Source organism: Falco cherrug, chromosome 10 (assembly GCF_023634085.1).
Source record: "Falco cherrug isolate bFalChe1 chromosome 10, bFalChe1.pri, whole genome shotgun sequence".
NCBI classification, from domain to species: Eukaryota; Metazoa; Chordata; class Aves; order Falconiformes; family Falconidae; genus Falco; species Falco cherrug.
In genome coordinates this window covers 38,766,986-38,887,067 of record NC_073706.1, presented here as the reverse complement: position 1 = coordinate 38,887,067, position 120,082 = coordinate 38,766,986, and the positions used below count along the sequence as shown (strand labels likewise).

Here is a 120,082-nt window from a genome sequence, read left to right as displayed (position 1 = left end):
AACCTCCTGCAATGCTGTGCTCACTTGTCCCGAGTGTCGCCATGCAGGTTGGGCAGCCCACGGAAGGATGTCACCTGGACGGACAAGGACAACTGCTGGGCAGTGCCTGCTGGATATGCTTCTGCGGGGACACGGAGCCTCTGCTGCTGCCCGCAGCTTGCAGGAGGGCAGGGCGAAGGCTGGCACAGGCTGACCCCGTGGCACGATGGCTCTCAAGAGCCTCTAAGTCAACACCTCCGAGCCACAGCCGCGGTTCCAGCTGCTGCCTCCCTGCCCATCCTGCCGCACCACACAGCACCGTGCTGCCGGCAGGGCAGCGCAGGGCAGGGCAGGCGCTGGGACCGCTGGCCTGGGGTCTCCATTGGTGGTGTCTTACTCTGTTTTCCTCTGCAGCAGGAGGGAGCAGCAGCAGGAGCAGCACCAGCAGGAGGAGGATGGGGCTGCCCTGGCCCTTCGCCCTGCGGCACACCCCGGCCGCTGCCCAGGCGCCAGGGCAGGCGGGCTCCAGCTGCAGCAGGGTGCTCTTTGGGCAGCCCCTGGCAGCCCTCTGTGGGGAGGACAACACGCTGCCCTGGCCCATCCAGGTAAGCCAGCCTGGACAGACGGGGTCCCCAGCCGTCCCTCCGGCTGCTCTGGAGAGGGCCTGCGTGTCCCCAGCAGCTGCGGGGACAGGGCACTGGGCTCTGCACCCCCAGAACCTGCTTCTGGTCCCAGACCCTTTGTGGTGCTTAGGCAACCACGTCTGGGGCAGAGCTCTGGTCCTTGCCACCGCTTGGTTCTTCAGCCAAGCAAGTGGCCTCCTGCCTCTCCTGCAGGAGCTGCTGGCTGTCCTGCACCAGCAAGGACCAGCAACGGAGGGGATATTCCGAAGAGCTGCCGGTGGGACAGAACTTCGGCAGCTGCGCGAGGCCCTGGACCGCGGCAAGGACATCGACGTAGGAAGCCAGCCTGCGCTGCTGCTGGCCGTCATCTTGAAGGTGAGCACTTCTGACGTGCAGCTGGAGGAGCTCCTGGCTGGCCTGCAGCGTTCAAAGGCTCACCTGCAGCCCTTGGCATTGCAGGACTTCCTGCGAAGCATCCCCACCAAGCTCCTCGTCGTCGACCTCTACGAGGACTGGATGGCAGCCATGGAGAGGGCCAGCAAGCAGGCCAAGGTGGAGGAGCTGAAAGCGTAAGTGTGGGCAGCAGCCTGCCTGGTGAGCAGGGACCGGGAGAGTTCTGGGACCTGCCTGGAAAGGCACGGGCTCCTCAGAAAGCTGTCTTTTCGGGCAGCTGCAAAGCTGTGCAACACGGCCGCTGGCTCCCACCCACCTGGGGCCAGCTGCAGGGACGGCTGTGGGCACCCTCTGCTTCATCAGCCTTGTCTTCCTCTTCCCTCAGGGTGGCCGACAAGTTGCCTGCGGCCAACCTCCTCCTCCTGAAGCGGCTGATGGCCCTGCTGCAGCACATCGGCCACAACGCAGCCACCAGCAGAATGAGCTGCAGCAACCTGGCCATCTGCATCGGGCCCAACCTGCTGAGCCCACCCAACGAGGACCTGCTCCCGCTGCAGGCCATGCTGGCGGTGACCGAGAAGGTACGCCCTACCCAGCAGCCAGTGCTGCCTTCCCGGCCCATCGGAGCTTGGCTGTTGCGAGGTCCCTGGCTGCCTCCTCCCTTGGGCCAGTGCTGGTGGGCTGGGTGCCTGGAAGAGCAACCCCCAGCCGCAGCCGCCTGCGCAGACGAAGGGTCAGCAGTGGGAAAGGCTGCTTGACACGTCTGCAGGCACCTGGCTTGAGACCAAGGCTTTGATGTCTGCAGGTGAACGTGCTGGTGGAGTTCCTCATTGAAAACTGCGGGGACATCTTTGGGGAGGAGGTGGCCGGCCTCTCCCCTCCATCAGCCGAGGAGGTGCCAGCACCCATGGACAGGGACACAGGTAGGAGGCGGGACTGAGGCTTGTCACAGACACTGGGGCTTGGGATGCCAGAAACCTCAACGCTGACGAGACAAGTGGTGTAGGGCTCGGCTGGGCTTTGCTTAGGTGTTCTTGACTTCCAAGAAGTCGCGCTGCTGCACGTGCTTTTGCTTTCCAGAGCTGCGGTGCGAAGACCAAAGTGGCCCTGCAGGCACAGCAGAGACCCAGCGTCCGGCAAAAGCCTTTCTGGATGCAGACGCCTCTCTGCTGGGCATCGACAGCGGAGATGGGGGAGACACAGGGGCAGGGCCCAAAGCGGCAGAGGTACGGCAGCTCCACAGACGCTGGGGCAACATGTCTCAGGTGGGACAGTAATTTCCCAGGAGGCCAAGCAGCCGCTGGGCCTCCTCCTGGCAGCCGCTCTCTTGTGCCTTTGGGGTCCCTCCTCTCCCCCCAGAGTGGTGCGTGTTAAGGAAAACTGGAAAGGCTGTTTCTGGAATGCACTTCATTAAGTGTGATCTGCTTCATCAAACAAAACATAGCTACAAAATACCCACAAAAGGACAGAAAGGAGTAGCTGCCACCTTGAGAGGGCTTTTGCTCAAATCCTACTCCGTCGCAGCTTCATCAAGTCTAGGCTGCGTTGGCTGGACTGTGCAAAATGTGCACGATGCAAACCAGCATCTCCTCTGTAGAGCTCATACAGCAATTTGGCAGTCAGGCCCTCACTACCCCAGGCTGTCACTTGCCACCCGTTACCTCCCAAGTTTCTGGTTTAGGCACCTCCAGATTTGCCTCCAGGCATCCCCGAGGGCACGGCAGAGTCCCTGGCACGCCTGCCACAACTGACCAGCCTGCCCCAGGAAACCAGGTAGGAAGAGCTCCCCTTGCCTGACCTGAGAGCTCGCTGCAGGGGCTTGGGGCTTTCCCCATCTCATCACGCTGTGGGATGGAAAGGTTTGCAGGCTCCCACCAGGAGAAGGAAAAGTCAAGGAAAAGGAAGAGAAAAGAAGCCTGGGCAGAGGAGAGGGACAGCCAAGCACAAATAAAAAGGAGAAGAGAGGAAGTGATTTTGTGGACCCAAACCTGAGAAAATGCAGGAAGCTGCAGCACGTCAGGAAGGCCAGGTGCGTACCACGCGCTGCTGCCCATCTTTCCCAGCCCTGAACACGGCCCTAAGTCAGCCCAGCTGGCTGGCAAGGGCCGGCGAGGGCTGGTGCTGAGCAGGGTTTGGGATGAGCCCCACGGCAGCTCCCCGGGGGCTCCCCGTCGAGCCCTGCTGCGCGGCACAGGGGCACTGTCAGCATCCCTGCGCACGCACAGCTCCCTAAGGACATCACCCCTGGGGAGAAGGCACCGGAGCTGGCCTCGAGTGGAGGCCAGCAAGAGCTGTCCCTTCTGGGCCATGAGGAATTCCTCGGAAACAGCGTCCCCCAAAGAGGGGGGAACCAAATCCTGCCTCTTCCTGCCTCTGGGGGCTTATCAGAGCTTTCTGACTCTGTCGTTGCAGGTGCCGACTGATTTTCACCGGCTGAACAGCTGTGACTCCTGGGCCCCTGCAGCTGCTGTTGACAATAAAAGAATCTTTTCCCTCTCCTGACTGTGTCTGCCATAGGGTCTTGTGGAGTGGGGAGCGCTTGTGCTGGGGTGGACCCTCGGGGAGGAGATTGGGATGGTCCCTTGCCCCAGCACCCTTTCCAGCGGGCATCGGGGCTGAGCTGAGGGGCTTTAGGAGGAAAAGCAAAGCACAGAGCCACACAGGAGGGGGGGGTTGGAAGGGACCCGTGGAGGTCCTCTGGGCCAAGCCCTCTGCTCCAGCACGCTCGCCTCGAGCAGGTTGCTGAGAACTGTGTGCCCTTGGCCTTTGAAGATCCCCAAGGACAGAGACTGCACAACCTCCTTGGGCAACCTCTGCCAGCATTTGACCGCCCTGGGGGGAAAAATTTGCCATTTCTATCTCTCCTTTCACTGTACCACATTCCAGAACAGCCACGACATGACAAGCTCCCTACAGCTCTGGCAAAACCAAACTGGGTGGAAATCAGAAACTGGTACTGCTGTATAAGCAGCACAGCCTTTAAACCCAAACCAAGGGTTTAATTCTAAAGGTCAGCTGTTGGAGCACCATGAGGCTCTGGTGGGACAGCTCTGGAAAGAGTTAAGCCTACGCATCTTCAAAAGTTCTGCTCACCTTGGAAGAGGCCACATATGCAGGGCTAGCGCTGCCCGTACCCTGGAAGGTTAATTTAACCCTAATTTCTAAATAGCACTGCAGATACCATTTGAAGGGCACAGCACTGTCTGCCTCTGTCTCACTAGGAGCAAACACTGACCCGCTGGCTAATTATTCAGCTGCTTTGGGGGGGCGGGGGTGGTGGTGGTGGTGGTGTTAATTTGCAGTAGATTTAAAAACCACCCTCTTGCCAATTCAAGTCTGCTCCGACTTCAGTGAGAGCAGCTGGGGAGAACTGCAGTCAATGCTGACATGCTCTTCAAAGCCTTCACTGCCCCCAGCCTGCACGGTTTGCTCAGAGAGCAACAGAATTGCCCGTCAGCCAGAACAAGGAACAGAATCACTAAAGCAGCATCCCCTCATCGGCACTGTTTTTAAGTTTATCTCCTCCGTGTTTTGCTGTCTCTCCATATGGCCGTTTTGTTAATAAAGGCAGTGTCGCCAAAGGCTTGAGGTAATAAACAATTAAATTAGTAAATGAAAAAAATTGTGTGCTAGAGGGGAGAAGCCAGTATGGGAATGGGAACTGCGTGTTCTGCCCTTGCTTACACCACACCTGACCAAGAGCCTTTATACATTGCCTGAAAAATCAGTTATCTGCAGTGAATCCCAGTGACAAGACAAATAGTTACAGCTTTTTTTCTTTTTTTAAAAAACAAACAAAACTTGGTCTCTTCTGCAAGGTCAGCTCCAGTTGAATGTGACAGCAGCGCATCCCTGGGAACGCCGAAGGGGATCTGCACTGAGCCACCAGGCACCCTCCTGAAGACGAAGCAGCTGGCTGTACGACCGCTGCTGGAAACCAGGCAGCAGCGAGCTTCACCTGGAGCACAGGGCTCTGGATCAGGGAGGTCAGGGACCAGGCTGAAGGAGACAGGACCCCGCATTACGACTGTCATGAGAAGAGGAAATCCCAAGGAAGGTCTTCTGCCTCCTCCCTCGTTACAAGGCGCTGGGAAACCATTTGCGCCCTGTGGCAGCACATAACAGACCCAGCACGGGGGTTATGCAGGCAGAAAAAAGCTGCCACTGATTAAGAAACCTTACACCCTAGGCCTGTCTCTTCTTTCCTGATCACAGAGACGTGACATGCAGCTGCCTTCTGTGGTGCCAAGAGATGTCAGCCTTAGCAGCCACATAAAACATCTCCGAGAAGACAGCATGACAAAGAACAAGTAGGAAATGACCTAAGAATGATGCTTTTTCCTTTCTGCAGGGAGAGCAAACACTTCCATCAGTCCATAACAAGCCTTTGGCACTTGTCAATACGGCAAAAATCAGGCACTTAGGGAGGCAGGAAAAGAAGATGACAATGGAGCAAGGAGGAGAAACAGCCACTTTTGTCAGCAGGTTACATCAGCCCCCAGCTAAGCTGCAACAGCTCCTTCATGTTGACTCATTCCTCCAGTCTTTTTTTACCCAAGACAGACACAAATCCTCCCCTTGCTGGATCCAGAGGATTCCCTAACACGCTGGGCTGCCTGGCAGCTGGGAAAGCAATCTGACAGGGAAAAGCACACCCGACAGACACAGGATTTGACAGTGTGAGCACAGGACGACACACTGGTCCCAAGGGTCGCAGATCTGCAGACAGCCTGGCAAGCAGGGATAAGCCAACCGAGGACGCAGGTATGCAGTCCCTACACCCCTCTTCCAACCCAAAAAGCCCCGTCTCAACACACAGATTTGGCGGGTTTTTACTTATTTTCTTCTGGTGGCAGAGATACTCCCTCCCTGCTGCTCCCTGCAACTGAGAATAGAACAGACACAACTCACCCAGCAGAGAGGAGAGGGGTACAGGGAAGCTGGTGCCTGAGGGGGACTGCAAGGAATTCCTGAAGTCACTATCCCAAAGTGAAGTTCACCACAAATCATGCTGGCTTGCTCAGGTAATGATCTTGTCTCCCACAACGCCAGCAGCAAGCTTGCCTTAACAGGAAGAGCAATTATCACTCGAGGGTTAAGAGTACCACCGGGGTGGCAGCACGGCCACCTGCATTACAGCATTTTCCTTTTCTGTTTCAAACAAGACACCAGCCTTTCGTTTGCCCTGTTGCCGCCCCTTAAATTAACCTCATTCAGTTTGTCAGGCTGTCCGTCAGTCTGCATAACATTCCCGATGCAACGCTCCTGTGAAAATTTCAGTCGATAACTCGCTCTTTCAATTGGAGACCATGATCTCTGAGCCTCACAGCCACCGTTTGCAGATTGGCCAACAAATGGGAGACAGGGAAATGACGGCTCACCACCCTGCAGCAACCTCCAAGCAGGAATCAGAGCAGCGGCTTTGGCGCTTTAGAGGACACAAGGCTTGGGTTCAGGGACACGGGGGAATGAAGGATGCCCGTGTCACCCATCAGCTGGGCTAAGGCACAGCGCAGCCTGCTCCGCTCTCAGGTGGACACGTGCACGTCACCCTGACACCCGACTGCATCTCAGGCTTTATCTCCACAATTATTCAGTCCCCTCTGCTTCCCGTCAAGGAGCTGCCAGGCAGCGTAAGGCAGCCAAGGGCAAAACTTCAACTGGGGCAGCAAAAGAGCGGCAGAGCAGGCAGCTGCTGAGGGCCAGGGCGCAGCTCGGGCACATCTCGCCCACGCCCGCGCTGCTCCCATCAGGCAGCCTCAGCAGCACCGTGCCCGGAGTCTGTCTGAAGAGCCCTTGGTGAAGCGGCTGATGGAGCAGGTTCCCAGGACCTGCCTCCTGGCACGTCTCCATGAGAGCAGCAGCTGCCCTGAAAAGCAGAGATGCGCACCATGGGGGAACTCAGCCCCGTGGAGTCAGCAGGGGGGATCATCACACACACAGAGTCACAGAGCGGCTGGGGCTGGCGAGACCTCTGGAGATCATCTGGTCCAAGCCACTGCTCAAGCAGAGCCCGTCTTTATTGCAGGGAAAGAAACCGTCCCTGAGCCGCCTCGTATTACTGCTCTAGTGACTGATCAGCCCCAGGACTGGCAGAGATGGCGGTGAAGCACGACAGGCTTTATTGCCCAGTCCCATGGGTTAGGGCCCTGAGGCAACGGAGGGGCAGATGTACCCTGCAAGCCCCCCGGCTACACCGCGAGCTGCCCGGGGAGGAGGGAGGCATTGCACCGGGGCAGCAGGACCCGAACAGCTCTGCGGGTCACTGCCTGCGACAGGCATGCAAACCCATCATTTCAACACCAGTACCAGCCATCCCTGGTGGCTTGCTCTCGCCACAGGTGGAAAGCGGGTTTTCATGGTGGATTCAAAGAAAGCTGCCCTGGGAATCCCTCCCCCACTTGGAGGTTACTGTTGTCCCCCAAACAGCTGGAAAAGCAGCAAGGAGGAAATTTGCCCCCCTCCCCCTTGGCCCAGGAGGCTGAGCCTGGCCTCTCGCACGCTGCCTGATGCTTTACCCGCAGACCCAACCAAGCCCACAGAGCCAGGCCTGGGTGAACCAGCTCCACAAATCCAGCCCACCTAGCGTGGAGCAGAACAAACCTCCTCCCAACCCTGTTTTTAAGCCCCTCACAGATCCCACCTCCAGTGAGCGGCACATCCCACCCAGCGTCCGCACAGGAGCCCTCCCTGGCTGCACCAGCCCTGCCCCCCCCTGCCAGGGCAGCGACCCAACCGCCTCCTGCCACCTGCCACGCAGCTTGTCAGCTGCAGCCTCCATCAGTTCAACGGCCTTTCCCTGCGGCTGGCCTCCGGAGATGCCCTGCAACGCGACGGAGCCCACACGCTCTGTAGCTACACAACCCTTACCGTTATATTTTTGTGCAACACCACAGCTGGTTGGGCCCCCAGCAGGTGTGAAACTCACCTCACCACAGGCAGGCTGAGGACAAACTTCACGCCCCAGACTCTGTCACAAACAGCAGTCTGACACAAAGCAAACGCAGACCTAATGGGGAAAGCGTCGGGAAATCCATGCCCTTCCAGGAGCAAAGGGCCACAGGGGCCTCTTGATCTCAGAGCTCCAAAGACACGACTCTCCGTTAAATACCGTCCAGAAAACAGAGGGAAAACTTGTAAAGATGATCCAGACTCATTTCTGCACAAACATCTATGCAAGCTGTCTATTTTACTGAGGGGTGCCCCAGCTAAAACTGCCCCCAGAGCCAGGCTCCTCTCGCTGCGTTGGGACGGAATATCTTGCTTTCTCTCCGAGACAGCAATATGGGAACGTTGCATGTAAAAATCAGGCCACAGGCTGCTACAGACCAGTCAATTTTCATTGGGAAATAGTCCCACAGATACTTACCATCTCTACACAGAAGGAAGCAGGGATGACAGCCTGATTGGAGAGGTGGAGAGTTTTGGACGCATCTTGTAGAACTTCAATACTGCTGGAATTTATCTCACTCAGATGCACGTAGACAACCCGTTCTTCTCCAATGCTCACTAAACAGATATTCTGCTCCAGGAAGCAGGTAGGAAAGAAAAAAGAAAAGCAGGGGAAGTTAAAAAATATGAGACAGCTCTAAGTGTCCTCCTCGACTGGGCGATAAGTACGGCTGTTGGAAGTTTTCAGTGTTGCAAGGCTGAAACAGAAGGCCTGGGGCAAGTGCAGGCTCGGGAGTGACCCCATCTGAAAGCCACAAGCTCCCGTTCTCAGGGGACAGAGAAACCCTGGGTCCCACGCTCTCCTTTCCAGACCTCCTCCACAGTTAGCTCTCCTTTCTCTGCCTTGTGCCTGCTCCCGCTCCTTCTGCCGCTCAGCCTTGCCCCAAACCTCCCTGACCGCTGCTGCTGCACAGCGACACTTGGACAGTTACTTCTCTGACATTCCCAAAAATGCACCTCTGAAAACCAGCACAAGCCAGAAGCGAAGCAGGCTCTTCAGAGCAGAGATCGTGCAAGTTATGGCCTCTGATGTGTGCTTATGTGTATTCCTGGTATGGCATGAATAACAGGCATTAATTATTCATTACATCATTCAAGTGGTGTTTTTTCTCTTGACAGTCAGAACCAAAAGCTTTCTCCTTGCAGAACTGGCACAGACTACTGGAGGAGGAACACAGATCCCTTTGCTAAACCACCTTCCCACATCATTAAAAACAACGAGAATTTGTGCACTCTTGCGGTGGATTTCACTGGTTCCAAACACCTCAACACTTCAACAGGATCTGAATGCATAGAACTCCCAACACTGACCAGACGCCGTAGGATTCACTGGAGGGCACAGAGTACGATTTAACCGAAAAAGAAACCAGCTTCCACGATGTAAAACCTTTAATGATGTCTGGCTCAAGGAAGTGGTATTGACCGCTGTCAGAATCACCAGCCCAACTCAGCCAGAAGCAGCAGCATCCAGAAATGCTCATCCCTTGGCAGGGCACTGCTGCGTGCAACTAAGAGCCAAAAACCTCACCTACCAAGGCTGGGGCCTCCAAAATAAGGAACTGAAGCCATGCACGATGATGCATGTCTGGGCGATGCTGCCCAAAGCTCCCGGGAAGGAGGAGCTGCAGGGAAGAGCTGCGCCTCGCCAGCCAGCTCAGCTTCCCGGTGACAGCGGGACAGCAGCAGCAAAGGCAGGGCAGAGCCCTTTGGGGATGAGCGGAACAACATCTGGAGGATGCCCAGGAGAGCTGCCTTCTGTCAGCCTGTGTACTAACACCACGCATCCTCACCACCAAGGAGAGGGCTTCAGAAACGCTACCCCTTCATCTACAGGGTTCTAAAAGGGACAAGGAAAATGCCATGCAACAGCGTTACAGGCAACATGGCACAGGGAAAGGCAGCAACAAGCGATGGCAGCTCTGCCACCAGTAACGCCAGCGCTGGGATTTACCAGCTCCTTCATGCAGATGACACACGCCAGACTGGAGCTGGCACGCGTTCACCTGCAAACAAAATACCCGACAACGGAGCTGTGGAGGGACTCTGCACAGCCTGGATGAAAGATCTGTACCACGTTCTGCCTGAAACGGTGGTAAAGACCAGGCATCGACACTGGGCACCCCAGCCTAAGGCAAGAACGAGCTTTGAAGTTCTACTGGAACACACTGCAGCGATTCCCAAGGTCAGACTTGCAGCCGTACGGGTAGGATCTGCCACCAGCGCAGGACACGTAACAAGACAGCCAGCTCTTCTGCCAGCCCAGAAAGCTTTGGGTGCGTCAGCTACCAGGGAACTACTGGAACTGCACTGCAACCAGAAGACAGACCTATAGAAAATGCAACGCATCTAGTCCTTTCTTTAGGCACAGCTACGCTTCTCCAGCTGAAATGCTCGCCCTTTGGGCAAAACATTGACACGTTCACGTCCAAACAGAAAAGATTAAGGTAAGGTCAACTTTCAATTTATAAATTGTTAGCCCAAGCGTAAAAGCTTTTCAAGGTACCTGTAGTTCAAAATCCAGCTGACATTTAAACAACTGGTTATTCCAGTGGGGAGAAACCCTCCTCTTTCGGGGAAGCATGCCTTCTGTTTGCAAGCAACTGTTTTGTCAAACGTGAGACTTCCCTGCAAAGCCTGCATTGCCTGGCCTTGCTGTTGACTGGTTTACATGCACATCCCCAGCAGCCAGGGTTGAGATGACCAGTGGCATCCAAGGGATTTGGCATCATCGTTTCAATTCGGTTTATAAAAAGTTTATATCCCTGCAATTGTTTTCAAAATGTCAGCCTTCCTTTCTGTTACAGAAAGCTTCACGTTCTCAGGAATCCTCTGATATCCCCTTCCGTGCTCAGAGAGAGGACAAGACATTTTAAAACAGCTGCTTCAAAAGTTAGTATCCTTTTAAATTAAAGTTTAATTAACTAAATTTGTTCTCGATTTCAGCCAGTGGAAGCCAGGACACCAGATACAACGTTCTCTTGCCTACACTTTGTTGTTGCTGCTGTATATGCCTGAATGCAAATGTCCTGTAGGAGCCTTTAGTCCAGGAATGCTTTGCCTCACCCCTTTTCAAGCTTGGTAGGGAAAAAAAAAGAAAAGAAAAAAAAAGCTTGTGCTCCAGATGCAAGCAGTGTGGAGTCTCATGCGTCTTTGGCTGGGGCTTTTGGCAAAGAGATATGATGGATATTTCTCAGGCGGGATGGACCTGACTTTCAGGAAAGCTTAAATCCAGCTTTACAGAAATCATCATTTCAGCACGGTCTCTTACACCGCTCTTGCTTTAGTGGTATTCAGCGATGTCCCCGTGCGCTCCCGAACAAGAGTTCTAATGAAGCAGCGGTTGCTGCTCATCTCGTAACACAGGAGAGCGAGAGACCCAGGAATTGCTCTGGGTTTCAGACTGGGCTTGTTATCCCGCCTCACACGTCCGTAATTAAACACCATCTCAGACACTTAGATTTCCACCTAAGAGGACACCACCCTTCTCTAGGCATTAGCTGCTACTTATGCCATGAATCCCTTCTTTCCGTGTCCGCACCAGCCACGTATTGTCACGTTCTCCTTTTCCCTGGCAGAACCCCTGTACACTTTATGCCCAACAAGATGAGTCACACAAAGGCACGCATCTCGCCTAGCACTCACCAGCGGGGATCTTTCATTCCCAAACACTGAGACACTAGCCACAGTGTCCTGCCTTCCTATCGCCTGGGCTTCCAGCGTCAACGGGATCTCCACCGAGCTGTGAGGCTGGATAATCCCACACGGCACAGGGCTGGAGTACCACACAGCAGCATCCTCCTTGTGCTCCTATAAGGGACAGAATCAAAGACAACTTCAGAGTGACCTCTGAGGAAACTCCAAGCTTCTTAACATCCACCACAACGGCAATTCACCCACATTTTTAAAAATCCCTAGGAGAAAGCAGAAAGGCACAACACAAGGAGCAAGATTTGTATGGGCCTAATTAGCATCCTCACAGGGTCCAAAAGCTGCTGCACTCACAAACGCCCACTCCGGTGCTGGCGGCCTCCTTGCAGCAGCTTTTCACAACCCTCCAAGTTCTCCTGCATGAAAGCACCCCAAAGACTAGAACCGAAACTGCTTTCTGAAGAGTTCAAACCGCTCCTGAAGTTCATATTCAGGTAGCTTCCCGTTCTCTCCAAAACTTTAGGTTTGAATATAAAACAGCAAGGTCTTATCCAAACCCCGTTTTTTTCCTAACAAACCCCTCGATAACGACGTTTGAGGGCAGGAGGCGAACACGACGCCAAGCCTGAGGAAGGACTCCATAGCAGCCTGGAAGATCGCTGTCGTTCACAAGGGTCAGCATCCACTCGCAAGGGAACTTCAGAAAGCACCGTCCAAATGTCAGAACAGGGCTGAGCACGGGCAGTGGAGGAACGACACATCCGGGTGAAGAGATGACCAAAGGGAATTAGAGACACTGAGAGAATGTAGAAGTTGTTTACTCCCCAAACAGCATGAAACAGACACAAGGCATTTGTCTCTGCCAGATAGACATTTCCTACCTCTACGGCAATCGATCACCTCTAACTTCTTCTTACTCAACAGCCTCTTGTAAAGGAGGGGCAGCCCCAGACTCCCGTGGCAGAGGCTGCCCAGTGCCCTGCCCCAGTGCTCTCTCATCAAGCTTTGCCCCTCCCTTGCCCCAGGAGGCCGGCAAGGACCCTCCCACAGTCCCAGCAAGGCACGAGCTCTGCGGGAGCCTTCCCGCTGAGGACCAGCGCTCCCCAAAGCTCAAGGAAAACAAGACTCCCGCATCTCAGTAAAAGCAACTCCCTCCTCTCCCGTACCGCTCTCGCCCTGCCTGAAACCTCAGCCGCTTGCCCCCGCGATGGAGGGCACCAGCACCGCCTGCCTCTCGCAGTGGGTGACCAGCCTCTCCCAGCTCCTGCAGCTGCCTGGGTCCTCCACACACCAGCCCACACACTGACTCTTCCCATTCCCACTCGTTTTACAAAATTGCAGCCCAGGCACCCAGTGGGTGACTCTGCCGGGGAGAGGGAACAGCACCAGCAACTGCGTCCCTCTCGTCATTAAACTGGCACCCGCTGCGGCGCAACGGCATTGAACGACGCTGCAGCTTTTGGCTTAAGTCTGGGAACGTTCATGCTCAAGAGAACCAGAGAAACCTGAGCTCACCTGCCACACCAAGGACTAGTTTCCCCTCACCACTCCTGCCGTAAGCCCCTTTCCCATTTGCACACGCCTTCACTAACTGAGCCAGACCCCAGCTTTCAGCAGGCTGCTCGCCGCCTTCCAAACAAATGCTGCATTTTGGGCCAACCCAGCACAAGCCCACCGCTTGCAGGGAGAAGCAGGGGCAGTCCTTTGGAGATTCATTACTCCTCAAGTCCCAGACAACAGGCCAATAGTGAATATAATCACTGCTCCCTTAAAAATAAAATAAACCAAAAAAAAAAAGACAGAGGCATGGCCCTGAGCACTGAGCACAGGTGCCTCTCAACATGGGCTGCTTTCAAAGCACGGCTGTGCTCACAGCGAGCTGGGCAGAACTAGCTCGTTAAGCAACATTTCTCATTTGGAGCTGAAGCCAGGACACCCCACGCCAGGCAGCGTGCTGGGCATGGGTACGCGGGGAAAGGTGGCCAGCTGCAAGGAAAGCGCCGGTACCTGGCTGTGAGAGGCACGCCAACACCTCCTGGCCAACACCATCCACGCCCACCACCAGCGCCAGCTCGTATCGCCCCACCGTGTTGGAACACAGGGTGACCTGGTAGAGGAGAAGAGCGTCAGATACTTAATCACTGCCAGAAGCCACCAGCCACGCGTGGTGTCCTCTGGCTCTCACCCACGGTCAGGAAAGGGAGCGATATTTTGCCTTAGTTCTCCTGCTGGTCCACGTGTAGACCACTGTCTTTCCGAGTAACAAAACTCTTCTGGCGATATCCGATTTATTAAGTACGCCTTGCATACCAGGGCATATGTAAGCTAAATTAAAGCACAATTCATGTTCTACTTGCCACTGGGACCAATTTTTACTCTCGACTACAACAGCATAAATCCAGAGGAAATCTGTTGACTTTCACAGAATGAGTCCAGCTTTACAGTGGGAAGCCGAGGGCAAAACGTGGCCCAGCAGCAGCTGTGCAGCTCATGGCTGCTGGAGCTTTTCCAGTCCTCGCTGCAGTGGATGCAACCATTCTGCTCCACACGAGAGGAAAGATAAGGCCGGGAAGAATAGCAAACTGCTTTATGCAATGACATCTTTCTTTTAACAGTCACCTTCTGTCCCCATCCTTCCTCGGCCCACTTTAAATCAAATTGCTCTAAGCAGCTCAGACACACACGCATGGCTTCTGTGCTTCACCGTAGGGTACATGACCCTTGGCTTACAACTTTGGAAACAAAACGGTGCTCCGCCCCAGAGTACCCCAGCTCACAAAAACCTAACACGAACACCGATCTCTTACTTGCGTTATGCCCAAAGCCAGCAGCACTACAGCCCTCCTGCGCACCAGTGAAGCTTCAGCTCCACCTGCTGAAGCACGTATGGCCGGGCTCGTGCCATACCTGGATACCCAGGGCTCCTTGGGAGCGGATGGTCCCCTTGCAGGGCATTATGGTGAATTCAGTTGGCTTGATGTGATGTTGGGCTCCCTTTCTCCAGGACGGGCAAGTGTTGTCTGATATCTGAGCAAAACTGGTGACGCTGCGCTGTCCTGAGCCTTCGCCAGGGATGCGAAGGTTGAAAGTCATGGGAACCAAGGAGGTGTTAGTGAGGCGACACGGCAGGGTGCGAGGAAAGCCTGGGAAGGTGAGACAAATATCAGTCAAGTCCCCGGTTATCCCGTGATTCCTGGTGTGACTCTCCTGTTAGGATAGACCGGTGCTTGTTGTTTATCTCTTTTCAGTGTGAATGAGAGGTAATGGAGAAGCTCAGGGAGGAGTGAGTTGTGACTGAAGTTGCTTTTTCCATGGATGGCACAGCTTGCTTCCTTGGCAATGGGCAGTGCCGTTGGTGCTGAAGAGCTGTCTCTACCTGTGAGGAGCTCTCTCACCTGCCCCCAAACCAGCCCCAACTCTTTCTCACTGATCAGTGTGCACCCAGACAGAGCATTTATTCTGAAAATTCAGTCTGTAAAATCCCCCATTAACTCCATGAACATTCCCCCAGTTTTCAATATATGAAAGTAGGGCATTGTCATGTAAGGAAAAGAAAGGATGAGACCGGGCACTACAACATGATGCATTGCACTCTAATGCAGTTTCTCTAGGCAGGACCCTTAAGGCATCTCCTGTTTCTGGGCAACCAGACTGAGCACATGACAACTCGGCCCACCTCACTGCAGGCAAACCTGATGCTTCCTTAGAAATGAGCAGGAACTGTGTCTCACCTTACCTAACAAACGGGGACATCACATCCACACTGCCTTTGATTACTGCCCACAAAGCCTGACATCACTCCAGCTCTGACACTTGCTTTCCACAACGGAAAACCAGTGGTACAACCACACTGGGTGAGGGGGTGGCTGTTCTGCAGAGGCAGGACACCAGCCCGCAGCTTGGTCTGGAGCGGACACCAGCTCTGCCAGAAGACACCTCCCATGCCCTGCTTACCAAGTGCTATTTGAATAAAGACAGGGAGGAAAACCACCTGCAGACACAGCAGATAGTTCCTCTGTGCCCAGCAGCAGTGACCATTGCCCACCGCCAGCAATTACTCCGGCAGGGAGGCGGGGGTGGGGCACAGAAAGGACATGCACCGACTGACCCACTGCACAGCCCCAAATGGGACCGAAGTCACCAGATGCAGACAACAGCCAGCAGCACAGTGACAAGAAGCAAAAATACAATAGCTGCCTTCAGCTGGAAAGGCCTTGTTAATGAAATCAGATTAAAGTAGGATGAACCTCCTATTACACAACCGCATTTCTGCCGGTGCGTTTCTTGTGGGTCTATTTATTCAAAAGGAAGCAGAGAAGTGGCCGAGTGGTGATGCAGGGAGAGGGGGAAGTGGCTCAGGGAAAGTATTGAGATTTCCTAGAAAGTCCACGAACCGCATGAAACCACAGAGGCATCCTGGGCACAGAATGATCATGGCCCTTCAATCAATCCCCAATTGATTTCACATGTAAACTTTAGATCATCTCAGTACAAAGCCTTTTCTCTGAGACTCGAGATGGAGAATCAGAATCTGCATTTCAGTGGAGATGCTCTGGGTGCTCAGCCACCGGCTCCGTCAGTGGAGCAGTGCTTCGGCTGGGGAAGGAGAAGGAGCCCACATCTCTGGAGACATCACTGCCCAAACCAATGCCGAGCTACTGCCTGGGCTTATTACCGGGCAGGTGATAACGAGGAGCCCTCACAGCACAAATTAACAGCTCACACTAAAGGTCAAGTGGGTAAGTGGTGTCCTCGCCTTGCAACAGGAACGTTCACCCTGAGCAGCCACAGGCTAGCGTGTGGCTCCAACTCCCTTCTCCTGCAGCCCCATCCCCTGGGCCCTTCTGGGACAAGGGCTTTCACCATCATTCTGCCGCCAAGGATTGGGAGGTTGGGGCTGAGCAGGCTCTGAGGGCACCAGGAAAATCCTGACTTTCTATTCCTTTGGTCCTGTTTGATCTCACGGCAGCAAAATACCACCTGAGCAAGCGGCAGCCCTGGTTCTAACACCCTGAAGGCTGCTGTGGAGGAACACAAGTGACAGACGCTCCCAAAGCGCTTCATTTCAGTAAGGCACAGACCTCCCCACCAGCGGTCCAAGCCCAGGGCACACTCACCAAAGGAGACGTCGCCGAATGGAGGGAAGGTACATGGAAAGGGAAAGTCGGTCCGATGACACAGCCCCTGTAAGGACAAAGGCAGAGGAGGAACTGGCTTGGTTAAAAAGAACTGCAAAGTGTTCGGCTTTCGTTACCACCGGGACGGATAGAAGCTGGTCTCAGCAGCACGGTGGGTTTCAAACCAACCCGTCACCCCTGCGCTCGGCACAGCATCCCTGTGCACAGGGGCAGCCAAAGCAACGTGGTCAGCAGGTGGCAGCTGCTGAGGTGGCTCAGGGCACCAGGGCAGGCAGGGTACACCCCCAGGTTGCTGCTGGCCCAGTGAAGGACCCTGAACAAGTGATGGCTCTGTGCCTCAGTTTCCCCATCTGTCGTGTGACGGGCAGAGCTGTCCATGCAGAAGCAGGTTCATTGTAACTAGCCCTCTCAGCCACAGGTTCCCTGCTTTGGTATCTCTTTGCTGGAACTGGCCTTTCCACGGGCTAGATGGACATCTTCCTCAGACCCTATTCCACACTACCATTATGCGTGCAGGATTTTGAGGCACGAATCCACAGGAGCCCCAGACATCTACTGAGAAACGCAGCACAAGTTCTACACAGTGGATGGCGGAATCTTGGAGGAAAGTATCAGCTTGTCACCAGTGCACCGGCTGACACATCCAAGAGCAAGACTATTTGCACCACCAAACATGAGTGTCCTGAAGCCACCACACCAGCCCGCCCATCCCTAAATTCAGAGAGGTTCCAAACTCCCAAACTCACCAACATCCACTGAAATCAGCACTTGAAGCTGCACAACATTCATTAATTTCATGGTTGATGCCAATCAATGCCAGCTCTGCCTCTTGGTGAAAAAAACAAATACAGATCAAGGAGCACAGTGACCCGTGCCTCCTAGTTTTATTCACAGGACTGCCACCGGGTCTCTCGTACACATGAACAGACCCCAGCCTCCCGCAGGAGGGACCTGCACTCACCCGTGGTGTCCCAGTTCCAGCATCCCTTTCTAAAGAGCAAAAGAACAAGCGTTCAGGACCTCGTCAGGTCTGTTTCCAAGCAAAGAGTGATCACCTATGGTTTGGGCATCTTCTGACTGCACGATCAAAAAGCACTCAAAATCTGACTTTCAGGAGTTTCAGTCCCATGCTAATTCTCGATTCCTGGAGCTGAATCCGTTCCTGAGAACAAGTTAGGTAGCAAATCCCTTCTGGCAATGAGGTTCCCTCTCCAAGGACCTCACGTAATCAGACTTAACCTGCCAAGCCCCAGCATCCTACTCTGGATGGAGCAAAGGGAGCAGACATGCTTTCCGTAATAGCACTTGCCAAAAGACAACAGAAAACTGCCTCCAAACCAGCCACAACTGGGTCTCACACTGGGAAACTGCCAAGGGTGAGCCTTGCAGCGAGGGGGGAAATAACTGCCGTTTCTGCTGAGCACACAGGAGCTGTGCTCAAGGAAGTCAGACCTGAAGGACTGCCCAGAGGGCTCGGCCAAGCAGCCAGCCCAGAGCCCTGTGCGCTACAGCCGGTAACAGCGCAGCTTGCAAGAGAACGGGGGAAGAGGGCAGTCTTTATGGCAACAGCCACATCTTCCAATAGTGCTTCTGAAGGGAGATCTGGGTCCTCGCAGAGCAGGAAGGAGCACAAGGTAGGAGAGGAACCACCTGCACTCCCACCGCTGTTCCTTCCTCTGCAGCCCCATGTCCCACCAGCCAGCTCATCTCCACTCAAAAGAACTGGGAGTTTTTCCCTCCCTGGAGAACTAAATCCAGTGCACAACCCCCCCTGAAGAGGGAGGCTCGGCTTGCCCCGGTGGGTGGGCATCTCAAAAGCATTTGAAACAAACAGCTTGAGTTGTGGGGCTGGAGAATGAGAGATAAGGGCTGGACAGGGGTCCTTGGAACAAAGGCAAGACAGAAAGCAAGGAGGCAGATGCCATCTCGAGGAGAGGAGTCTGCAGTGGGAATTACTGTGGAGGCACCCCCCAGGCTCCTGTAACCCTCCTCACCTGACGGTCAAGGTCACGGGCTCAGGGGACCCATCCACACTGAACCGGAATCCTTCTGTGAACTGCCCCAGGGCGGTGGAACTGAAGGAGATCTGGATGACTTGGAGGACATCTGGTAAAACGATGCCCTCCTGGGGGAGAAAGGAGAAGCAGGAGCCCAGAGCGGTCGCCGGAAGGACCAACTTGGAGGGGGCATCAATGACTCCTTTGTTAAACAGGATCACCTGCAGCAGCAAGAAAGCAAAATGGAAATACATGAGGAATCTTCTTTCCTTACAGAAGGCTGATTTGTTTTCTAATTAAACTTCTACAAAAGGCAGAAGATGCTGTGTGCTGCTGCTTGGCTGAAGCCAAAGAAAACACAACAGGACAGTTTCTGCCTTTGGGTTTTTGCATGCAAAAAACCCCAGTGATAACTTCACATAAACAGAGTCACTCTGGGTTTATTCCACTGACACAGAGCAGTCCGCTTGGACTTGCAGGGCTGAGGATGTGCTCAGCATCACCAAGGCGATGCAGACCTGCCCCAAAGAGCAGCAAAGGGCGGTCGCAGCATTACAGCGAATCGTCACCTAACTGCTCCCGCTCCAGATGAGCCCAGTCCTGCCAAGGGCAAAACACATTCAGCTCCCGTTACAGCCAGCAAGTTTACTGGATGTAGAAAATACCTTGGGACAGCCCCATAACCAGCTTCAGCAGCACTCCCCGACTCTGCTAGGGTACGTCAGTGAGGCGCATTTTGTTCTTTTCTTTGATCTGAGAGTCTCTTTGTCTTTGCTCAACCAGACATGTCAAGAAAGGATGAGAGTGAGGGGCATAGCAGCTCCACCTGCTCTAAAGAATCTCTTTCATAAATATTCACAGCCATCATCTACTAATTTACCATTATTTACTGTTCCAACAAGCTACACAATCCTGCAGCATTTGCTGAGATTCAGCAAGAAATGCCCACACCTGCCTGTGAGTATCAGCACACTGGTGGTCACCAAACCTACCCAAAGCAAAGCTCTACAGTTTCCGAAGGCTGCAGGTGAAATCCGGCCATTTCTGTGGACTTATCTACCTGCTTGGCAGTTATTTTCCCTAAGTTTTGTCCTCGCAAAACCTGTCAGAAAAACTGAGACAGAAGCAGAGGTACAGCCCTTATTTTTTTAATTTTGCAGCTGCTGTTGAAAACATTCCTGTATTCAAATTCTGCACTGGTAACTTGGAAACTACTCATATGTTTTACACCTTAATTACAAATTGCACTTAGGGATCCTACACTGAAGTTTACCTCCAGTCTGGCTACTTAATACAGCACTTGGAGTATCATCTACTTATTCACATTTTCTCCAGTAATGAAACCAACACATTGATATATATAGAATCAATAAAGAATCAGCATTAAAAAATGCATACATACAGAGCACAATATTTTGGCAAGAAAACACCTTAACGTGTCCTTCCCTGCAACAGTCAAGCTTTTGAAAGTGTCTGGCACGATGTACTGCCTCATTTTCTACCGCCTCCAGTTGCTGTATCATGGGGGTTTTTTTGGTTGGTTTTTTTTTGAGAAAACTTGCCACCATCGGCGGGGGGAGGCAAATACCCAGAAAGCTCCTTTGCTTCATTTCCAGAACTGCCCTGCTCTGTTCATAGAGCCAGAGGGGCACCAGGTCTGAAGGGTGGCAGGAGGCTGCTCAGCAGGGACAGTGCTCCCGGTGCCTGCGCGGGCAGCTCTGCGCGGGGAGGCTGCCCGGCTTCCCTCCGGCGCCAGGAGCCAGCAAGTTGCGCTTCACTGAAAGGTGTTTGCAACGGACTCGAGTCGGAACACAACACCTTTGTTCCAGCTGCTTTTTAACCGCCAGGGTACCAGGGCGCAGTGCATCTAGGGCTGAAACAAAAGCCTCTGGATCCTGACCTTTTTGACCCGGTGTTGCTATCATGTGTCAAGGGCTGGATTTTCTGCATGAAGCCTCCCAGCTGGTCTCAAAGGGAGGTTGCCAAAACGCAGGGATCGGGGCTTTGTGGACAACATACACACCTTTCAGACCCCATCAAAACTATCCAGATTCTGCAAAAACTCCCACATTTAACTTACATCAAATAATGCGTGCACATAACTGCCTGTGTTGCCAGAAATCCAGCAGGTGCACAAAGCTCACTGCTGCCCCAGGGGCCATCAGGATCCACCCCAACCCCAGCAAGCCCCACTGCTCACCTCGTAGCTGGGGGCTGATGCAACAAAAACCTTCCCGATGTCCAGCTGGTCAAAGCTGAAGCGCAGCTGGGGCCCTATGCCGCTCCCTTTGATGCGCAGGGGCAGCCTGGTCTCACGGCCTGGGGAGAGGTTGCCATGTCAGTACAGAATTCCTTCGGTTCGCCTGGATTTTCCAGGCAGCCTCGGAGTCAGTCTCCGACTCCGGGCTGGGTGGCACCAGCACTAGATGCTCCGCGAGAAGATACGGGACCCTTCTCTTCCCTCAGCAGATCAACTTTGCGGCTGGTTTCTAACTTCTGACGGAGCCCTTGGGCTGGTTTGTAACTTAGCAATCAGTTTGCACCCTCAGAAAGTGATGCTGCATATAAAACATGATTTCTGAATTCCTTCCCATGCACTTAAACGAGCTTTGAAATCCATTCAGAGAAGGCACAAAGCTCACAAAACAGAGCCGGAGAGAAAAATCTGCTGTCTGTATCGCTGCAATCGGAGACGACCGCACGGGAGCTGAGAAGTATGAGCCCAAGCAAGGCAGAGCAGCCTGCTGACAGCGATACCCCAGCAGCCTGCTGACAGCGACACGCGCACCCGAGCGCTGCCTCAAGCAGGCAGAGCATCTCAGCCACCACCTGCGCCTAACGTAGGGCTCCGTACCGGGGTGCTCCAGGGCTCACCGCCTGCAGCAGCGCCTTGTTAAGACGGGGCTTTACGGTCTCCAGAGAGCAGCACTCACCTGTTCCCACCATCAAACCAAGAGCTCAGCTTTGTAAAGACGCCCCACCTGAAGCATACTGAGCAGTTACGGAAAACCAGCCTCCTCGCTACTGAAACCAGATAAGCTCTAAGTGTACTGCTAACACACATATCCCTTGCTGCAAAGGCAACTGAGACCACAAGGCTTACAGCTGAACTCCAGGATGCTGAGTTTCTTCCTTAAGTCTGCTAAGATGGCATAGTGCGGGATCTTTCAGTCTGAAGCCTTTCTTGAACCACTGGAGCAGCCTAAAGTGCCTGAATTCTAGCTCAGATTTTGGCTTAGGTCCCCCTGCTGTTATAGATTTGCTAATAAGTTAAGATTGATTGACTTTATTTGATTGATTATTTGATTTTATAAAATCAATCATGTAATAGAAATATAAGAGGATAAGAAAATATATTTTAATGAAACTTATAGTTATAGTAAAAAGCGGCTATAGAAAATCCTCTGTACAGCCCCGTACCAAGGCCGGAGGAATTGGTCAGAATCACCTAGTAGGAATGTTTAGAACTTAGATAACAGACTTAAGATTTGAGATGATTGTTTATATGTAACCTAGGAGGATGTACTAAAATGTCAAAATGAGAATTTATGTGAACTGGGGAGAGTCGAGCGAAGCAACCCATAGTTGCTGGCCAAGAAACAGTTACCTCAAGTGGCAGGTAATTCCGGCAGGGGGAGATCAAGACCACCGACTCACATACCACCTACCCAAATCGTACCCCAGACCCATTTCCGGACCTTTCTAACCTTTACTGCGCAGAATCGGATATGGGAGGAGAGTATGTTAATGATTTATGGGAAATCTTACGATTATGCATGGATATTTAATGAATATGTATGAATGAGTTCTATATAAGGTGTATGATTTTGAACCATGGTGTGCGTCAATCGTGAGGGGACTCGCTCACGCACCCGGCCGTCCATAAAGAAATGTCTGCTTATCTACATCACATTGGTGTCGATAAGTTCTTCATTCCGAGATTTCGGTAACAGTTTTGGCGACCCAGATGGGACCTCGCTGAAGGAGACCGGAGGAGTCGGGGACCTGATCGGTTCCAGCCGGCACCGAGGACTTCTCGGGGATACCCATCGATCCCCGATCCGTAAGGCTCTTCGCGACGTTCCCTGGATTTTGGTAAGACACTTCTTCTTGTAATTGTAGTAAGTGGGTAGGAGTCCCACTATAATAAGTGTATGGTAAGGAGTGGGTTGGAGACCCACCAGTGGGTTTGAGTCTCACTGAGTAAGTCTGCCTGTCAGACGCGGTGAGAGCTGCGCAGGGTTGGACTATAAGGATCCTTGTGGAAGAGGAAGCCTAGGCGCCTGCCCGTAAGACATAAGCGAAAGCTATTGCAGGGTTGGACGAAAGTGGAAACAAGAGAACCTACATGCTCTAGTGTTCTCTAAGGTAGTGCCTCTAACAAGAAGTTAGGAGGGGTTTTTCTTCTGATACAGAATTGTTTATTGTGTCTGTGTATCGAGAAGAAAATTAAGAAGTGTGTAATATTGTGTTTTATGTCTTTGTTTAAAGTAACAATTGTGGAAAAGTGTGAGTGTGGCTGTAAGGGTGAGACGTGCAATTAAGCACGAAAGCGAGTGTGGAGCGTGGATCCGCGGATCGGGGAGACAGAGTTGAATAACTGTGTATTGTACTGTGAGTGATTATACCATGGCATCTAAGTTAACTCGGTTGTTTAAAAGTAAAAGCATGCGTAATCTTGCTGTAAATGATAAAATCCCGAAAAACTCTCCATTGGGATGTTTATTGGCACATTGGGGAGATTTATATGAGGATTTGCCAAAAAGCCAGATGATTGAGTATTGTAATAATTGGTGGCCTCTGTATACATTGGAAAATCAGGAAAAGTGGCCCATAAATGGAACACTGAATTATAATACTATTCTGCAGTTAATGTTATACTGTAAAAGGGAAGGGAAATGGAGTGAAATGCCATATGTGGATTTGTTCTTTTACCTGAGACAGAGAAAAGACTGGCAGGATGAATGCAAGTTAACTGATGGAGATAATTTTGTGATGGCTGTAACTGCTGATAACAAGAAAGTAAAAAGGTGTTGCTCAACTTGTGAGATCGGGAAAGGTTGTTTAAAGAAAAAGATTGTCACTGAGAGTGATGATGGACCAGAATTAGATATATCCCCTCTTAGGAGAGAAAGGAATCAGGGTCGAGAATCTAGGGCACGAGAACAGGCGATTGAACCGGATAGCAGTGGAACAGGAGATGTGGAAGAGAGATTATCGGAGATTGTAATTCATACTCCTGTTTCACGGAGAACTCGGCAACAGACACAGACTATAGCTCCCCTGCGACAGGGAGTTGGTAGTGATGGACCGGTCTATGTGAAAGTACCTTTTACAGCTATGGATTTGATGACTTGGAAGCAGGCAGCAGGAAATTATAGAGAAGATCCTGAAAAAGTGGGCAAGGTGGCAGATACTATAACTAGAACACAGAATCCAGACTGGAATGATTTACAGGTGATCCTGGATAATGTGTTAGATGATACAGAGAAGCAAACGGTATTAAAAGCTGGTAAAGCTCAGGCAGAGTTGGATGTGATGAGTGGAATTACAGGTGGAACAATAGAACAGAATTTTCCATCTGGGGATCCGCAGTGGGATCCAAATAATGTAACACATAGAGAAAGACTGAGACGGTATCAGAAATGGGTTTTATATGGGATTAGACATGCCATGCCTAAATCTCTGAATTGGTCTAAATTATATGAAGTAAGACAAGATAAAAATGAATCTCCCTCAGCATTTTGGGAACGATTAAAGGAAGCTGCCAGAAAACATACTGATTTGAGAGTGGAAACAGAGGCAGCACAAATGCAACTGGCTTTGATTTTTATGGGGCAATCGGCACCAGATATAAGGAAAAAACTCCAGAAACTGGAGGGAGAGAATTCAAGGAGTTTGAATACAATGCTGGAAGTCGCATGGAGGGTATATAACAACAGAGAAAGAGAAGAAAGAAAATCAAGGAGAACAGATTTATTGGCAGTAATGACAGGAACGGTAGACAGAGGAAGGGGCAGAGGAAGAGGACGAGGATTTAATGGGAGGGGAGGTTGTATGCACTGTGGCCATCGGAAATTTAATACCCCCTTAGGAGTAAATCAGTGTGCTTTGTGTAGAGAGGAAGGACATTGGAAAAAGGATTGCCCTAGAAACAAGAGTGTTTCTCACGACCTTGCCAAGATAATGATTTTAGACGACTGAAGGGGACCGGAGGGGAACCCAGCTGAACCTCTGGTTAAAATTTAGCTGGGAGATAAAGAAGTTAAATTTTTAGTAGATACAGGAGCGACATTTTCGGTATTAAATACATGTAAAGGAAAAATAGGAAAAAAACCAGCCAATATAATAGGAGCAACAGGGAAAGAAGAAAACCAGGCCATTCCTACAACACCTAGATTTGAAATTTGGAAATAAGATAATTACACATGAATTTTTGTATGTACCAGAATGTCCGATACCCTTGTTAGGAAGAGATTTGTTGTCTAAATTAAATGCACAAATTGTTTTTGATGAAGGAGAACTTTTCTTGAAAATACCCGAGTCAAAAACGGGAGAAATCTTGATGATACACGAAAGAGTAAAGGAACAAGAAATTCCACCGGAGGTGGATTTGGCAGTGATCCCTACTGTATGGGAAACAGATATTCCTGGTAAATCGAAACTAGCAGAGCCTGTTAAAATAGATTTGAAGGAAGGCGCAGGAACAGTGAGAATTAAACAATATCCAATCAAATCAGAAGTGAGACAGGAATTGAAGAAATTGAGTGATAAATTTTTGGAGTATAACATTTTGGAAGAATGTGAATCTGAGTATAATACTCCTATTTTACCAGTCAGAAAACCCTCGGGTGAATATAGGCTGGTACAAGACTTGAGAGCAGTAAATCAACTAGTTAAGGACATTTATCCTGTAGTAGCAAATCCTTATACACTGTTAACAGCATTAAGGGACACTTATCAACGGTTTACAGTGCTTGATTTAAAAGATGCTTTCTTTTGTATACCTTTGGAAAAAGAAAGCAGAAAACTGTTTGCTTTTGAATGGGAAAATCCTCAAACCGGGCGAAAGATGCAGTTGACATGGACTAGATTACCCCAAGGATTTAAAAACAGTCCAACTATCTTTGGAAATCAATTAGCAAAGGAACTTGAAATGTGGAAACAGGATAAATCAAGAGCTGGGCATTTACTTTTACAATATGTGGATGACATATTGATTGCTACAGAAGAAAGACTTACCTGTATACAGGTGACTATCGACCTCTTGAATTTCCTGGGACTAAATGGATACAAAGTGTCCAGGAAGAAAGCCCAGACAGCCTGCCAGACTGTGATATATCTGGGCTTTGAGATTTCAAAAGGACAACGACAATTAGGAAAAGATCGCAAAGAAGCTATTTGTGGTATACCTGAGCCGAGAAATATTCATGAACTCGGAGCGTTTTTGGGAATGACTGGGTGGTGTCGCCTTTGGATCATGAACTATGGGCTAATAGCTAAACCGCTGTACGAGGCCCAAAAGAATTCCCCCTTTGCATGGGGCCCACAACAACAAAAGGCTTTTGTAGAGTTGAAACGTGCCTTAATGTCTGCACCTGCCTTGGGACTGCCGGATCCAACCAAAGATTTCCAGTTGCTTGTTCATGAAAGGCAACACCTTGCACTGGGAGTGTTAACTCAGAGGACAGGAAGCTGGAAACGACCAGTCGGATATTTCTCTAAACAACTGGACACAGTGAGTAGAGGGTGGCCAAACTGCCTTCGAGCAGTGGCAGCAACAGTGATGCTCATACAAGAAGCTCGGAAATGGACTTTGGGAAGAACAATAACAGTCTATGTCCCACACATGGTGATAACTGTCCTAGAACAGAAGGGGGGACACTGGCTGTCTCCCAGCCGAATGATGAAGTACCAGGTGGTATTGACTGAACAGGATGATGTGATTCTAAAGACAACTAACCTGGTAAATCCTGCAGTGTTTTTAAGTTCCATACAGGAAGAAGGACAACTGGAGCATGATTGCTTGGCTGCCATCGAGTATGTTTATTCCAGTCGTGAAGATCTGAAGGATGTGCCATTGGAGAGACCAGACTGGGAACTGTATAGTGATGGAAGCAGCTTCATGGAACAAGGAGTCCGATACGCCAGATATGCGGTAACAACGGAGACTACAGTTATAGAAGCAGGAGCATTGGCGAGTACCACATCAGCCCAAAAGGCGGAACTCATCGCTTTAATTCGAGCCTTAGAGATAAGCAAAGACAAGAAAGTAAATATCTGGACTGATTCAAAATATGCCTTTGGGGTAGTGCATGTCCATGGAGCTTTGTGGAAAGAGAGGGGGTTATTGTCCTCTCAAGGATCAAACATTAAGCATCAAACAGAAATTTTATGATTATTGCAAGCAGTTCAAAAGCCAGATCAAGTAGCAATCATGCACTGTAAGGCACACCAGATTGGGAATACAAAAATAATAGCTGGGAATAATTTAGCTGATAGAACAGCAAAAAAGGTAGCAAAGAAACAAGCATTGCAAATGGCAATAATTCCTTCTAAAACAGTAACCCTTCCTAGGGAAAACCCGAGATATTCAGAGGAAGATGACTAATTGAGTCCGTTATTAAATGCTAAGAAAAACTTAGCGGGATGGTGGGTAACTCCTAATGGACAGGTAGTAATTCCACCTCTTGTGATGAGAGAGAGAATTCAAACGAGACATCAGGAATGTCACTGGGGAGCAGAAGCCTTAGTAACATCTTTACGAAAACAAGTAATATCAGTTAAGATGTTGGGAATAGCTAAAATGGTAACTGCAAAGTGTGAAGTATGTTTGAAAAATAATCCAATGATTAAGAAAAAGGTTCAAATGGGTAGACTGAAATCTGGTGTAGAACCTGGAGATGATTGGCAAGTAGATTTTTCAGAGCTACCCAGACAAAATGGGTACCGGTACATCCTGGTAGGGGTTGATACTTTTACAGGATGGCCAGAAGCCCTTCCCTGTCGCACTACACAAGCAAAAGAAGTGGTGAAGTGGTTATTACTCCGAGATTTGGAGTTCCTATTGGAATTTCTTCTGACAGAGGTCCACACTTTGTTGCTGAAGTAGTCCAAAGTGTTAGCAAAGTATTGGGTATTAATTGTGACCTACATTTATCTTGGAGACCCCAATCTAGTGGGAAAGTGGAAAGGATGAATCAAACTTTGAAACCACAAATAAGTAAAATTTGTCAAGAAACCAGTCTAAAGTGGCCTCAGGCGCTTCCATTGGCATTATTACGTATCAGGGTACAGCCAAAGAGTGGAACCTCACTCAGTCCTTATGAATTATTATATGGAAAACCATATGAGTCTCCAGAACCAAATCCAAACGTACATGTAAAAGGAAAGCAGGATGTATATAACTATTTGCTTTCTCTAGGAAAAACTCCGGCTGCAATTCGGAGTGCAGTAATTTGGAATAGACCTTTATCCCTGGAAAATTCAGTGCATGATTTCCAACCAGGAGATTATGTCTATGTGAAGACCTGGACCTCTGAACCTTTACAGGAACGTTGGAAAGCACCTTTCCAAGTACTGTTAACCACTTTTACGGCTATCAAGATAGCAGAATCGGATGCTTGGATCCATTATACTCGAGTGAAGAAAGCACCTATTCCATGGAAGATTATCAACCGTGACCCAAAGACTTTAAATTTGACTTTGAAAAATGTCTCATTTTTCATATCAGGTTATGATCGTTCTTTGGATTCCATTTGGGTTGGTAGTGTTGGCAGGATCATGGGCTGACTTGGTGGACAGGAATGAAAGACAAATAGAGACAGAACAAGTGATTGAAATTCCCAAACAAACGGCTGAGGAAAATTTGATGGTAGGATTGATTAAAAGATTTGCCAATTTACAAAATGTTATGCAGATCACTGCTTGTTTACCAATACCGAGGGCAGTAGGTGAATCTATTCCATGGGGAATCTTAACCATGAATCTGACCAAATTAGAATATGAAAATGAGACAATGGATTGTAAACAAGAACCTAGGGAAACTTGGGAATTGCAAAAGGTTAAAGTTGGGGAAGAATCACCAGTATATTCAACCATTTGGGAATGTAAAGGATGATTTGTAGCTAAACCGGGATTATATGGAGATTTAGGGAACAAGGGATGGTGTTACTAGCCTAAAATGGCTACAACAAACACCAGTGTATGGATAACCGAGACAAAATGTGAGAAAAAGAATCGAACCCTACAGGAAAAGGAAATAGTTTGGGATTCGGTTTGGTCTATGACCTTATATTCCCATTTTCAGTATATGGCAAAAACTCCTTGGTGTTTTACCTGGGATGGAAAAGTGTTTTCAGTATTACCCTGGGTCAATGATAGATCAACTTCATTGGGAGAAAAGGAGAATAAAATAGTGCCATGGTGGAAATGTGAAAAAGTGTATGATTGTAGCAATGCAGACTTAATAATTCAAAGAATCCCTCCTTTGGCTGCTGCTTTAAAATATGGTTGTTTTTGTCGAGGTCTTAAGAATACTCTCAATCTATCTAGCGCCTATATACCCAGAAGAGGAATTATGTTTAGTTGTAGAAAATCTACTATTCAAAGTCCAGGACATTTAATTTGGGCATTGAGTGATGGAACCTGGACAACTCATCTACCATTAGATGGTAAAGTGAAACAAATAACTTTAGGCGTGCCAACATTGTGTCCGATTTGGAAGAAATCACCATTTAGAGGATCTCTAGAAAATTTAGAACTGAAACGAACAAAGAGATCTGAGACAAATGATGATACTTGGAATGAACCATCTACAGGAGTGAAAATTGGCTGGGCAATTGAATCACTTTTAAATCCTATAGCATCATATAGAAACAGAGCATGGCTTTATAAGTTAACTGGTCAAGTGGAAAAATTAGCAAACGTTACCAAAAAGGGGTTTAAGGAATTGAACATACAATTACAGGCGACCTCTAGAATGACTTTACAAAATAGAATGGCACTAGATATGCTCCTACTTAAAGAACATGGAGTATGTGGATATCTCAAAGATAAACTGGACCACTGTTGCATCCCCATTTCAAATGTCACACAAGATGTGGAACATGATTTGGATTTATTAGATAAAATTGAAAAAGAAACAGAATCAATTCAAGAAGATATGTCAGAAGACTGGTTAGGGAAAATTTTTAACAAATTAGGAAGGAACTTGAGCTCTTGGATACAATCCCTAATCAAAACTTTGTTTCTGTTACTGATTGTCTTTTTGATGATCATGTTGGTATATGCATGTTTGAAGAAGCAGTTTACCAATAGAATTGCAATCAATCGTATGATCATGAGAGAAGTACCAACCAGTCCACCAGGGTATAGCCCACCACCAAAATATGTTGAAACAAATGATATGTAAATAATGTGAAAGTATTGAAATAATGATTTTCAACACTTTCAAAGGGGGGAAATGTTATAGATTTGCTAATAAGTTAAGATTGATTGACTTTATTTGATTGATTATTTGATTTTATAAAATCAATCATGTAATAGAAATATAAGAGGATAAGAAAATATATTTTAATGAAACTTACAGTTATAGTAAAAAGCGGCTATAGAAAATCCTCTGTACAGCCCCGTACCAAGGCCGGAGGAATTGGTCAGAATCACCTAGTAGGAATGTTTAGAACTTAGATAACAGACTTAAGATTTGAGATGATTGTTTATATGTAACCTAGGAGGATGTACTAAAATGTCAAAATGAGAATTTATGTGAACTGGGGAGAGTCGAGTGAAGCAACCCATAGTTGCCGGCCAAGAAACAGTTACCTCAAGTGGCAGGTAATTCCGGCAGGGGGAGATCGAGACCACCGACTCACATACCACCTACCCAAATCGTACCCCAGACCCATTTCCGGACCTTTCTAACCTTTACTGCGCAGAATCGGATATGGGAGGAGAGTATGTTAATGATTTATGGGAAATCTTATGATTATGCATGGATATTTAATGAATATGTATGAATGAGTTCTATACAAGGTGTATGATTTTGAACCATGGTGTGCGTCGATCGTGAGGGGACTCACTCACGCACCCGGCCGTCCATAAAGAAATGTCTGCTTATCTACATCACATTGGTGTCGGTAAGTTCTTCATTCCGAGATTTCGGTAACACTGCCATCCCATTCTACTCTTGTATGGAAAGCGAGTAGCACAAGGAGCAGAAGATAGCCCCAGAAGTTGTACACAACCGTCACTGTGGCTTTTGTGCAAAACTATTCCTCTATCCTTTGAGCTCCTTTTGTGTGACACCCACCATTAACTAAAGCTTAGGGACTGAAAGTTGATTCCTTTTTTTATAAAAGTCTGCTGCTTAGCCATTCCAGAATGTCCAAACCAACTTCTTACTGCAAAGAGCAGCCCACGTGTGACTAGATCACAACTCGGAAAAAACCCTCCTGGAACAGCCTTTTCAGTGATCCCTGACTTTGGGCTTGCAACCGTGGCACGGGGATGTTTGATCACATCCAAAGCCAGAAAGGAAGAGCTAGGGAGCTTTTGCTGAATTCAGTGGTTTTTCAGTGGATCCAGCCGCAGCCCAGCTGACAGCAGAGATGAGTTACACTTCACAGCTCAGGCACGCATCAGAGGGCTGTGTACTTCTATTGCACAGACACCCGAAAAGAGGCAGTACTGGGTGCTTGCTGTTCAGAAGATTTTTCCATCTTGCATCACATGTGGCCTAATTTTCATTAAAAACTTGATGTTCTAAACCATCAAAGCTCTTAGGAAATGACAAAGATTTCCAAGGGACAAGTTTTGCCCATAAGCATGGGTGAGGCATGCCCCACGGCCACTATCATCAAAAAAAATCAGTGGCCATTCTTTCCCTTCTGCAGCAGGCCCTCAGCCTCTCCTGGAAGGTCTGCGGAAGCTATCCTTTCTTCTGCCCCACCATTGATGCTGGAACTTTAGGAAACCCTGGGAGTTTTACGCTCTCTCCTTCCAGGTGAACCTCAGAGAGTGCTCTCCTGAAAGGAGGAGGAGCAGAGTAAAATACAGACCATTCAGGACAGCCGAGAGAAAAAGAAAGAAAAAAGAGAGTATGTCCCGCTCCTCACTAGCAGCTGGGGCTTCCAGGAGCACCCAGCCGCTGGCCAAGGCCTGGGTACCCCGGGCTGGGACCGTGTGATGCCCCCACCACAGCATGTCCCAGAGCACATGGACCAGGGCATGGAGGGGCCGCAGCCTCCTTGTCCTCAGTCCCAAAGCCACACCTGGTTCTGTGGAGTGAGAATTCGGATCTCAGTCGGGTTAACACCTTGGCACATCATGGAGGGATTACAACTCGGCATTCAAAGAAACAGGGGTGTGGGTGGCCCAACAGCACAGAACTGTTTCCCAAGTCCCTAACTTCTGCTGCTTTCTGGCACTCATCTTTTTGCCCACGGAACGTCCCCAGGTTTTGAGGTTGGTTTTGAACGTGATTCTCAACCAACCACATGAACACAGAGATCCAGCTTTACACGATGTAGGACACGGCAAGTGAAGGAGGGATCAGCACTTAGGATTTTGCTTCTCCCTGCAAAAGCGGCTTAGAAATGGGTTTTGGAAGAAATCAGATGTAACCCAGTACATTTCCATATCCAGAAAAAAACAACAAAAAAAGAATTTTAGGTGATTGAGCCCCCCCACCACGGGCTTCCTTCCAGCACTCAAGAGCCATGGCTTTATTTGCATGAATAACTAAGAAAGTTCATTTTGAGCTTAAACAAAACAAATTTCAAACCACTTCTTAACCGCTGGCTTTGCAAGTTGCACAGTGCTGATGAGTTCTGTAAATCACCTGATCCAGAAGCGTTCGGCTAAGCAATTTATGGAGGCAACTGCAAAAACACACATGGAGGCCAGCCACTTCCCCGTGGGGCTCGAGATCCAACTGCAATTTCACAGTGCTGCACTAGGGCAAAGCTACTAAATATTCCCTGCAAGGGGCACACGCTGTCTGCAAATCGTCCTCCAAAGGGATCTGTGACTGGCATGCAAATGCACGAGGAAGGCTGTCACACTGCTCAGAGTCGTCAAGAAGCAAAATTAATGACTCCCTAGTTAAAGATCACGGGTTTCTTCTTTAAACTCTTTTTGCACCCTGGGACAGTCTCCACCCTGACGATACAGCGGCTCAGCTCTGTTTTGTGAGGGATGGGGGGTAGGTGACCTCCTTGAGGTCCTCTCCCAAGGGGCCCATGGAAGAGTTCAGATCTCCTGAGGGACCACGAGGGTTTTTCCAGAGCAGGCTCCTCTTTCTAAACACCGATCGCTTGCCCAGCTCTGTTTCCTGTAACTCCCAGGTTGCATGTAAGTAATTTTCCTATTTCTCTGCCACAACAACAACAAAAGCTCTCCAGGCACAACCCCTGGAGATCCCTGCAGCAAAGTGATGGACAGCCCCACCACCACAGCAAAAATCCCAGGGCCAGGAGCACAGCGCTGAGCCAGGATTCCCTTGGGAGCAACTTTTTAAATCAACCCTTTCCTTCCACAGCTCTAACAACTGCAGCTGGCGGCCAGGAAGGCGGTTTGTTAACACGAGCCCTGGTTAATTACTGTAGGTGGCATCTGCCAAGTAAACCCTGCGCAATTACCGTATCAATAAAAAGCTGTTTCATGGCCTTTGTATCTGTCAGCTTGGAGCAGTAAGGAATGGCTCGAAGCAGCTGGGTTAGTGATCTCAGCACCCTCCAGAACGGGAGCCTGGCTGCTGGGGACCACGGGCCTCGCACCTCCTTCCTCTTAGATGGGGAAAACCAGAGCGTTCCCTGGATGGAAATCTGACAGGGACCTCCCACTCCTGAAAAACACCTCAAGCAGCACCACACGGACGGAGAGGAAGGACAAGGTAACCTGAACCACGGAGCTTGCTGCAAGCATTCCCTGCCCCGTGCCAGCACAGCAAGGCCATCACCTCTGTAAGGGCAAAGGCGGCGTAACTCGGTGGGTCAGTGATAACCGCTCCCAGAAAAAGACCTGACAGCACTTCTGTCAGCCGGGAGGAGCATAAAGCTTGTCTAGCAGGCTGCTCGCACTCTGACTTCTGGGGAGGGTGCTCACCCTGCTGAGGGCAGCGAGCCCTGTAACACGCGACCCAGATGAAGCAGAGACTTGAGCCACGAGGTGACGATTCCCACGCAGGGACAGCAGCACACGTGTGGCACGTTCACAGACACCCTGCGCTCAGCAGGGCTCAGCCACTACGGTCTGGCAGCGCCTGGAGAGCGGGAGGTGACCCAGGGGCAGGGAGCACGTTTCACTCAGCTCCTACCGCCTCAGGAGCCCGATGGTGCATCCACGTAATAAAGGCTCATCCTGGAGGTCTATAGGGGCTTAGTGCTCGTCCACCAAAGCTCTTCTGCTGTGTACCTCTCTGCCTTTACAAACACCTTGCAGCACAACGAATGCATGGTATGAAAGCTCGCTGCTTTGGCTGCTCTGCGATCAGCGGTCGGAGCCAGGCGCACTAAGCCCTGGCTCTGCACAGACCAGCTGGGAGCCACGGGGACAGCAGGAAGGTGCTGGCACTGCCCTGCTGACCACCGGCTCTTCCTAGGAATTCCGTGGGAACCAACTGGGCTGGAAGAGTATTTGTGCCTCGCCTTTGCTGTGGGTAGCAGGAGGAGGAGAAAGGAGCTGTACCTGAGATGTCGCAGCAGACTGTTGATACACTCTGGCTTCTCGGGGTTTGAAGATCACGTAAATTTCAACTGAAGAATTTGGCCAGACATCTCCCTCCTAAGACAGGAGACAACAAACCATTTACCTTCAAACGTTACATTTCTTGTTTTCAACCACAGCCCTGTAAGCCTTTATTTAGAGCATCAATGACGAGCAAGGAGCAAACAACACTTACAAAATGTGTAAGACTTTGGAAGCAGCTGTGAAAAAAATTAAGTCCCTTACCTTAACTAGCACCCGGTAAAGGCTTGCCTTTTTTTTTTTTTTTTTTTTTTTAATTAGGGCTATAATAAAGGAACTAAACTGGCTGGCTTCGGCATATCAAGGATCTCTTCAGAAGTGCCAGCTGACCTAAAGAAAAGATACGGTTTCCCTCCAAACCTTCCCTTATATCCCTGTGTCACTACAGCCATGTGAACACGTCTTCTCAGATCAGAAGAGATTTAGCAAGTCAAATGGATTTTTCCATTCTTAGTTACAAAGACAGAAAGAAAGAAAACCATGCCTGCCTTCATCATTGCAGAAGAGATCTGTAAACCAGCTCACAAACAAAGGCAAGGTCCCGTCAGGGCTGGCTACCCCGGCCAGGGCTCACTGTCCAAGCCTCCCTCTGCTTGCAGGCAACAACTGGCAGAAGAGGAATATCAGGGCTTTGCAATCTGCTCCAGCTGCCTGCAGGTCTCCACAGGGGGTATGAGACATTGCCCATGACACAAAGCCCTAGTTGTCCTGGCCTCCTCCCGTTCCTGCATCACCGCTGCTGTCGGAAGCGGAACCGGAGCTGGGTCAGTGCCCACGTGGCATTTCTCTGACACTAGAATGTGATCCTGGCTCAAAATAACCCAAACCGAACACCAAAATGGTGAACTTCCGCTGCACAAAAAAAATCCAGCTTCAGCAAGAACCTGGGAGAAGCCTGCAAGCGTAAATCTTCAAACAGCGAGGGAGTGGCGATGGGTCCCTGCAGGTGTTATTCCCAGCGGCCGAGGCCCCAGCGGGATGATTTGCCCAACACCACCGAGACCACGGTGATCGCTGCAGTGTTGCTGGCATCTCTCTGTACGCTGTATAACTCACCAGATGTCCTGCCATGCTCCAGGAAGCCAGTCAGTGGTGCAATAAGATCCTGGTAAGGGACATATCTCCCTACATCCAGGGTGCTGCTGGATCCCAAGGCACAGTCAGATGAGACTGCTCTAAGGCATCAGAGGAGACAAGCCTACGGACGAGCAACACAACCCATCCATTCATATGCACCCGCACAGCTCTCTGCAACAATCCTAACGCAGCATTATTGATGGAGCCTTGCACTCATATCCTCACTCCCAAGAAAACCTGCACCAGCAGTTAACAGACTCAAACCTCTTGAGCTTCTGACATGAAATCACCATTCTCCAGGATTCAACGTATTTGGACAGAAACTTCAGGCAGTACGGCCACAATCAGCTTCCCTGTATTGTCAGTGAAGCTGCACGCCAGACTGTTTGACTCAAAGGGAGAGGGCAAGAAGAAATCATCAGTTACACATTATTCTACTATTCTGTGGCTAAAAAAAAATTGTGAAGGACATGACTGTTTTGGGAAACCTTTGTCATTTCTCCCTTCATTACTGCTGTATGTCAGACCATAAAACTGGAAAATATTGTGACCTATTTCTCCTGGGAAATGAAAATAGGCTGTTGGAAAGGTTCCTCACATTCCTGCTACCCCACGGGGAAGAAAGAATTGCTGGTTAAAAGGATACACTTCACTACTCACCCTTGCGGGCTACTGCTACACAGGCGTACCAGCCCTAGGACACGGCAGGAGCCAGCGGTCTGCCGCGGCTAGCATATTCTCCGTAAGATGGCAGTTGAGTCAGATCATGGAAAACTACCGTGGATGCTTGCCAGGGCAGAAATGCAACTATGCAGTGCTGTGAACACGATACTGCAACACTTCTGGCTTAATGTCAGCCTCAGGCAGGCTGCAGCTGGCAGGTGGCATAAAATACAGACGGTGGATGTATGATGATCCAGCACAAAAACTCCTGCTGTTGTGCCCTGGCTTTGCTACAGCATATGCCGACGTGATACCCGAGGGGACGGCACACCATGACTCACCGCTACAGAAGTGACCTCAATAAGGAGACCAACCATAAATAGATGCAGATCCTATTTCCCCTCCCTCAGCCCCTAAATAATGCGAATCTCCTCAACCTCCACCAGCCTGAAAAGGAAAAAGCTGGTCTTGGAAAGTGGGGCACCACCAACTGTCGGCCTGCTTTGTTTGGTGGAGGGAGAAGGTGATCCATGGAAAGGAAATCACTGCTCAAAGCACACCAAAACCCCCAAAGACAGAGCTGGCAACACAAGTACTGAAGTGACTCCCCAAAGTGCATCCTGTTAGTTCAGGGCACTCAGGGAAAAGGCAGCGCCAAAGCCAGTATCTGCCCCTTCCCATCAATAACCGAACCCACAGCGAGCGGAGGGATGGACCATAGCTCCCACTGGAGATGGCGCCTTCTGCCAAAAACCAAAGTGCTCTGCAGTCCCCTCTCATTTGGATGGGGACCAGCTGGGCACCTCAGCTGAGGTGGACGTTTGCAGGAACAAATATCGCTGTTATCTCCTGGCCCAACCTCTGCACCAACAGCAGTAGCACTTGCGTAACCTGCACATCTTGAAGACCACCTCCATCGGCTCAGAGCTGACACGTGGCACTGAGGAGTCGCTACCAGGCAATGACAAGACAGTGATGACTTGTCAAGGTAAGAGCAATGATTACAAATCCTTTTCCTCCCTTTCCTCTGGTTTCCATTTCCAAGGAGTCAGCTCCCACGTGTCTGTACTGTGACTTACAGCTAAGCTGTGGTGGGGAAGGTGCAGCAAAAAGCAAGGACTTTGTCCTTTGAGAGCCACCTGGGCTTCTACCACAGATGCTCCTGCTGACATACCATGCGTCTTTGCAAAAATAAATCAACTTCGAGATGCACTCAGGAAGTCAGAGTTACAGAACAGCTTGTTTCCCACAGGCTTGGACGGCTGCTCAAAACGTTCATGGTCACAGGCTGACTACAAAACCGCTCCTCCTCTTTTCTCTTATTATTTTCATCAGCAAGTTAACCTTATACAGGCTGAAACAGCCTGCTGCAGCTTCCACTGAGAGCAACCCCTGGCAGCTAACGGCCCGCTTACACAGCAAAGCTGCTGCACAAACCCTGCAAAGCCACCCTGCCCAGAGAGCCTTTCCAAGGCTATCGTCCCTCCAGCGGCCTCCTAACCTCTGGGAACCTCCAGCCGCTTGTTCCAAGGGTTTGATTCTTTCTATAGGGTGCTCCCAGGCACCACAGGTGATAGGTGAGAAGAGCAGCCGCCGCTTTTGGCCAGAAGGTCCGAGGCAGCAAGGTCCCAGCTCTGGTGGGGCCCCTCCAGCAGATTTACACGGCGCTGCAAGAAGGGTCTCTGTCCACGCTACAAGTTACGGGACTCTCACCGGGGAGAAGGTTGTGGAAGTCAGCAGCAGTGGATTTTTAGATTTTACATTTGATAGGAAAAAAGACTAACATTTGATGTGAAGACACCCGTACGCCAGGGGGGAAGACAGACATCAGCAAAACTATGAATGTGAAACCCATTGGTCCATAAATCATGGAATTAATGGAAATCTAAAGACTGATAATGCTGAACCAGCCAGGAGGGGAACGACTCCTGTAGTATCCCACTTACACCCAGTCCTAAGCAAACTGTAACATCAACACAGCCATTCAGGAAAGGTTTCCACTCGAGACTTGAGGCCAGGCTACACTCTGGGTCCGTACAGCGCTACACGGAGCACCAGGACTCAGCGGGCAGCCAGGCTGCTGGACCTCACCCTAATGCACTTCAGGAGCCCAAGAGCAGGTTAAGCTCGTTATGGAGACCTAGCCCAGTTGTAATGAAGCAGGAGCCCTGCGACATGCTCCAAAACCAGCTGGCACAGCTCAGGCGATCGGCTCCCGCTCTCTGCAATACCCCTGCTGCTCCGACACAGGCTCTTGGTCCCATCATGCTGCTCTCAGCTGCAGTGGTGTGAAACTGCAGCTGTGCTCACATGGGGGGCTCTCAGCCTCATTCGGGCTATAGGAGTAACCAAGAAGAGAACAAGATCCCCTTCCTTAAAAAAAAAAAATAATAGTTTCACCTACTATAAAAGAAAGAAGAGGCTCGGATTATTCTAGCGTTTGCAACAGGATGAGAAGGGATTTTGCATTGCTCAGGCAGCAGGCATTCTTCATCTCAGACCATGCAAATACTCAGTCAGGGCTCTGTTTCGTTGAAGGACATGAGGTTTTGATTGCACAAACACAAAAGCAAAAAGTTTTCTCCAAGTCTGCAATGAAACTCAAAAAGTTCGTTTAAAGCTGCCAGCCTTGCGTGCAGGCTCACAGACGATGCTGGGAGGGAGAGTCACACATGGTATAAATCCAGATTATATGAAGGGATTGGTCTTTCCGTGATTAAACGGGCTGAACTTGGCCTCCTTTCCATAGAGGACCTTTTCATTCTTCAATAGGTGAACTAATGCCCATGGTTAATCCCCATACGCTACGTGTAAGGCCTGCCCTTATATATAATAATCAGTACCCCTGAACACTGTAAGGACACTTATGAAGTGCCCTTAATTTACAGCCCTTGCAGCAGAGCTCAGCTTTAGGCAGGCTCTCGCCGCCTGCCAGGAGCTCGCTGTTTAGAAACGCTTTTTGCAACAACCTCTCCCAGCCTCACTAGAAACCTCATGTCTTCGCTCTCGGCACATCAAGACGCTGACGCGGGTATCTGCCAAGTGACCTCATTCAGGGAGGAGGAGGAGGAGGAAGAGAGGTTCTCAGCTATTGCTTACCACCGGCTCAATGGCAAAAATATCACTGGAGAAAAGCATAGAGTCTTCTCGCACCTTTGCCCTCTGGTTCTGGAAGGCGCGGGAGAGAAGGGAAAGGCGTTCTTGGAGCGTGGGGTCCATTGCACGCTGCTTGAGAAAAGAATCCCTCTCATTCTCCTCCTGCTTCTGCAGCCTGAGACAGCACCTGCAGCCATGGGGAGACACAAACCAAGCAGATCATTTAATAAACAACATATTTGCAGAGACTGTCGCGTAAGCGCAGGAGCAGCCACGCACTGGGGGAGGAACAGCAGGAGCAGCTCAGCAAGGGGCTGACCCCAAGCCACGGGGTCCCAAGCAGATCAGGTTATCACTTGTTCGCTGGCACGGCAGGTAGTTTTACGCCACACTCACGAGCTAAGAGGAGGTTTTTGAAAGCTAGCAGCCCTCAGGAGAGCCTCCTGGCTCAAAGCTACTGCCACGACTAATGGACAACCCACCAACACCCTCAGATGGCTTTTCCTCCCGTAGAGGTGCTCGGGGAGATGGATGAAGATGAAGGAGCACACACTGCAGTGCTTCGCTGGCAAGGGGAGAGCAGCTGGGATTCAGCTGCAGGTTACCAGCATCACTCTTTTTTACCTTCCCTTTTGGACTGGCAGGGATAAGCAAACTAGATCTGCTCCACTGCCTACACTGCCATCCAGCAGAGGATCCCAGAGCATTTGAAAAGCCAACTCACGGACTTTCAGGCATTGCATCACTTCAGTGAAATTAATGGGTTTATATGCATGAAGACAGAGGCCCCGAGAGGTGAAGGGACTTTGCCTAGCATCACCCAATAACGAAGGCAGGACCAGCATCTCTGAATGCAAACCCTTACATCCAGCCTTGAACCACTGCAACATTTTTCTCTTTTTGGCCTTCTCCACAGAGCTTTGACACAGGTCACCTCTCCCTCACTCGGTAGTTGTAGCAGCAATCATTCTAGTGTTTAAAGCTCGCAACCGAGAGGTGAGAAGGGAGCACTGCTGCAGAGCACTTGCTTCCCAGCTGGCACGTGGATGTGCCCCCTTCACGCTCCAGTCCCCTGGCCACCAAGGACCAGCAGGTGACTACTCGAGGGCGATGAGGGGAAGGCTCCATACACAGCACATCAGGGCAACGTGGTATAAACAGGACCGCAATCACCACCCAGCTAAATTCCAATGCATTTAGAAAGGAAACACAGCCATGGACATTACTAGCAGCACGCAGACAGAGCCTCGGGCAAATGCTGTCACCAGTGCCAAAAATACTTTCTTTGGCTTGCTCCCTGTGGAGTGTCATGAGAAATGTTTTTCCACGGCTGACCTACAGCGCTGTGCATGAGGGGGGCTTCCAGGCACCGAGATGAGCAACCCTCAACTAAGCCTTCATCAACAGACAATAATTCCATTGTTGAATCCCAGAAAGTCCTGCAGGAGGGAGACAGAGCAAACCCCTGGGTAGACCTTGTGATGATCCAGGTCTTTTGGGGTGACAGCCAAGCGCAGGGTGCTGAACTGCCTCCTCCCATTGGAAAGGTCCTCTCTGCTCTGACATCTCAAAAGCTTCTGCTACAGCAGCACAGAGGCCTCGGAGCTATGACCACCTCTAAGACTGCAAGTAAGGAAGAACAAAGCACTCTGCTCAGAGTACAGAACACGAGCTGGCATAAGATCAAGTGCCATTGGAAAAAAATGGGTTTAAGTTAACTGTGGGGAAACCTGGTTGCTTCTGAGGGGAGAGAGGATCACTCAGGGTCCCATCTGAGATAGGCAGGTGGGAAGAGATGCTAAAAGAATGGCGCAGGGACGTACTAAGAGAAGGTCATGAGACTTTTTCTGTTAACACACTGATCTTGCACAGAAGTCACACACTGCGCAATTAAAAACAGAGAAGAGTGGAAAACTAGTTTTGGCCTTCAAGGCATTTCTGACCTAATTACACTGAACTTTATTTGCTCAGAAGCCCTCAAAAAGTTCTCCAGTTGAAGGCAGTTTCCTGACCAGCTCTGGGTTCAGACTAACTCCTATACACCTACAGCCATTCAACTCTGAGAAGGCACACAAGGACTCCCTAAATCACCCCAGCTTTTAAGTGTCATTTCCAGTGCATCCCCTTGGGCTAGAAGTGTTTCCCTGCTGCCCCAAACGGAATTTCAAAGTTTCAGAGACACCCTGTGGAGAGCCTGCCCCACCTCTCAGCACCACGAAGACACAGGTGCTGACGCCCAAAGGCACTTCCAAGTCCTGTGCTGCCCTGCCTTCCCCGCAGAACCCTCCACCTCCGAACTCTCCGAGCCCCGGAGAAGGGGCAGGGATACCTCGCTGTGCTGGAAGCCGGGACAGCGCAAGGCAATTCAGCATCCTACAGCCGGATGGCCTCAACGTTCGGGGCCAGCAAAGCACCCTGCCCTGCGCACTACTGGACAAGAAGGCTGAAGAAGGTTGCCATCTTATCAAAGCTGGAGGGGAAGAAACTGCAGTGAATATCACAGCAGGTACGCTGCCTGCAGCTGTTAGGTGCTACCGCTCAACGCAGTCCCAGGTAAGGAGTGCCGACACCTTCCTCAGCCTCAGAGACCCTCTGCGAGCCCAGGGACCTGGCCTCACTGACTTAGGGCTCCCACAGATGGGAATTTGCTCTCCGAGGAAATGCAACCTTTCCTCCCCAAAACATGAGCTGGAACATGGATGGAACCGGAATGGGAAGCACTGAGCTCCATTACCCTGAAGCCCAGGGGGGGACACCCTGGTGTCGTGGATGGTTTACTTGTCCTACGCCATTCAAAAAAGCACCAACATCCCTCTGAGGCCATACGTTAGTTTTACCCTTGGGCAGCCTGTCTTACTGAAATGAATCTTCCCAACGAACCTCAGCTTCTCCTGATCCTCCCCTTCTTGACTAACAAAAGCCTTCCACTGGAGTGGGCTATGACTTTACTCCGATTGTGGATGACCACGGATCTGTGGTTTGACAGCGTGATGTAGGTCTTCCCAGCTGTCAAGGAGTTCCTGTCTAGCCTGATGTTGACATCTTCAGCGGCTCCATGAAGGCTTGTGTGAATATCTTCACCTGGAACAAAGCAAAAGCGAGACTTTGCTCATCGCCCTTGCTGATGGGAGTACAAGGAACAGAGGAAGCCACAGGGAACAGAAGTGTCACAGCCTTTAGCTGTATTAGCAGTTCCACAGATCAATACCTTTATCACAGCCTGATAGCTGCATGTGTACAGCACGAGGATGTCCTGGACACCACCTTAAGTACCTTATTTCTGGGTGGGCTTGTGAAGATTTATCCCCAAGGTGACCCTGTCTACAGGGGGACTTTTTCAGATGTGCCCAGGTGGCCTTTGGGTTGCCATCCCACTCGGGTCCCAGGGAATTCTGCATCTGAGTCGTTCAGGTGACTCTCAGGAGTCCCACCTCGGTCACGGCTCGCCCAGAGTCTCCTGCAAGCACGCCACCGGGGTTGTGTCTCTCCTGATCCCTTGTTGCCAACAAGCCAAGGTGCCTGGGGCATGTAGGCAGAAGAGGGAGGCAAGCAAAGTGACAGCCCACGGCAGGATGGGACGCAGATGAGAACTTCACTGTGTTGGAGCAGCAGCACCCTCACTTGCTGTGTGTCTGTGCAGACAGGTCGGAACGAGACTGGTGGGGCACGGCCCACGCCAACCTGCCCATCACAGCCCTGCAAGCCCATTTCTTCTGCCTGGAGCCTGTCGGTGCCTGTGCCTGAGCGTGCAAGTCTGCACCGAGTATTCCCAAGCTGTCCCACAACCCGAGCGAGCACGCCTTTGCTTTCCACCTCAGACCGAAGAGGAGAGAGCCCCTGGCTGCACACAGCAGCCGATTAACGCCTGGAGTCTTGCTGGAGCACCCGCCAGCACTTCACCCTCCAGAAGAGACCCCCACCAAAGCGTCCCTCACTGCCAGAGCTTCCAAACCTTCATTCTTCCCAACCAAGCAACTCCTGGGAGTCAACCATCTCAAACTTGAGCACCGAGCCTACTCTGCCTGTTGCAGGTGAGGGTTTCCAGGTGAGAAGCAAACCACAAACACGAGACATTCTCCGTCGAAATGGCACTTCTGTGGAGCGTGTTTAAAGCCTCAGAGCCAGCCCCAGCTGAGAAGGGCAGCGACCCGGCCATCCCTGGAGAGCATCCCCCTGCCGAGGCAGAGCCTTCTCCTCGCTGCACGGGTTACAGCAAGGCAGCCAGGGGATGGACCTGCCTTTCCAAGGCGGCCACGCAACAGCATGGGGGAGAGCTGGCGGTGTCCTACACGGACTCCTTAAACCCTAAGGCAGACACAATGCGGCGAATCACAGCCGTGCCAGGAGAAAGAGAGCCCCTCTCTTGGAGGGAGGTTGGGAAGGAATCACCCTTTAAACAGATCTCTGCAGCCATTCCCTCACCTCCACACATGGAGAGTTCAGCCTTCGTGCCTGTATAACCTCAACTTCTCTGCTCTTAAGGGAGCCCAGGAGGAGTGGGAGGGACTCGTGGCCAGAGATGAGTTATGTTGCGAGAGAAACAGCGACGTCTCCAATGACTGGACAGCCTGCTTTCTGGAACGGACAACTTAGCGTAGAAAAATAACTGAGGTTCAGAAGCGTTACAGAGGCAGGTGTGCTTTATAAGCACTGCCTCCCCCCTCCGCTGAATCCTCGGCGTACGTTGGCAAGCAGAGGAAGCAGGACCCAAGAAATGGGAGACATGCACAGTGCTTTGAGCATGTACAACTCGGGTTCATTGAAACATGACATGAAAAATGCTCTACGAGACAACAAAGTACTGCAAAATGAACTCCACGAAAACTATCATGATCTCCCTGTCTAAACCCATGGCCAGGTGGGTCTTGAAATAATGGGTATAGTTCTGATCTTAAAAACCAACCTGAAGCCTTTGAAATTTAATTGTTCTTTCTGCCCTTCTCCGAAGTACAGAGCAGCTTCTATACGAAGACTGAACAGGATTCCTCAACCTAGAAACCACACAGGAGATAGGTAGGTTTGTAGAAGTATGAATGGCCTGGGAAAAAGTGAACGAGGAAAAAGTTGTCACAATTTGTTGTAAAACAGGAACCCGAGGGCCTGAAATGGTATTAGTTAAAATGAGAGAAAAGTAGTTCTAGTACTTTTCCTAGGAATATTCCTTCCTTTGGAACGTACTGCCATAGGTGCCTACAGGCGCTCATCGCTATAAATCCACAAAGCAACTGGACAAAGGCTTGGAAGGTAAAACCATCAGAAGCGATTAAACAAAGACGTGAATAAAGCCTCCAGCACAGAAAAATGCTGCCTCCAAGGCCCACGAGGGAGAAAGCATATGCACTGCCTGCTTCTACACGCTTTGCTAAGCATCCCCTACCGCTGCTCTCCTGGAGAGCACTTACACTCCCGGCTGCAGGCACCGAGGACGCTTCTGAAGGCTGGAGGGCTTTGCCGGAGCACCTTCTACCACAGAGAGAAGGATCTGGCATCGTGCTGACTGTGTAAACCCACAAACCTCCCGGTACAGACGAGAGCGTGCAGACGCCAGCGAGTCAGGAGGGAGCAGCAGGTCTTTCTGCCAGGCAGATAAACTGACACAGCAGAGCTGTCAGGGTTGGCCCAGGGCAGCTGCAGGCTTCACGGCCTGGGTGCCAAATCAGATGTGACATTTATTTAAGACTCTTGATGGTTTAATATATAAGTCTGGAGGAAAAGAAAAAAACAACAACAAAACAATCTCTGTACTGTACCAGCAACGTAGCCCTAGTTATTTCACCTGATGGGGTAATGTCCGTGGGTCTGTGCTTTGGGACGCTTTGCTGCCATGAAAGCACATTTACTGAATCCAGACGTACCTGCCCTATCGTTACTTACACAACACGATGATCTTATTACAGGCTGTCAGCTCTCTCATTCTTACATGCTTTTGACGTATTTCCCAGAGACAGCAGGACACAGCTCACTCTGCAACCTGAACAAAGCAACACCTGAACTTGAAATTAAAAGAGAGGCTTCTTACACAGCAGTAGAGCAGGTGCTTTGGGCTGTGCACTCCTGAGCGATGCTCTCTGAGACAGCGGGAACACCACCGTGTTTTATTCCAGCATCCATCTGCATGGCTATGGCCACCGGTATCTCAGCACATCATGGTAACTTTTAACTATCTGAAAGTAAGAAACCCAGCACTGGGTCATCCTCTGGGGGGCCTGTTGTGCAGGAGGAGAGGGAATTTACAGAAGAGCTAAAATATCTTTCCGAATATTAAGCAAACCCTTGAACAAGATTTCAAAACAAATTTCAGGTTTTATGAAGAATGCGTTCCCAGCATTCAACAGCCAGTACCTTCCTCCATCGATTACTGCTCTAAATATTAGGAAGCTGGTAGCCAGATGGATTAGACTGAAGAGAAACAAAACAGCACTCTGCTGCCTTTCGTCCTCACCGTAATATTCTCCCTCTATCCCTGTAACTCCCTCCTCGCTGAATTTGGATTTTAAACCTTTTTAGGAGTGCATGACAGTCAGGTTCAGAATATTTGGGTAACAGGGAAAGCAAGTTTAAGTTAATTTGCCCAGTTTGTCAGAAAACTATGCCTGGCTCTCACCTCTTCTAAAAGAGACAGGTCCTGCTGCTTTTTCACTGAAAATACAAGCAAGCAACGAAAGCCGAGCTCTTCACTCAGAAGTGTCATTGTACCTCCACATCGACCCTTTGAGCAGTTCTTTTGCTCCTGCTACTATCACGATACCCAACTGCCTCACCATCACCAGCATATTCTGGTTTTTCAAACAGCATGCAAAGGTCTGCTGGTACCACTTCACCACCGGAGAAGGGAGTCACTTCACCAGGCTAACGATCTCTGGAAAGCGAGAGGAGTCCCCTGCGGCGGGATCCAGCCCTCCCCACCATATGCTTTTGGCTGCACCTCCCACAGAGCTACCTCGGTCAGAGTCAGGAGCGCTGCTCTGAGCTGTTTTGCTGTCAGGAAGCTAATGGCATCACCTACAAAGTGTGCTGGGTCTCTGACAAAGGCCACCTGTCAGTCCCCACGCTCGTATTTCCAGCACTAGAGCAAAACACAGGGCAGCGACAGTCATTTTTAAGTGCTTCTCGGAGGCAGTGCTCATGAGCTACCTTCAGACATCATTAAAACCATCGTGCTAGTTACTCCAGCCCTAGGAGCAGCTTGTTTATAAACCTCACCATTAAATAACTGCTGCCAGCACAGGGGTTTCTACAGGACCATTGCCCAGGCTACAACAAAGCTCAGGGCACCCTAATCATCACTGCTGCCACAGCTGATGCTGTCAACAGCTAAAGCCCCCAGCAAAGCCCCCTCTGAGCCCATGCAGCCCATCGCAAGGAAAGGATCTGCTACCCCAGAGCACTGCAAGCCACCGTGAGACAACAGATGGGCAGGAAAAGGGAGATGGAGAGCAATGACCAGCCACAGCGTCTACGGGACAGGTCGCAGGCTCTTCAGACGGCTCTCCTGCACTTAGGAGTCACCTTGCTTTCCACCAGGCTCCTTGTTGTGCATCCTCCTGTAATGGAGCACCCAAAGGATTCCCCATTACCTCCTCCGCACTGTGCTTAGGAAGGGCTGTTGGCTTTCTTACGGGATGAAATACTCCAGCGCAGGAATATCTGGGAGCCAGCACAGAGCCTTTGTGCTGCCCAGCGTGAAGGAGCCTCGCAGAACGGACTGAAAGGACAATGAAACTGTTGGATAACACAAGACAGCGCTGCCGCATATCCAGGATGCCGTGGGCTATATATAATCATTATTGGTACTACAGCCATGATACGCTGGGGTTGCTGATCACTGAAACACTGCTTTTGGCCCATGGGGAAAAACAGGGCAGGAACCTTCATCCTGATTGCCTGGCAAAGACATGCTTAATACGCCACTTCATAAATCAATCACCCTTCAAGCTACTCTTCTGCTTCTCAGCAAACGCTGATTGATCCACGAGGAAAGGAGACTAATGAATGGTCAGTTCTGCCCCGAAACGCATCCAGGGTTCATGGCACCTAAGAACATACTAGTGATTTCCACTGATGATAGAAGAGACAAGCTGCACTCCAGGATGCCCTGCAAAGAGATGAAAACTACATTCTCCAGAAATCCTTCACAGGCTAAGAACGGGATAGGCGGCGTCACATGGAAGTCTGCTTCTGGGGATGAACAAAACAGCCAAAACCGAGACTTTTGGCAAGTCCTGAGCCTCCTCTGCTCTGGCTGGAGTCAGTACAAACCGCGAGGGCTCAGCAATCTGAGTGATCTCAGGAACGTGAAACGCAACACAACAAGGGCTGAACTTCAGCTAAACCCTGCTGCCTATCCACATCCATCCGTGGGTTTGCAGAGAGAAAAGACAAAGGCTTGATCTAGAGGCTAAGCCAATAGGATTTTCATTTTGTTTTCAAACAAGTTCCTGGAAGCTACTGATGGCAGTGCCAGCCTGGCAAGATGACAGGACCTTCGGTAGAAAGGGGGTTCTTAAAGGAAAGAGAAGAGAGGCATGCAGAGGTGGTTGTCTTCTCCAAAGTCTGCACAAAACCACAGACTAATATCACAGCAAGGTAATGTTTTACTCTTGCGAGTAGCTGAGATGCCCAGAGGTGATGGCACATCCGTGCTGCCGTTACTCGTTCAGCCTCAAACATCAATAAACACGTAGGGCTGGGATTTAATGAGCTTCCTGCGTGTGTACAGTGGCCACTAACACACCGCCAAGCCCTTGCAGAGGTGGCCTCATTTACCAACGTAAGCTGATCCAGCTAAGCCCAGCATCAATTTCAGCTGAAGAAAGGGATTCAGCACCCCAACACACCGACATTCCCGGCTGGGAACCCCATGCTGATCTGTGCAGGAGCTGAGCAGTCAGCAACGCCCCTGACAATTCCCCTCGGCCCATTTGCAACGCGATGCAGCCCCTACCACAGTTTCCCACCGCGGCCGAGATGCACAGGCTGTGCTTGCCCTGCTGCCAGCCGAGCACACCCGGTTCTGTAGTTACCGTCATCTTCACCAAACCCAAATGGCTCTAACACACCACACCAAACTCTCTGTCGTGCCACAGGTGACTGAAGAGCTCCACATCAGCTCCCTAATTAATCGTGTTTCATATGCCTTGGTTTTTCCTGTGATCTCATGCCTCATTTTCCCCCATTTGTGATGAAACCTCGGTGCTTTCTCAAGCTGGCAGTTATCACTCACAGCTCCAGAGGCTGCTGCAGCACAGAGAAGCTGCCTGTGGTTAGACCGAGAAGGGCAGAGGCACCTCAGGGCAGTGGCTCAGGCCGTCCTGCGTAGGGCAGAAGACCCAGATCCTCTTCTGACATCCCCTGCCACCCTGAGCATTGCTGCCGCACTAAATACAGTGATCCCCAGCCAGTTCTTCCAGATCTACCCAAGAAATTATGTTGTTATTATTTTTTATGCTTACGTTGCCCTAAGGAGATCTTGTCTATCGTGCAAGTGTTGGTGCTGGCTTAGAGGAAGGGGAAGATCTGAGGCCAGCTCATCACGCTTACTGACCAACCCAAACCACACATCCCAGTAGCTCTCCGGTGCTCAGTACCAAACCCCCCTGCAGCAGCCCCCCGCGTGCGGGCAGCCTAAGCAGCAGCTGCTGGCCAGCCTTCGGGACTGGGGGGCTGGCGGGAGCCTGCCAGGGAGGAGACGGCTCCGGCAGGGCTTGCTTCTCCATGCTGCAGGCTGGAATCACCACCCCTGACGCGTTTGACAAACACACAGATGTGGTGCTTCGGGACACAGTTTAGTGGTGGGCTTGGCAATCCGGGGTTAAGTTGGACTTGGTCATCTTCAAGGTCTTTTCCAACCTCCATCATTCTATGATTCTACGAGGCTGCTGGCATTTGCCCCACGCCTAGCAAGCAGCAATGGGGAGGAAACGGTGCTGGGGACCCCCTGCTTCCAGGGCCAGGCAGCAAAGCTCAGCGGCGGGGGAACAAGGCAGCCAGACCCCTCCCTGACCCAGGGCAAGGCAAGCTCCGCTCCACATCCAGCTCCCAGCGTGCTGCACTGAAGAAGCCTATTTAGCTGCTCCCTCCTGCCATATAGGAATAACCTGAATCTGGCACAGAGCAAGTTTTGCTGCCCAGGGCTCAGGAGGGGAGACATGACTTCACCCACTTCCTACGGGGACAGGAACTCAGCCAGCGCAGGAAAACTCACTCTGATTAACAACCACGGAGCCAGAATCAGACCCTGCTCGCACTTTCTACCTGCCCTTGAAGTAAGCAACTGAGGAGCCGAGGCTGAACTCCCCCATCTGTGCCCTGGGCGTGCAGAACCACAAAGGATGCTCTGAGCCTGGGTCTGCCATCCACAGCAAACAAGCCAAGATTTGCTTTAGCACAGCTCCTGCTCAGCAGCTGTCAGCCCTCCTGCAAGCTGTGTGGGAAGTTGAGGGAAAACAGGGTATTCATCTGCCAAACACCTAGACGGTTCCTCAGCAGGCTTTTAGCACAAGGCTGGAGGCTTCCAGCAGGACTAAAACCACCGAGAACTACTCCTGAGCCACACATGTTACCTCTCTTCTGGGGAAACCGCTTTTTGGGGCTCTGAACCAAGGGGAGACAGAAGAGTAATGGAATAGGCAGTTCTGCTTGAGGGCTGCCTCCTCTTGGGTGTGCTGTCTCCTAAAATACTCCTATGGGTATGGGTTCTGATCTCCCCCCTCAAAGAGGGTGAGATCCTGCCCCAGGCTTTTGCTTCTGCATTAGACTCACAGAGCTACTGAAAGAGAGCCATCCGCATCACTACTTTTATTACTGACAGCAATAAAAGCATCTCAATACATAGCGTCCGTCGGCCACGCACAAGCTCAGTGGTGCTTTGCTAATTACTGAAGTTTTCTGTGCTGACAAAGAGATGCCAAGGGATGCAGCAACCGATGGGGAAAAACTGCACAGAGGAATTTCAATACCGCACCACAGATCCCCTGGGCTAGAAGCGTGTTGTAGCGCCTTGCCACAAGGGCCAGTGGGCACTGGAGGCACCCACATACAGGCACAGGATCTGGTCCTACACCTTGAAGACCACCCATCATACTATACTAGTACTCGTTGGAGACAGGAGCCTAATGTGAGTCAGCATTTAGGGAGCTCTGAGTAGAGAAGCAATTCTCCTTCCACAACTCCAAGCATCTCGCCGGCACCTCCTGTCTCTGGCAGCCTTCTTCACCTGCATGGAGCACCTGCCGTAGACGTTATTGTTTTGGATGGCATTGGACTGGTGGATTTGCTTTGCACCTCTGGCACACCTCTGGGAACCCGTCATGCATCTCCTCAGCCACGTGTCCCTGAGCAAAGCTCACCTTCCCACACCAAGCTGGTGCTACGCTGCCAGGCTGCAATAAATGTTGTTACTGCAGCAAACTGGGTTTGGTGTACAATCAGCAGCACTCAGGGCAAGCAGCTTGGGCATCATCTCACTTGAGCAGGACTTGACAGCTGAAAGAATATCGAAACTTTATGAATACTGGATTGGTTGAGACTAGGACTTACCTCCATAAACTTATTTTCCCACATCCACACGGTCCACACAGGGTGGGCTGAACGTCATCTGGGAAAGGCCAAGTGACCGACAGGACTTTCAGTGGTATTGAAACCTTTTCCAAAGCTGTACGAGTGCTTCGCACGCAGGTTTCAGAAACCCTTTCAAGTACCATAATCTGATGTTAAGGTGCTGGACAGGGATATGCTGGAGCCCAGAACATCCCAAGTCACCCTCATTTCAGTACGAGCTGGGATTTTTCACACCCAGACACATGTACACAGGCGAAAAGGAGGAGTTTAGGCATGTAAAGCACTGAAGGACAAGTTTTCATTGTAAATCATTACGCTCATAGCAGCAAACATTTTCTCCACACTCATCCATAAATTTGTAGCAACAGAACCGCCACCACACACACAGTCTATCCAGGGGACAGTACCTGTGCTCCTAACCAGCCCAAAAGACACACAATTTAAATCAACCAAATCATACGCTAAGGGAAAAATTGTGACTTGTTCACATGGAAGAGCTCCATGCTTGCTTAAGCAATGCTAGGGACAGATCTGACCCAGCTTCAGCAGAAATTTAAGCAATGTTCACCTGATCCTGCGTAAGTCACCCTAAGAAGGGTGTGATCCATTGAGAACGACAGCTGCCTGCGAGCAAGTCAGTACTGATACACAGCCAAGCGAGGGAAACGCCTCCCAACACCTTAAACTGCTGTTTTGCTCTTAGCACTTCTGTTTCTTAATAAACACTCTGTTGGTGGCTCTGAAAGAGCAACCCGGCTGCTTTCTGTACGCGCGTCACAGGGAGCCTGCCGTGGTGCCGGACACATTAGCCAGGGCTCGCCACGCGAGGTCAGGGAACGCTGTCTGGTGCTCTGCACTACTCCTGCAATAAACTCTGCACCACACCTCGAAAGACTGATTGATTACACGTTTCTGCTTCACTTTAGCAATTCATCTCAGCAGCCTTTCACTTACCTGTACGCTTCAAAGCTAGAGAGATAATCCCTTCATTATCCCCTTGCTCTCCTTCGCAATTCGTAGTTTATTTCAAAATAACTGCAACATTGTACTGGCAGGCAGGAATGAAATCCTGGGTTCATCTCCCAGGGAGCTGCACGTGTTCCTGGGAAAACACCCATCTCAGAGCCAGCAGAGAGTTTATCCCCGTGGCCTACCCACACAAATCACTTTTGCAAAGATTGACTATGGGGGAACCAGCTGTTTCAGTAAGAACAAGACTCTCAGGTTTTTCAAAGCAAGCCACGAAGATCCTGGCCCTAATTATTCGCTCACTCTGTTCCGTCACAAAGTATAAACCCTACGGCCCTAATCTCCACTGTCACTGCTCATCTGCCCCAGAGAAATTCTAGCCCTCTGAATTTTATCCTATAGATTCTGTATAGGCATACAAATAAGGCACGTTTTTGTGCTTCCCTAGCTGATATTTCAGTCACCCGTCCTAGAAACTGTTACCCAAAACAATAAGCTCCTCTGAGTGAGCATCAACCATTCTCCGTGAATATGTCAATAACTGGAAAACATTAGACAAAGCTGAAATAAGTCGTGAGGCTACATAAGTGTTTGGAAGATACAGGAGCATTTGTAACTTCCACAAACCCAAGACAACTAAAATGCTCTTTGCCGGGCTAAAGCAGCACACAGTATCCCCTCGGTTAGGACACCACACTTCCAAGGACCAACGCTGAGGAACAGGGACAAACCAAACCTCCCTCTCAGGCGAGAGGAAACACACGCCAAGTGCCTTCACGCAACTGAGGAAGCGCCTCGTTTGGCACCACAACATCCCCCTGCTGAGCCAAGGCCGACAGAAGCATTCTAACATGGCGCCTTTTCCTAAAGATATTCCCCGCTTACTCTTCAGTGAAGCGTAAAGCTGATGGTGTTTCTGTGGCCTGACCTCAGCTTCTCCTAGCCTAATATAAATGTTACACCTATCTCGGGAGGCAGCGAGCTCTTCCTGCCAAATCCCAAGAGCCCTCAAGTCCTGGCTGCATTAGTCCTGATGTCGTGAGCTGTGGGAGAAGGCAAACAGAAAGAACAAGGCTCTGCGGCAAAACAACGTAGAAGCAGTGCAGGGGACAGATGTGTAAGAGACAGCGGCATTGGAGCGAGTCTGACAGAGGCACGCATTCCCACGTCGCGCTTCAAACATAGCACCGCCAAGGAATGAAGCTTCACACGTGCATATGCACACCGTAACGGAGAATCAAGGTTCCTCCCGCCTCCGACTCAGCAACTCCCAGCAAAACCGGATTCCAAAAAACCTCATTCCTGCTTGAGGGGATGCACTTTAAAAGCCCCCTAAACACCAACTATTTGTCACTTTTCTTTGAGGCAAAGCCGGGACAGGGGAGATACACCTGGAGAGGCAATTAAGGTGACCGGGACAACAGGGAATGATGGCAGATGGCAGTCATGGGGGGTGCTGGGTGGAGAGCACCCAGCCGACACCAGCATCCCCCAGGGAGAGACCGGCACACAGCCACACAGAACGAGGGCACACGCAGCCTTTGCCCCCTACCTGCTCACTTAAGCACCGAAACATACAGAGGTTTTGAAAGAAAAGGTTTTAGAAGTAGTCTGCAAAGCAAGCTTAACATTTTTCTGCTTTGAAAGGTCTCTGTTTTGAAGGACGCAGAGACTGGGCACCATGCAGTGCCCAGACCTTACCTGTGTCATAGTGAACTGTCAGGGGCCTGGAATAATCACCAGTCTTCTCTGGGTGGAAGTCCACCGTTACTTGCATGGCATCGCCAATCCCAAGAGTCCCAGCAGAGGGATCAACAGAGAAAGGGCTGCAACACGGAGAGGCACATCAGGATTATTGTGGGACCTTTGGGGACTACGTTCCTTCTGCCGTCCAGCTCACTCCAGCTCACCTGTATTAGCAAGGGGCCAAGAAACCACAGTCAGCAGCAGAAAAAGAGAACATACAGGGCCAGGAACTGAGCCACCGACCCAACTCCTGAAGAGCTCCAGCCCTCAGAAGATCCTAAGCGATAAAATGACCTCGTCTCCCCCATACCCTGCATCCAGTTTTCTGCAGCAAGGCTCAAGAGTCTGACTGCTAGCGATACGATCGGAGGAGGGTTTTTGAAGGGCACGGAGATGGCAAGAGTTATTTGCATGCACAACTTGACACTGAGTTCCTCAGGAATCCGTCTTTTCCTGCCACCTATAAACCTCAAGAGATGCAAATGTCAAGGCAATACCTGTCCCAGTGAGATTACAGCCTGGAAATCAGACAGGGAGAACAGAAGTTTATTCTTGAATGACCGGAGAATAATTAGACTTTAATGGCAGAATTAATCTATCTTTCTTTTTTTTTTTTTTTACCTTGAAAGCATCCTGGGTTTGCCTCAGAAAGGGCACATTTTATCAGCGTTTCAATGAAAGCTGTTCTAAGCAAAGAAAAATCTGTACAAGTGCAAAGGCAGATTAGAGTGATACAGAAACAAGAAAACAAGACACAAAAGGAGTATCCCATTTACAGCCTGAACAATTAAATCTCTAGCTAAATGAAGCACCGCTAGCAGGAGCATATCAAGGCACCTTTAACAGGAGGTTTTCTGCGTATTCACAAGCAATGCAGTCTGGGGCTCTGGGTTGTAATCCAGGCTTGGTAACTGTTTGCTTGGCCTACTAGAGAAATTCTGTGCAATGTGTGGGAAATAGTATGAAAATGTGTCGGTGTACTTTAGATTTAACAAGAGCAATTATGATTTGTCGCCAGGTAAACAGCTCTCAGCTGACAGACACATAATTCAGTCCTTTAATGCTCAGGGAAAAGTCAGATGCAACATGTTTCTGCACAACAGCAGCTGGGCTTTGCGGCTCTTGTACAGCCTCACTTAGAAAGCAAAAGTTATTGGATTTAGTGCTTTGCTGGTGGTCAATTTGTCACCTTAAAAATATTTTCTGCAGAGTTTTACAGTGATTGGGGAGTGCAGCCCACAGAAATAATGACAAAAAATGGAGCCATGCGCAAGCTTCGCTTCGCTCATGGAAGCAGTGACAGCTGATGAAACTGCTGGAGTTCCTGCTCATTAAGGAGACACTGATGCAATTGGAGGCCTGACCTGCTCCCATCACGACTAGCAAGAACATCGCCAGTGACTAACGGGGAAGCATTGGGCCCGCAATGTTCACGTGCTGGACCTGAGGCTTTTGAGAGGGAGGAGGAAAGCCAAGGCGCCGCCAGCCTCAGAACCAGGCTGCTCTACATGGCCCTGCACCTGCGCTGGGGGTTGTGCCTGGTTATACTGGGCAGGGCTCTGCTGGTGCTTGGCGGGGATCACTGCCTGCTGTGGGAAAGGCACAGAAAAATTCCCCCCCACCTCTTTTAGTTTGTTGTTTTTACCAGAAACATTGCCAGAACAGAAAAGCTGCCGGTTAAGGGCCACACTTCAGCACTACCTCCCATCCCATGCCCTTCCTACTCCATCCCCATGTCTGCATACCCCTGCCCTCAGATAGCTGGGATGGGAATGACACTCCTGAGGATGACTTCAGGGGATGCCCGAGAAAGTAGATACCTTCACATCTTCAAATTACCAGAGAAGAGGATCCCACCGAGGTCAGGACTCATTCTCAGGACTGAGAAACAGAGCACAAGTCAGACACCGCACCTCCTGCCTCCCACCCCACGCTGTACCCACAGGACAACTTGGTTCCTGATGTAGCAGGAGCTTGGTATCCCTCACGTAGACCTGCTTCTCCAAGACCCAGAGGGATGTAAGGTCCGTGCTTCACCTGAACTCTGAACTTCAGTCCACATCACTAAGCTGTTCCCTGCAGCCTACAGATAAGAGATGCTAAGGAAACGTCCCTGACACACTAATAGCCACATGAAAACCACTGCCAACAGATGAAGCTGGCAGGCTAAACTTTGGCCTTTTAGCCATTAATTGTGAGCTGTTCTTTACGGTAATTCTTGTCCTGTTAGATCTACCCTTGTAATGAATAACTACTGCTCCTGACAAAACAGGAAAGATAAGGTTTGGAGGTTTATTAATAGCTCTTCTTCTGACATGCTTTTCAACTACGTCCATTTGTACGTTTGCTTTGTTGTACAACATCTAAACTTTCACAGGTCCAGATCTCCCAACGGTGCCTTGCAATCCCCAGCTTGTATAAACTCATCTAGCCGCACCAATCTGAGGGAGACCTTCCCAGCAGAACCTGCTGAGATCTTGCCCATAATTGCCCTTCAGAAAGGGAACAACACCAGATTAGTAAGCAATTTCATTGTGATCTGCCTTGGCGTTTACATCTTGCTTGCTTTCACCAGGCATCAGCTCCCCAAGCTGGGCAAAAGTTAAATCCCATGAGGATACCACGGGCAAAATACTCCTGACAATTTAGCAACCAACTGACAAGTGAACAACGCTGACAGTTCTGTGGCTCAGCTTTCCCGACTACCGCGCTGCCTTTCCTCCTGGAACCATACGTTTAGTCAGTGCAGCGTGCAACGAGGCTGCAACATACTTCGTCCCATGATATGTTTCTCTTCTACAACCAAAACCCCTTTACTCCTCTGGTGCCTTAATTTGCATTATAAAATCATCTGAGTTTGTGAGAATTGATTTCATTAAAAGCTGCCTCCAACCGCAAGACCGACAGTAAAATTACTGGTGATTGAATTGCCCCCTCTGTCAACTAAGACCTATCGCAGGAAAAAAACCCCAAAGATCACTTAATCTTGGCATACGTAATTTTTTGGTAATGGTATAAAAGCCAAAGTCGAGCACTGTAACCACTCCAGTAAACACAGTCTGTTAGGTCAAAGCATCCAAGACTCCATCTCCATACTGAAAAAATCCTGCACAGAGCCAGCATCTCACAAGCTCTCTCTTTCCCTCTTTCCCTGCACGTAGGCTCTGTTGTCACATCCCTGTACATCCCATGGTAACTCTCCAGCCCCACACCTCCATGTAGTATAATGGGTACTGCAGGGAGGGATGCAAGGCGGCTCCTGGCACTGTGCCATGTAGGATCATTTCCTGAGCTTCCAGAGCTTGGTGGGACATTCCTAAATGGACCTTCTCAGACAGATCCTCTCTAACCCATAGCACAGCACAGCACAGTGTAACGTCAGGAAAAGGCAGTGCTGCACTGAGATCTGCTTCCAGGCACCATTTTCAACTGAAATGTACTGGAATGACATTTATCTCCGTGAATGCCGTGGAGAAGAAACTCACTAACCAGCCTTAACAATGAGAACGGCAGGAAAAGACTTTTTATATTTATACTATTGTTATTTTTTTTTATTACTACACTATGCAGTGAACAGCTGGGTATGGGCATGCAGGGGGAGGACAGGCACAGAGCCAAGCTGCATAATGGGGAGTGCTTTGGTGTCAGGGTTCCCACACACACACACACACATACCCTTTACGAAAGAGGAGTCAAAACGTGTCCATGTTTTCTGGTAGATACCACGGCAAGGGAGAGTTCTGAACAAGCAACAGCAGAAGGATGCTGAATTGGCCCCGTGGATTCATTTGAGAGCTCTGCCGTGGAGTAAAATACACCATACAAGTCCTTAGATAAAGTTGTAAGAGGCAAGGAATGTCCTTATGAAGTGACCCGCTGCAAGAGCAGAGCTCGCAGTACTGACCGAGAGGAAAGGTTAGCATTGGAGATGGGCTGAAAAATGCACTGAAGGTGAAAGCTGGTAGGTTACACTTGATGCCAAGGGAATTTTGAGAAAGGAGGCAGAGAGAAGTGATACGAGCGGCGCATTGGACTAGGAAACTGTGGCGCCTGCAGCTGCCTTGCAAAGGGGCAAGAGCCTGAATTCGCCCAGGCCAGAAGACAGAAGTTGCAGCAACTAAGAAGTCTCAGTTGTGCAGAGAGAGAATGAAGGACACAGAGGCCAGCTGATGGTCCGCAAACTTTGATCTCTCATTCCCTTCTACCCCACTAAGCCTCCTCCCCCTCTCACGTGCACGCATGCTTACACATAGCGGCACACAAAACTATTACGTGATATTGATGTTGGCTTTAACACAACACTACATCCGTACTCAGCAAAAGTTAAGCACACACTAAAGCTGCTTCAGTTCTCCACTAAATAGGAAGAGACTAAAACAGTCCTGAATGTAAGTCTGTAAGGCTGGCACTCCTACCACCTATGCCATAACTCTTAAATACTGCGTCTCGTATCTACACATTAAGCTCTCCAGGACAGGAAACATCACGCATTAATGTCCAAAGCACAGGTTTAAGTGTTTGTGATGCTGAACAATCATTACGGGAGTCATTCAAAAGAATGCAATGACATTAAACTAAAAACTTCCCCTGTCGTTAATAATGATGCAGCCTTGGTCACAGCCTCTAACGCAGGGAAATTAATCCCCTGACATGAGGAGGAAAACGGTCTCTCCCGCGAAAGCCTCTGTAAGTAGAGTTGTTCAAAGACAATTAACAGCTAATGACCTACTCGCCTGTGGAGCAGTGTATTGGTGAGACTCTCCAGCCAACTTGTCATGCCAGCTGGGAGGCCAGTTCTTTTCTGCTGGGGCTGCTGGAGCCACTGAGCTCACCTGGGACCTCGGGGCAGGCACCTGAGCAACTTCTCACAGCACAAGCAGCAGGGAACCCACTGTCACCCAGCGCAGTCCCCAGCACTGGCTGGAGAAACCACTCCTGGCACACCATGGCCTCATCGCACAGGGAGAACGTGGTTGTTCTGCTCCCAGGCTGCAAGGGGACGTGGTGACCTGGTCAAGAGTGGGGAGCACTCGGATTTTGAGTGGAGGATACAAGCTTGGGGGAGTACAGTCGAGATACTGGAGGGCTGGGCTGCTATTCAGGGGACACAGCAGAACCGCATGCAGCCGAGGGATGGAAAATGCAAAAACCTGTATTTGGGATGGAAGAATCCCTGGCAGTGCAGGCTGGTGGGCACGAAAGCCTTTCTACAGAAGAGGAGCTTAGGGGCTGGAGCACAGCACATACAGGGAGATGCTGGGATAAATGGCTTTGCACAGCCTTGAGAAGGAAAGACGAAGGCTGGTATCACTTGGTCTTACTTTTCGTGTTGAGTGCACACCTGATCAAACTTTGACACTGGTCTTGCTTTGAGCACTGTGTTTGCTCACATGATCTCCAGAGGTCTCTTCCAAAGTTATTCTAGGATTTTATCTTCTCCAGCAGCCCAATTCCATTTCACATGTTCCCCAAATTTCTCATATTATTTCTTATACATCTGTGCATATATATAGGCAGATGGTAGACACACAGGCATTAGAGGAACTCAACCTTTAAGAAAGTTCCCAATGAGGAATTCATTATGACATTTCGCTGAACACTTAAAGCAAAAAAAAATAAAAGAGCAGAAAGACAGGAACCTCAGAGTATTTAAAAAAGAAATCTGAATGAAAGTGGGGGCGACCTAATTAGAATAAAACGCTGCTTATATTCAAAGATCATCAGTTTGAAATTTCAGACTGGCTTTCAAAAGTTCATAACGAAATGGAAGAGATGACTGATGCCTTTGGCTGACACGGGAAATCTTACCAGCTTTTGATCTCTGCGCACACGCAATCCAGTTATTCAGAATTGTACTTTCTTGTGTAGTTTGAAATAAAGCTTTCGTAACGCTTCCCATCCCTTTGTTGCAAGTCAGGACTGAAACATTCAATTGATGAAGTTCAGCATAAAATCCATATCAAGCAGGATTCAACGTACGCCGTATCATGCGATAGAACAGTTGGCAAGGACATTGCCAAGAGATGCTACACACGACTGGGTACTTGTTTTGGTGGTGACAAGTAGATCTGGAAATCCCAGAGGGAAGCTGTACAGGGATTTACAAGTTCCTGCCTATGTATTTCCACAGTGAAAAGAAGCAGCCTGCTTGAACAGCATCCTGGAAGCCTGCTTCAACAGCCTTGCCAGGCTTTGGTAGAAGCCTCTTGGACCTTCACATTTCCCAGGAGAAAGAGCAAAGAGCCTTCTCTTGACCCCTGTTTTCCTGGGGAAGAAACCGAAGCAACTCAGGTGCACTAAGGCAGATGGCACGTCTTTGCTGCATTCTGGACCTCAGCTCCTACACCAAAACCTCTGGGACCAAGCAACTCGGAGCTAACTACCAGCCAGCTGAAGTGGTTTCCTTGCAGGTGCAGTTTCCAAAACGCATTACCCTCTCCAGTTCAGCAAACTGGAAAACCAGTGACTGTCTTCTCAGACCAAGAGGAACAGTACAGGCTGTCCACGACACAGCACACATCAGGCGCTTGACCAGGAGACTGCCGAAATGCCACGTGCTTGTGGCCTCCCAGGGAATGGGTATATTTGGCCAATAGGGCCACATAACCATTTCAGAAGGTACTGAAGATCAAGGGGGTTGCTGGTAGCTACTACAGCATGCTAGAGCACTTTCCAGGAGATCTGAGAGAGACAAAGCTCTAGAAAAGGCTCCCAACCCACGCACCAGGTATTTGCTGCACCTTTTGCCTGTGCGCCCATCGGCATTCTGCTTTGGGGCTAAAGTGCAGGTTTGAAGCCGCTGCCAGCTCATCTCCACTTAAGAGCTCATTCTAATGAAGAATAGTGGATCCCAGGGACCAGATCAAACCTACTGGAAAACCAGGTTCTGGACCCCACAGGGTTTTTGTCAGGGTCTCAATACCAGTTGCTTTGATCTATCATCTCTGATTGCACTTGCTACTATAGACAAACTGCTGGTAAAGCTGATGATAAATTCTTAAATGTCTCTTCCACCAGCTCAGAGCTTGCCCATTTCTTAACACTGCCTTTGGTCTTCAGGAACTGAGCTCCTAGAGCTGTCGTCTGCCACGCAGGATCTTACACAGCCCGAGGGCAGTCCAGCTGCCTTCCTACATTTGCTCGTTCAATCTAACAGAATCAGTCTTGCACGACTGTGCACTGAAGACACCGTTGCACTATAAAACTCCACTCTGCAGCTTGCAGAGTTTTAGCAGAGGCTGCGCCATGCTTCAAACACTATAATCAACAGCAAACCCCACGTGCCCTGCCCATTTCCAGCCACGGCAGCAGTACAGCAGCTCACACGCTCTGGCTCCTTTTTGTCGCTGTTTACCAACTGTATTATCACACAACAGTGTTTTGCACAAAAAGAGATGAGCTCCCTACCTCTGAGTGCTGATGCAGTAGCGGGCCGCCCCGTTACCGATGTTGCGAACCAGCAGTGTTTTCTGGGTGCTGTACTTGACTGGACAGGCTGAGAAGTTCACCTGGTCGGGGAAGTCCAGGATAGCTCGGGCACCTATAGCTCGGAGAGGCACAACAAACTTCTCCCCTTTCTGTGATGCAGATGAGCTCGTGGAAATAATCCTGCGGGGAAAGAAACAATCTCAGCACAATGCTTTTAGTACTTTCCCCACGGCAGAAGGAAAACTGCTGTTTTCTATGGCTGTAGCAGTATCATTCAGTAACGCAACAGTACTTTTTACCTTCATGAGCTTTCATTCCAGTAGCATGACTTGCACAGGGTCGTTAACTTGCAAAGGAGAAACAACCCCATTGATTCACCTGCTTTTGCAGCAAGCTGGCAGCACCACAATTATCTGATGCTTTGATTCCGAGACACCAGAACAGCCTCTTCATGCAAGGGATCACAGCACTAACGCAACCTGCTTCGATCGCCACTGCAGACTATTGGAAGCACCACTGAGAACCCAGCTGTGCCACAGCACTAACTCCAGTGCCAGCAACGCGGCGACCTCGTTGAAGCTTGGCAGGGGATGCTCAGGTACACTTTCAAAAGGACTTCACCACATGCATAGTCAATGGTCAGTCTTCGGTGAAATACTTCACAAGCTGGACACGGTAATTGCGGCAGCGTCAGGGCAGTGCAGGGTACGGCTGTATTTCCTGCCCCTTCTCACAGCGTTATAGGGCCAAGGCTGGGGACACGCACCCTTCAAAAGCCACCTGATCCATCTCCCCACACCAGAGCTGGCTCAGCTCCAGACCCAAACTGTTTTTGCGAGAGGTTTCACAAGTACCTAGAAGCGCTAACAGTTCCACCCCTGCCCTCAGCAGCCTATGCCACCTCTGCGCTAGAATTAAAGGGTGTTAGTTCTTCCTGTGTCTGAACTCCGTTTCCCTTTACATCTCACCCAGCCTCAGGGGGCACAGGAGACAGCTCTGGCTGATGCCGTAATCACACCCCTCTGTAAGGTCTGTTCTAGAGGAGTAAGTGACGGCGTGCCTGGTTAGCACACCCACCCCAGGCAGGCGGCATCGGGAGCTGCACACGGGGGACACTCAGACACCCCACCAGAGCAAAGCCGGCTGTGCAGTCCCAGCCACTGCCTTCTGCAGAACAGAGCCAGGCAATCCCCCCCGCGCCCCGGCTGTCTGGCGTTTAGCAGCAGGAAGGCAAATCAAATTACCAAAATCATGTTACTGTAGAGATGAGCAGAGCAGTCTCCAGATGTATGGCGTGGCATCGCTGCGCTGGAACTATCACCTTGCCCCCACTGAAATCAGTGGTAAATCTGCTGCCATAGGGCCAGGAGCCATTACCCCCAGCAGCGCTCTTATGGATGAGCTGATAAAAACTCTGCTTCTCGTCACTCACTGGCTGCCCTGATTTTTTCCTCAGTGCTTTTAATTAATTTGATATTTTTATCACTGTTGAAGCAGCAAGCGCTTTAGGATTTTAATGATTTAGGAATTGCATACAGCAGCAAACTCCCTTCAGCAGAACCGATCCAGACTCCCCCACAGCTGGGATTTCCTGCTCCTGTCCCCATCCCCTCCTGGAAGGGCCCTAAGGCAGCCAGCCCAGGCACAGACACGCACCTATTGCTCTAACGCAAGCGCTGACAGCCAGCGCCTCACCCACCACCCAGCACCTCGCCTACCACCTGCTCAGCTGGGGTTTAAGCTTGTCAGTACAGATGCTGCCCCATCCAAGACAAAAAGAATAATCTCCTTTTCTAGACATCTCAAATATTCACCCTAGAAACTGCAGAAGGGCTTTTGCTTTTCCTATTTGGAAGGTAAAATACTAGGAAGGGAACTGCAGCAAGCAACCTGCATGATTTAATACCGCATTTCAGGAAAGCGTTTCATCTTCAGCAAGTCGTTCTGAGAATCTTGCAGCCTAAGCCCTCTAAAATAAAAGCTATGGGCAGCCCATATGAATTTAAAGCACCTATTACCTGGCTACTTCACGTCCTGCACTGTTTCGATCCTCAGAAACTCATTAGCAAATGAAGAATGTTATTTGCTTTTGTTGTTGTTGTTCTTTTGGCCACACTACTGTAACAAAGGCATTGCAAAGCCAATTGAAAGCTACCTGCCTTATTAAGTCTTGGCATGCCATATTTACTTAGCTCCCTCTTCCAGGTGCCAGGTAGGCAGAGGAGGATGCAAGTTCAGATCAGCAGGAGGATAAAGAAAAAAGGAACTTCAACAACTGGAGCTACTTGGAGCAAGTAAAAGGAAGTAATTGTCAAGGTGTTGTCATTGCTAAGGAGCAAATGGATCAACAGCAATGCAATTAAGAGCCCAAGAAATAATTCCCCCCCAAAAGCAAGCACAGGCAGCCTTCCCAGCTCCGTTGCTGGTGAGGGGCGCTGGGACCACCTGCACAGCAATGCACAAGGGATTTCTCCAGGGACCTGAGGGCAAGGCTAAAGCAACAAGGATTTGGTTTCACAGAGACAACCACGACCTTGAGAGAGAAAGATGCCTCTCGCCATTCATGCAGATGCACATTATGCTCCAAGCCCCCTCTCCAGGGACACCGTGGGACATGGCATCCCGTGCAAGGCTTGACTCAGCACTTCAGAGCGGGCTGACCCTTCAGCCACGCTCTACCACCCCACCAACGTGGGACCTTGCACCAGGCTGAATGCAGCGCCAGCCCAAACAGGGGGAAACCCAAGGCAAGAGGGGTGCTAGGCAGAAGCTGGCTGTTTGTGCCACTGTGAACCCATGGTCCCTTAAGCTTTTGAAAGCTGAATTGCCCTCCCTTGGGGGCAACAGGTTGCAAAGTCTCTACTGCAGCACTGCCTCGTGTTACCAGGGCACTAACCCTGCTACGCACTTGCTTGCAGCCTAGGGGCACAGTTGAGACCAGTTCAAAATGTTGTTCTGCTTCGCAACTGCAAACCCTTAGCAGACTGTTTAAGACCAGGTTTCTAAATAAACGTGCCTGGATGACAGAGGGGTTGCATCCCATCTATGCTTTAAAGTTTGCTGTGTTTAGACACAGCTTCAGGCTATAGGTTTTCATGAAAACACGACTTCATCCTGCATACAACTCCCCTCTCAGTTTCACGGAAGATACAGACAGTTGTACGATGGCTCCCCTTCTCGTGCTCCCCTGTGACAAGCAGTAAATTACAAGCTCTGGCCTTCCAGGTATCACCACTGGCGTCTGAACTGGCACCCACTGAGACTGAAGCAGCTGCTCGTCTTGGGTGTTGTTTCAGGCTCTTTGTAAACTCAGGCTAACAGTAATTACTGTCGCAGCAATATCAAGCCTAACTGCCCAGAACCCCAAACTCAGATGTCAGTTTCCCTGCATAACCTATCCCAAATGCTTCACTGAATTCCTTGCAGCAGCCAACTTGCAAAGAAAAGATCCTTGTAGCATGAGGTAACACAGCAAGCCAAGCAGGGAAAGCTCCTGCTGAAACCCTGATATAAAAAAAGGCTGGAAAATAAGGGCCGTGACAACAGAGGAGAGACCAGAGGATGAAGATCCGTTCGCAGCAGAGGGGGTGCCCCTGCGCCTGCCCCCCTCAGCCGCCGGTTCGCAGGAGTCTTTGAAATGAGTCACTTGGCTTCAGGTTCCTGTGGCGCCGCGCCATTTGCCTTGGTCTTCTGCCCCTTTCCTCCTCACAAGAGTCATCTTAAAAGTATTCTTGGAATAGCTTCTGTGCACAACAAAACATCTAGCAGGGCTGGGCTGAATTTTAAAGGACTTCATTTCAGTCATGCAATAACTCACCGTCCTGTCATATTTCAGAGTAATCAATGTGCATTAATTCAGTCTCCACTGAGCATCAGCAATGAATTTCACAAACCTCACAGACTGAACTTGCACTGCCTGAAAACAGTGCACTGCTACAGTGAAAAGAGCAAGAGGACAACACAGAATAAGCTCTGCTATGTTTTTATGTGCTTCTTGCTTCCTTCTTCCTTTACAATAAACTACTAATAAGCCTGAAGGACGCACAAATGGAAGTATTTCTGTCTGTTGTTTATCTGCCGGTCAGTGCCACAATGGTTTCCAGTTCAGCAGAGGCCGTCAGACCATAACGCAAGAACACACGGGAACAGGGGCTGGCACGAGAACACCCACGCTGTACAATGGAGCCATAAAACAGAAACGTGCAAATTAGACGCAGCAAGAGTAACAAACTGGAAATGTTGCCCAGCAGAAAAATTAGCAGTTCATTTATAACACAAGTGCCAATAAACCAAGAGGCGCGTCAGCTATTCCTTTTCTGACAGTCTGACCACGTGGCACATTCCCAAATGACTGCGAGACAGTAGGAAACTGCTCATTTTCCAAGAAAGGGCTACGTGGCATTTCAGCCACTAACAACTCACATGGCCCTATTACTTAGGGCTGAGGCACAATTTTACTCCTTTCAATCAGGAGTGACTTCACTGAAGTCAGACTTACGCCAGGGAAGAACAGATTCAAAGCAAGAGAATGACACAAACCGGCTCCTCATCAGGAAGACCCAGACCCCACTTCACTGGGTTACCCACAGTCCCTGTGGATCATGCAGTATCAGAGATGTAGGAGTTATTCAAAGGCAGCACTCCTGAGCCTTCCACAACTAACACACAGATACTCTGCAGGCAAGCAACTGCAAGCCCAGCACAGGTGGCTTTACAGAACCATCTCCCAAAGCCTGCCTCTTGGATAAGGGCTTTTCAAGGTGCTCTGCACATCCTGACCATGCTACTGATGCATTTCTAGCTGAGCGACAGCACTCCGGCACTTTCCTGACTCACACTCCATCAAGCACGAGACAAAAAGTTCGATTTATACAACATTCTGGTTCTGCTGTAGAGTCCCCATGTGCTCCTCACCAAGCAGCCCACATCCCTCTCCCAATGCCCTGCAAGGAGCACAAAACCCAGGTCGGCAGAAACCACCAGGGTGTCGCTCAAGCTGTGCAGAGGACCTCGCTGGCACAGCTCCCTAATGCCACACACTCACCAGTTCAAGGGCAAGACAAGGGACAAAGTACTGGACATGAGTGTTCCTGGGAGTTACCTCACCCTACTTCTATTTGGGGTGATGTTCATGTGTTGCTCTGCTGCTTCTCTGTAGTTGAAGAGCAGCTCTTTGCCCTTCATGGGAACCGATTTACTTCCATCCCAAAAATGAATGCTCATGAATACTAGTCAATCACATTTTAAAGGAAGCAGTGTCCCCTGCAAAGCCTACCTCGGTGAGATTAAGCTCTTATGTCACTTGGGCAGTATGGAGAACTGCCCTAAGCCAACATCGTTTTAACCTTCCATACGAATGACGTAAAACAATTTCTCAGTCCCTCCGCAAAGCAACAGATCATTTCACAAGCATGGGGAGCCAGGCACCACAGGGCATTTCCTCTCTAGTTTGCTACAGCCATGCTGTTTGAGGATAGGACAGGGTGTTCAACTAAGTCTAAGCAGCAAACGGAAGATGAGAGAACAGCTGTGCCCAAAGAGAGCCTGCACCTCTGGCCTGGCACAGAAACACCAGCTGGCTCAGAGCGACCCCCTCACCTTGCATCACCCACAAAGTCACGCAAAGAACTGTGCCAAGAGGCAGCAGAGTGCTGGTGTAAAGAGTCAGCCTGTCTGTCTGTGTTCCCCTGCAGGGCTTCCTCCCTTCCATGCCAGGTACTAAACCCTTTTGCGTTAACAAGCCTCCAGGTAACACCGCCGCCCCTTCACATCACGGCACAGTGCCAGACTTGCCAGAGCCACAGCACCGATGTTCCAACCTCCGAGCAAAAGCATGGCACACGGGGCAGGGGATAGGTGCCAGCTGACACAGCAACCACAGCCCCATGCACGCAGGCACAGCCACACCAGCGTGACTGCCCAAAGGCTCCAGGCTAACACGCTGCCTGCAGATGCTACCTGCCCCTTCACTCCTGTGTGCGCTCCAGATGCCTCAGTCCTCTGCAGCACACCAGCCTCCTGCTGGTTAAAGACATCTGGAGCTCAGCGTGTCTGGGCCAGGCTGGCTCCCTGCCACGAGCACAGCGCATCTTCTCCCCTAGAATCACAGCTGGAGCACAGGTGGGCAAGTATCCTCAGGGGCAGCACAGCGGCAAGGCTGGAACACAGAGGGTATGAAAAAGCATCACCTTCGCTCCAGCCCAGGGTGAGGCAGGGAACTGGTTGCCAGACGGGAAAGGGGAAAGCTCTCTGGATCTAGCCATTCCCCTAGCGTTTTCCATCATAATTAAGCCCCTAACATCGAGTAGAGAGGTGCGATGGCTAAACACCTTATCAGCACCCCTCCCTGCCATTTCCCTACTGTCCCACGTGCGCCTTCCCCTGAAAACGCCCAGGAAAGCACAGGGAGGGAACGCACAGCTCGTCAGTCCCTGCTGTGGTGGCATCGCATGGTGCTGCCAGCCAGGATGTGACCAGCTGCAGGCTGCCTGACCACAGCCTAGAGCAAACCTCGCAGCACGGCATGGGCTATGACCGGTGTGCAAGAAAAGTGCCGGCTTCAGACAGAACGTTCCGCCGTCTCACTACTGCGGCCAACACGATATGCATTCAAGAAGCAACTCCAGTTTTCAAAGGTGGTGGTCCTCACTCTGATCAGGCTCAGCTTTGGGTCCTCCAAACAACAGGTTTGTATTTATGCAAACAGGCTTTTGTATTTATAATTATCAGAGCAAACCCGTAATTATGCAGCAATAGTCAGATACTAGAAACCAACACCATGAGAGGCCACCCCACCACACAGTGCACTCTTATCCCTGAAGCCAACAGACATGGCATTAAACGTTCCAGCACCAAAGGATAATCACAGTCTGAAGCATAGAAGAGCCTCCAGCCTATGACAGCATCATCTTCACCACAGGAAAAGTTTCCCCCAGCTGCAGATCCAGTGCAATGCCACCGAAACCAGGACAGTGCCTCAAAACCCACAGCAGATGCCCTGTTCTGAACCCAGCCCCGCAGGTTCACCTCCCACTGAAGGCACACACCTCTCGGGACCTCCAGTCTCACCTTGTTCTCATCAGGGGAGAAAACGATGCGGAAAGTCGCAAGCATGCCAGGCAGTACCTTGCGGCACACAGCATGGTGGCTGATCAGCTTGAAATAAGGTGAGCTCTCCAAGATGACCTTCACCAGCCCAGGAACCTGCAGAAAAGAGAGGAAAGTATGATCTTGCAGCTTGTGGAAACAGGAGGAGAAGAGGCCTGGTGATACCACCTTCACAAAGCACTTTTAGCTCTGGAGGTACATACACGTAACACATAAGAGTGAACATTAATCCCTTCTGCCTGGGCAAAACAGCTCGAGGCCAGAGGCAGCAGGGCAATGAAGGAAGGGCCAAGCAGGGAAGACACCAGCAGCACGGCGGTATAATACCTGAATCAAGTCACCCGTGTATTCAATAAGCCCAGAGAATCTGCTGGCTTCTGCCCGTACACATCCAGGCAGACATGCCCCTAGAAGGGGCATGTATTATCTGAACGCCAAACAGTACGTGTTAATCCTGGCGGAAGGAAGAAATTCACTTTAACGTGCTGGGTTTGAGCGGGGCAGTCAAGCTGCGGTGCTACAGTCATGTAGGCAGACCAGCAAGAGGGGACCACAGATACTGTGGCCTTACTGGGAATAAAAGCAGCAAATGAAGAGCAAAAGAAGGAAACACAGGAAGACAAAGAGACAACCCCAGAAACAGAGAGATGGCTGGGAAAATCCAAAGGGAGCTGGAAAGAAGCAAGGGAGAAGCACAATATGCCACAAGGAAAGGCTGATGCAGAGGATGAGAGCCAGCAACCTGGCCAAGTGATGGAAAGCCAGGCGACCCCCCAGGCTGTGCCTATCAACTAGGGGCTTCAAAGGCATTTTCTGCCCCGAGATACATGACTGGCACTGCCTGGTGGTGGTTTCATTATTAAAAGCCAACCTCTGCTCTCCGGAGGCTCCTGCTGCCTGTGACTGTAGCCAGGCAGCTGCCAGCGCGGGCAAGCCAGATCCCTGGGGACCCCTGCCCACCCCCAGCAGGCCCTGCAGGCACCCTGCTGCACGGTTCTGCCCTCTGGGGCACCACCAGCACACAGACAGCACACAGGCATTTTCCTAGCACACAGAGAGCAACCCCTGAGCGCCAAATCTCAAAGTCTGAAGCAGGTGGTTTGGACTGGTGGGCAGCTTCACGGATCAACAACAACCCCACATGAGGCTTGGAAAAAATGGAGGCTCACTCTGCGCCACCCACCCGAGCCTGGTAACCCGTGGCCAAGGCAGTCCTGAACTCTCCAAACGCCCTTGGAACCCAGCAATGTCCTGGGGCGGCGAGTTCCAGGAGCCAACTTCACAGTGCAGACAAGCATTTTGGTCACCATGTCCCTTAGAAGGGGAGCACGTGTGGCTCAGACCTTCAGCAAAAGCCACCCAGAACATCTGAGGGTGCTGAGGAACAGCCTGAAAATAGAAAAGCAATTTTACAACACAGGTAAGAGCAGGAAGTATATAGTACAGCACTTCTGTAGTTGCACGATTACAGAGCCTCTATGCGGAATACATTTTGCTGTCAGCTGGATTTTTATGGGGCAGACAACTTCAGGCTACCATGCAGTGTAACTCAGTATGATTCAGAGGAATGTGGGAAACTGGCACGAAAAACTTGAGACGGAGCACAACGTTGCTTTTCTCCAGGACATCGCCAAAAGCCAACCAATTTAGAATATAACACCCTCGCAGGATTATCCTCTCTGTCTTTCTGTATTTAAAACATACCAAAGATTTTCCTGGAGCTTATCTTACTTTTACACCCATGCTCTCCAGTGGTTGAGCTCTAACTAGCTTCAAAACGACATTGTTTTGGGAAAAAAACCACAGTTCACACATTGCCTCCCCCTTCACAGGGCACGTAAATCCCAAGGTGCAGCTTTACACAGTACAAGTTTATTATCGTTTACTGGGAATGGCAGAAATGTTAATGCAGATGATCTTTTCCACTTGAGGAAGCATGAATAGAGCAAATTAACTGTTTGCCTGTTGGCTGGTACTTGGCAAAGATAAACATTTTGAAGTGCTGCATGGATAATGGAGCAGGTGAAGCCAAAGACTCAGTGGGAATGAAGCAGAGAGTAGGAAGAGAGAAAGTGAGGACTGAGGCACATTTTAATCAGGGACGAGGATACCTACAGCAAAGACTGCCCAAAATTCAGCGCAGATCACACCAGTGGCATCCCCCGGGTGCAGGCACACATGCTGCATCTTATCAATGTTCCCAAGTTAAATGCCAGACCAGGAATGGTGCAGTACTCTCCCGGAATAACTGAGGGAGCACACCCGCATCCTTCCTTGCCAAAGGGTCTTCCATTTTCACCCATATCCCTGTCACAACCTGTTATCTCAGGAGATGCTTGGACTTGCTGTTCTTCCACCTGCAATATGCCTCGACAGCTTTTTTTTGTTGTCCACCTGTTTGCCCTCCCCAACAGGGAAATTTGGAAAGGAGGCGACTTCACCGTCTCTTGTGCACACTTCCATCTTCCCATCCCACCCTGCCCTCACGCATACCCCTTCCTCTTCATTACAGAAGAGTATCCTTAATTACACCCCTCTTTCTGACCTGTCTCTACTGCCCGTGCACTTACTGCTATGTATCAAGAGAAACCCCTGCGTGTATGAAAGTGCGCAGGGAGAGAACACCAAGCTCAGCTCCTTTCCTCCCTCCTGCCTTTTCCCACCAGCTTGCCCTTGGCACATGCCTCATTCCAGCAAACGTTTCCCCAGCTGAAGCTCAAAAGGTCCCAATTTCCCTCCTGACAGTGGAACAAAACTGCTGACATTTTTCAACTTTTCCATTCTCAGCTTTCTTGGGAAGTCTCAAAATGATCGTTTTTTTCAAGTAAAGGTGGAGACCTTTGAGGGCACTTTACTCCAAACAGGCCGTGGCTCTCCAAAGGGGAAGCAGAGCATCACGTTGTCTCAGGAAAACCTGAGCAGAACCCAATTAAGCTTAGCAGGAGCCTGAAGGGGCACCTAAAGGCCTCCCGCTGCTGCTGCTAAATCAGCCTGCTTCCACTGCTGTTTCAAAACACCTTTCCTGAAGCGCTGTTACCACTAATTATAACTTACTCCAGCATAAAGTGGAGAAGACCCCACCCCGAGCTCTGACAGCCCGTTCAGCTCTCTGTGCAGCTCACCCAGAGGCAGAGGTGCCCTGTGGAAACTGAGATTAACCACGGAGCCACCAGGACGCGGTGCACACTTGAGGGAAAGCACGAGGGCAGGGAAGAACTGTACAGCCCCCAACATTCCCACCCGTGCAGGGCTTCCACGGGGAAAGGTGCTGACCAGAAAAGCTCCTTTCAGCTAGGTACCACCAACACACAGCCAAAACCAGGGGGAGAAACCTCAGCACGGCAAGATTTCCACCGTCTTGCAAAATAAAGGCGGTGAGACGTTTTATTCTGGATGCGCTGTGCTGCAGCAGGTGACTGGCTGTGCTGTGCACCGCACGGATGACACTGCTCTCCAGTTCCAGCACAGGGTTAAACTTCCACATCCCAGCACTTACCTTGTCCTCGTTCCTCAGAATCAGTGGCACTTCATAGACCTCATCGGGGACGTAGCTCTGAAATACCACCTCTGATGGGAAAGGCCGGAACAAGCTCTGTTCCAGGGCAACTGCCGAGAACTGGAGATGCAAAAGAGAGCAGAGAGTTTCAGCCGCGGGGAGAAAGACTCATCGGTGAGAGAATACAACACTGGCCTCCAGCGAAGGACAGTCCCTTGGTGAGTACGCCTGCCCAGCTCACGCTAGGGGAACAGAAGCTCACCCACCTGTGTTCTGAGCAGATCAAAAGTTTCTGGGCCACACTAGAGCAGGCTCAAGCGAGCAGCTCTTTTGGCAGGTGTTTCTCCAGGTCGCCTTCTCCAACAGGCAAGGCAGCACTTACCTCCGGCAGAGCCCTGGGCTAACACGGTCACACAGCTCCAGAGCACTCACTGCAAGAGCTGTAAGCACTCGTGGAGCAAGGGAAAGCCAAGAATTTACAGGAGACCCCATGGGAAACAATTTGGGGATCATCTTTACATTGAGACACAGAGACCGAGCCCAACGCATCCTCAAATCTCTTTTTTGACACACAGCCCAGAAACCAGGAAGAAGAGAAGACAGGCCAGAAAGGAACACCGCCGTTAAGAAAGCGACAGATGAGGTGGTAAGTTCCAGGTACTTTCCCAGCATCACTGGGCAATCTGAGTAAAGCTGGACTTGGCATCTCCTTTTCCCACGAGCTTTAAATGGATGCTTCATTATATTCTATTATTGCCATTTTCTTTAATACCACTACAGAAGCAGGTCTGAAAACATACAGAAACAGCAAATGCTTACAGCGCCGAGGCGTTACTTTGAGAAAACTCCTCCCTGCTCTGCCTCCCCCCTTCCAGCTGAACTCTTCACACTCACAAGACACAGGCACGTCTCCTGCTTCTCCACAGGAGTCAGGGTCGTGCTGAAGCCAGCGGCCACAGCACACGGCCCGTTCTGTGTGCGCTCGTCCGAGGCGTTCCCAACCTCACGCGCTGTCTAGGGCAATCCTTAACCAATTTGCTACAGGTCTCTCGCTGGCAGTTTTCCACTCAACAGCCTACCTCAGTCATCTACCCCTTTGGAACGTGTGTTATACTAAGCAGATCTGTAAGAAAAGCAGCTTTAATTAAACACACGTGTAAATAAACATTGATCCAGATAAAGCACACCCACTCCCCTCTGCCCAGGGCCATTCCCCTGTGTACCTGGCAGCCTGAAAAATCTAACACCCTGTACGGGTCCCACTCGTTGTTCCAACCCAAAGCATTCATGCAATTGCTTTAGCTACACCTTGAGTAGTTACCGTAGGCCCTCAGCCCTCAAAGGCCAACGCTGCCACCACTGAGGGCATCCTATGACCCCAAGTGTTCGACAGAGACTACACCAAACCAAGGGCTGGCTATTTCAGCAGGAAGGTGGGAAATTGCAAGCTTGCATCCTTGTGGCCCGCCCCAGCCTTCCCCCAGTATCATGCTTTAGCCGCAGTAGCTCATCTCCAGCAAAAGCCACCAACTTCAACAGAGGTTGTTTATATGGGCTTAGCGCAGGTCAGGACTTCAACATCTCACTGGGGAAAAATGTTTTACCTTTCCCCCAGCAGAAGGAACTCCACACCAGCAGCAGTCTGAAACAACAACAGGACTTAGTCACCAAGGCATTTAGATAAGCTGGAGGCAAGCCTGTCACAAGCACGCGCTCTCTTCAAACGTCACATCAAACAGCAAGGAAAAGGGCAAGAAAAGGCTACCTTACGATGGGAGGCTTCGCTCATGTCTAGAATCTGGATAATCTGGGGTCGCCGCATCTCCCGAGTGCTGGCCAGCCTCTGCTTGGTGGTAAGAGACATCTCCTTCAGGAGGGCAGAGGGAGTCAGCTGAAATGCAAAACACCAGCAAGAGCTACAGAACTGCCTTTATTCAGAAAGGCTTTTCTTCTTCAAGAGCCACCGATGAATAATTTGTGATCATAGCCGCTAGGATAGTCCTGGAAGTCCCATAACTACCTGTTGAAATATTTACCATTAGTAAATTAATGATAGAGAGCGCAATACACATGCTCCAAACAAGTAGCTTTGTCCCGTTAGCTTCTCCTTCGTGATTTGATGTGACATGTTGGGGGTTTTGCTCTTCGGGCATTTGTTTCCTTTCCAGTTTGGCCGGAGTGAGCCAGTGACCTTTGAAAAAGGTTGGGAGGAGTTACCAGAAATCCCTTAACTCCACCCTTGCACAACGCTCACAACCACCACACATGTGGAGATGTCACTGCTGGGTGAGTCAGGAAAGCAGAAAATCAGTGTTGTGCCAAGACTGAGGTGGAGAGGAATGGCTCCAAGTTTTAGTTATCTCTTTTGAATTAGCACTTGTTTTCTCTGTTTGGGCCTCCGAGACCCCTCCACAGAAGTATGCAAAGGTATCTCCTCGACAGAGCTTCAGCACCAGGTCATCTTCAGCCAAGTGAGCTCTGGTCAGCAAAGGGCTGTCTGAGGATGGGGAGGAGGAATTGCCCTGACTCCGCTGCTGTCTGCAGCGCTGGATCTGTGCTCCACACGGGATACGGGACAGAACAACTGTTTTGGAACCTGTTCCATCTGGGACCAGCCATACCTCTCGAAACCTTCAAGCAGAGTTTGAGCAGCCCACCACGTGCCCAGCTGCCTGGAGGGCAGGTATGGTCAGAGCAGCGCTGGCAAGCATCCCGAGGTGACAAAACGTTACTGCCCACACAAAGGGGGCGGAGAGAAGCACACGCTCACGCTTCAGCTATTCCGGTGCAATGCCCGGTACGTTCATTTAAATGGCTCCAGTGGCACATCCAGACACAACTCTGGACTTCCCCTGAAGCAGCACACAGTCCATCCCCTACCGCACCATGGTCACCACCTCCGACAGAAGCATGGCAGCAGAGAGACGGGGAGGTGGTGTCCAGCTTCACAGTGCTGCCAGACAACAGGAGGGGCAGGTAGAGGAAGGACGCGGGGGCAGTTTCCAGCCTTACACAGCTCCTACCTGGCCGCAGCAGGTACTTACAGTTGCAGGCTTCTCTGTCCCTCTGGCTAGCTTCGGCTTACGAGGCACTACCACTTGGCTCGGGAATCTACCAGCCATCCTGGAGGACCCCGTGAACCAGCGGGGCTTTCCAGTGGCCATGCTTCAGTTGACCTGCAAGGAACAGCAACGGGACTTGGAAAACCCAGCATCCCCTTCCATGGCAGACCCAAAGGAGACAGCTGTGTCTCCGGGCTGTGGCTCCTTCATAACTGGAGAGCAGCCGGCATCCCCACCCTGTTTCATAACTAGACCATATTTCAGTGGCAGAGTTAAGACTGATAGAAGTAAAAGCCCAGAACAAACACTCCAAAACAGCCTTTTGCTGTGGGCGCAGTCCCACAAGCCACAAACACACATCAAAGACTGCGGCCACTTCTCATCTTCTCCCCCTCTTCCATGTATTTTGGAACTATTTGCTGGAATTATTATCCAAATCTCTATTAATACCCAAACTGTCCTTTATTACTCTTTAAAAGTTTTTTGGTGGGAACAATGTCACTTCACTGCTTCATTTTGCAAAAACAGCTGACCCGATGTGACTTTGTGCCTGACCCTACTAAGTGCTCAGACTATTATGAACAACCTTAAACCCAGGGATCGCTGCTGCCCCAAGCATCAAAATCAGACTGCTCTCCTACTTTGCAAACCAAACGCCCATCCTTTGTGCAAGGAGGTTGGTGATGTTTTTAACTAAGGGACCATAGAGTTCAATACTCTGATTAACAACTATGGTTTCTCAAAGCTAATTTGGTTAGGTTACAAAACTTATCCAGCAAATATGACTCCTTCCAGGCATGAAATTACCATGCCCAAGAGCCTTTCTCCATGGAGAATGAGGGCCTTATTTTTCACTTACTAACACCCAAACTCTAGGCTCCCTACAGGCATGAAAAGCTGTAGCAGCAGAAATAAAAGCATGAAACCATTAAAGTCGCATGAGCAATTAGCTCAAATAGAAATACAACAGATGTGACAGCTTGGCCACTTCAGGCTATCCTAATGGCAGTTCCTCTCAAGCATCCTTATCCTGCAGGCAGCATGGCTTGACAGGTCCATGGGCCATCCTTCTTCTATCACCAGCCTGCTGACAACCTCCCCATCTGTCTCTCAAAAAGTGGGTGTGCAAGAAAGGGAAAGAAAACACCCCCAGAAAGTGGGTCTCAAGCACCGACAAAAGTCAAAGGTGAGTATGTACAGCATTTACTAAGCACTACTTTGGACGAGAAACCGTTTCCCCTCCCTTTCTGGCTAACTGGACCAAGGAACAGATGGATGTCCCCACCTCTTTTTTTTTTCTGGGACTTGAAAGACCAGTGGCCTCAAACCCAGCTCTACCCTAAAATTATTTTACATCCTGACAATAAGTAAAAAATCACAGATCCTACCCCCTCCTGCTTCCTCCTGTTCCACATCATTTTTCTTCATGTGGACTTGCTGTACACAGCTAGACACCATTCTATGCAAAGACCACCATTCCCTTCCCCTCAAGTTTGACCCACATCCTGCAAACGAGGCAATACTTTCAGCTCATTACTCCCGAAACAGCTACAGCATTGCGCATGTTCACGGTACCAGGCCCTTCATAGTTTCAGGGAACAACAGGGTTGCCATTTCCTTTTGTCCTTGCCGGGAACATGAAAGAACAGCACGGTCCTACGGACACAAGGGCATGCTGCAGCTGGAGCTCGGATTGAAAGCCAGAAATAACTATTCGTTAAGAGAGAAATCTAATGGGGATGATACAACACTAATCTGGGTATCAGTGCTTTATTACTGGGTCTTGAGAGTAACTGGATTATTTGTTTCAATTTTCTAACTGTAATTTCACTTCACTTGAAACTAATCCTGCTCATCATGCCCACACCAGTTATTTCCAGAGGGCTTCCAGTCTGCATGCCCCCATACCAGTCCAGCAGCTTCCCCTACCCTCTAGCCCCAGAGTTAGGCACTTCCACAGCCCCACTTCCCTGGAGCCTGCAGGGACCAGCCTCCTGCATTAGGAGGAAAGCAGCAGAACTAAGAAAGCAGCCACATTCTCCTGCGGGGGCAGGACAAAACAGCAACCGCAACACAGCCCACCTCCAGCCACCACCCCTGGCTGCTGCACGGGGAGCTCCATCTTCCCCACCTCAGAGAGCCCTTCACCCCCCCCAGAAATTAAGGACAGACTGCAACTGCCCCTCTGCTCCAGGCTCAGGGCACAGACGGCTCGGGCACCTCGACTGTGGGTTCAGAGCATGAACGCCCCAACCCTGGGCAGGGGAACCAGCTGCGCCAGGACACAACAGCTACCATCACCTCAGAAAAGCAATGAGGAAATATACCCAGGGCTGGGGTACAATTCCTGACGTGTCTCAGGAAACCCACATGTGCCAGAGCAGGGTGCCAAGCTCCAGCCCCCTCCCCCACGCTCCCTTTACTCCAGTACCTACTACTATGTACTGCTCTGCTTTTGTGCTGTGCCTCACATGGCTGCCAGGGCAGGGTGAGAAGCAGCAAGAGAATTCCTGCCTGGCACCTTCTCCAGGGGAGCAGCGCTGCACTTTGCCAAGGTGAGGTTTTTTGGCTCTGCATGGTTTCAAATGTGAGGGGTCTGTTTTCTCACCACAGAAAGCAGGGAGCAGAACTTTTGTGCTGTACCTCACATGGCTGCCAGGGCACGGTGAGAAACAGCAAAACAATTCCTTCCTAGCATCTTCTCCAGGGGAGCAGCGCTGCGCTTTCCCAAGGTGATTTTTTTGTTCTGTGAATGATTCCAAGTATGAGAGGTCAAATTTCTCAGAACAGAATGCATGGAGCAGAACTTTTGTGCTGTTCCTCTCATGGCTGCCAGGGCACGGTGGGAAACAGCAAGAGAATTCCTACCTGGGATCTTCTCACCATGTCCTTGCAGCCACGTCAGGCACAGCAGAAAAGTTCGGCACCCTTCTCTCTGTGGTGAGAAACTGGACGCCTTTACATTGGCAATCATGCAGAGCCCCAAAGAGTCACCTTGGCAAAGTGCTGCACTGTCCCCCTGGAGAAGGCGCCAGGCAGGAATTCTCTTGCTGCTTCTCACCCTGCCCTGGCAGCCATGTGAGGCACAGCACTAAAGTTCTGCTCCCTGCTTTGCGTGGTGATAAAATTGACCCAAAAATTTTGCACTCATGCAGAACCAAAGCTGACCTTGACATAAGTGCAGCACTGTTCCCCCCTGGAGAAGGTGCCGGGAAGGAATTCTTTTGCTGCTTCTCACCCTGCCCTGGCAGCCATGTGAGGCACAGCACAAAAGTTCTGCTCCCTGCTTCCTGTGGTGAGCAAAACTGACCCTTCAAAGCTGCAACCGTTAAGAGCCCAAAAAAGGCACCTTGGGAAAGTGCAGCACTCCTCCCATAAAGAAGGTACCAGGACAAAATTTTCTTGCTGTTCTCACCCTGCCCTGGCAGCCATGCGAGGCACAGCACAAAAGTTCTGCTCCCTACTTTCTGTGGTGAGAAAATGGAACCAAAGTTTTTGCACTCCTGTAGAGCCAAAAGAAAAAAATATATCTTGGGAAAGTGCAGCACTGTCCCCCTGGAGAAGGTGCCAGGCAGGAATTCTCTTGCTGCTTCTCGCCCTGCCCTGGCAGCCATGTGAGGCACAGCACAAAAGTTCTGCTCCCTGCTTCCTGTGGTAAGAAAACTGACCTCTTTTCATTGGCAATCATGCACAGAAAAAAAATAATCACCTTAAAGCGCAGCGCTGCTTACCTGGAGAAGATGCCAGGCAGGAATTCTCTTGCTGCTTCTCACCCTGCCCTGGCAGCCATGTGAGGCACAGCACAAAAGTTCTGATCTCTGCTTTCTGTGGTGATAAAATTGATCCTTCAGAGTTGCAATGGTTAAAAGCCCAAAAAATCACCTTGGGAAAGTACAGCACTCCTCCCATAAAGAAGGTACCAGGAAAAAATTCTCTTGCTGTTCTCTACCCTGCACTTGCAGCCATGTGAGGAAGAGCACAAAAGTTCTTCTCCCTGCTTTCTGTGATGAGAAAATGGACCCAAAGTTTTTGCACTCATGCAGAGCCAAAAGAAAAAATATATCTTGGGAAAGTGCAGCACAGCTCCCCTGGAGAAGGTGCCAGGCAGGAATTCTCTTGCTGCTTCTCACCCTGCCCTGGCAGCCATGTGAGGCACAGCACAAAAGTTCTGCTCCCCGCTTTCAGTGGTAAGAAATTTGACCCAAGCATTTTGCACTCATGCAGAACCAGAGCTCACCTCAGCAAAGTGCAGCGCTGCTCCCCTGGAGAAGGTGTCAGGCAGGAATTCTCTTGCTGCTTCTCACCCTGCCCGGGCAGCCATGTGAGGCACAGCACAAAAGTGCTGCTCCCTGCTTTCTGTGGTGAGAACATTGACCCTTCAGAGTTGCAGTCGTTAAGAGCCAATAAAAATCATCTTGGGAAAGTGCAGCCCTGCCCCCCTGGAGAACATGCCAGAAAGGAATTCTCTTGCTGCTTCTCACCCTGCCCGGGCAGCCATGTGAGTCAGCACTAAAGTTCTGCTCCCTGCTTTCTGTGGTGAGAACATTGACCAAAACCTTCTGCACTCGTGCAGAACCAGGGCTCACCTCAGCAAAGTGCAGCACTGCCCCCCTGGAGAAGGTGCCAGGCAGGAATTCTCTTGCTGCTTCTCACCCTGCCCTGGCAGCCATGTGAGGCACAGCACAAAAGTGCTACTCCCTGCTTTCTAAAGTCAGCAAAATTGACTGTCCACAGTTGCACTGATGTAGAGATAAGACTTTCTTACTCAAAAGCAAAACCCAAGAAACCACGTACCCCTGGGAACCCCCTTGTCCTTCCGTGTGGCTGGTGACTTCCCATGGCTCTTCCACAAGGCAGGACAGATAACCACGAATTTGGAAGCCCGCGTTAGTTCAAGTACACTTAGTCCTCTGACAGTCACTACTTATGGGCCAGCGGTCCTCTCACCCCTCCACAGATCTGCCTGTTAGTCCTCTAGCAGTCATTCCCCATGGAGGGACCACAAGTCCTCCACACCTACCCACCAGCTCACCAGAAATGAGTCAGACCACGCCAGAAGTGACACTGCCTGACCTGCAGGAGATCTATTAGACCACTAACGATGGTTTCAAGACAGAAAAAACACCACCATCCACCAGCACAGCAGAAAAACCACCAGAAGAAACTTCGTACACAAACCAAAGGCACCCATCCGTACTGTACAAAGGAAAAAAAAGCTGAAAAAGGCACTCTCCACAAAAAAAACCACCACACAGATCACAAGATAAGATAAAAATGCCATAACCCCAGGAACACAGGGCCAACAAACACAGATTCTGTCCATAACAATAACACACTTTGACACTAACTCGCTTGACCTCTGGCATACCATAACCTTGTTGCCACCAAACCCCAGCACACTGTAGCCCTAAGGCAACACAAAATGGAACACAAAGTCCCTGGAGATCTCCGCCAGGGCTTTCAGGTGCTCCCTGACCTCAAGTATCACAACCTTCAAGAGAGAACAAGATGGAGGCACCAGGACAACACTGCCATGCGTCTTCACACCCTGGAAAAGGGCCTGAGATAAACGCTCCTGGGCAGAGAGGCTGAGGCACTCGGAGGCTTTGAGCCAGCCTTCCACCACCACAGGGCTTCAGCTCATCATTTCTGTGTCAGAGCCACCAGGCAGGTGGCCCCATCCTCCCTGAGAGACCGCTCAGGGCACCTGTACCCAGCTCCAGGGGGCTGGACACACAGCCTCGGATCCATGGGGGGAGGGGTGCTTTAATCCTGGGAGCAGGATTTCTGACAGTGCCCCTGAGGAGGAAAGCCTCCTCAGGCCTGGAAGCCTGAGAGACATCCCTGCGCTGCTCCACATGTCACCAAAAGCAGGGTCTGAGGAAGGCTGCTTTGGGGCCCGTCGAGGGAACCAGCTCCCCTGGGCTGCTCTGCGGCCACCGGCTGCCGTTGCTGTCGCGCGGGTCTCAGTGCTGCTCTGCAGTCGGCCGTCACCTCCCCGCGGGACACTCCCCAGCGCAGCACACGTCTGCACTGGCTCTCCCTGGGGACAAAGATCACAAGCGAGGGATGGGCTTGGCTTTGCCCCCAGTCCCAGGCTGCCACCAGAGAGACCTGCCACCCCCGCCCCAGCTGTGCGATGTGGGCACCACGTACAGCTGCAGCTGTGGGTCAGGGCAGCTGTGGGCAGGGGGCAAGCCCCGTGGCGGTGCCCCCGGCGCTGGCAGCAGGCAGAGCTGGGGGAGCGAGGGGCAGCCCAGGGCAGCCGGCAGCCGGCGGCGGGGCCCGGCAGGGTGCAGCACCCTCAGCAATGCCCGGCTCCTTGCGCCTCGGCCCCAGGGCTGCAGCGCAGGGCTGGCCCCAGCCGGGGCTGGGCTGGGAACAGCCAGGCAGGGCCCCTGGCACCCCGGCACGCACCTGCTCCCTGCGTGGGGCGGCCCGGTCCTTTGCAATCGACCCCGTGGCACCCAGAGAAGAGCCCTGCCCTGGGCCTGAGCCATCGCTGCAGGGATGAGGCCTTCCTCGGCGTCCGTCCCTCAAATCCCTCCCTCCGGCCCCCACGGTCCGTCCCTAAAACACTTCCCCTCGCCCCCGGTCCCTGCTGGCCCTGAAGGCTGGCCACAGCACTTGGTTTCAAGCCTGAGCTGGTCATGTCGTGGCTGTTCTGGAATGTGGTACAGTGAAAGGAGAGACTGAAATGGCAAATTTTCCCCCTCGGGGCGATCAAATGCTGGCAGAGGTTGCCCAAGGAGGTTGTGCAGTCTCTGTCCTTGGGGATCTTCAAAGGCCAAGGGCACACAGTTCTCTGCGACCTGCTCGAGGCGAGCGTGCTGGAGCAGAGGGCTTGGCCCAGAGACCTCCACGGGTCCCTTCCAACCCCCCCTCCTGTGTGGCTCTGTGCTTTGCTTTTCCTCCTAAAGCCCCTCAGCTCAGCCCCGATGCCCGCTGGAAAGGGTGCTGGGGCAAGGGACCATCCCAATCTCCTCCCCGAGGGTCCACCCCAGCACAAGCGCTCCCCACTCCACAAGACCCTATGGCAGACACAGTCAGGAGAGGGAAAAGATTCTTTTATTGTCAACAGCAGCTGCAGGGGCCCAGGAGTCACAGCTGTTCAGCCGGTGAAAATCAGTCGGCACCTGCAACGACAGAGTCAGAAAGCTCTGATAAGCCCCCAGAGGCAGGAAGAGGCAGGATTTGGTTCCCCCCTCTTTGGGGGACGCTGTTTCCGAGGAATTCCTCATGGCCCAGAAGGGACAGCTCTTGCTGGCCTCCACTCGAGGCCGGCTCCGGTGCCTTCTCCCCAGGGGTGATGTCCCTAGGGAGCTGTGCGTGCGCAGGGATGCTGACAGTGCCCCTGTGCCGCGCAGCAGGGCTCGACGGGGAGCCCCCGGGGAGCTGCCGTGGGGCTCATCCCAAACCCTGCTCAGCACCAGCCCTCGCCGGCCCTTGCCAGCCAGCTGGGCTGACTTAGGGCCGTGTTCAGGGCTGGGAAAGATGGGCAGCAGCGCGTGGTACGCACCTGGCCTTCCTGACGTGCTGCAGCTTCCTGCATTTTCTCAGGTTTGGGTCCACAAAATCGCTTCCTCTCTTCTCCTTTTTATTTGTGCTTGGCTGTCCCTCTCCTCTGCCCAGGCTTCTTTTCTCTTCCTTTTCCTTGACTTTTCCTTCTCCTGGTGGGAGCCTGCAAACCTTTCCATCCCACAGCGTGATGAGATGGGGAAAGCCCCAAGCCCCTGCAGCGAGCTCTCAGGTCAGGCAAGGGGAGCTCTTCCTACCTGGTTTCCTGGGGCAGGCTGGTCAGTTGTGGCAGGCGTGCCAGGGACTCTGCCGTGCCCTCGGGGGTGCCTGGAGGCAAATCTGGAGGTGCCTAAACCAGAAACTTGGGAGGTAACGGGTGGCAAGTGACAGCCTGGGGTAGTGAGGGCCTGACTGCCAAATTGCTGTATGAGCTCTACAGAGGAGATGCTGGTTTGCATCGTGCACATTTTGCACAGTCCAGCCAACGCAGCCTAGACTTGATGAAGCTGCGACGGAGTAGGATTTGAGCAAAAGCCCTCTCAAGGTGGCAGCTACTCCTTTCTGTCCTTTTGTGGGTATTTTGTAGCTATGTTTTGTTTGATGAAGCAGATCACACTTAATGAAGTGCATTCCAGAAACAGCCTTTCCAGTTTTCCTTAGCACGCACCACTCTGGGGGGAGAGGAGGAACCCCAAAGGCACAAGAGAGCGGCTGCCAGGAGGAGGCCCAGCGGCTGCTTGGCCTCCTGGGAAATTACTGTCCCACCTGAGACATGTTGCCCCAGCGTCTGTGGAGCTGCCGTACCTCTGCCGCTTTGGGCCCTGCCCCTGTGTCTCCCCCAGCTCCGCTGTCGCTGCCCAGCAGAGAGGCGGCTGCATCCAGAAAGGCTTTTGCTGGACGCTGGGTCTCTGCTGTGCCTGCAGGGCCACTTTGCTCTTCGCACCGCAGCTCTGGAAAGCAAAAGCACGTGCAGCAGCGCGACTTCTTGGAAGTCAAGAACACCTAAGCAAAGCCCAGCCGAGCCCTACACCACTTGTCTCGTCAGCGTTGAGGTTTCTGGCATCCCAAGCCCCAGTGTCTGTGACAAGCCTCAGTCCCGCCTCCTACCTGTGCCCCGGTCCATGGGTGCTGGCACCTCCTCGGCTGATGGAGGGGAGAGGCCGGCCACCTCCTCCCCAAAGATGTCCCCGCAGTTTTCAATGAGGAACTCCACCAGCACGTTCACCTGCAGACATCAAAGCCTTGGTCTCAAGCCAGGTGCCTGCAGACGTGTCAAGCAGCCTTTCCCACTGCTGACCCTTCGCCTGCGCAGGCGGCTGCGGCTGGGGGTTGCTCTTCCAGGCACCCAGCCCACCAGCACTGGCCCAAGGGAGGAGGCAGCCAGGGACCTCGCAACAGCCAAGCTCCGATGGGCCGGGAAGGCAGCACTGGCTGCTGGGTAGGGCGTACCTTCTCGGTCACCGCCAGCATGGCCTGCAGCGGGAGCAGGTCCTCGTTGGGTGGGCTCAGCAGGTTGGGCCCGATGCAGATGGCCAGGTTGCTGCAGCTCATTCTGCTGGTGGCTGCGTTGTGGCCGATGTGCTGCAGCAGGGCCATCAGCCGCTTCAGGAGGAGGAGGTTGGCCGCAGGCAACTTGTTGGCCACCCTGAGGGAAGAGGAAGACAAGGCTGATGAAGCAGAGGGTGCCCACAGCCGTCCCTGCAGCTGGCCCCAGGTGGGTGGGAGCCAGCGGCCGTGTTGCACAGCTTTGCAGCTGCCCGAAAAGACAGCTTTCTGAGGAGCCCGTGCCTTTCCAGGCAGGTCCCAGAACTCTCCCGGTCCCTGCTCACCAGGCAGGCTGCTGCCCACACTTACGCTTTCAGCTCCTCCACCTTGGCCTGCTTGCTGGCCCTCTCCATGGCTGCCATCCAGTCCTCGTAGAGGTCGACGACGAGGAGCTTGGTGGGGATGCTTCGCAGGAAGTCCTGCAATGCCAAGGGCTGCAGGTGAGCCTTTGAACGCTGCAGGCCAGCCAGGAGCTCCTCCAGCTGCACGTCAGAAGTGCTCACCTTCAAGATGACGGCCAGCAGCAGCGCAGGCTGGCTTCCTACGTCGATGTCCTTGCCGCGGTCCAGGGCCTCGCGCAGCTGCCAAAGTTCTGTCCCACCGGCAGCTCTGCGGAATATCCCCTCCGTTGCTGGTCCTTGCTGGCGCAGGACAGCCAGCAGCTCCTGCAGGAGAGGCAGGAGGCCACTTGCTTGGCTGAAGAACCAAGCGGTGGCAAGGACCAGAGCTCTGCCCCAGACGTGGTTGCCTAAGCGCCACAAAGGGTCTGGGACCAGAAGCAGGTTCTGGGGGTGCAGAGCCCAGTGCCCTGTCCCCGCAGCTGCTGGGGACACGCAGGCCCTCTCCAGAGCAGCCGGAGGGACGGCTGGGGACCCCGTCTGTCCAGGCTGGCTTACCTGGATGGGCCGGGGCAGCGTGTTGTCCTCCCCACAGAGGGCTGCCAGGGGCTGCCCAAAGAGCACCCTGCTGCAGCTGGAGCCCGCCTGCCCTGGCGCCTGGGCAGCGGCCGGGGTGCGCCGCAGGGCGAAGGGCCAAGGCAGCCCCATCCTCCTCCTGCTGGTGCTGCTCCTGCTGCTGCTCCCTCCTGCTGCAGAGGAAAACAGAGTAAGACACCACCAATGGAGACCCCAGGCCAGCGGTCCCAGCGCCTGCCCTGCCCTGCGCTGCCCTGCCGGCAGCACGGTGCTGTGTGGTGCGGCAGGATGGGCAGGGAGGCAGCAGCTGGAACCGCGGCTGTGGCTCGGAGGTGTTGACTTAGAGGCTCTTGAGAGCCATCGTGCCACGGGGTCAGCCTGTGCCAGCCTTCGCCCTGCCCTCCTGCAAGCTGCGGGCAGCAGCAGAGGCTCCGTGTCCCCGCAGAAGCATATCCAGCAGGCACTGCCCAGCGGTTGTCCTTGTCCGTCCAGGTGACATCCTTCCGTGGGCTGCCCAACCTGCATGGCGACACTCGGGACAAGTGAGCACAGCATTGCAGGAGGTTGCCTTGCTTTCCCAAACTCACCTGGTGCGGGGCAAAGTCCCCCTGCGTTTGCAGATGGGGCCGTCGCAGGCCCTTGCTTGGGATGAGCCTGCAAGAACCAAGAATCGGGCTGTGCTTGGAGAGCAGCCCCGCAGCAGAAAGGGCCACCAGCAGCCTGAGCGCGGCAGAGCTGGGACCCTCTGCCCTCCCGGGCTCTCTTCCCCATGTGGCAGGGTTCCTCCCAGTGTCACCAGTCAGAACGTGCTGGCGTGCTGCTGGCTTCCCAAAACTCTCTGCTCCCTGAGTGGCACCATCAGACCCTCTGTCCCTCCCGCACAAGCTCACCCCAGTCCCTGCGCATCCCGGCGCAGCCAGAGGCAGGTGCAAGGCAGCCATTCTCACCTCTGCCTGTGCCTCCATCAGCCTCTCCAGGCTCCTGGCGCGCAGTGTCCTCCACTGGGCAGGAGAGAAGGAGGGGAAGAAGGTGAGCAGCCATGGCTCTGCTGCTCGGCTGCAGGAGCAGTGCTTGGGGACAGGGCCCAGAGCAGAGAGACACTCACGGCGTGGCGGCGGCTCAGCTCCCTCTCCAGGAGCTTGATGGATGTCAGATGGGTGACGCGGGCTCCCGTGCGTCCTTCTGGTGTCCTGTGCACCGGGAAGGGAGAGGGAGAGAGCTGGGTGAGCCCCAAGCCGTCTCTTGTCTCTTGTCAGGCAGCTGTGCCCGAGAGCTGCTCGCAGCCACGGGGGCACCTTCCCCAGCTGGGGGCTGTGTTCCCCCGTCCATCCAGCTTCTCCTGGAGCATCCCCCCGGCTTACCCCAGCAGCGTGGCCACCCACAGCTCCTTCAGTGCCTGGGATCTACAGATAGAGAGGAGAGAGAGCGTCAGGCCCTGCTGCCCCCAGCCCTGGGCAAAGGTGGGTGCCTGCACAGCCCTGTGCTGTGGGGCAGGACAGAGGCGCTGTCCAAGCCCTGGGCCGCTCTGTCCTGCCTGAGCGGCTGCATTTGCCCTTCCCTTCTGGGGACCAAAAGGTGACCAGGGGATGCAGGATGGGGAAACATCCCACATCCCTCCCTCCCTGCCACCGGGCTGCCTGCTCCCTGCCCAGCTCTGCACGCAAGGCAGAGGCCTGTGTTCATGGGATGGCGTGGGCACGGCTGGGAACCTCTGCTGCCCGACCACGACTCACCCAAAAGTGGCGATGCAGGAGCCGGTGGGCCAGGCGAGGATGACAGAGGTGCTGTCCTCATCGGTGCCTTCCTCCTCCTCCTGTCCATCCTGCCCCGCAGCCTCCTTCCCGCTGCTGAGCACCCACAGCTGGTCCAGCGCCAGGCGGAGCTGTGGGCGCAGGCTGGTGCCGTGTCTGCAGAGAGCAGAGGCGGGCACTGAGCTGGAGGGGGGCTCCTTGGGCTGGGTCCCCACGCGCAGAGCCCTGTCCCCCACCTGCCCTTGGGACGGACGTTGGTGCCTCCAGCACCGAGGGGCCGGGGCCTGGGGCTGGTGCCAGGGTGTCCCTGGGCCGGGGCTGGGGGCAAGGATCTGGGCTCTGAGGGTCTTACCGCAACTTGGCGACCACCAGTTCCTCGTGGAGGAGCAGAAGGCGCCTCTCGCTCCTCTTGCGGCCCCGGGTCAGCCGCACGTCCGCGCTCAGCACCGGCTCAGCGTCGCTGAGAGCCTCCCTGCAGAGCAGAGAGCGGCGGGCGTGAGCAACGCCAGTGCTGCGTGGCCCAGCTGTGCCCGCGTGTCCCCGAGCCCGGGGGGAGCCCACCTGGAGCCGCAGCAGCAGCTGGCCTGGCCCATCCTGCCCGGGAGAGGAGGGCCCTGGCCGTGCAGCGAGGAGGGGGCCCAGCCGGCGACGGCGAGGCTGGGAAGCGGGGTGCTGGTGCTGTGGCAGCGCTGCTGGGCCAGAGGCTGCCTCCTGCCAGCGCCGCTGCGTGCCAGCACGGCTCTGCCCTGCTGCCTGTGGTGGCCGTGGGCTCCCCGTGACCAACGGTCTGAGCCCAACGGAAAGTGGGCGGGGCCTGCGGGGCGGGGCTGGGGCCCTCTCCAGTATGGCCGGGCCTGCCTCGCCCCGGGGAGCCCCGCGCAGGACAGGGCAGGGGGCAAGGGCCACCTCCCTGCGCCTGCGGCCAGCGCTTTGCCCTGGGGTTTGGACAGGGTCCTGCTCGATAAAAGAAGCCGTTTTTCCTAGAGGTGACCGTTGTGGCCTGAGGCAGACTCCTCTTGGTGGAGGCCGGCCTAGCGGTCGGAAGGCCTCTGGCACACAGGCCGTGCCAGGCCTCAGGCCCCAAGGCGCTGGAACTGGAGCAGGCCCAGCAGGAGGAAAAACTTCCATTTTTACCAAAAGACGGGGGGACTAGCAGCAGTCAAGAGCCGCTCGTGTCCTGCCAGGCGCCACAGGGAAATGAAATGTGTGGTGAGCTTCGGCAGGAATTGTGGTGCCCCTGGAGCACCACCCTTGCTTGGGAAGGCTTTATTCCACCTGGGTGCTAAGGCTTCACCCTTGGCAATCAGGGCTGGATGAGCGCCACACAGGAGCCCCTGCCCGGTTAGCCATGACCTTCACCCAGCCGGTGGCCGACACGGCCAGGGGCGAGTCTGTGGGGTAGGCCGTGACCATGGCAAAGAAGGGGAAAAGTAGTCAGCTTTTGATGGCCCGTGTCTCGTTTCACTGTTGACCCTAAGCAATGCCTTGCTTCAAATAGAAGTGATTCAGAGAGTTACACACCCGCCCTGTTCAGGAAAAATGCAGGAAATCAGAGACATCTAGCAAATTCTCTTGTGGCTGTTGTACACTGCAGCAAGAAGCAGCGTGGGTCCAGTGGCTAATGCTGGAAGGGGAATTCAGCACTTCTGGGAAAGGGAGATAAAGGCACTCTTGTGGGCCAGGCTGGGATTGGAGAGCCTGGGTGGGTGTCTGGGGTCCCAGCTTTCCCGCAGTGCTGACTGTGGTGCCTGCTGCTTGTTCTTCCCTGCAACGCCGGTTGCATCCACCTGCTGGGGCTGTGCTTGGGAAGGGCTCCGGGGGTGAGCAAGCCCATGGGAGAGGCCTGGGGAGAAGCTCTTCTCCAGAGATCTACCAGAAACTGTCCAGAGCATCCGAGAGGATGCTCTGTATGACAAGGGAAGGTGCCCGTTGGTCCAATGTACGAGAGCCTGCAGGGCTCCCATCAGGGTCCTTTGACCTACCCATCCTCCAGCCAGCAATCCAGGTGCTGGGGGGTCCCACGTAGGTCTCCTGAGGTACCCTTTAGCCCCGGGCAAGGTGTCGTGCCTCAGTGTGTGCTTGCAGGGCATGTTTCCTTCCTGCTGACAAGGGCGGAATTGCAGTTAAATGCCCCTGGGCGATCCCGAGCCAAGCAAACTTTTTTCTATGGGTCACACTGCTTTGCAGTCCATGTGTGTGGTTCAGCTCCTGCATGGGAGCTGAGGACACGAGGTGACCTAGCTCGGAAGCTGGCCACTCTTGCTCCAGGCAACTCCAGTTGCTTGCGTTTTCCTTCAGCTTCCCCAGCCTGATCATCTCCACTGTCACCTCCTCCCTGTCCTACAAGAAGTATCCCTATCCCAGCCATTAGGACAGTGGCACAGCACTCAGAATCCAGATCACTGGTAGAGAAGAAGGACAGAGGAAAAGAGAAGTTCTCCTTTGAAAGAAATCCTTCTTTGTCCTCCTTTAGCTACTAGTGGATGAAAAAAAGGGGGACAGAATTTCAGGCCAGCCACAGCACTGGCTTTCAAGCCTGAGCTTGTCATCTCATGGCTGTTCTGGAATGCGGTACAGTGAAAGGAGAGATAGAAATGGCAAATTTTCCCCCTCGGGGCGATCAAATGCTGGCAGAGGTTGCCCAAGGAGGTTGTGCAGTCTCTGTCCTTGGGGATCTTCAAAGGCCAAGGGCACACAGTTCTCAGCAACCTGCTCGAGGCGAGCGTGCTGGAGCAGAGGGCTTGGCCCAGAGGACCTCCACGGGTCCCTTCCAACCCCCCCCTCCTGTGTGGCTCTGTGCTTTGCTTTTGCCCTGGCGGAGATCTTCAGGGACTTTGTGCTCCGTTTTGTCTTGCCTTAGGGGTACGATGTGCTGTGGTTTGGGGGCAACAAGGTCAAGTATGTCAGAGGTCAAGCGAGTTAGTGTCAAAGTGTGTTACTGTTATGGACAGAATCTGTGTTTGTTGGCCCTGTGTTCCTGGGGTTATGGCATTTTTATCTTATCTTGTGATCTGTGTGGTGGGTTTTTTTTGTGGAGAGTGCCTTTTTTCAGCTATTTTGCCTTTGTGGGGTTTGGATGGGTGCCTTTGGTTTGTGTATGATGTTTCTTCTGGTTGTTTTTCTGCTGTGCTGGTGGATGGTGGTGGGCTTTTCTGTCTTGAAACCATCGATACTGGTCTAATAGATCTCCTGCAGGTCAGGCAGTGTCACTTCTGGCGTGGTCTGAGTCATTTCTGGTGAGCTGGTAGGTAGGTGTGGAGGACTTGTGGTCCCTCCATGGAGAATGACTCCTAGAGGACTAACAGGCAGATCTGTGGAGGGGTGAGAGGACCGCTGGCCCATAAGTAGTGACTGTCAGAGGACTAAGTGTACTTGAATTTACGTGGGCTTCCAAATTCATGGTTATTTCTCCTGCCTTGCAGAAAAGCCATGGGAAGTCACCAGCCACACGGAAGGACAAGGGGGTTCCCAGGGGTATGTGGTTTCTTGGGTTTTGCTTTTGAGTAAGAAAGTCTTGTCTCAACATGAGTACAACTGTGAACGGTCAATTTTGCTAACTTTAGAAAGCAGGGAGTAGCACTTTTGTGCTGTGCCTCACATGGCTGCCACAGCAGGGTGAGAAGCAGCAAGAGAATTCCTGCCTGGCACCTTCTCCAGGGGAGCCGTGCTGCACTTGTCAAGGTGAGGGTTTTGTGGCTCTATATGATTAAAAATGTGAGGGGTTAATTTTCAGATCACAGAAATTAGGGAGCAGAACATTTATGCTGTGCCTCACATGGCTGCCAGGGCAGGGCGAGAAGCAGCAAGAGAATTCCTTCCTCACACCTTCTCCAGGGGAGCAGTGCTGCACTTTACCCATAGTGAGGGTTTTTTTGGCTCTACATGATTGCAAATGTGAGAGGTCAGTTTTCTCACCACAGGAAGCAGGGAGCAGAACTTTTGTGCCGCGCCTCACATGGGTGCCAGGGCAGGGTGAGAAACAGCAAGAGAATTCCTGCCTGGCAGCTTCTCCAGGGGAGCAGTGCTGCACTTTGCCAAGGTGAGCTCTGGTTCTGCATGAGTGCACAAGGTTTTGGTCAATTTTCTCACCACAGAAAGCAGGGAGCAGAACTCTTGTGCTGTGCCTCACATGGCTGCCCGGGCAGGGTGAGAAGCAGCAAGAGAATTCCTGCCTGGCACCTTCTCCAGGGAGCACTGCTGCACTTTGTCAAGGTGAGTTTTTTGGGCTGTGCATTATTGCCACTGAAAAGAGGTCAGTTTTCTCAGCACAGAAAGCAGGGAGCAGAACTCTTGTGCTGTGCCTCACATGGCTGCCAGGGCAGGGTGAGAAGCAGCAAGAGAATTCCTGCCTGGAACCCTCTCCAGGGGAGCAGCCCTGCACTTTCCCAAGCCATGTTTTTTGCTTCTGTATGAGTTCTAAAGTGCTGTGTCAATTTTCTCACCACAGAAAGCAGGGAGCAGAACCCTTGCGCTGTGCCTCACATGGCTACCATGCACGGTGGGAAGCAGCAAGAGAATTCCTTCCTGGCACCTTCTCCAGGGGAATTTCCCAGTTCCCGAGAGACTCCTGGCACCAGCTGCAAGGGGGCTCCCAGCCGAAGGGAATTGGGGTGGGAATTGGTGATGTCTCCTTTCCTTAGGCATGTTAACACTTTGGAATAACAATTGGATGTTTCGCTTCTATTGCTCTTTTATCATATTGCTCACAGTAACTGCTACTGGTTCCTTTTATCATATTGCATGCTATTTTCTTTTATTGTAATATAAGAAACTGCGTTTGATATATTCCATCATTTGATATATTTGATAGATTTGATTATATTTGATGTAGAGTTCAGCTTTGCTGTGTATCCAGTCAGTCAGCAAAACATAATTTGGCGTAGTCGGCATCGTATGAAGTAAAACTCTCTCTATTTAAGAAGAAAAAATGTTCCTCGACTTGCTATTGGCAGGTGGGAACCATTGCCTTACGGTGTTTGGGCCAGAGTGGTCTGGTGGTGCTGGGCAGTTGGGCCGTGCCAGGGACAGAGGGACGGGGGCAGGGGAGGGGGCGGGGGGAAGGGGTTTAGGGACGGACGGGTGGGAATGGATGAAGGTGTTTAGGGATGGAGCGGGGTGTGTGGGGGTGGGGCAAGGATGTGTGTTTGTGGGAGTGGGGGTGGGGGGGGGTGGGGGGTGGGGGGAGGTGTGTGTGTGTGTATTGATAAACCGGGGGTGGGGGCGTGGGGGGGGTTGAGGGTGTGTGCGTTATTTAGAGAACAGATTGGGGGGCCTGGGGGAAGGGTTTTAGGGACGGACGGGGGGTTAATGGAGGCCTTTAGGGAAGAACCGGGGGGTTGGGGGAAGGATTTTAGGGACGGGCCGAGGGTGGGGGAGGGCTGGACCAGGGTCTGGGGGAAAAGGTTTTAGGGACAGGGCGGGGAGGTGGAGGTGGGGGATGACTTCAGGAACAGCCAGGGTGGAGGAGGGGGTCAAGGGAAGTCTTTCAGGGTTGTTTGGGGGGAAGGATTTTAGGGACGGATGTGGTGTCTGGGCGGACGTTTGATGCCACCGTATAGATTCCACTGTATATACGTTTATGTCCAGGGGTTCTGTTAAGGGAAGGCTGCTGGCTCGGCAAAGGGACAAGATGTCTGAGCTCCCCAGTTACCACACTGATTTGGTGTTTAGCTCTACGTTAAACACACCTGCGCACAAAGGTTAGGCCAAGCTGACTCTCTAAAGCTGTTAGAAGTGACAAATTAAGGGACCTCTCATCCAGGGAGTCAGCCTTGGGAATGATGGGGAACAAAGAATGGATGGGGAAAAGATCTCCGTTCTCTTCAGGGATGCAGAAAGAGCCTCTGGGTGAGGACGTTGTGGCCACAGGAGGAGACAAGCCGATAGAGTGCTGCGATCCGCAGACTGTTGGTTGGAAGTCGGGCAGAGGTAATTGTTGTGGGGGGAGATCGCGACCTCTGACTCAGATAGCCCCCCGAGAGAGGGCAAGGCCCCGCTTGGGGAGCATGGGGAGCTAGTAAAAAACCTCAGCAGTGCTGTCTGAGGGTGTGTGCTCATTTGTATTAAAGCAAGAAACTTGTAACCCATCCTGTGCCTGACTGAAAATGCATGTGTAATGCGCTATGAGTGTGCAAGTGCTCTGCTGTCCATAGCGCGTGCCCTCGAGTAACTGGGTGAGCACGCTCAGAGGAAACATTCCCCCGTGCTCCCAGCACTGCCATAAAGAATGCCTGCCTTCTGAAACTTGCAAGCAAGGCTTAGAGGGTTTCTCTCCATGACCGACTTTATGGCATCATTCCCACCATACTGGAGAAAGCAAATCTTTTATTGTTTGGTGGTGAAAGCAGCTTGGGCAGTGTCACTGATGTGCAGCACTTTTTTAACCTCAGGTCTAAAGTGCCACCGGTCCCACCGTGGGGTACATCCTTCCTCAGGCTTTCACCAAACGGAAAGGATGCATCAAACCCACCCCACAAACACGTCCTGCACTTTTTTTATCTTTCCTGGAACGTGGGGACATGACCCTGCTGGGCCATCAGTGCCACCTGCCTGGGAGCCAAGATGGTGCCTTTGCATTCCAGGCTAGGAACTTACCTTCTTTTTTTCCTTTTCAGTGACTTTAGAGCCATCCTTAGGGAGGCTGGTTAAGCTGGTTTACTGCACAGCTGGTCGCCAGTGGAGGGAAATGGTAAGCTCCGCTGTTGCCTTTGGTGTTTACTTGTTACTGTGTCGCTCATTTGAGGGATCTTCTCATGCCCCGGCAAGCAGAAGCTATCACTCCACTTTAGGCCTTGGTCTAATAGTCATGCAAAGCAATATTGAAAGTCATTCTGAGGTCTGGAACAGGCCCCAATATGCATTTTATAAAAGTGCTTCTTGGCTGCTGTTTCTCTTTGTATGGGTTTTTTTCCCATTTCCCCAGACTGCTGAAGCTCTGAAAGGCGCCGATGAGCTGCTCTCCCTCAGTTTGCTCCTTTGCCTTTGGGGAGTGCGGTTCATGTTTTCTTCATGGCTTTGCAGAGGAGAAAATCCATGAGTACACCACCTTGGTTTTTTCACCTAAGCTAATTTCAGAAACTGCCTCCTTTAACTTAAACATGAAACTCTTCTTCACCTCTTTGTGCACTTGTAGAAAAGCAGGGTGGGGTGGGGGGTGGGGGTGTCTTCAGGAAGTGCCTGCAAAAGAGCCTTTGGGAGATCCTGTCCCTTGACTCACATGTGGGGTAGTGAAGAGTCTGAGAAAGTCATGGGTGTTTTGGTGTTCACCTAAGCAGGTTTTCGTTTTGGTTTTTTTCTTTTTTCTTTTTTATCTTATGTAGCTTATGTCACCAGGTAGTGACAGCCTGGGGATGACAGGAGGGGACAGCAGGCAGTGGCAGTGTGGAGTGTGACCAGAGGGGACAGTAGGCAGGGACAGGCCTGGGGGTTACCGGAGGGGACAGCAGGCAGTGACAGCCTGGGTGGTGACAGGAGGGGACAGCAGGCCATGACAGCCTGGGAGGTGACAGGAGGGGACAGCAGGCCGTGAAAACCTGGGGATGACAGGAGGGGACAGCAGATTGGGACAGCATGGGGGTGACAGGAGGGGACAGCAGGCCATGACAGCCTGCGTGGTGACAGGAGGGGACAGCAGACAGTGGCAGCATCGAGGGTGACAGGAGGGGACAGCAGGCCGTGACAGCCTGGGGGGTGACAGGGCACGGGGCGGTGACAGGCTGGGGGACAGCAGGGACACCGGCGGCCCAGGCAGGGCTGATGAAGGCCCCTCCCCCAGGGGCGCTGAGTGGCCCCCTGAGCCCCTCTGTCACAATGCGGAGCCGCCTGGGTTGCCATAGCGAGCAGCTTGGCCTGGCAGCGCTGGTGCGAGGAGGGAGCGGAGGCCGAGCCAGGGCCTGTCCCCATCGTCCTCCCACCGGGGCTGCGAGGAGGAGCCGGCGGGCTCAGCCCGCGCTGCTGGCCCCAGCCCCTCGGTGGGCCCTGACCTGCTGTGGGGGCCGCGAGGCCAGCTGCTGCGTGAGGTGCCATCGCGGAGCGGGCACCGCCTGGCCCCGGCCATGTCGTGTGTCCACTACAAGTTCTCCTCCAGGCTGAACTCCGATGTGGTCACCTTTCACGGCCCCCACATCTCCCTGCGCGACCTCAGGCGCCAGATCATGGGCCGCGAGAGGCTGAAGGCGACCCACTGCGACCTGCAGGTCACCAACGCCCAGACCATGGAAGGTGCGTGGGGGCGGCGGGCGCGGGGACCGGGGACCGGCCGGCTGGCGATGGCGCAGGCGGCCAGTGAGGCGGTTGGGCCACGGCCGGCAGCGGTGACTTGTGCTGGGGCCTCAGAGCTGCTCTTCCGTGGTTGTGCGCTGGCAGCTGCCGTCAGGGCTGTGTGCGCAGCCAGGCACAGCAGCGTACGGGGTCCGTGTGCGACACCGCGCGTGGAAGGGGTTTGGTTTCTGGGAACCCTTCTAGCTAAAACGATAAGGGAATGTGGGACAATGCCTTGTCATCACAGACCTGCCAGATTTCTTTGAAAGCCGGCAGAGAAGGCTGAACGTGATAGAAAAGGAGTGGGTGGCTAATTTAAAGGGGAAAAATGTGGGTTTGGTGACTGAAATTTGTCTTCAGCTACTTTTACTCCACCGCATTGGAAAAGCGGTGCTTGGCTGCTGCAGAAACTGCTCAGTAGCAACGTTTTGGATCAAGGGTGTATCTGTGAGTGAGAATCTATGCAGACCCTGGAAAGCCATCTTGTAGACGAGTGTTCTGTCTAAAGTATACTTGGCATTTCTTGCTAATACAGCTTCTTTGCTGCACCATGCTACACATTCATTCAGATGCTATTGAGCATCATTTCTTCATTTCTTTCAAACGGTGCATTTTTGTCGTGGTGCTGCGTGTTAAACGGTGTCAGGGCAGTACTGAAGTTTTATGGCAGATCAGTTATGGTGAATATACCTAGAAATGTTCTTAGAGAAACCCTAAGTTCTTTTGAATCTGAGAAATGGTGCTTGATTCTCAGAGACGGTAATGGTTTTGTATTACTGAGTGTGCTGTTTCAGTTTGGTAATCTACCGTCTGGCAAAGCTTGCATGTGATTAAAGACTTTGGAATATGACTTGTCAGAAATACAAAGACTTGGAAACCGTCTCCATTCCTTAAACATTCAAATTTTATCGGTTGGGGTTTTTTCTCTTTTTTCCTGTGGTTCTGTGACATTCCCACAACAGTCTTGTCGTTACAATGTGTACTCATAGGATTTTTTCCTCTCCCTGTTTGATGTATTAAAACTTAAACAGAATAACATGCCTGCTGCGGTAACTGTAACTTTGGCCCCAGCCTTTCAAGTGGTTGGACCTAAACACGCTGTTTACCTACAGATAGGTAAAGTATGTTCAGGAGAGTATCTGTGAGCAGACTTAACAGCACGGTGTTAGGGGTCTTGGGGGTGTTACGGGATCGCGTGTCATATACAGCAGTAGAGACAGACATGCAGGTAGAGGCAGACGTACAGGTTGTGACACAGATGCTTACTGGAACTTTTGTAAGGGTGTTTTCCCCGTGAAAATGCAAAAATTCCCCAGCGGTTGTCAGAGCAAAGCTAAGGAATACATTTCGGTGTCATTTATGTGTATGCCAGATTTTGGGGTTTTATACATAACCGTGACTTTCCGTTTTTATTGGACAGCATCTGCGTGCTTAAAGTCACCTTCAGAAGATGAAGGAAAGAACTAGGCCTGGATGCTCTGCCTAAAGGGGGTTCTTGGAGATCCTCCCTGTGGAGATATGGTAGTGGGTTTTATAACTTTGTGCAGGAGTCCTGACTAAATGTTGGCATGATCTTGGAAAGACCCTTCAGTGAACCTTGAGTGAAGATGGCCAACTTGTTCAGAGTTTTCCGAGCCGCGTGATCACGGAAATCTCGTAATAGAAGCAATGCTAATAGAAGCTAAAAGTAAACAGGATTTTACACATCACTGGGGGGAAAAAAAAAGAGATGGTGGACTCTTTTTGAAGATGGTGGGAAGGCAAAATGGATGGTTGGGATGTGTTTTAAAAGGTGGGAGGCGGGGTGGGGGTGTCCTCTTCCGTGCTCGCTATTATAGAGACATGTTCTAGGGTTTTGTAAGCTAACAGGAGCAAAAGCAATGAAAGTTAGATCAGGAAAGAGCCTCATGTTTTAGCAGACTCTGCTTTAGTGACTTTAGAGACCATTTTGCTGTTGCATTGAAACGATTCAAAACAAATGGAAAAGATTTTGCTGCTTGTGTTTGACTATCAGACCTGAAGATTTCTGGAAAGGTACCGTGAGTGTGTGGACATGATAAAAGCATGACGCTGTGTGTAAAATGTTGCTTTTCTATCCGTAAAGGGTTCCCTGAAGTGCTATGTCATGACATATTAATATCACTCTTACGAACTGACTGATGCTTTCTCTGTATTGATGTTGTTTTCAGAATACACAGATGACAATGCCCTGATTCCAAGGCACTCATCGGTAACTGTTAGGAGAGTCCCTGTTAGAGGAGTTAAAGCTACCGGCAAGACAGACCTTGGGTAAGTAGCCATAACGCGTTGTGTTCTTTGGGAGGGGTTTCAGTGCGTTCACCTTCTTTGTGGCTGTTGGTTTACGGAGGCATTCCGGTTGTCTCTTTCTTGTTAAAGCTGCTGTTAAATTGTGTTGTGACAGGGCAGATCTGAATGTATCTGTCCCAAAGCAGACTTAGATTTTTCAGCCCGCTGGGACGTGGCATTCAAAGTCCAACAGTGGTAGCTGTTCAGATGTTTGAATTGGGTTTGTTCTTGGGGTTGGTTTTTCTGAGAGTCAAGTTCTCCATCCTGTTTCCTCTATGCAGAGAGATTCCTTATTTTATGCTTTTGCTTGTATTGCTTTTAGAGTAAATGGAGAGACACATTGCAGTGTGAACTGGTAATTGGTTCCCATCTGCCAGCAGTCCGAGTCCCAGTGTTTGACTGCTTCCTTTGTTTGGGGGCGGGGGGGCAGGGTATTCTTACACCCCAGAGGGGTGGGGGTGGCGGGGCTGCATGCTGTCTCCAGAGGAAAGACTGAGAGTGGCCAGCTGGCAAACCGTGCGAACAAGAAGTTTCATTCTTAAGTGATTCCTATTAGTTTCCTAAAGACAATGCCTGTGTCGGGCAAGAGAAAAAGAGCAACGTCCTAAAGCGTATTGCCTTTTGTGCCAGGACGGTGAAGGAGCAGTTGATCTTTTCCAAACCTGAAGCTCAGAAAGCAGTTGGGCACATTCCCAAATGTTGGTAGTTACCTTTCTAAGTTTGATTTCACCCTAAGCTGCTCTCTGTGCTCCAGGTATTACTGCTGTATTCCTCAGATTTATGGAGGACAGAGATCTGATTACAATTGCAGATATTCAAATGTAAGCCTGACTACAGCATTGTTGCTGTCATCGATGTATTCGTCCAGTCCAGTTCTGTATCAGCTGCGTCAGCATGGTTTGAATGGTCATGTTTTCCAGCCTTCTTCAAGACAGACCTCTCCTCCACCATTAGTAGATATTATTGACTTGTGGTTTTGCCGTGTCTTTCTAATGTTAGTTCTCAATAAATAAAGTACACCGGCGAGTTACAGCGTGTCTCTAAGACTTATCTCTAAGACTTAACCTTGAGACATAACCATAAGTCTTAACCTAAAGACCTAACCTTAAGACTTAACCCTAAGACTCAACCCTAAGACCTAATGGGTAGAAGCTCCTGATCTGGCTCCGGTCAATCTGGGATCATCACTGGGAACCACGGAACTTGGCCAGCACAAGGTCTGTGAGGTAGCAGGTTAAATGAGGCAGAGGAGAAGCCCACCACTCTGATGAGCTGGGTTCTTGGCACCAAGGTACCTCTGTGACATTTTCACTGTGCTGCAGTGTAAAGACGGCCTGTGATTTTCAAAAACTGAAGATCAGTCTTTAAAATGCAATTCCTTGGACAATAATAACATTGTGTCAGGTAAATACATACACCCCTCACCAACGGAGTTTTGGTTTTTTTCTTTGTACCTTTGCTGCTTCTGCAGAAGCCAGTAGTGCAGAGGGCTGAGGGTACAGCTACACAGAGTGGCTTCTGTTCTGTGAGCTCTAACTAGACGTGCAATGGACAGCCATTAAGATTGGGAAAGCTCACAAAAAGCTTAAAAACAGATAAACCACAACATTTCTTTCTTTTTTATAGAACTCCTTAGACTACTCCTTTTTTTATAAAAATGAGAAATCAGGGGTTAGTCATGCTTTGTATGCTATCTAAAGGCTTTAATCAGCAGTGCCTCCCCTGTCCATGCAGAGGAGGTCATGTCCATCTTTTTTCAGATTTTCTGTAGCTGGAAGAAGTGTTTTTGCCAGCCACCACAGACAAGTTTTCCTAAAAGGCATAATCTGTCCATTTAAGTGTTCCTTCAGCCTGATAATGATTTAAAAACTGTGCCTGCTGGTCTGAACCTGGATTTCATGTTCTAGTTCCCTCCTAACCAAATAAATAGAATGTTCTTTGCTGTAGATGCCCCATTGCAACGGGGTCTTCAGGAAGGGATTCTGCATCCAGCCCATCATAAATAATCACGCAGAATTCCAGAGAATATTTTAAGACCAACACGCTCTGCACTGATATACGTCTTCACCACTGTCATCTACAGTGGTGAAGATGACAATGAGGAGTACAATGAAGAGGAAGAGAACTGTAAACAGTTTTTTTCTCTTTTTTTGCAAGGAAGAAGAATGAGGGGCTTTTCAACGCTTGCAATGCACTGCGTGAACGATTTCTTAGAAAGAGCATTACAATTCTAGGAAAGACTTGTCAACAAGTTTTTGAAATAGTTTCCTAATCTTCAAAATATTGGAGCTGGTAGTCACCAGCTGTGGCTGATGCACCATTTTCTGACTCCTGTGAAATGCCTAACTGTCTATTTCCATATGGTATCATTCCCATACCTCCTTTTCCTTAAATAGAGTTTAAAATGGGGTCCACAAATCAGATGATGCGGTCCACAATTCAGATGGCCATCAAAGAGTCTTCAAAATTTCTCAAAATTCAGGTGCTTCTTTTCTGGGAAACATACTCTTTGCTACTTTAACAGAACGTGTATGTGTATGTATGTGTAGGTATTTACAAAGAGGCATTTTGTAAAACATTAGTTAAAACGTTGACTGTCTCTCACTTAGAGGTGAGAGATTCCGGGGGAAGGAATGGATTGCACATTCCCAGCGAGTGAAAGCGAGAGAACACCCTGCTCCCGCGCGTTCCCTCCGTAAATGCCTGTGCTAGTTCTCAGGCGGCCCCAAGCTGCTTTTCACATCCCCCCTGCCCTTCAGGCTGGCTGGCAGGGCTGCCGGTTAGCGCTCCCTCACCGCCTTTCAGGCTGAGCACGCCTGTCAACAAGACAAACAGGAGGGCTTTGCTAACCTTAGTATCCTCAACGGAGACGGGGAAGGAGCACTCGCGTCACCAGCTCTGCTGGCAGGCATCACAGGACAGTAGGTCTGCGCAGAGGTTTTGTGTCGAGCCCTCCCTGGGGACACGCTGATCCCAAAGGTTTCCTTTTGGGTGTCAAAGGGCGATTGTTTTGAAAAGGAGTGCTGAGGATGGTTTTGGAATCATTTAAGATCAGCAAAGGGCAGCTTCTGAGTACGTGTTGGACCTGCAGTTCCACTGCACTTGGCAATAGCTGCTGTTAAGGACTCCTTTTCCTGGCCAGGAGCAGAGCTTGTGGGCAGACAAAAACCAACAGAAAATCCAGTACCAACAGAAAATTCTTAAATCCCTTGCTAAGGGATTATCAAAAGCTTGATTCCTTTTAGTGCTTCTGGGTCTGAAGCTGAATTTCAGCAAGCAAAAGCATCTGCCACAACTCTTAAGTTGTGTGTCCTTTTAATGCCGCAAAACATAACTAATGCTACTTGCATGCATCCCAGTTAAATGTACCGTGGCTAGCTTCTTCAACCAGTCTGGAGCTTAAAGGCCAGCTTAAAAATGCTGGCTGGTGTGCTTTTTTCTACACATAGCTTCAGTCCGCTTGGAAGAAAACTGGATTGGTTCAACAAGTCTTTATGTAAGGTACAAAGGGAGCCTATTTGTAGCCTAACATGAGTGTCAAATAATCAGTACCTGTTAAACAGACTGACAACCTGGCTGAAGACAATGCTACCAAAGAGGATAAGGTACAGGCTATGATGGTACAGTCTTGCTGTGAATACAACCCAGTCAAGGAAGTGTCAGGTATGTTCCTTGAAGGTTATGGGAACATTGTAGAGATGTTTGTTTTAAGAAGAGAGATGCATGCATACCTTTTCCTTTTTTTTTTTTTCTTTTTCAAAAAACTTCTAGTTACATGAAAGACCCCTGGGATCCACCTCCACCATAGTACATTTGCTTTCGTTTTGGAAAACCTGGCCACCATAAGGTTAAGTCTTAGGTTGAAGTCTCATTGTTGAGACCTAGGCATAAGTCTTGGAGCTAAGTCTTAATGTTAGAGTCTTAGGGTTAAGTCCTAAGTTTAAGTCTCAGGGTTAATTCTTAAGTTTAAGCCTTACGGATTGAGTCCTAGGGTTAAGTCTTAAGTTTAAGTCTTAAGTTTAGGTCTAAGGGTTAAGCCTTAGGGTCGAGTCTTGGGGATAAGTCTCAGGGTTATGTCTTAGAGTTAAGTCTCAGTGTTAAGTCTTATGGATAAGACTTAGGGTTAATTTGTAGGGTTAAGTTTTAGTGTTAAGCCTTAGGGTTAAATCTTATTGTTAAGCCTTAAGGTTAATTCTTAGGGTTAAGTCTCAGGGTTAAGATTTAGGGTTAAGTCTTAAAGGTTAAATCTCACGGTTAAGTCTCAAGGTTAATTCTTAAGGTTAAATCTTATGGTTAAGTCTTAGGGTTAAGTATTAAGGTTAAAACTTAAGGTTAAATCTTAGGGTTAAGTTTAGGGTTAAGTCTTAGGGATAACTGTTAGGGTTAAGTCTTAGGGTTAACTATTAGGGTTAAGACACAGGGTTAAGTCCCATGGTTATATCTTAGTGTTAAGTCTTAGGGTTAAATCTTACCTTTAAGTCTCAGGGTTAAGTCTTAAGGTTAAATCTTAATTTAAGTCTTAGTGTAAAGTCTCAGGGTCTAGTCTTAAGGTTAAGTCATAAGGTTAAATCTTAAGGTTAAGTCTTTGGTTTAAGTTTTACGGTTAAGTCATAGGGTTAAGTCTTATACTTTAAATCTCACGGTTAATTCTCAAGGTTAACTTATAAGGTTAAGTCTTAGGGTTAATTCTTGTAGTTAAGTCTGGGGATAAGTCTAAGGGTTAAGTCTCAAGGTTAAGTCAGGTTTAAGTCTCAGTGTTAAGTCTTAGGTTTAAGTTTTAGGGTTAAATATTAAGGTGAAGTCTTAAATGTAAGTGTTAGTGTTAAGTCTAAGGGTTAAGTCTTAAGGTTAAGTTTTAAATTTAACTCTTAAGGTTAAGTCTTAAGGTTAAATCTTAAGGTTAAGTCTTAGGGTTAAGTCTCAGGGTTAAGTCTTAAGGTTAAATCTTTAAGGTTAACTATTCAGGTTAATACTTACGGTTAAATCTTAAGGTAAAATCTTAAGGACAAGTTTTAGGGTTAAATCTTAGGGTTAACTCTCAGAGTTAAGACTTAACATTAAGTCTTAAGTTTGAGCCTTATGAATAAGTCTTAGGGCTAAGTCTGAACGGTGAGCCTTAGGGTTAAGTCTTAGGGTTCAGTATTAAGATTAAGTCTGAAGGTTAAGTCTTAGGGTTCACTCTTATGGTTCAGTCTTAGGGTTAAGTCTGAAGGCAAAATCTTAAAGGTTAAATCTCAGGGTTAAGTTTTGCGGTTAAGTCATAGGATTACATCTTATGGTAAAGTCTCACGGTTAAGTCTCATGGTTAACTCTTAAGGTTAAGTTTTAGGATTAAGTCTTAGGGATAAGTCTTAGGGTTAAGTCTCAGAGTTAAGTCTCAAGGATAAGTTCCAGGGTTATGTCTTAGGGTTAAGTCTCAGGGTTAAGTCTTAAGATTAAGTCCTAGGCTTAAGTCTTAAGTTTATGTCTTAAGGTTAAGTCTTGGGTTAAGTCATAGGGTTCAGACGTAGGGTTGAGTCTTAAGTTTCATCCTTTAAGGTTAACCCTTCACCTTAATTCTTAAGGTTAAATCTTAAGGTTAAGTTTTAGGGTTAAGTCTTAGGGTTAATTCTCAGGCTTAAGTCTTAAAGTTAAGTCTTAAGGTTGAGCCATAAGTATAAATCATAGGGTTAAGTCTTAAGGTTAAGTCTATAGGGTTAAGTCTTTAGTGTATATCTTATGGATTGAGACTCAGGGTTAAGTCTTTAGGTTAAGTCTTAAGTTTAAGTCTTATGGATGAGTCTTAGGGTTAAGTCAAAAGTTTAATTCTTAAGTTTAAGTGTTAGGGTTAACTCTTAGAGTTAAGTCTTGGGGATAAGTCTTAGGGTTAAGTCTTAAAGTTAAGTCTTAAGGTTGAGTCCTAGGGTTAAAACTTAATGTTAAGTCTTGGTTAAGTTTTATGGTTAAGTCTTAGGGTTAAGTAGTCTTAAAGGTTATATCTCAGGGTTAAGTCTTAGGGTTAAGTTTTAAGGTTAGATCTTAGGGTTAAATCTTAGGATAGAGCCTTAAGGTTGAGTCTTAAGGTTAAATCTTAAAGATAAGTCTTAGGGTTAATTCCCAGGGTTAAGTCTAAACGTTATATCTTTAAGTTTGAGCCTTAAGGTTAGGTCTTAGGGTTAAATCTTAGGTTTAAGTCTTAAAGGTTGAGTCTTAGGGTTAAGTCTTAGGCATATAGTCTTAGGTCTCAGTCTTAAGGTTAAGTCTTAAATTAAAGTCTTAAGGTTACGTCCTAGGGTTAAGTCTTAGTGTTAAGTCTTAGGGTAAAGTCTTAACATTAAGTTTTAAATTTAAGTCTTAAGGTTAAGTCTCAGGGTTAAGTCTTAGGTTAATACTTAGTGGTAAGTCTTAGGGTTATGTTTTAAGGTTAAGTCTTAGGGTGAAGTCTCGGTGTTGAGTCTTAGGGTTAAGTCCTAAATTTAAGTCTTAGGGTTAAGACTTAGGGTTAAGTCTTAAGGTTGAGTCTTAGGGTTAAGTCTTAGGGTTACTATTATTACCGGGAACAGAGGTGTATTTCTCAAGTTCTTGCAACTTAGTCTTCTGCAAGATTGATCGATAGATAGATAGTCAGACGGACAGAAAAATTACGCAATAGCTGCCGTAAATGGTTCAGAGATTTGTTTCCATCAGGGTAGGGCGCAGAACTTCCTACAGTGGTTATCTACTTCCTCATGCGGCCAAGAACTCCATCGTGTTTGCCATCACTGCTACCAGTTGCTCTGTTCCTTGCTTCTTTGGGCAACTTTGGAGCCTTTGCTGTGGAAACAGGCTGGTGTGATGAAATTTAGCACATAGGAATACTTCATGGTTTGCTGGCTCTTCAGCAGGGGTTTCCTTCCTCCACTCCCTGCCCAGCTCCACCCCTGTTCTCTTCATTCCTCTGTCCCTCTCCTGTCCCTCTCCTGCCACCACACCGCCCCATCTCACCCCCCTCTGCTGCTCGAAATATTAAGGGAACTAGACCTGTATTGAAAAAAGTGGGGTTTCTCTTTCCTCTCCTGAGGATTTACCACCCAGAGCAGGCTCAGGTTCTGATCCTGCCAACTGCTCCCCAGCGCCTGGATGCTTGCTCTGGGAAACAAGGACAGCTGCTCTAATTCTTTTGCAGGCACAATCTTTGTTTAAATTCTAGTTGAAATGAAATAAAGAGCTGTCATCAGTCCCACCTGTGGCACAGAGAGACACCTGTGTTTCATGCACATGTCTGCACAGAAACACACACAGAGGGAAAAAAGCCCAGAACCGCTTTGTGCAAGGAAGTACGTAAACTCTCCCTATCAGCATTGCTGCTTTGAGCAATTGAATTGTTCTACAGTCAACTGACAAGCTGACACGCTGCCCATCAAATGAGAACCAGAATGTATGCCATTTGCAAGATGGGGCAGCAATAAGCTTTCGACCACTTTCCAGCAAGATCATGTCAAGCAAGGTGGTGTATTCATGGATTTTCTCCTCTGCAAAGCCATGAAGAAAACATGAACCGCACTCCCCAAAGGCAAAGGAGCAAACTGAGGGAGAGCAGCTCATCGGTGCCTTTCAGAGCTTCAACAGTCTGGAGAAATGGGAAAAAAACCCCATACAAAGAGAAACAGCAGCCAAGAAGCACTTTTATAAAATGCATATTGGGGCCTGTTCCAGACCTCAGAATGACTTTCAATGTTGCTTTGCATGACTATTAGACCAAGGCCTAAAGTGGAGTGATAGCTTCTGCTTGCCGGGGCATGAGAAGATCACTCAAATGAGCGACACAGTAACAAGTAAACACCAAAGGCAACAGCGGAGCTTACCATTTCCCTCCACTGGCGACCAGCTGTGCAGTAAACCAGCTTAACCAGCCTCCCTAAGGATGGCTCTAAAGTCACTGAAAAGGAAAAAAAGAAGGTAAGTTCCTAGCCTGGAATGCAAAGGCACCATCTTGGCTCCCAGGCAGGTGGCACTGATGGCCCAGCAGGGTCATGTCCCCACGTTCCAGGAAAGATAAAAAAAGTGCAGTGTTGCCTTCACAGGCACACGGTGACCTGGGTCAGGAACGGCACGGCGGCCGACCCCTGGCCGCGCGGTCCATTAGCTCACAGACACCAATGTGGTGGATGGCAAATGGCGTTTATTGCTGAACGGCGTGACACTATATAGCCTAGGTTTACACTGTCACTTCCGTTTGCTTACATCATAAACTAAAGCTGTTGGCTACATGGAGGGGGGCCCTGTGTTTCCGTACAGCGCGAGATCTTCCGGTCACCAGGCCCTACCTAGCAACAGTGCAGGACGTGTTTGTGGGGTGGGTTTGATGCATCCTTTCCGTTTGGTGAAAGCCTGAGGAAGGATGTACCCCACGGTAGGACCGGTGGCACTTTAGACCTGAGGTTAAAAAAGTGCTGCACATCAGTGACACTGCCCAAGCTGCTTTCACCACCAAACAATAAAAGATTTGCTTTCTCCAGTATGGTGGGAATGATGCCATAAAGTCGGTCATGGAGAGAAACCCTCTAAGCCTTGCTTGCAAGTTTCAGAAGGCAGGCATTCTTTATGGCAGTGCTGGGAGCACGGGGGAATGTTTCCTCTGAGCGTGCTCACCCAGTTACTCGAGGGCACGCGCTATGGACAGCAGAGCACTTGCACACTCATAGCGCATTACACATGCATTTTCAGTCAGGCACAGGATGGGTTACAAGTTTCTTGCTTTAATACAAATGAGCACACACCCTCAGACAGCACTGCTGAGGTTTTTTACTAGCTCCCCATGCTCCCCAAGGGGGCCTTGCCCTCTCTCGGGGGGCTATCTGAGTCAGAGGTCGCGATCTCCCCCCACAACAATTACCTCTGCCCGACTTCCAACCAACATTCTGCGGATCGCAGCACTCTATCGGCTTGTCTCCTCCTGTGGCCACAACGTCCTCACCCAGAGGCTCTTTCTGCATCCCTGAAGAGAACGGAGTTCTTTTCCCCATCCATTCTTTGTTCCCCATCCTTCCCAAGGCTGACTCCCTGGATGAGAGGTCCCTTAATTTGTCACTTCTAACAGCTTTAGAGAGTCAGCTTGGCCTAACCTTTGTGCGCAGGTGTGTTTAACGTAGAGCTAAACACCAAATCAGTGTGGTAACTGGGGAGCTCAGACATCTTGTCCCTTTGCCGAGCCAGCAGCCTTCCCTTAACAGAACCCCTGGACATAAACGTATATACAGTGGAATCTATACGGTGGCATCAAACGTCCGCCCAGACACCACATCCGTCCCTAAAATCCTTCCCCCCAAACAACCCTGAAAGACTTCCCTTGACCCCCTCCTCCACCCTGGCTGTTCCTGAAGTCATCCCCCACCTCCACCTCCCCGCCCTGTCCCTAAAACCTTTTCCCCCAGACCCTGGTCCAGCCCTCCCCCACCCTCGGCCCGTCCCTAAAATCCTTCCCCCAACCCCCCGGTTCTTCCCTAAAGGCCTCCATTAACCCCCCGTCCGTCCCTAAAACCCTTCCCCCAGGCCCCCCAATCTGTTCTCTAAATAACGCACACACCCTCAACCCCCCCCACGCCCCCACCCCCGGTTTATCAATACACACACACCCACCTCCCCCCACCCCCCACCCCCCCCACACCCACTCCCACAAACACACATCCTTGCCCCACCCCCACACACCCCGCTCCATCCCTAAACACCTTCATCCATTCCCACCCGTCCGTCCCTAAACCCCTTCCCCCCGCCCCCTCCCCTGCCCCCGTCCCTCTGTCCCTGGCACGGCCCAACTGCCCAGCACCACCAGACCACTCTGGCCCAAACACCGTAAGGCAATGGTTCCCACCTGCCAATAGCAAGTCGAGGAACATTTTTTCTTCTTAAATAGAGAGAGTTTTACTTCATACGATGCCGACTACGCCAAATTATGTTTTGCTGACTGACTGGATACACAGCAAAGCTGAACTCTACATCAAATATAATCAAATCTATCAAATATATCAAATGATGGAATATATCAAACGCAGTTTCTTATATTACAATAAAAGAAAATAGCATGCAATATGATAAAAGGAACCAGTAGCAGTTACTGTGAGCAATATGATAAAAGAGCAATAGAAGCGAAACATCCAATTGTTATTCCAAAGTGTTAACATGCCTAAGGAAAGGAGACATCACCAATTCCCACCCCAATTCCCTTCGGCTGGGAGCCCCCTTGCAGCTGGTGCCAGGAGTCTCTCGGGAACTGGGAAATTCCCCTGGAGAAGGTGCCAGGAAGGAATTCTCTTGCTGCTTCCCACCGTGCATGGTAGCCATGTGAGGCACAGCGCAAGGGTTCTGCTCCCTGCTTTCTGTGGTGAGAAAATTGACACAGCACTTTAGAACTCATACAGAAGCAAAAAACATGGCTTGGGAAAGTGCAGGGCTGCTCCCCTGGAGAGGGTTCCAGGCAGGAATTCTCTTGCTGCTTCTCACCCTGCCCTGGCAGCCATGTGAGGCACAGCACAAGAGTTCTGCTCCCTGCTTTCTGTGCTGAGAAAACTGACCTCTTTTCAGTGGCAATAATGCACAGCCCAAAAAACTCACCTTGACAAAGTGCAGCAGTGCTCCCTGGAGAAGGTGCCAGGCAGGAATTCTCTTGCTGCTTCTCACCCTGCCCGGGCAGCCATGTGAGGCACAAAAGAAAATTTCTGCTCCCTGCTTTCTGTGGTCAGAAAACAGAACCATCACTTTTGAAATGGTGCAGAACCAAAAAAAAGTCACCTTGTCCAAGTGCAGCACAGCTCCCCTGGAGAAGGTGTGAGGAAGGAATTCTCTTGCTGCTTCTCACCCTGCCCTGGCAGCCATGTGAGGCACAGCACAAGAGTTCTGCTCCCTGCTTCCTGTGGTGAGAAAATCGACCAAAACCTTGTGCACTCATGCAGCACCAGAGCTCACCCTGTCAAAGTGCAGCACTGCTCCCCTGGAGAAGGTGCCATGAAGGAATTCTCTTGCTGTTTCTCACCGTGCCCGGGCAGCCATGTGAGGCGAAACACAAAAGTTTTGCTCCCTGCGTTCTGTGGTGAGAAAATGGACCTTTCACATTTGCAATCATGAAGAGCCAAAAAAACCCTCACTATGGGTAAGTGCAGCACTGCTCCCCTGGAGAAGGTGCCAGGAAGGAATTCTCTTGCTGCTTCTCGCCCTGCCCTGGCAGCCATGTGAGGCACAGCACAAATGTTCTGCTCCCTAATTTCTGTGGTGAGAAAATTAACCCCTCACCTTTTCAATCATATAGAGCCAAAAAACCCTCACCTTGACAAGTGCAGCACGGCTCCCCTGGAGAAGGTGCCAGGCAGGAATTCTCTTGCTGTTTCTCACCCTGCCCTGGCAGCCATGTGAGGCACAGCATAAAAGTGCTACTCCCTGCTTTCTAAAGTCAGCAAAATTGACTGTCCACAGTTGCACTGATGTAGAGACAAGACTTTCTTACTCAAAAGCAAAACCCAAGAAGCCACGTAGCCTTGGGAACCCCCTTGTCCTTCCGTGTGGCTGGTGACTTCCCATGGCTTTTCTGCAAGGCAGGAGAAATAACCATGAATTTGGAAGCCCACGTAAATTCAAGTACACTTAGTCCTCTGACAGTCACTACTTATGGGCCAGCGGTCCTCTCACCCCTCCACAGATCTGCCTGTTAGTCCTCTAGGAGTCATTCTCCATGGAGGGACCACAAGTCCTCCACACCTACCTACCAGCTCACCAGAAATGAGTCAGACCACGCCAGAAGTGACACTGCCTGACCTGCAGGAGATCTATTAGACCAGTAACGATGGTTTCAAGACAGAAAAGCCCACCACCATCCACCAGCACAGCAGAAAAACAACCAGAAGAAACATCATACACAAACCAAAGGCACCCATCCAAACCCCACAAAGGCAAAATAGCTGAAAAAAGGCACTCTCCACAAAAAAAACCCACCACACAGATCACAAGATAAGATAAAAATGCCATAACCCCAGGAACACAGGGCCAACAAACACAGATTCTGTCCATAACAGTAACACACTTTGACACTAACTCGCTTGACCTCTGACATACTTGACCTTGTTGCCCCCAAACCACAGCACATCGTACCCCTAAGGCAAGACAAAACGGAGCACAAAGTCCCTGAAGATCTCCGCCAGGGCAAAAGCAAAGCACAGAGCCACACAGGAGGGGGGGGTTGGAAGGGACCCGTGGAGGTCCTCTGGGCCAAGCCCTCTGCTCCAGCACGCTCGCCTCGAGCAGGTTGCTGAGAACTGTGTGCCCTTGGCCTTTGAAGATCCCCAAGGACAGAGACTGCACAACCTCCTTGGGCAACCTCTGCCAGCATTTGATCGCCCCGAGGGGGAAAATTTGCCATTTCTATCTCTCCTTTCACTGTACCGCATTCCAGAACAGCCATGAGATGACAAGCTCAGGCTTGAAAGCCAGTGCTGTGGCTGGCCTGAAATTCTGTCCCCCTTTTTTTCATCCACTAGTAGCTAAAGGAGGACAAAGAAGGATTTCTTTCAAAGGAGAACTTCTCTTTTCCTCTGTCCTTCTTCTCTACCAGTGATCTGGATTCTGAGTGCTGTGCCACTGTCCTAATGGCTGGGATGGGGATACTTCTTGTAGGACAGGGAGGAGGTGACAGTGGAGATGATCAGGCTGGGGAAGCTGAAGGAAAACGCAAGCAACTGGAGTTGCCTGGAGCAAGAGTGGCCAGCTTCCGAGCTAGGTCACCTCGTGTCCTCAGCTCCCATGCAGGAGCTGAACCACACACATGGACTGCAAAGCAGTGTGACCCATAGAAAAAAGTTTGCTTGGCTCGGGATCGCCCAGGGGCATTTAACTGCAATTCCGCCCTTGTCAGCAGGAAGGAAACATGCCCTGCAAGCACACACTGAGGCACGACACCTTGCCCGGGGCTAAAGGGTACCTCAGGAGACCTACGTGGGACCCCCCAGCACCTGGATTGCTGGCTGGAGGATGGGTAGGTCAAAGGACCCTGATGGGAGCCCTGCAGGCTCTCGTACATTGGACCAACGGGCACCTTCCCTTGTCATACAGAGCATCCTCTCGGATGCTCTGGACAGTTTCTGGTAGATCTCTGGAGAAGAGCTTCTCCCCAGGCCTCTCCCATGGGCTTGCTCACCCCCGGAGCCCTTCCCAAGCACAGCCCCAGCAGGTGGATGCAACCGGCGTTGCAGGGAAGAACAAGCAGCAGGCACCACAGTCAGCACTGCAGGAAAGCTGGGACCCCAGACACCCACCCAGGCTCTCCAATCCCAGCCTGGCCCACAAGAGTGCCTTTATCTCCCTTTCCCAGAAGTGCTGAATTCCCCTTCCAGCATTAGCCACTGGACCCACGCTGCTTCTTGCTGCAGTGTACAACAGCCACAAGAGAATTTGCTAGATGTCTCTGATTTCCTGCATTTTTCCTGAACAGGGCGGGTGTGTAACTCTCTGAATCACTTCTATTTGAAGCAAGGCATTGCTTAGGGTCAACAGTGAAACGAGACACGGGCCATCAAAAGCTGACTACTTTTCCCCTTCTTTGCCATGGTCACGGCCTACCCCACAGACTCGCCCCTGGCCGTGTCGGCCACCGGCTGGGTGAAGGTCATGGCTAACCGGGCAGGGGCTCCTGTGTGGCGCTCATCCAGCCCTGATTGCCAAGGGTGAAGCCTTAGCACCCAGGTGGAATAAAGCCTTCCCAAGCAAGGGTGGTGCTCCAGGGGCACCACAATTCCTGCCGAAGCTCACCACACATTTCATTTCCCTGTGGCGCCTGGCAGGACACGAGCGGCTCTTGACTGCTGCTAGTCCCCCCGTCTTTTGGTAAAAATGGAAGTTTTTCCTCCTGCTGGGCCTGCTCCAGTTCCAGCGCCTTGGGGCCTGAGGCCTGGCACGGCCTGTGTGCCAGAGGCCTTCCGACCGCTAGGCCGGCCTCCACCAAGAGGAGTCTGCCTCAGGCCACAACGGTCACCTCTAGGAAAAACGGCTTCTTTTATCGAGCAGGACCCTGTCCAAACCCCAGGGCAAAGCGCTGGCCGCAGGCGCAGGGAGGTGGCCCTTGCCCCCTGCCCTGTCCTGCGCGGGGCTCCCCGGGGCGAGGCAGGCCCGGCCATACTGGAGAGGGCCCCAGCCCCGCCCCGCAGGCCCCGCCCACTTTCCGTTGGGCTCAGACCGTTGGTCACGGGGAGCCCACGGCCACCACAGGCAGCAGGGCAGAGCCGTGCTGGCACGCAGCGGCGCTGGCAGGAGGCAGCCTCTGGCCCAGCAGCGCTGCCACAGCACCAGCACCCCGCTTCCCAGCCTCGCCGTCGCCGGCTGGGCCCCCTCCTCGCTGCACGGCCAGGGCCCTCCTCTCCCGGGCAGGATGGGCCAGGCCAGCTGCTGCTGCGGCTCCAGGTGGGCTCCCCCCGGGCTCGGGGACACGCGGGCACAGCTGGGCCACGCAGCACTGGCGTTGCTCACGCCCGCCGCTCTCTGCTCTGCAGGGAGGCTCTCAGCGACGCTGAGCCGGTGCTGAGCGCGGACGTGCGGCTGACCCGGGGCCGCAAGAGGAGCGAGAGGCGCCTTCTGCTCCTCCACGAGGAACTGGTGGTCGCCAAGTTGCGGTAAGACCCTCAGAGCCCAGATCCTTGCCCCCAGCCCCGGCCCAGGGACACCCTGGCACCAGCCCCAGGCCCCGGCCCCTCGGTGCTGGAGGCACCAACGTCCGTCCCAAGGGCAGGTGGGGGACAGGGCTCTGCGCGTGGGGACCCAGCCCAAGGAGCCCCCCTCCAGCTCAGTGCCCGCCTCTGCTCTCTGCAGACACGGCACCAGCCTGCGCCCACAGCTCCGCCTGGCGCTGGACCAGCTGTGGGTGCTCAGCAGCGGGAAGGAGGCTGCGGGGCAGGATGGACAGGAGGAGGAGGAAGGCACCGATGAGGACAGCACCTCTGTCATCCTCGCCTGGCCCACCGGCTCCTGCATCGCCACTTTTGGGTGAGTCGTGGTCGGGCAGCAGAGGTTCCCAGCCGTGCCCACGCCATCCCATGAACACAGGCCTCTGCCTTGCGTGCAGAGCTGGGCAGGGAGCAGGCAGCCCGGTGGCAGGGAGGGAGGGATGTGGGATGTTTCCCCATCCTGCATCCCCTGGTCACCTTTTGGTCCCCAGAAGGGAAGGGCAAATGCAGCCGCTCAGGCAGGACAGAGCGGCCCAGGGCTTGGACAGCGCCTCTGTCCTGCCCCACAGCACAGGGCTGTGCAGGCACCCACCTTTGCCCAGGGCTGGGGGCAGCAGGGCCTGACGCTCTCTCTCCTCTCTATCTGTAGATCCCAGGCACTGAAGGAGCTGTGGGTGGCCACGCTGCTGGGGTAAGCCGGGGGGATGCTCCAGGAGAAGCTGGATGGACGGGGGAACACAGCCCCCAGCTGGGGAAGGTGCCCCCGTGGCTGCGAGCAGCTCTCGGGCACAGCTGCCTGACAAGAGACAAGAGACGGCTTGGGGCTCACCCAGCTCTCTCCCTCTCCCTTCCCGGTGCACAGGACACCAGAAGGACGCACGGGAGCCCGCGTCACCCATCTGACATCCATCAAGCTCCTGGAGAGGGAGCTGAGCCGCCGCCACGCCGTGAGTGTCTCTCTGCTCTGGGACCTGTCCCCAAGCACTGCTCCTGCAGCCGAGCAGCAGAGCCATGGCTGCTCACCTTCTTCCCCTCCTTCTCTCCTGCCCAGTGGAGGACACTGCGCGCCAGGAGCCTGGAGAGGCTGATGGAGGCACAGGCAGAGGTGAGAATGGCTGCCTTGCACCTGCCTCTGGCTGCGCCGGGATGCGCAGGGACTGGGGTGAGCTTGTGCGGGAGGGACAGAGGGTCTGATGGTGCCACTCAGGGAGCAGAGAGTTTTGGGAAGCCAGCAGCACGCCAGCACGTTCTGACTGGTGACACTGGGAGGAACCCTGCCACATGGGGAAGAGAGCCCGGGAGGGCAGAGGGTCCCAGCTCTGCCGCGCTCAGGCTGCTGGTGGCCCTTTCTGCTGCGGGGCTGCTCTCCAAGCACAGCCCGATTCTTGGTTCTTGCAGGCTCATCCCAAGCAAGGGCCTGCGACGGCCCCATCTGCAAACGCAGGGGGACTTTGCCCCGCACCAGGTGAGTTTGGGAAAGCAAGGCAACCTCCTGCAATGCTGTGCTCACTTGTCCCGAGTGTCGCCATGCAGGTTGGGCAGCCCACGGAAGGATGTCACCTGGACGGACAAGGACAACCGCTGGGCAGTGCCTGCTGGATATGCTTCTGCGGGGACACGGAGCCTCTGCTGCTGCCCGCAGCTTGCAGGAGGGCAGGGCGAAGGCTGGCACAGGCTGACCCCGTGGCACGATGGCTCTCAAGAGCCTCTAAGTCAACACCTCCGAGCCACAGCCGCGGTTCCAGCTGCTGCCTCCCTGCCCATCCTGCCGCACCACACAGCACCGTGCTGCCGGCAGGGCAGCGCAGGGCAGGGCAGGCGCTGGGACCGCTGGCCTGGGGTCTCCATTGGTGGTGTCTTACTCTGTTTTCCTCTGCAGCAGGAGGGAGCAGCAGCAGGAGCAGCACCAGCAGGAGGAGGATGGGGCTGCCTTGGCCCTTCGCCCTGCGGCGCACCCCGGCCGCTGCCCAGGCGCCAGGGCAGGCGGGCTCCAGCTGCAGCAGGGTGCTCTTTGGGCAGCCCCTGGCAGCCCTCTGTGGGGAGGACAACACGCTGCCCCGGCCCATCCAGGTAAGCCAGCCTGGACAGACGGGGTCCCCAGCCGTCCCTCCGGCTGCTCTGGAGAGGGCCTGCGTGTCCCCAGCAGCTGCGGGGACAGGGCACTGGGCTCTGCACCCCCAGAACCTGCTTCTGGTCCCAGACCCTTTGTGGCGCTTAGGCAACCACGTCTGGGGCAGAGCTCTGGTCCTTGCCACCGCTTGGTTCTTCAGCCAAGCAAGTGGCCTCCTGCCTCTCCTGCAGGAGCTGCTGGCTGTCCTGCGCCAGCAAGGACCAGCAACGGAGGGGATATTCCGCAGAGCTGCCGGTGGGACAGAACTTCGGCAGCTGCGCGAGGCCCTGGACCGCGGCAAGGACATCGACGTAGGAAGCCAGCCTGCGCTGCTGCTGGCCGTCATCTTGAAGGTGAGCACTTCTGACGTGCAGCTGGAGGAGCTCCTGGCTGGCCTGCAGCGTTCAAAGGCTCACCTGCAGCCCTTGGCATTGCAGGACTTCCTGCGAAGCATCCCCACCAAGCTCCTCGTCGTCGACCTCTACGAGGACTGGATGGCAGCCATGGAGAGGGCCAGCAAGCAGGCCAAGGTGGAGGAGCTGAAAGCGTAAGTGTGGGCAGCAGCCTGCCTGGTGAGCAGGGACCGGGAGAGTTCTGGGACCTGCCTGGAAAGGCACGGGCTCCTCAGAAAGCTGTCTTTTCGGGCAGCTGCAAAGCTGTGCAACACGGCCGCTGGCTCCCACCCACCTGGGGCCAGCTGCAGGGACGGCTGTGGGCACCCTCTGCTTCATCAGCCTTGTCTTCCTCTTCCCTCAGGGTGGCCAACAAGTTGCCTGCGGCCAACCTCCTCCTCCTGAAGCGGCTGATGGCCCTGCTGCAGCACATCGGCCACAACGCAGCCACCAGCAGAATGAGCTGCAGCAACCTGGCCATCTGCGTCGGGCCCAACCTGCTGAGCCCACCCAACGAGGACCTGCTCCCGCTGCAGGCCATGCTGGCGGTGACCGAGAAGGTACGCCCTACCCAGCAGCCAGTGCTGCCTTCCCGGCCCATCGGAGCTTGGCTGTTGCGAGGTCCCTGGCTGCCTCCTCCCTTGGGCCAGTGCTGGTGGGCTGGGTGCCTGGAAGAGCAACCCCCAGCCGCAGCCGCCTGCGCAGGCGAAGGGTCAGCAGTGGGAAAGGCTGCTTGACACGTCTGCAGGCACCTGGCTTGAGACCAAGGCTTTGATGTCTGCAGGTGAACGTGCTGGTGGAGTTCCTCATTGAAAACTGCGGGGACATCTTTGGGGAGGAGGTGGCCGGCCTCTCCCCTCCATCAGCCGAGGAGGTGCCAGCACCCATGGACCGGGGCACAGGTAGGAGGCGGGACTGAGGCTTGTCACAGACACTGGGGCTTGGGATGCCAGAAACCTCAACGCTGACGAGACAAGTGGTGTAGGGCTCGGCTGGGCTTTGCTTAGGTGTTCTTGACTTCCAAGAAGTCGCGCTGCTGCACGTGCTTTTGCTTTCCAGAGCTGCGGTGCGAAGAGCAAAGTGGCCCTGCAGGCACAGCAGAGACCCAGCGTCCAGCAAAAGCCTTTCTGGATGCAGCCGCCTCTCTGCTGGGCAGCGACAGCGGAGCTGGGGGAGACACAGGGGCAGGGCCCAAAGCGGCAGAGGTACGGCAGCTCCACAGACGCTGGGGCAACATGTCTCAGGTGGGACAGTAATTTCCCAGGAGGCCAAGCAGCCGCTGGGCCTCCTCCTGGCAGCCGCTCTCTTGTGCCTTTGGGGTTCCTCCTCTCCCCCCAGAGTGGTGCGTGCTAAGGAAAACTGGAAAGGCTGTTTCTGGAATGCACTTCATTAAGTGTGATCTGCTTCATCAAACAAAACATAGCTACAAAATACCCACAAAAGGACAGAAAGGAGTAGCTGCCACCTTGAGAGGGCTTTTGCTCAAATCCTACTCCGTCGCAGCTTCATCAAGTCTAGGCTGCGTTGGCTGGACTGTGCAAAATGTGCACGATGCAAACCAGCATCTCCTCTGTAGAGCTCATACAGCAATTTGGCAGTCAGGCCCTCACTACCCCAGGCTGTCACTTGCCACCCGTTACCTCCCAAGTTTCTGGTTTAGGCACCTCCAGATTTGCCTCCAGGCACCCCCGAGGGCACGGCAGAGTCCCTGGCACGCCTGCCACAACTGACCAGCCTGCCCCAGGAAACCAGGTAGGAAGAGCTCCCCTTGCCTGACCTGAGAGCTCGCTGCAGGGGCTTGGGGCTTTCCCCATCTCATCACGCTGTGGGATGGAAAGGTTTGCAGGCTCCCACCAGGAGAAGGAAAAGTCAAGGAAAAGGAAGAGAAAAGAAGCCTGGGCAGAGGAGAGGGACAGCCAAGCACAAATAAAAAGGAGAAGAGAGGAAGCGATTTTGTGGACCCAAACCTGAGAAAATGCAGGAAGCTGCAGCACGTCAGGAAGGCCAGGTGCGTACCACGCGCTGCTGCCCATCTTTCCCAGCCCTGAACACGGCCCTAAGTCAGCCCAGCTGGCTGGCAAGGGCCGGCGAGGGCTGGTGCTGAGCAGGGTTTGGGATGAGCCCCACGGCAGCTCCCCGGGGGCTCCCCGTCGAGCCCTGCTGCGCGGCACAGGGGCACTGTCAGCATCCCTGCGCACGCACAGCTCCCTAGGGACATCACCCCTGGGGAGAAGGCACCGGAGCCGGCCTCGAGTGGAGGCCAGCAAGAGCTGTCCCTTCTGGGCCATGAGGAATTCCTCGGAAACAGCGTCCCCCAAAGAGGGGGGAACCAAATCCTGCCTCTTCCTGCCTCTGGGGGCTTATCAGAGCTTTCTGACTCTGTCGTTGCAGGTGCCGACTGATTTTCACCGGCTGAACAGCTGTGACTCCTGGGCCCCTGCAGCTGCTGTTGACAATAAAAGAATCTTTTCCCTCTCCTGACTGTGTCTGCCATAGGGTCTTGTGGAGTGGGGAGCGCTTGTGCTGGGGTGGACCCTCGGGGAGGAGATTGGGATGGTCCCTTGCCCCAGCACCCTTTCCAGCAGACATTGGGACTGAGCTGAGGGGCTTTAGGAGGAAAAGCAAAGCACAGAGCCACACAGGAGGGGGGGTTGGAAGGGACCCGTGGAGGTCTCTGGGCCAAGCCCTCTGCTCCAGCACGCTCGCCTCGAGCAGGTCGCAGAGAACTGTGTGCCCTTGGCCTTTGAAGATCCCCAAGGACAGAGACTGCACAACCTCCTTGGGCAACCTCTGCCAGCATTTGATCGCCCCGAGGGGGAAAATTTGCCATTTCAGTCTCTCCTTTCACTGTACCACATTCCAGAACAGCCACGACATGACCAGCTCAGGCTTGAAACCAAGTGCTGTGGCCAGCCTTCAGGGCCAGCAGGGACCGGGGGCGAGGGGAAGTGTTTTAGGGACGGACCGTGGGGGCCGGAGGGAGGGATTTGAGGGACGGACGCCGAGGAAGGCCTCATCCCTGCAGCGATGGCTCAGGCCCAGGGCAGGGCTCTTCTCTGGGTGCCACGGGGTCGATTGCAAAGGACCGGGCCGCCCCACGCAGGGAGCAGGTGCGTGCCGGGGTGCCAGGGGCCCTGCCTGGCTGTTCCCAGCCCAGCCCCGGCTGGGGCCAGCCCTGCGCTGCAGCCCTGGGGCCGAGGCGCAAGGAGCCGGGCATTGCTGAGGGTGCTGCACCCTGCCGGGCCCCGCCGCCGGCTGCCGGCTGCCCTGGGCTGCCCCTCGCTCCCCCAGCTCTGCCTGCTGCCAGCGCCGGGGGCACCGCCACGGGGCTTGCCCCCTGCCCACAGCTGCCCTGACCCACAGCTGCAGCTGCACGTGGTGCCCACATCGCACAGCTGGGGCGGGGGTGGCAGGTCTCTCTGGTGGCAGCCTGGGACTGGGGGCAAAGCCAAGCCCATCCCTCGCTTGTGATCTTTGTCCCCAGGGAGAGCCAGTGCAGACGTGTGCTGCGCTGGGGAGTGTCCCGCGGGGAGGTGACGGCCGACTGCAGAGCAGCACTGAGACCCGCGCGACAGCAACGGCAGCCGGTGGCCGCAGAGCAGCCCAGGGGAGCTGGTTCCCTCGACGGGCCCCAAAGCAGCCTTCCTCAGACCCTGCTTTTGGTGACATGTGGAGCAGCGCAGGGATGTCTCTCAGGCTTCCAGGCCTGAGGAGGCTTTCCTCCTCAGGGGCACTGTCAGAAATCCTGCTCCCAGGATTAAAGCACCCCTCCCCCCATGGATCCGAGGCTGTGTGTCCAGCCCCCTGGAGCTGGGTACAGGTGCCCTGAGCGGTCTCTCAGGGAGGATGGGGCCACCTGCCTGGTGGCTCTGACACAGAAATGATGAGCTGAAGCCCTGTGGTGGTGGAAGGCTGGCTCAAAGCCTCCGAGTGCCTCAGCCTCTCTGCCCAGGAGCGTTTATCTCAGGCCCTTTTCCAGGGTGTGAAGACGCATGGCAGTGTTGTCCTGGTGCCTCCATCTTGTTCTCTCTTGAAGGTTGTGATACTTGAGGTCAGGGAGCACCTGAAAGCCCTGGCGGAGATCTCCAGGGACTTTGTGTTCCATTTTGTGTTGCCTTAGGGCTACAGTGTGCTGGGGTTTGGTGGCAACAAGGTTATGGTATGCCAGAGGTCAAGCGAGTTAGTGTCAAAGTGTGTTATTGTTATGGACAGAATCTGTGTTTGTTGGCCCTGTGTTCCTGGGGTTATGGCATTTTTATCTTATCTTGTGATCTGTGTGGTGGTTTTTTTTGTGGAGAGTGCCTTTTTCAGCTTTTTTTTCCTTTGTACAGTACGGATGGGTGCCTTTGGTTTGTGTACGAAGTTTCTTCTGGTGGTTTTTCTGCTGTGCTGGTGGATGGTGGTGTTTTTTCTGTCTTGAAACCATCGTTAGTGGTCTAATAGATCTCCTGCAGGTCAGGCAGTGTCACTTCTGGCGTGGTCTGACTCATTTCTGGTGAGCTGGTGGGTAGGTGTGGAGGACTTGTGGTCCCTCCATGGGGAATGACTGCTAGAGGACTAACAGGCAGATCTGTGGAGGGGTGAGAGGACCGCTGGCCCATAAGTAGTGACTGTCAGAGGACTAAGTGTACTTGAACTAACGCGGGCTTCCAAATTCGTGGTTATCTGTCCTGCCTTGTGGAAGAGCCATGGGAAGTCACCAGCCACACGGAAGGACAAGGGGGTTCCCAGGGGTACGTGGTTTCTTGGGTTTTGCTTTTGAGTAAGAAAGTCTTATCTCTACATCAGTGCAACTGTGGACAGTCAATTTTGCTGACTTTAGAAAGCAGGGAGTAGCACTTTTGTGCTGTGCCTCACATGGCTGCCAGGGCAGGGTGAGAAGCAGCAAGAGAATTCCTGCCTGGCACCTTCTCCAGGGGGGCAGTGCTGCACTTTGCTGAGGTGAGCCCTGGTTCTGCACGAGTGCAGAAGGTTTTGGTCAATGTTCTCACCACAGAAAGCAGGGAGCAGAACTTTAGTGCTGACTCACATGGCTGCCCGGGCAGGGTGAGAAGCAGCAAGAGAATTCCTTTCTGGCATGTTCTCCAGGGGGGCAGGGCTGCACTTTCCCAAGATGATTTTTATTGGCTCTTAACGACTGCAACTCTGAAGGGTCAATGTTCTCACCACAGAAAGCAGGGAGCAGCACTTTTGTGCTGTGCCTCACATGGCTGCCCGGGCAGGGTGAGAAGCAGCAAGAGAATTCCTGCCTGACACCTTCTCCAGGGGAGCAGCGCTGCACTTTGCTGAGGTGAGCTCTGGTTCTGCATGAGTGCAAAATGCTTGGGTCAAATTTCTTACCACTGAAAGCGGGGAGCAGAACTTTTGTGCTGTGCCTCACATGGCTGCCAGGGCAGGGTGAGAAGCAGCAAGAGAATTCCTGCCTGGCACCTTCTCCAGGGGAGCTGTGCTGCACTTTCCCAAGATATATTTTTTCTTTTGGCTCTGCATGAGTGCAAAAACTTTGGGTCCATTTTCTCATCACAGAAAGCAGGGAGAAGAACTTTTGTGCTCTTCCTCACATGGCTGCAAGTGCAGGGTAGAGAACAGCAAGAGAATTTTTTCCTGGTACCTTCTTTATGGGAGGAGTGCTGTACTTTCCCAAGGTGATTTTTTGGGCTTTTAACCATTGCAACTCTGAAGGATCAATTTTATCACCACAGAAAGCAGAGATCAGAACTTTTGTGCTGTGCCTCACATGGCTGCCAGGGCAGGGTGAGAAGCAGCAAGAGAATTCCTGCCTGGCATCTTCTCCAGGTAAGCAGCGCTGCGCTTTAAGGTGATTATTTTTTTTCTGTGCATGATTGCCAATGAAAAGAGGTCAGTTTTCTTACCACAGGAAGCAGGGAGCAGAACTCTTGTGCTGTGCCTCACATGGCTGCCAGGGCAGGGCGGGAAGCAGCAAGAGAAT

At 51.7% G+C, this 120,082-nt stretch overlaps 1 pseudogene; it reads right to left on the bottom strand.

Annotated features, from left to right (window-relative positions):
• Nucleotides 1-6,608: 6,608 nt before the first annotated feature.
• On the bottom strand, nt 6,609-74,755 carry LOC129736966 (hydrocephalus-inducing protein homolog; annotated as a pseudogene).
• Between the last annotated feature and the right edge of the window lie 45,327 nt (nt 74,756-120,082).